This window comes from Coffea arabica, chromosome 9c (assembly GCF_036785885.1).
Source record: "Coffea arabica cultivar ET-39 chromosome 9c, Coffea Arabica ET-39 HiFi, whole genome shotgun sequence".
Classification (NCBI taxonomy): domain Eukaryota; kingdom Viridiplantae; phylum Streptophyta; class Magnoliopsida; order Gentianales; family Rubiaceae; genus Coffea; species Coffea arabica.
Genome location: NC_092326.1, coordinates 6,469,966 through 6,614,144, shown reverse-complemented (window position 1 = coordinate 6,614,144; position 144,179 = coordinate 6,469,966). Strand labels below are relative to the sequence as shown.

At 35.3% G+C, this 144,179-nt stretch overlaps 3 protein-coding genes and 2 long non-coding RNA genes across 8 annotated transcripts; 3 read left to right on the top strand and 2 right to left on the bottom strand.

The window, feature by feature from the left end:
* Positions 1 to 38,298: 38,298 nt before the first annotated feature.
* On the bottom strand, positions 38,299 to 44,386 carry LOC140014451 (uncharacterized). The gene is made up of 2 exons (XR_011821214.1): positions 40,875 to 44,386; positions 38,299 to 38,538 (listed from the first exon to the last, which is right to left on the bottom strand). It is a non-coding gene; the product is annotated as an uncharacterized lncRNA (long non-coding RNA).
* A 7,356-nt stretch (positions 44,387 to 51,742) lies between these two features.
* LOC113708933 (tobamovirus multiplication protein 1) lies at positions 51,743 to 77,982 on the top strand. Of its 2 annotated transcripts, XM_027231663.2 has the most exons (13): positions 51,744 to 52,333; positions 56,309 to 56,359; positions 59,147 to 59,180; positions 60,180 to 60,266; positions 60,360 to 60,411; positions 66,926 to 67,097; positions 67,228 to 67,323; positions 68,188 to 68,248; positions 69,285 to 69,349; positions 69,652 to 69,726; positions 69,819 to 69,894; positions 71,935 to 72,098; positions 77,657 to 77,982. In XM_027231663.2, the coding sequence occupies exons 1-13, from the start codon at positions 52,229 to 52,231 to the stop codon at positions 77,678 to 77,680; spliced, it is 1,062 nt and encodes a 353-aa protein (XP_027087464.1). In that variant the 5' UTR covers positions 51,744 to 52,228; the 3' UTR covers positions 77,681 to 77,982. The 2 variants fall into 2 exon arrangements, with proteins under 2 accessions (XP_071921083.1, XP_027087464.1); XM_072064982.1 differs by lacking the exon at positions 67,228 to 67,323 and having other exon boundaries at positions 51,743 to 52,333.
* A 2,849-nt stretch (positions 77,983 to 80,831) lies between these two features.
* On the top strand, positions 80,832 to 86,409 carry LOC113708035 (mitochondrial ATP-independent inner membrane protease subunit 1a). Of its 2 annotated transcripts, none has more exons than XM_027230479.2 (5): positions 80,832 to 81,092; positions 81,207 to 81,407; positions 81,878 to 81,988; positions 83,777 to 83,838; positions 86,006 to 86,409. In XM_027230479.2, the coding sequence occupies exons 1-5, from the start codon at positions 80,967 to 80,969 to the stop codon at positions 86,025 to 86,027; spliced, it is 522 nt and encodes a 173-aa protein (XP_027086280.1). In that variant the 5' UTR covers positions 80,832 to 80,966; the 3' UTR covers positions 86,028 to 86,409. The 2 variants fall into 2 exon arrangements, with proteins under 2 accessions (XP_027086280.1, XP_027086279.1); XM_027230478.2 differs by having other exon boundaries at positions 86,003 to 86,409.
* Positions 86,410 to 113,804: 27,395 nt separating this feature from the next.
* Positions 113,805 to 114,387, bottom strand: LOC113709134 (uncharacterized). Of its 2 annotated transcripts, none has more exons than XR_011821182.1 (3): positions 114,244 to 114,387; positions 114,076 to 114,171; positions 113,805 to 113,923 (listed from the first exon to the last, which is right to left on the bottom strand). It is a non-coding gene; the product is annotated as an uncharacterized lncRNA (long non-coding RNA). The 2 variants fall into 2 exon arrangements; XR_003452564.2 differs by having other exon boundaries at positions 114,076 to 114,136; positions 114,244 to 114,382.
* A 23,357-nt stretch (positions 114,388 to 137,744) lies between these two features.
* LOC113708381 (uncharacterized) lies at positions 137,745 to 139,061 on the top strand. The gene has a single exon (XM_027230843.2). It carries the CDS (start codon positions 137,745 to 137,747, stop codon positions 139,059 to 139,061), a length of 1,317 nt encoding a protein of 438 aa, XP_027086644.1.
* The last annotated feature ends 5,118 nt before the right edge of the window (positions 139,062 to 144,179 follow it).

Below are 144,179 nucleotides of genomic sequence, written 5' to 3'. Positions count from 1 at the left end.
TGGTTTTCTTTTGTTATGGTTCTCGCCCTAGCTTTTGGCAAGGGTCGGATGTATGATGACTCGAGAACTTTTGTACCTTTGATTTTGTAATTCCTTTGAGATAGGAATGTATATAAGTTCCGCTTTAAGTTTTGGATTCGTGTACTATGTATTTCTGTGGTTGAATTCTAGTTTTGATTGAGGATTGTAATGAATTGGATCCTGGTTTGCTTCTTGAGGGTTTATTTCTGATTTGTTTGAGTGAACGACTGAGTCCCGGCGAGAGTTGGGCAGGTGGTCCGCCGAACCCTTTGGTTCGCCTTAGGGGGAGGTGGGACTGTCACAAGTAAAAACAACAAAAAAAAGACTCTTAGGATTGTGGAATTCCTAACCACTCTTGCAAGTGAAATTACCATTTAACTGAGTGGTATTACCTTGGCTAAGTAATGACATATGTCCCTAATATTCATGATATCTACTTTCAGAAGTGTACCAACTATATGTATAACTATTTCATACCTACTTCCATGGTTATGAAACTAGGTATAAGCTCATTACATTCCATGAAATAACATGGTTCAAATCCATAAAGGTGTACCTCTATTTTAGTGAATGTTCTACTTAAGTTTAGCACCTCTTTGAACTAATATTGAATCCCATCTTTCATTGAAAGTTCAATACTTTAGATAATCACAACAAATGGTCGATTAATCATGATTGTAATAATAAAAGTGCTAAATAACTTGCTCAGAATATAGCATCAAATAATCAAGAAAATCTCACAAACAAAACACAAAGTTTATCCATATCTCAGGAATAACAACTACCAAACATAAACGAAATGTAAGCAAATACCATACTTGTATTACAACTAAACATTGAAATCAAATACAAGAAATAAATAGTTAAGAGCCTTGTCACTTGAGCCTGCAATCTCTCTATCTTCAATTCTCAATCTTTATCCATGTTGAGAAACATACTAGATTGGATAAAACCTAATTAATCCTACACTAACCTAAAAAAAGCTAGGAAGTTCTAGTTGAAATTCTACATTTTTATTGGTTGTTTCTACCCTCTAAAGTTACAACAAAATGTGGTCTTTTATAGAATGGCTAAAATGTGTGAGAAAAATGGAGAAAACCCCTAGTTGCCACTTAACCAACATAGGGATCTGCGGGTCAATCCGCGGACAAATTGTGTTGGTATGCCTCGCAGATGCTCTTTGCTCTATCGTTCAAGTTGCCCTCTAAAATAGGATCGTGACCCCAATATGTGAGCACTCTATTTGGATCCACATGCAAATCCTTTTGTTCTACTTATGCATAACAAGTAACCAGTTCAACCAACCAATTTTGGCTCAACCCTAAACTAGGGCCGGTTTCACTCCACATGGATTCGCAAATAGATCTCTTTTTGCCTGAAGCGGATCCACTTAGCAGATCCTTATCAATTGACTTAGGCTTGGTTTTTTCCCCATCTTTCCTCACGTGCATTTCATTTCTTCATTTGTATACTTCATGTTCATTTGGAAACCACTTCAAATCAATAAAAACCCTACAAATATCTTCTCAATTCTTTCCAATTGATGAATGAATTATAAAACCTACAAAAACATGAAATTTTAACTACTTAACACCATAGAAATCCAATTTTTCTCAATTTAGCCGCATAATGAAAAATTCAACTTAAGCCCTAGTTATTTGATTCAAATTTCTTGAATGCACAATAAAATAAGCATAACTAACTATATAAAAACACCCAAAAAAAGTACTTATCAGGATCTCCATAATAGGGCCCTTCAAGGCTAACAAAGACAAAGCTACAGCTTCAACATTAGGCAAAATAACATCCAAAAATGATAAAGCTGGTACCAAACCTTGACTTAATGCCCGAACAAAAGATTTGAAATTAGCAAACAATAAAATTGAAGGAACAAAAGAACTGGAGCCAAGAATCAAAGGTATCGTAGCCAAAGGGATCGACGTGACCTCGTCAATAGCAACATCAATCACATGCCCACTAGTAGCCACCACCATTGTAGAATCATTTATCAAAGAAGGAATAACTAATGCAACACCCTCATGTTGCATTGCGTTACCACTATCTACATAACCCGAACAACCAAAGAGCAAACAAGAAACTTCACTTGAGTTTTTGGCCTACACTCCAAATGCAATTGCAATGACGGCTGCCCATCCTTCACCACCACATCAGATTTCTTAACCCTCATGTTGGGATTTCTAATACGGAAACCCTCCTCAACATGTCCTTGATGAAAATAATGGGTATAGTACCTTGACAAATTCTCAGACATCAAGGTTTGCCAAAAGCAATCATTTCTCCAATTCCAATCCAAATTCGTTTAGCCAACTCCTTTAACAAATCTATTTCAACATATACTCTTGCCACACTAGGACATGGCAAATATGTGAAAGTAGAATTTAAAGACAACCTCAGTAAGAAGCAATTTAAAATAGGCACCTCTTGTCGAACATATAAAATGAAAGCTTAGACAAGGAAAATCAAACTAGGACAAGAGATGACTCTTAATCAACATGGAATGACAAAAACTATTTGAAAATCCATTGGATAGCCAATGCTTGCCAAATATTTCTAACCCAAATTCTAAAAAAATCTGCTTGATTACATAACCATATAAGCACATGCCATGAATCAAGAATCTCAAAGAAAATAAATCCTTTAAATTCAATGACCCAAAACACTTTCACAAATCTTCCATGAAAGTTTGACTCCTTGAAAATTTCCTAACCAATACCTACTGAAAAGGAGTAACAATATGGTTCAAATCTGAGAAAGTGAACATAATTGCCAGTTCTCCCTTATATGTAGAATATGAAACAAGAATAGTGGATGAATCTGGGAAAAAAGTGGAAAAAATATTAGCAAAAGATTTCTTTAGAAAGGATACAGGATCCGAAGGTTTAACTGAATCAGCAACAACAACTGCAAATGATTTTTGAGGAATAACCTCCTCAACAGGTGAATTATTAGTAGTCTTGGTTATCTAAAAACTCTAATGAAAACCAAATGAAAGAAGAGAGAAAGGAAGCATTTTTGAAAGAAAGGAGAGACGAGAACAAAATAAAAGAAGAACAGCAAGAAGTTTAATATCAATTTATATTATATGAGATTTTAGAGAAAATCTAGAGAGAGAAAGGAAGAGTAATTTGGTCAACTCAAGGGAGCTCAAGTTAGTTCTCTCTCCACTTTCTATGGCCAAAACTTATGTCCTCAAGAATTAGGATTTTTCTTTATCTATTCTTCCTTCAACTTATAAGTTATGTCTTGATAGTAAACTAGCACTTTTCTAAATTTAGTAATTTCTTCCTAAGATATTCAAACTAAGAAATTTCATATAGATTACTATTAAAGGAAACAAAAATTTTAAATTTCACCGTGCTTACTTGTACAATTTCTAAAATTTGGATATGCTAAATTCTTATAGAGTCCAATTTGATTCCATCCATGATAGTTTCAAATCAAACTTAGAATCCAAAAACAAAATGGAATTAGAGAGGGAAACAACTTTCTTTAAGAAAATCTATTTTCTTGTGGAAATAAAACCAATTTACTTTCTTATTTCAAGTTCATGCTGCATCAAAATTCTCGAAACATTTTTCTCATCACAAGCAAATTTGAATACCACCTGATAAAGGAAAATCAAAGCCAAGTCATCGAAGAAAACTAATAAAATATACACTGTATTACATTCAACAAAATCATATGTTACATGAAATTTCTCTAGATTTCTAATAAGCGCTTTTCTATTAAATATCCTCAATTTTTTGTTATCATCTTATGACAATATATTAAAGATACTTTGTAGGAAAAATCTCACAAAAATCATAACCAAAAAATTCTAAAAAGAAGGAGAAAATAGCGATGTGAAGAATTCTTCATCATGCAATTTTTGCACTTCATTTTGCAATGTTTTTTCTTCAATATATTCTTCAATACTTTTGGTCATCTTATAGCCTTATTGACAAGTGCTTATTTTACATAAATTTGTGAGGTTATTTATGCTTGTTTGGGTGTGTTTTTATTTAAATTTAAATCAACTAACTAGGGTTTCAGTTGAATTTTGCATTTTGTGGCTTAAGTGAGAAAAATCGCATTTTTATGGAGTTAAGCTATCAACACTTCATGTTTTTGTAGGTTTTGATGACTCATTCATCAATTGAAATAAAGTGAGAAGATACTTGGAAATTTCTTGATGATCTGAAATAATTTCAAGTAAACATTAAGTGCAAAATATTTAAAGTGTGAAATGCAAGCAAGTGGCAATCAAGTAAAGATTGGCAGTTTTGACACCTCCTAGTATTTCAACTATAACATGAGTTACATATAATTCTTGAATCATTTTATAGCTAAGATTTAGGGCTATATTTCATATGAGACATCTAAATCCAATTCTCACATATAGAGGGTCAAAAGTTTGAAATATAGTCAAGAACTTCGGTTGCCAAGGTCTTGAAATAGCTGCTAACTAGCTGGGGATATTTTGGTAATTTCTCAATACATAGTGGTCCGGATGACATGATTCTTGATTTATTCGAAGCTAACTTAATAAGTTACAATTTTGTGTTTTGTACAAGTGCCATTTTTGGCTTCCATCATCAATAAAATTGTAGTACAAATTGATGTAAAAATAGAGCAAAATTGAGGAATTATCAAAAAAAAATGTGAATCTATAGGGGAGGAGGAAATATGGGGGTAATACATGACCCTAATTGCATATCAACCCTGTGTATTCTTCAGTTGTGCAAGTTGAACAGCCACTTACTTTGTTTTCAAATAGCTTTACAACTCATTTTCCAACATGGATTTTAGCTACCCTCTATACAAGAAATTTTGGAGTTTAGAAGAAGTAACTTTGTTTCTTTGTCATGAAGCAATTAGCTGGGGTTTCTCTCCTATAAGTACATGTTATTAGGGAGAGAAAAAAGAAGAATTGAAGAGGTTAGAAAGACTACTACAAATGTAGATTTTCAACCAAATCTTCCTAGTTCCTTAGGTTAGTGTAGGATAGTTAGTTTTATTTCAATCTTGTGATTGACTAGACTTGGATGAAGATTGGAGATTGAAAATGGAGAATTGGAGACTCAAGTGACATGTGTTTCTACTTTCCTAGTAGTTTATTTCTTATATTGGATTCCATATTTATTAATAATACAAGTTTGGATTTTGTTTTCTCTTTCATTATGTTTTGCTAGACTGTCAACCTAGGGTGACTACTAACCTCTATGATTGTTATATGATATTTTCATGGTTATTTGAGTTATTTCTCGAGTAAGTTATTTAAGTATCGGAGTGTGACAAGTGCATATTTTATGTGATTCTGTGCAGTTATTTATGCTTTTTCTGGTGTGTTTTTATTCAAGTTTGAATCAATAACTAGGATTTTAGTTGAATTTTACATTTTGTGGTTTGAGAAAAATCACATTTCTATGAAGCTAAGCTATCAAAACTTCATATTTTTGTAAGTTTTCATGACTCAATCGTCAATTAAAGTAAAGTGGGATTTGAAATTATTTGAAGCAAATACGAAGTGCAAAAAACTTAAAGTATGAAATGCAAGCAAGTGGCAATCAAGTAAAGATTGGCAGCTCTAACACCATATAGTATTTTGACTAACATGAGTTACGAGTATTGGATTGAAATGATTCTTGGACCATTTTACATCTAAGATCCACGACTACATTTCTATGAGACATCAAAATCCAATTTGCACAATTAGAGGGTCGACATTTGAAATTCTGTCCAAACTTTCTACTGCCAAGACCTAAAACTAATTGCTGATCATTTGGGGATATTTGGGTCGTTTCTTAGCCTATAGAGCTCCGAATAATGTGATTCTTGATACATTAGAAAGATAACTCAATAAACTACAAATATTATGTTTTATGCAGAGCTATTTTGGCTTCCATCATTGAGAGATTTCTAGTCCTTATTGATGCAAAAATAAATCAAAACTGAGGAATCGTCATAAAATTGCAACCCTACAGGGGAGGAGGAAACGCACTGTAGTACGAGAACCTACCCTGTGTATTGCCAATTGCTTAGTTTTCACAAAGCTTTACAACTCATTTTCAAGTAGAAGATTTTGGTTGTGCTTTACACAAGAAATGTTGGAGTCTTGAAGAAGCAACTTTGTTTCTTTTGTCATGAAGCAATTAACTAGGATTTCTCTCGTATAAATACATGGCAATAGGAGAACCAAGAAAGCTAGAAACACTACTACAAATAGAGATTTTCAACTAAATGTTCTTAGTTCCTTAGGTTGGTGTAAGATAATTAGATTTATTTCAATTTTGTGTTTAGCTAGACTTGGATGTAGATTGGAGATTGAAGATGTTGAGTTAGACACTCAAGTGACATGGGTTTCTTCTTTCCTAGAACTTTGTTTCTTGTATTGGATTCCATGTTTAGTAATAATATAAGTTTGGATTGTATTTTCTCTTTCTTTATGTTTTGGTAGATTATCAACCTAGGGTGTGAACTAACCTCAATGATTGTTATGTGATATTTTCATGGTTATTTGAATTGTATCTTGAATAAGTTATTTAACATTTTTGCTTCTACAATCATGATTACTGGAGCATTAATTATGATTATCCAAAGATGTTGTATCACCAATGAAAGTTGTGATCTAACACTAGTTCATGGAATTATCAAACCTAGGGAGCTAACTCACTAACGTAGGGTTGTGGCTTTGTAGTTTTGGTGGTTTGGTTCATGTAAATTCCTATGGATTATGCTGTATAATTTTATAAAATTTAATGAATCATAACTATTTTTATCATCACATTAGAAGCTGTGGAATAGTTATAGGTATGGTTGGCATACCTATGAAGAAAATATCACATACAATTGGAAATTACATCATAACTAGACAAGGTATACAACTTATTTAACTGATAATTTCACTTGTAAAAGTAGATTAGAATTCCATAACCTTAGGCATATCTTATTGTCATTTTTATTATTTTTGTTGCATGCTTATAGTGTATATTTATTTATTTTATTTGTGATAGTTTATATAATGGAGGAGTTCAAAAACGCCATAATTGACAATCTTCCCTATGGAATTGATACCTAATATCGCTTATACTCAATAAACGATATGTATACTTGTAGAAAATGGGGTATTTATGTTTTTAAAATTTCGATTGAAGGAAAAACCTCACCACTTATATTGAAGACATATTGAAAGGAAAACTATAAAAAAATGTAGCTAAAAAATATAGAAAAATCAGGAAAAATACTCCAACTTTTCAAGGATTGTCATTCAATTTTTTTCTTGTTTCATCAAGGTGTGAACGAATAGATTATTATGATCTAAGCATAATTTTTTGGCCATGGAAAGATTGTTTTGGGAGTGAAAAATGATATTACAAGTATTTGTGACGACCCCACCTCCCCCTAGGGTGTATCCCAGGGTCTAGCGGACCACCTGCCCAGTTCTCGCCAAGACTCACTCACTCAGTTCAAATAAAATAGGGTACAACCTCAAGAATAAAGGAAATAACAGTTACTAAGTTTGGAAAGTACAAATACGTTCATTTCTGTCTCAAACATCCATACAACCCCTAATACGTCAAAAGATTGGAGTTCTCAATACAAATACATTCAACCCTCATCGAGCGATTAGTGCGAGCACAATTACAAAATTTATAAAACGGAAGACTACGCTAGCTTGTACCAATCTCACGCCTCGCTCGTACCCCCTGTAAGGAAAACAAATGGCGTGAAATGAGTTAAAAACCCAGTGAGGTTCCAAATAGTATGTTGACTATTATTGAAAAGTTCGCGTATCAAAGTAGCAAAGTAATGAGCGTAACAAATCCATAAAAGTGAGTAATAACACTTCAAGTAGCAAATCTCAAAATGAGCGAGTGTAAAATTCTTTTCTAAAAGAAACAATAACACTACAAATAACAATCAAGGTATAAGGATACAGATGGCTCTCAGGAGCTAATTTCCCGTTGCTTCACCAGAGTTTGATCAAGTATTAGTTGACACTCCGTCAACTTTAAGTAAAGTAACCAATCCAATAGTGTTTCGCTTAACACCAATCCATCCACCATTCATTCCCCTTACCAAGCCCGAACACCAACTGAACACTGGTGGTAATACTCGAGCATATTGATTAGTCGAGGAGGTATCACTCCACTTGACAGCACTAGATACCCATGGTTCGTTATCTAATCGACCAAACTCTTGCCGGCTCGACACGGTTAACTAGCCAGTGGGGTTTGGGTTCCCAAGTAGTCACTATAGTCGATGACCAATCGACTTAGTCAAGAGAAAAGTACGGAGATAGGAATGAGAGGTACCTCCCACTCGTATCGAGTGTGGTACATATTGCCGCTCAATATTTACAAATCAAGCACAAGTACAAATACAAATACAGGTCAACGCAAATCAAGTCACTTGTACAAGCATAAATGAGATATCAAGTGATTAGTTGAGTTAGGTCAAGTGCGATAAAATACACACTTGCCCGACCAAACCAAGCAAATATTATCCAATCACATTGGTAAAGAATTTAATCAAGTATCAAATTCAATCATGTATTTGGAAGCGTTCACCAAAGATTTAGTGCTTGTCAAAATCACGTTCAGGTGTAACTCCTTCGTTGGAGTCCAAATCTGCGATAAAACATCGTTTAAGATTTTGAAATTAACTAAGGTTCGAAACTTAAGCGTTTCGTTTAACGAAAATCAAGTAACTGAAACTCATTTAGGTAATATTCATATTACGTGTCACACCCTAGAAAACTCATGCTCGCTCTTTTAGTTTTGGTAAGGAAGCGATCAAAACTTTGGAATTCTCATTTGAGTCAAAAAGACGAAGAAAATGTATTTCTATTGGTCGCTACTTTCATGTTTCCAAGGGTACGAGTTTCGGCCAAATTCCAGCTTATATACCTCTACAAAAGAAGACTCAAATACCCTAGACAATTCGAGTTCAATTTGACCTCAAATCTTCGCTCAATTCGCGAGTACACACGCCTAACCCTCGAGTAAAAATTTGGGCGGCATACCCTTTGTATTTAGCTATTTTCCAGCCATTTATGGCTTCATTATTTTCCCTCAATTTAGCCCAAAGTCACACATAAGCAATGTTATCACAACAGCCCTACAACTAGGCTTAATGTCATTCAATTACCACACAAATCTAATAATGCAACTGGAAACCAAATTTTTAGGACCAAAGCTACATAGCAAGTTTGACATCTCTTGGCGTTTCGGTCACAACTGAATCTAAGTTTATCGGATTGGTGTACAATTTATACTATTTCGAAGCTAAGACGAAGGGTTACAACTTTCATGAAGACAAGTCAACCCAGTTCATAGTTGATCCAGGTCAAATTTGCAGATTACAGAATTAGAATTTCATTGTCAGTCTGGTTGTCAGCACTAGATTTAAATGGCAATAACTTAAATTATAAAATTCCGATTAAGGCGTTATCAGATGCGTTGGAAATCTGAAACATAGGGTTAGAATTTTTAAGTTTTGGCCAAAGGCTGATTTGATATGAATCAAAGTGAAAAATGAAGCCCAAAATGTGAAATCTCAAAACTGTCCACGAAATATGGCACTTGGCAGTCAAGGTATTTTTGTCATTTCACATGATACGGTGCTCCAATTGAGTTGAAATTTTGCAAGCAGCTATTAACACCATTTCCTACAACTTTTGTGTTTTGATCTAAGCCTGATTCGGCCTCTAACATGGACAAATTAAACAAGTCAAAAGCAGGGCAGTTTCATCACTAACACAAGATTACATATAAGTTCATCAACCAAAACCCTAATCCAAAACCTTCATGCTGGCCAAATGTTATATGCTACAAAACTAACAAGGTTTAACCATGAATTTACTTCCATAAACTAAGCATAAGCATTACTACACATGAACACCAAGAACAACCATCCATTCCACAACCAAAGCTGAAACTTACACCATAAAACTGAAATTTACTATAACCACTACTAAAATCATGAAATCTACCTAAACAAGCCATAACTTTTACTTGTAAATCAATAAGTAGCACAACCATGAACTAACACCAACCTTACCTAGAATTGGAGAAGCACAACAACCCCTAGGAAGCTTGAACCACCAAAACTCTCCACTCCAAGATAGCAATCCACCTTCCTAAGCAACTTCTATGGATTATTTGGTGAATCTATTAGTTAGTTTGCAAGATTGAGCAAGAAATCAAGAACCCAAAGTTGAAGTTTTTCTCTTGCTCTCTCCATGAAGCTCACGGCCTCCCTCTCTCTGTTTCCTCTTAATTTGGCTTTGTTTGTTTTCCTTTCATTTACTAATAACTTAGATATTCAAGCTAAAGTCAAAGATACTTTTTCTCCACCAATCAAAATTGAGCTTAGGAAAATCCTAGAAGCTCTAAGGTTCCTAGCATCTTACTTTGCTAATCCTCGCACTATGGCTCCAATAACTTTTAATCTTTGCAATTAACTCCATAGTTCACCAACTAGTTGTCAGAAATTATCGCACGTACCACACTAGTGGGTCCCACGTCCAATATACACTACTAATGTCACATGAACTAACTTATAGCGGAAAAATGCCTTGGAACTTAATTCCCTTATAAAATAGCTCAAAAATTAATATAATAGAGAAAAGTATAGAAAATGTATGCACGGAATGAAAATAAGGGCTAGAAAATAAGAAAAATGTCGGGTTCTCACTGTTTTTCCTTAACTCGCACGTACTAGGGTTTTTCACTTATAATTCACTAATTTATTGTTATTACTTTTAATCACACACTTTTTCTTATCTAAAACTCACTCTTAACCACCAAATTTAGTACACACTCCGTATCGAATAATCATACTGCCGAAAGTCGTAAAAATCCTAGTTTACCCTAACGATGAAAGTAAAGGAAAAACCCTTGGTTCTATGATTAATTATAACTATTGAGGGAGTGAATGAGTAGTAAGGTTATTATAAAGGAATAAGTTCCAAATAAAAGGAAATTTTTAAGAAAATATGAGCAAATTTTTCAGTCATCACAGTATCGACTATTTATCCTAAAAAAATTCTCAATCAATTTTGTTCATGCTAAAAACTAAAATTAAGTTTCACAAATAAAATATAATATGATTTTTTCATTATTTATAATAGTTAAATAAATCACAAGTATTAGGCAAAATTAGCTCTTATATAAATCAAATATGCACATGTAGCAAAAAATTGAAAAGTTTAATTCCTATAAAGAATATGCTTTAATTAGGTTTCGGAATTGAGAAGATTATCTCTAAAACTTGATGAAAATCTTCTCAAAATTGTAGCAAGGTCTGAGAAATCCTCCTCCTCTTGAAGCATCTAGCCTTTTATGGTGATCCACAAACTCCTTTGCAAAAATCTCCAAGGTTGGAATTTACTCAAGTTTTCTAAGTACAAGCTCTTTCCAAGGAACAAAACCTCCCTAGTTGAGAGGGTAGAAGAAGAAAGGGTAGAAGAAGAAACCCTAGAATAATTTGTTAGAGATATAGCTCAAGAGGGAAAGAAAGAGAGGATGTGAAGTCTTTCCTAAGATGGCCGAATCTTCTTGCTAATTTCTCTTAAGATTTTCTCAAAACTCTCAAACAACTAATTAGAGTTTATATCTTGCCGGTTAAATTAAAAGGGTACACAAGGACAATATGAAATTCCAATTCATATAAAATTCAATTAAGTGATTTTTTTAATAAATTAATTTTATATTTAGTTTCTCAAGTATAATTTATCTTATAAATTAAAACATAAATAATGAATACTTAACATTTAAGTCTTCACTTGATTTTCTTTCAATCTTTGCATAATATTCTTAATGTGTGTGATTCATTATGTTCTCAAATATATTTTCTATAAATATAACTCATAACTTTTTAAGAATAACAAGAGTTGGATAAATTAAACACTTTCAATTCATCATTGATTTAACTAATCAAGCAAATGTAGAGCAAGATTTGCATATATCAATGCATTGTGACCACCAAGGATGAGAAGAGTTAAGTAAATAACTTCACCTTCCCTTGTGATCCTTGTGTAACAAGTACTTCTCCACTTACTTATATCATATTAGTCTAAATATGAAGCTTGTACCAAGTCTAATTTGAGTAAAATAATTCCTTATTTTCAAAATACAACTTCCTTCAAGAGGAACTCAAAAATACTTTTTAAGACCTTTCTACTTAGTACTAAGATTCCTTGAGATATACTTAAACATATGTCCATTAAAGAGATAGCTTCCCGACTATAAGATGTGACTTATCCTTATAAATTACTCGTTAACTTTCCATCTTTATACAATATTTAATCTCTAATAATATGAGTTGCTCATTTACTATTAACTAAAAAGAGAGTATAAGTTTTGTAATCCACACTTAAGATATAATATTAATATCAAGTTTAAGGATCACTTACATTTCTAATACTTAAAGACAAATATATTAGTATTCACATACTCTTCCATATGGAATCACTATGTGAATCAATCTAGTAAACTTTGATCAACTACCAAATACCCATATACTAGTTTAGATGTTCCCTATATGCTAAAGTATTTGTATTAATAACATCATATCTTGTTTATACTATACCTAAAGATATTTAAAAACAAAAAGCCTAAGTGAGTTAAATGAATCTCATTATCATACTTCTTATGATTTCATAGACTTAAGTCTATTCTAAGAACTTTATCATTCTAATGTGAAATACATATGTAATGAAAATGATAAAGATGTCATTTATTATTACATAAATAGCAAAAGTATATATAAAATGATAAAAGTCAATTGATTTTTAGAACATACGTACTAACAGGTGTTGAGTAGAGCTCTTTGGACCTAGGTAGTAATGGAGGAGAAGAGAGTTCTAATATGAGTATGGCGGTGATATATGATGTGAATCTAATGATTAGATTTGCCAAGCCTATTTCTTTTCTTGGTATTGAAGAAAAAACAATTAATGGGGATGAGATGTGATTACATAAATGGTGGGAAAAATGAATTAAAGGTAGGCATAGTTGTCCCTAGATTGGTCAACATATAAAATTTGAACACAAGGCAATATAACACCTTATAGTTTTGATAAAACTAATTTGTGTAGGTCCACACGAATAGTACCCTGGTATTACAATTTTTATTACAATATTTCACAAGTAATTTGGATGAATTATATGTTCAAAACGTATTAGTCAATTCAAGAATGGCTGCTGTACCTTTCTTCCTGAGAAAAATAGGACTATGTGCCTCCTTTTTTTTTCCTTTTTCTTTCTTTCTTTCTTTTTTTGTTGTCTATTATCGTTCAACAGGACTAACAGGTCTATTGTCTATTAGTGAGTCCCTAACCTGGTGCACAAAAGAGCTCTAAAAGGCTCTCCATAGTACCAAAATGTATATTTTAATTTATTTTTCTATTTAGTACCAAAATGTATATTTTTGTTGAATTTGATGAATACATCAGGGTGAATGAGTTTTTGGGCCAAGTTAAATAGATTATAAGCCTTTACAACTATGAAAGACCCAAATCCTCTGACACTGTGAGACCCCCGAAATTTTACTTGTCTTTATAACTCTTATTTGAATTTACTTGACTTAAATTTTTGGTTATTTTAATGGTTGAATTTGAGCCAAGGGACTGAATTTTGTTAAGAAATGTTTCATAATCTCAAGTTGTTAGAAAATCTAGAAATTTTCATAGGAGGCTTTGCGCAGTTTTGGGAAATTGTCTATAACTTCGTATAGGAAAGTTGGAATTGCGTTTCATTTATCGTGTTTGAAACTAGACTCATAGAGCTTCCTACGGTATAAAATTTAGAGTTTGATTCAATTTCTATAAATACCAGAAAATTGGCAAAGTTGACTGAAAATTCTGCCCTGCACAAGTAAAAATAGGAATGTTGTAGTAACATATAACTCAATTTGGACCAACTTATGAACTAAATCTCTTTGAGGCGTCTTCTAAAGATTATTAGTATTTGAAGTCTAGTTTTTAACAGGCCAATTTGTATGAATTTTTTTATATTTATAACTCAAGTTAGGAGTTTTCTAAAGGAATGGTGCATGCTAGGGTTTTTTTTGGTGCATTTTGATAATGTAATCACTTGATAAGGTGTGTGTACTAAATTTGGTAGATAAGAGCGGATATTAAGTAAGAGAAAGGGTATGATTAGAAGTGCTAATAATGAGTTAGTGAAATATAAGTTAAAACAAAAGTGCAAAGAAGTTAAGGAAAATAGGCTTGAACCGACGTGCTCCATTTGTTACTGGTTGAGTACACCGCTTGACCAATACTTTCTTGCCTTAATCTTCTTGTTTTTATTTCAACTAATCCTCACTAAATTCCTTCTTAATCCAGCTGAAATATTTGACTAAGAAAAGGTGAGAAAAGAAAAAAAAAAAAAGAAGGAAAACTGGGTTGCCAAGTGTTGGCAATCCAAGATAGCTTTGACCAAATAAGTTTTCTTTCTTCTTATATTTCTTCTTGGCCTATTTTTCTTCATTTCTTGCTTGGTTTGGCCAAACCATTGGAGAGGGAAAAGAGAGGAGAAAACTTCCATTCCTACCTCGATTCTTACCTTGTTTGAGTGAAGATCAACAAGAACAACAAAACTAAACCGAATAAAGTGGCAATAAGGTAGCAAGGAAGCTTGTGGTGGAGTTTCTTTGGAGAGGAAAGGCTTGGTTTTCCATTTTCTCTTGAAGGATTGAAGGTAATAAGCTGAAAAATTATCTTTCTCTTTCTTATCTTGCAATTTATTGGAAAGATGACTTGAAATTGGAAGTTTTATGGAAGATAACCTAGATTTGTAAAGATTGGTGAAATTTCTAACTTAGGGTTTCATTTTCCAGCCTTGATTTGTGGTTTTCAGCTATGATATGATGGTATTTAGCTTTGTTATAGACTTGTGTGAAGATTTATAGTTTTATTGTGACTTTTTAGCTTTCAACTAGGAATTTCCAGCTTTAGTTCCACAATTTCAACTTTAACAGAGAAATTTTCAGCTTTGATATTGTGATGATATATGCTAGAAATGAGCTACAATTAGATGGTTTTATGGCCTAGATTAAGAGCTGTTTTATCTTGTTACTTGTGTGTTGATTTGGGGCTGATTTGAGAAGAAAATAAAGCCTTGAAATGGCTGGAAAATTAAAAAAAATACAAAGGAAATGCTGTCCGTTTTATTTCATGAAGTTCAAGCAAGTGAAATTGGAACTTGAGTGATGATTCTTGGTTGAATTGAATCTAGATTGTTTAGGATATTTGAGTTCCCCTTAGTAGGGATGTATAAGCTGAAATTTTTGCCAAAACTTATATATTTTATAAAGAGAAAGTAGCAACCGCTTTAAACAAGATTTTCTCGTTTCTTATACCAAATTGCGAACTTAAAAGTTTTAAACACTTCTTTATCGAAATTAAAAGAGCGAGCATGAATTTTCTAGGGTTTGATAAGTAAAATGAGTACTACTTAAATGATTTCTATTTACTTGGTTTTCTTTAAGCGAAACTTTTATATTTTGAAACTCTAATTAATTTCAAGTTGCTATGCGATATTTTATCGCAGATTTTGACTCTAACCAGGGAGTTGAACCTGAACTTGGTTTTGGAAAGCAGTAAATCATTGGTGAATGTTCCAACTGCATGTTCCTTGCTCATTGTTGTTAGAAATTTACTAAACACTTGATTTGACATTTCATAGGCAAGTATGTACTTTATCGCACTTGACCTAACTCAACTAAACACTTGATATTTCATTCATGCATGTACAAGTAACTTGATTTGCATGTGACCGGTATATTGACTTGAAATACTTGAAATGCTTGAAAATGTGACATGCTAGGCATTATTTGTGACTTGGTCAGGATTAGGCAAATGTGCCTTATTCGTACTCATTCTCCCCTTCTTGAATGATCTTGTACTTGCTTGAACTTGATTGACCTGTACTTGTATTTGTACTTGTGCTTGATTTGTAAATGTTGACTGGCAACATGTACCACACTCAATCCGAGTGAGAGGTACCTCTTATTCCGTCTCCGTACTTTTATCTTGATTAAGTTGATTGGAGATGTTATCTCATCGACTATACTGACTGCTTGGGAAACCAAACTCCATTAGCTAGTTAATTGAGTCGAGCTGATAAAGGCCTGGTCGATTAGATAACGAACCATGGGTCTCTTGTTCTGTCGAGTAGAGTGTTATATTCTCGATTAATTGGTATGCTTGAGTATTACCACCAGTATTTATCTTGGAGTTCGGGCCCGGTAGGGGGTTTGAATGGTAGACGGAGATTGGAGTTAAGTTGTGCTCTACTGGACTTGTTATAATTCCATGGTTGATGGAGTGTCAACAGATTTTGAACAAGTGGCCACGGAACTTGCTTCCGAGAGCAGACTATATCCTTTTACCCGGAAATGTTGGATATATAATAATTTGCTATTTGAAATGTTATTGCTCATTTTTATGAGCTCTTATGCTCACTACTTTGATATTTCAAGTTTTATACAATGGTCAACTCGCTACTTGGGTTTGCATAATATTTTGGAATCTCATTGAGCTTTGACTCATCTTATTAGTTTTGTTTTCCTTATAGGTGATACGAACATAGGCGTAAGGCTAGTACAGGCTGGTGTCATCTAATTTTGACTTTTGTGATTGTACTTGCGCTAGTGCTCGATTAGGGTTGAAAGTTATCTAGAACTTGAATCTTTCGTTATATTGGGATGTGTATGAATGTTTTAGATAGAACTGGGTATAAATGTACATCCTAAGTTTGGGAACTGCTGTTTCATTTATTTTTGAAGTTGTAACATGTTTTATTGAAGTGAGTGAGTAAGTCCTGGTGAGAGTTGGGCAGGCGGTCCGCTAAACTCTGGAGTACGCTCTAGAGGGAAGTGGGATCGTCACAGACACCACTTTTTAGACCATTTCAATCTCTTATAGTTAGAAAATAAAGTGATTCCAAATTTCTTATACACACTCAAACAAAAAGCCCGTAACTTATTTATCCATTGGACTCAAACAGAAGGACATTAGTATCCAAGTAATTTATCTGGGTCTCATCTCATTTCGTCCTTCTTTTACAAAATTTCTCATGAATGATGAATATGGATTTCTGTTTCATTTAGTGCTTTGACTTATAAAAATATAAACTACATGTTTCCATTCTGGTAGCAGTAAAAATATCCTTCTTACATTTAAACCCCACTTTCGCCGATCCCAATCAAAAAAGATAAAAACAAAGATAAAAAAATGGCCTAATAATGTATAATCTTCTAAGAAAATTGACAATGATCTCTACATTTATAATATAAAATTGGTATTTCTTTTTCTGTCAATGAATTCATACAATTAATTGACTATATACAAAAGCTAGACTAGACCCTAGAAAGATGAAAGGTGATCATTTTTACAAGATAGAAGGAAAAATTGCCATATTGGTCCCTTATCTTAGCCATTTTATTCCTTATATGTCACTAAGACTATTTTAGTCCCTTATCTTTAAAAAAGGAAGAAAGAAAGAGAAAAGCTAATCTAGGACCACTAATGGAAAATAGAAAGTTTCTAATAAAATTAGTCAAATGCAATGTATGTGCACTGTTAAAAAGACCATTTTGGTCCATTATCTTCAAAGTTGTATCCAATTTTGTCCTTTTTACAATTCAGACGCTCATTTTAACAACATAAAGTCAATATATGACTTATGATGGAAAGTTAAGGAACCCTAATGGAGCCAATTTTGTGCACTATAGATCAATCTCTAAAATTAAAAAAAAAAGAGCAAAATAAAAAAAAAGCTCTTTTACATACCACTAGGTATGCGATGACATGTAAGGGATTAATTTGAATATGACTCAAATGATAATGGAGCAAAATGATCATTTCTAATGGTCATTAGAAATTTTTTATTTTTTGTTAGAGGGTCTGATTGGCTTTTATAGTAAAGATAAGGAACTAGAATAGTCATAGTGATAGATAAAGGACTAAATTGTCCAAAACTCTAAAGATTAGGGACCAAAATTGTGAGATTTTAAAAACAATAAATTCTTTTCTCATTTTATGTGCGTTAAATAATATTTTGACTTACTCTAGTTTAAATTCTTTAATTTCTAAGATATTTTTATGGTTGAGTTAAATTTTAATTGTTTGTTTTTATATTGTGGTGCGTGTTTCGTTATAGCACATTTTGGTGGTGTGACTCACTAGTAAGTGTGTATTAAATTTAGTGGACATGAACGGATGTTATATACCAAGGAATATATGCCTAAAATTGTTAAGAGTGAGTTAGAGGAACACCACATAGATGAGTGATTAGAAACTAAGAAGAAAGATCAAGAGATAAGCATTAGTCAAAGTAGTGCCACGTGTCACGTTTTCATTAGTCTTGGAGCACTTAAGTCTTCATCTTTATCACTTATTTGGAGCAAAATAACCCTTCATTCTTTCTCAAGGTGGCCGAACCTCAAGAGGAGCAAGACCAAGAGAGAAAACTCCATTTTTCCTTTGATTTCCTTCACCAAATCTCTCAAGATTTCTTCCAATTACCAAAATCTACCCCAATTAACTTCGCATCTAAGGTGATAGCAAGCTAAGGGTGGAGTGTTTTGAGAAGAAAAGGGTTTGCTTTGCTTGTTTTCAAGGTGTTGGAAGGTATAATTATTAGAAGCTCCTTTTGTTCTTTAAATGTTGTTGGATAACTTGATTTTGATTGATTTTATGGAGATTCTTGCGATTTTAGGGTTAGGGATGATAGATTTCAGTTTTATTGATATTTTCCAGATTTTATATAAGTTATTTCATCTTTGATTGGCCATTTATATGATTAGTAGAAGCTAGTTTAGTGTTAAGGTGGAATTTCTACCTTTTAATGGCAAGTAGTAATGGTTATATGCAAATTTTAGCTTAAGAAGTGAGATTTCAGCCTTTGTTAAGTTTGTAACTTTGATATAGGTTGTCCAATCATATTGAAAGGTGGTTCAGCTTTGATATGTATGTTTACAACTTCAATAAGTGAATTTCTTACTTGAATTTCAGTTCTGCCCTGTTTCTGGAATCAACTTGGGCTGTAAATTTCTTCATGTTTTAGACTGAATCAACTTTTCAACAAAACATGAAAATTATGGGGATTTGAGTTAACTTTCTACCTGCAAAATTTTAAATCAATTGGATCATTTTTGCTTATGATTTGGCCAGAGCACTCCTGACTGCACAAAAACTCTAATTTTCCTGACCTGTTTTTCATGTGCTTCTGAACGCCCATTTCATGTGATTAAGAAGTGAGATTTCAGCCTTTGTTAAGTTTGTAACTTTGATATAGGTTGTCCAATCATATTAGAAAGGTGGTTGACTTTGATATGCATGTTTACAACTTCAATGTTTACAACTTCAATAACTGAATTTCTTACTTGAATTTCAGTTCTGCTCTGTTTTTTAAATCAATTGGGCTGCAAATTTCTCCATGTTTTAGACTGAATCAACTTTTTGACAAAACATGAAAGTTATAGGGATTTGAGTTAGCTTTCTACCTGAAAATTTTCAGATCAATTGGATCATTTTAGCTTATGATTTGGCTAGAGCACTCCTAATTGCACAAAAACTCTAATTTTCCTGACCTGTTTTTCATGTGCTTTTGACTGTCCATTTTTTACCCTGAAAATGAGAAAAATAGGTATTAATGTCTTCATAGAAAATGTAGGTCTATGTCTTAGCTATGAAACATCATAAAATTTACCTCAATCCGATAAGTTTAGCTTCAGTTGTGATCAAAATACCAAAGGATGGCAAAGCTGCCATCTTCATTGTTTCTCGTTGCCTTTCTCTTGTTTTCCGTTACCTTGGTCCAACTTAACGTGTAATTCTCAAGTGTTCTAAACCTGATTTCTAACATTCTAAACAAGTATTTAAAACATGATTTTTAGTTGCACTTATTGGCTTTGAACTTAACCGTTTTGATCATTTTCTTTTACAAATTATACGTGCACCTTGCCTATATGACTTACTATACTTTTCAGGCCTTTTTCCTTTGATATAGAAATATAAGTATGCAGCTTGCACTCGTGTATGATTGGCTCTTTGTGGACAATATTTGACTGCAGATTTCGAGAGTGGCTAAGGTGCCGGCCCTGAACTGAATTTTGACTTGTTTAGGGTGAGTGTTTCTTGCATGTTTGTGTATTAAATGACTGTGTACTTGTTGTGAATATTTGATTGAGTGCTAAATGCCTTCCAATGACTGTTAAATGGATTTTCAATCGTTGAATATGTACTTTATCGCACTTGACATAAGTAAAAGTAAATTTTCAAATGATTAACTGATTGAGCATTACTTGTGCATGAATGTAAGCTATGTGGGCTGTATGGTACCGCATTGGCTGAATTGGGCCATTGCCCTTTGTTGCCAGTCGACTCAAGCCAGAAATGGACTCGGTCAGGCAACTGGTGACCCTAGGATAATGTTTGGTATACTCGAGTATGATTACAAAATATGGTGGAGAACTGGCCAGTGAATTGGCTAGTGACGGGAAATGAATTGAAATGTTGAAGTTATAAGGGAAGAAATAAATGATTGAACGAAGGAGAATGACTGGCTGAATGAATGAATGATTGAACGAAGGGTTCTACGTGAGCATGTATCCTTTTAATGAGTGTGTTCTCATTGTTTGTATGTTGTGAATGTTTTCTCGATTGATTGTTATTAAATGAATAATGTCCTTGTTTCAATTGCTTGGTTATGTGTATGGGAACCTCACTGAGCTTTAGCTCATTCCTTAGATTTTGTTTTCCTTATAGGGTTCTTGAGCAAGGATGGGTGATTAGAGGAAGACTAAACTTTTGACTAGAACTTTTGTTGTGTAATAGTGATAGTATTAGTAGTTCGTTAGATCCTGAATTTTTTGTACTTAACCTTGAGAATTGTATATCTATGTTAATGTTTGTATATATGTTAAGTTTGATTGGCACATCTTTACTTGCTCTTAAGAGTTGATTGAGTAAGTTAGTGAGTCCTGGCAAGAGTTGGGCAGGCAGTCTGCCAATCCCTTGGGTACGCCCTGGAGGGAGGTGGGGTCATAAAAAAAATGGCCATTTTCCTCGAGAAACTTGATGAAATTTTGTTGTAAGCTAAAAAGGACCATAGATTAGTTGAGACTATCTTAGAACCTGTGCAAATTAGATGCATTTATCCTAGATTGGCCAAATTTTACTTGAATATATAAAATTTAAGGAAAGTTGAATATGGCACAAACTTAATAATATTTTTTTACTTTTTGTTTGTGTGTTGCAAGGGGAAAGGAAAGGGAAAGTAAGGGCAACTATAGGTATGCTCCTATCATATGTGGATTTAAAAAGATTGAGATAAAAATATGTGTGCATAACTGATGTCCCCTCCTTGAGAGTCTTGCTTATATGAACAACCACTATTGCTCTTATTGAGTCATCTTGTGAGAGCCCTCACTTAAAAATATAAACTCTCCTAAGTTACTTGCCTTGCTCTAAGATTTAATCAATTATAACATTTCCCTGCATTGCATTTCATTGCCTTTTTACAAGAATTATAACATTTCCTTGATTTGGTATTATTTTATTTCACTATATACTATGACCAAATATCTTTTTTATTGTGGTTGGAACTTTATGTGATAGTTAGGGGTGTTATTTTAGACATTGAAAACATTTGGAGGGCAGAAACCTTATTTGGCAAAGTTTAGAGGGAGAATGGCCAAGATTGAGACAAGTGGCAAAACCCTAACCATTCAACTTTTTTTGACCAAAGAAGTTAGAAGAATTTAAACCAAATTTGGCTCCATTTTCTCCTTAGGATGGCCGGCCCTCTTAGCTTCCAAGAGAAGAGAAGAAAACTCCATTTTCATGCTTTTTAAACCCTAGCTTAATCTTGAGCAAAAAACAAAAGTGAAGGACTTGAGTTAGTTGAGTCAACAACCTTCAACTCTAGTGTATGATTCAAGCTTGGAGCTTTGGTTTTGGTGGTTTTTTTTTGGTGATTCAAGCTTCACATAAGAGAGGTATATGACCCTTAAATCCTAGCTTTTTTGTATTATATCAAGTGTTTGAAGTTTTGATGGCAAACTAGGAGTTGTATAGATGTTATTTGTGGTTAAATTTCTTGAACTAAACAAGTGGTAGTAGGGTTGGTTGGTTAGCATGCCATGTGTTTGATTAATTGTTTAAGTTTTGTTTATGGTTTTCTTGATGTATTAACATGTTTTGAATCCTTGTAAAATTAAGAATAACTCTTGGAATGTTGTTTGAGTTAGCTATAAGGAAAGGATGGAAGTTGGAGTTGCATATGAACTAGTGGACTGTTTTGTTTTCTCTTGGCTGACCTGATTTGGAGTGGAGGTTTCTCCTTGATTTTTGTGGTTCATTGCACCTTAATTAAGCCTAAGAAACTTGGCTAAACATTGGTTTAAGCTTTGCTGTGAGTTGAAATGGAAATGAAGCAAGTAAAGTGGTTGTTTTTGGACAAGTAGTGGACTGTTTTGATTCTTTTTGTTGGCTAGACAGATTTGGTTCTTTTAATCATTTTGTGTGTTGCATTTTAAGCTTCAATGGTGCTAGATAACTTGATCCCCTACATATGAACTCTAGGAGATTGAATTGGATGAATTTGAGACAAAACAAGTGAAGTTGGCAATAAGAAATAGAGTGACTTTGTTAGGGTTCTAAGCTGATCAGAACTGAAAAATCAACCGACTTCCCTGAATAATTGGTATTGATAGGAGAAGAACTGTAAAAGAACCCGAAAAATTAAGTTGTATTTTATTTATTTTTTTGAATGCATTTTCTTTACTTTAAATTATTGCCTTAATTTTCTCAATATTTTTATAAGTGAATAAAGCTTTTAAATCATTTTCTTGATATAAGTTCGTACATGTTAAGTTTGAAGTGCATTATGGACATGAGACCTGCTAGTACGGTAAGTGCGATAACATTTTGATGACTAGGTAAAGTTTTGCATAAACGGATATTATTTTACAAGGTGTTAAAGGATAATTAGAGGTTGACAAGACAATTTAGTGATTGGAAAACAACAAGATGAGGATTAATATTGGCTAAACATTTGTCACCAAACTCTTGGATCTTTGACCTTGACCAAAGACTTTCTTACCTCTTGAATGAAAACAAATTTTGACCAAAACCTCTTCCATTTTCTTCCCTCTATGGCCGAACCTCCTTGAGAGAAAAAAGAGAAAGAAAGCTTCCACTTCAACCTCCATTCCTTGCTTGACTCTTGAGATTTCACCGTAATCTTGCAAATCACTTCACAGAAGTTGGCACTTAGGGAGGATTAAGGGCTTTGGTGGAAAGATTTTGGAGCAGGAAGCACTTGGTTGCCATATCTTTATAGGGTTTCAAGGTAACTACATTAAGAAACTATCTTCTCTCTTATCACTTGCACATGAGTAGATTTAAAGCTTGATTTTGGTAGTTTACTTGGAAAATTTCATGGTTTAAGTTGTGGTTGGTGTTTGAGCTATACATGTTCTATATTTGGATGGTTTTGTGGCCTTAAATAAGTGTATAGATGGCCTATGACTTGTGGCTGTGATTGAGGTTAAATTGAGATGAAATTTGGTGTTGAATTTGGATGGAAAAGTAAAGAAAACAAAGGGAAGTGCTGCTGAAAATTTTCCGCAAGAACTCTTGGGCAGTCTTAGAAAATCTACTATATCTTGGTGTAGAAAAATCAGAATTGAGTTTCGTTTGTTGTGTTTGAAATTAGATTCATAGTACTATCAACCGTGCTAATTTCATAATTTTTCTCAATTCCTATAAATATCTATGATTTTTCAAAATTGACTAAATTTGCATACCTGTTCTGTCTTTTGACTGGATGAAGCAGCAACTTTAGGTTGAAATTTGACTAACTTGTGGTCTGAATTGTACAAAGGTTCTTCTAAAGATTATTAGTATTTGAAATTTAGTTTTAACAGGCCAAGTTATATGAATTTTTTATAATTATAACTCAAGTTACGAGTTTTCTAAAGGAATGGTGCATACTAGGGTTTTTGGTGTATTTTTTACGTATTTTGATAGTATGATTATTTGGTGAGGTGTGTGTACTAAATTTGGTGGTTAAGAGTGAGTTTTAAATAAGAGGAAGTGTGTGATTAGAAGTGCTATTAATAAGTTAGTGAATTATAAGTTAAAACACAAGTACGCGAGAGTTAAGGCAAATCGACTTGAACCAACGTGCACCGTTTGCTACCGGTTGAGTATACCACTAGACCGGTACTTTCTTACCCTAATCCTTTTGTTTCTATTTCACCTAATCTTCCCTAAATTACCCCTTAATCCAACCATTTTTGTTGACTAAGGAAAAGGAAAGAAAAGAAAAAAAAAAGAGAAGACTTGGCCTTGCCAAGTGTCAAAAATCCAAGGGTTGTTTGACTAAAACACCTTTCTTTCTCCTTATCTTTCCCTTGGACCAAATTTGCTTTATTTCCTGCTCATGGTGGCTTAAAATTTTGAGAGAAAAACAAGAGAGAAAACCTTCAACTCCAACCATGAATCTTGCCTTGTTTGAGTTGAAACCACAAAACTAAACCGATTAAACTAGCACCAAAGAGCTAAGGAAGCTTGTTGTGGAGTTGTTTGGAGAGAAATAGCTTGGTTCTTCACTTTCTTCAAGTGTTTTGGAAGGTATAAGTCTAAAACTTTCTTTTTCTTTCCTGTTTTAGCAAAATATGGGATAGATGCCTTGAATATTGAATTATGTTGGATGATACTCTAGTTTTGATGAAAATTAGCGAATTTCAGCCAGGGTTTGTAATTTTTCAGTTTTGATTTATGATGTTTATCTCTAATATGTTGGTATTGAGCTTGGAAATGAAATTTATGAGATGATTAGTGGCTTGATTGTGATATTTAGCCTTAAAATATGAAATTTCAGCTTTGTCAAGCGATTTTCACCTTTGATTCCAGCTTTGATGAGTAGTTTTAGGGTTGATATGCAAAATTCCAGCATTTGGAGGTGAATGTCCGTTCTACCTTGTTTTTTAAATCAACTTGGGCTATGAATTTCTCCATGTTTTAGACTGAATCACCTTCTGGACAAAACATAAAAGTTATAGCGATTTGAGTTAACTTTCTACCTACAAAATTTCAGATCAATTGGATCATTTTAGCTTATGATTTGCCTAGAGAACTCTTGACTACGCAAAATTCTAATTTTCCTGATCTATTTTTCATGTGCTTCTGACCGTCAATTTTTTACCCTGAAAATGCGAGAACTGGGCATCGATGTCTTCATAGGAAATGTAGGTCTATGTCTTAGTTTCGAAACTCCATAAAATTTACCTCAATCCGATATACCTAACTACAGTATGACCAAAACACTGAAAGATGACAAATCTGCCACTTATAATTTCTTCTCTAAACTGGTTTTCAGCTTTGATATCCATGGTGATAAGTTATTATTTGGTATGTTTGGTTGGTATTGAGGCCTTGATTAGATATATGTTGTTGGTTATCACTTGTGATTGGATTGGAGGTTTGTTGGCTTGTGAATCCAAGTTGTACTTGGATAAGAAAATGGATAAATACGAAGGGCATGTTGCCCAAATTTTCACTCGAGAGTTAGGCATATGTACTCGCGACTTGAGCGAAGATTTGAGGTCGAATTGAACTTGGATCGTCTATGGTATTCGAGTTTTCTTTAGTAGAGGTATATAAGGTGAAATTCTGCCGGAACTCGTGACCTTGAAAAAGTGAAAGTAGTGACCCTTGAAAATACGATTTTCTCGATCTTTTATACCAAGTGCAACTTCAAAAGTATAAACCACTTTTTTATCGAAACCAAATGAGCCAGCATGAATTTTCTAGAGTTTGACAAGTAACTTGAATACTATTTAAACGAGTTTCATTTACTTGATTTTCTTGAAACGAAACTTCTATGTTTCAAACCGTAGTTGATTTTAGACTCTTGTATAATATTTTACCGCAGATTTGGACTCCATCCAAGGAGTTGACCTGAGCGTGACCTTAAAAAGCACTAGATTTTTTGTGAGTGCTTTCAAGTGCATGATTGTACTTGATACTTGCTTTTACATGTTTTACCAATATGCTTGGACAATATTTGACTTATTTGGACGGACAAGGGTGTATTTTATTGCACTTGTCCGAAACGTGACTTGTTACTATGCTTTGATTTGTTTTATAATTAATGTGATTTGTACCAATTAGGTCTTGAAAAGACATTTCATCCCTCTTGATACGCTCCAGTTTTAGTTTTGCATCCATATAGGAAACATCCAAGTGTGATAAGCTAAGAGTTAGATTAGGAAAATTTTTAATAAAATTTCGCAACTAACCTTGGCTAAGTTGAAATGATACCTTAGGTTTTAACCTATCAAACCTTTGCTTTCCCTGTCTTCAACCTTGACTTCTGAACTCATCTTTGCTCATTTTCAAAGACCTGAAGTCGTCTAAAAGTGTTTTATTTATTTTTTTCATTTAAAATATATTTTGGGTGACTTAATACACCTAAATTCGATACTAAGTGGTGACTCTCTCTTTCTAAAATGCTTTTTAAACTATTTTTTTGGTCCAAACCGTTGCATATTCTAAGTCCCATTTAGGCCATTTTTCACTTATTTTTTAAATGAAAAACATCATTTTTTGTAAAAATCTTTTTTATCGGAAAAAATAGGGCGCGACACTTTTATTTGGTAAAAAGCCTATTATTGATTATTTTAAAGTATTTGATTGTAAATGTTTTATTTTGAATATTAAAGAACATATTTTTATCGGGAAAAATTGATAAGAAATAGATGAAGGCATATTTTTGGATTATGCTAATGATAAAAGCACATATAGAATTTATAATAGGAGAACACTTATCATTGAAGAGGCTATACATGTTACATTTGGTGAATTTAGTAGTATTGTAGTACAAGAATCTTGTGAAAATGATGATTTAGATGTACAACAAGAATCTAAGAAATTAATCATTTAAGATAAGGAACAAACATCAAAGAAAAACAATTCTTCAAGAAGTCATGAATAAGAGAAGGATAATGAAACACCAAAAGATCTCTCAGAAGTATGGAAATTTGTTCAAAGTCATCCAAAGAAACTTATTAGATGTGTTTCTTTAGAAAGGGTAAAAACTCGCTCCTCAAATAGATGCTTAATTGATAATTTTGCTTTACTTTCTCAATTTGAGTCTAAAAATATTGATAAAGTTTTGAAAGATGATGATTGGATTGTAATTATGCAAGAAGAATTGAATTAATTTGTTAGCAGTAAAGTATGAATTTTAGTTGACAAACGTTGTTAATGGTATGGCTCTTGACAAACGTAGTTAACAATTATTATCCTAGACAATTAATGGTATTTTCCCACATTTCGCCTTATTCCATATGGAGTTCAAAGTACCATGGATATTTTGCTGGAGTTTCAAAATTCATCAAGATCTAGAAAAACCACTTCTAATGTCACTAGTCAGAGAATTCAAGATTAAATGGTGGACAGGATTCAATCAAGAATATGGAGACCAAGCAAATGTGATAAGATTCCTAACAACTGGGGACAAGCTTAAATGGACAAAACAGCCAACTACTACTCCAACAACTATGTCACCTACTCCAACAAACATGCCACCAACTCCAACCACTATTCTACCCACTCCAACCACTCCAAAAAGAAGAGATAAAGAAAAAGTTACCAGTATAGCATCCGAGGCAACTACAAACGACTTTTTGATGAAAAAGATGATGCAAAATCCCGAGATGCTCAGAGAATATTTAGATTATTTACAAAAGCAAGATAAGGATGAAGAAACCGACAAAATTGAAGAGTCAGCAGGATCATCCGAATCCAATTTTGATCCGTTTGGTGGACCATGCGGACAAGACCCAAACGACTTTTGAAAAAGATATCAATCACTTACTCAAATATGTCGGCCACATTGCAAAGAAAGCAAATAAAATTCAAATGCAGATGAAATGGACAAATGAGACTAGTCTATAAATAGATTCAATCTCTGATAGCAAAGGCATCGGTGAATTAGTAGAACAAAAACTTTGTTCTATAGAAAATTCCTTAGCAAAATCCCAAACTTCCCCTACCTACTCTTGTACTCAAGCTTCTTGTAAACTTTTCAAAATATCAATAAAGAAGTATCAAGGATTCAGCAATTCTACAAACTTCCGTTGCGAAATATCTCTCTAATTACCAGTAAGTCCAATTTTACATTAAGTCTTTATGAATTATTCAATAAATTCAGTAGCTTGGGTAGAAGTGGTATCAGAGCCACTGATAGAATTATTTCATAGACATGCATATTTAAGATTTTGAACTACTATTACTTTGTTTGAATTACTTTTCTATTTTTGATTTGGCTAATTCATGCATTTATGTTTACATATTTTATTAAACTTTTACTAAAATCGTTGGTAAGACCTGATGCCTTGTAAGATCGTTGGTAAGTCCAAGATAGGATGTTCCAGGCATAGTGCTCGGTTGTTCCAGGTTAGGTAAAAATTTAATTAAATATAAAACATGGCTGCATTTCTTTGACAATTAAAAATAGGATCTAATTCAAAACAAGCTAATATAGTACAAAGTCATGAATATCATATGCCTATAAATAATTCAGATTGGACTATTCCAGAAGAAAAAATAGAACATATTTATAGAATAGGCCCTTTAGATTTTAAAACAGCCTTATCAGTTAAAACTCATGAAGAAACAATATCTATTCAAGAAGAATATCAATCTATCCCATTATTAAATCATAGTACAATTCAAAGATATTTAAGTAAAGGATATCGATATATTCATATAGATTTAATACAAATTGCTGTAAAACCTTTATTCCATTTAGGAGTAGATGCTCCAATATATTTAGCATTAAGAGATACTAGACTCAAACGATATAAAACCTCTTTACTTTCTATGATTCAAACAAATGTTTGTAATGGACCCATATATTTTAACTGTGCTCCAAATTTTTCAATAGATTTTACAGACCCACATATTCTAAATTCTGTTATATTAGACATTCATCTACAAGGAAATGAATTTGAAAAACATACAAAAAATTTTGCAATAATATATAGAATATATTATAGACCTTTATCCTCACATCTAAATCCAAAATTTATAATGACTCCAACTCTTAAAGAAGAAACAACTTTATTACAAGTTGATGCTGATAGACCTACCACATATATTCCAAAAAGATTAAAATGGAATGAAATAACTATACCTAGTGAATTTGAAATAAAAAATTCACAAGTAGCAAGAAATATAGAACAAACTACAACAGAGGATATTATAGAAAAACCTGATGGAAATACTTTAATAAGATTTGCTTCATTAAGAGAGATCAAGTTACTCATGGTTACCAACCAGACATTCTAATTATGAATCGACTGAAATAAATTTTCCTGTAGAAAATACTTCAACTTTTAAATATAAAACTCCAGTTCTAGAAGTAATAAACAAAGTCTGGTGGAATGGTATCAATAAATTGAATCAATAAATTGTTGTTCCAGATGCATCAGAATTAGGATATGGGGGGATATTAAAACAAAAATTAGAAGGGTCAAAAGAAGAGTTAGTTAGATTTCATTCAGGAACATGGTCAGATCCTCAAAAGAATTATTCAACAATTAAAAAAGAAATTTTATCAATAGTCTTATGCATATCAAAATTTCAGGATGATTTATATAATAAGAAATTTTTAATTAAAATAGATTCCAAATATTACAAGACTTTCCAGCTTTGACTTATAGTCAAGCTACTCGTACTCCAACTTTCCCTCCAATAAGACTCCTTCAACAGACCCATATATTTTAACTGTGCTCCAAATTTTTCAATAGATCTTACAGACCCACATATTCTAAATTCTGTTATATTAGACATTCATCTACAAGGAAATGAATTTGAAAAACATACAAAAAATTTTGCAATAATATATAGAATATATTATAGACCTTTATCCTCACATCTAAATCCAAAATTTATAATGACTCCAACTCTTAAAGAAGAAACAACTTTATTACAAGTTGATGCTGATAGACCTACCACATATATTCCAAAAAGATTAAAATGGAATGAAATAACTATATCTAGTGAATTTGAAATAAAAAATCCACAAGTAGCAAAAAATATAGAACAAACTACAGCAGAGGATATTATAGAAAAACCTGATGGAAATACATGCCACTAACTCCAACCACTATTCTACCCACTCCAACCACTTCAAAAAGAAGAGATAAAGAAAAAGTTACCAGTATAGCATCCGAGACAACTACAAATGACTTTTTGATGAAAAAGATGATGCAAAATCCCGAGATACTCAGAGAATATTTAGATTATTTACAAAAGTAAGATAAGGATAAAGAAACCGACAACATTGAAGAGTCAGCAGGATCATCCGAATCCAATTTTGATCCGTTTGGTGGACCATGCGGACAAGACCCAAACGACTTTTGAAAAAGATATCAACCACTTACTCAAATATGTCGGCCACATTGCAAAGAAAGCAAATAAAATTCAAATGCAGATGAAATGCACAAATGAGACGAGTCTATAAATAGATTCAATCTCTGATAGCAAAGGCATCGGTGAATTAGCAGAACAAAAACTTTGTTCTATAGAAAATTCCTTAGCAAAATCCCAAACTTCCCCTACCTACTCTTGTACTCAAGCTTCTTGTAAACTTTTCAAAATATCAATAAAGAAGTATCAAGGATTCAGCCATTTTACAAACTTCCGTTGCGAAATATCTCTCTAATTACCAGTAAGTCCAATTTTACATTAAGTCTTTATGAATTATTCAATAAATTCAGTAGCCTGGGTAGAAGTGGTATCAGACTTTGTTTATTAAATTGAATCACATTGCAATGGTATCAATAAATTATTAAAAATACAGACAATTTATTAAATAAAAATAGGATGTTCCAGGCATAGTGCTCGGTTGTTCCAGGTTAGGTAAAATTTTAATTAAATATAAAACATGGCTACATTTCTTAGACAATTAAAAATAGAAAAGTAATTCAAACAAAGTAATAGTAGTTCAAAATCTTAAATATGCATGTCTATGAAATAATTCTATCAGTGGCTCTGATACCACTTCTACCCAGGCTACTGAATTTATTGAATAATTCATAAAGACTTAATGTAAAATTGGACTTACTGGTAATTAGAGAGATATTTCGCAACGGAAGTTTGTAGAATTCCTGAATCCTTGATACTTCTTTATTGATATTTTGAAAAGTTTACAAGAAACTTGAGTACAAGAGTAGGTAGGGGAAGTTTGGGATTTTGCTAAGGAATTTTCTATAGAACAAAGTTTTTGTTCTGCTAATTCACCGATCCATGTCATTGTAAAAATTCTCTAGTAAGAAAATCTGGTAAAGAATTATTTTCTCCTTTAATAAATTCGATTTCAAAGTCAAAAACAGATAAAATAGCTTGCCATCTTGCAAATATTTATTTTGAAACTATATTTTGAACATCCTTTTTTAAAATCTCTTTAGCAGATTTACAATCTATTCTAATTAAAAATTTCTTATTATATAAATCATCCTGAAATTTTGATATGCATAAGACTATTGATAAAATTTCTTTTTTAATTGTTGAATAATTCTTTTGAGGATCTGACCATGTTCCTGAATGAAATCTAACTAACTCTTCTTTTGACTCTTCTAATTTTTGTTTTAATATCCCCCCATATCCTAATTCTGATGCATCTGTTTCAACTATCATGAATGCTTTAGGATGTGGTAAACATAAACATGGTAATGATTTGATTTTTTCTTTTAAATATTTAATTTTTTTGAGTATGTTCCTCTGTCCATGATTTTGGATTTTTCTTTAATCTGTTAAATAATATTGAGCATTCTTGTCTTAATTTAGGAAAGAAATCTGCTATATAATTTAAACATCCTAAAAATCTTTGTAATTGATTTTTATCTTTTATTTCATTTGGAAATTTACTAGTAAATTCTAAAGCTCTATTAATTGGTTTTATTGTTCCTTGGTTTATGTCATGTCCTAAAAATCTTATTTTTGTTTGGAATAATTTCATTTTTGGAGCAGAAACCACTAATCCATTTTTCTTAAATATTTTTAAAAATATATTCAAATGTTTAAAATGTTGTTCTAGTGATTCAGAAAATATTAACACATCATCTATATAAACTATGCTAATGAACTATAAGGATTGAAAATATCATTCATTATATTTTGAAATTCTGATGGTGCATTTTTTTAATCCAAATGGCATTACATTCCATTCATACAATATCTAAATAATCTTGGATATTAAAAATTTGCTGAATAAATTCTGTTGTATCAATAAATTAGCAATAATTTATTACTCTAAATTTCTAGATCTTGATGAATTTTGAAACTCCAGCAAAATATCCATGATACTTTGAACTCCATATGGAATAATATTGGCCTTGTATATTCTGAATTCTAAATTTTTAAAAGGGGAATCTATCAACAGAATTTATTGAATCAATAACTGTGCTGATAGTCAGACAATTTATTTAAATTAATGTATTGCTGAATAAATTTGTCTGTGATATTTTATTTAATAAATTGTCTGTATTGTTTATTTTTTGACTATTAATATTTTGAACTAAATCTTGTTCTTTTTCTCTGGTTACGCTTCTTGGTTGAAAATGAGGTGCTGAAATATCATTTGGGAACTTTAATTCTGGTTTCTTTAATGTATCTATTTTTGTATTTAATACTTCCATATGTTGAGATATTGTATGTAGAATTTGATTTGTATAATTATTCTGTTGATAGATTTTTTTAATATCTTCCAAATTTACTGAATTATTTGTACTTGATTCAGCTTCTCTTCCCCTTTTAAAAGGTGAGACTATTATTTCTCCTTGTCCTATATTTAATTTTACTTCTTGTAATGGAGGATGTATGGATGTTATTATTTGTTCATCTTTTAGTTTCCATTTTCTATATAAATTAGTTTGAACATTTATTTGAGGTGTATTATCTATATCATTTATTCCTAATTTTGACATATAATATGTTAACCATGTAAAGAAAGGAAAATCAAAATTTTGTTTATCTAATTCATTTTTTCATTCTATAATTAGTTTTTTTCTTATATTCAGATTCTAATTGGAAGAACCAAATTCTTTTTTCAGTATTTTCTTTATCTTCAAAATCTTCTTGAAAATATTTATGATTTATTTTATAAGGTTTATTTATAACATTTATTTCTCCTTTCATTTGTGAATGTGTTGGAGAATATTCTGATTGATTTTGATTTATTACTTCTGGAACTGGAGTTTTATATTTAAAAGTTGAAGTATTTTCTACAGGAAAATTTATTTCAGTCGATTCATAATTAGAATGTCTGGCTGGTAACCATGAGTAACTTGAATTAGGTATCTCTCTTAATGAAGCAAATCTTATTAAAGTATTTCCATCAGGTTTTTCTATAATATCCTCTGCTGTAGTTTGTTCTATATTTCTTGCTACTTGTGAATTTTTTATTTCAAATTTACTAGGTATAGTTATTTCATTCCATTTTAATCTTTTTGGAATATATGTGGTAGGTCTATCAGCATCAACTTGTAATAAAGCTGTTTCTTCTTTAAGAGTTGGAGTCATTATAAATTTTGGATTTAGATGTGAGGATAAAGGTCTATAATATATTTTATATATTATTGCAAAATTCTTTGTATGTTTTTCAAATTCATTTCCTTGTAGATGAATGTCTAATATAACAGAATTTAGAATATGTAGGTCTGTAAGATCTATTGAAAAATTTGGAGCACAGTTAAAATATATGGGTCCATTACAAACATTTGTTTGAATCATAGAAAGTAAAAAGGTTTTATATCGTTTGAGTCTAGTATCTCTTAATGCTAAATATATTGGAGCATCTACTCCTAAATGGAATAAAGGTTTTACAGCAATTTGTATTAAACCTATATAAATATATCGATATCATTTACTTAAATATCTTTGAATTGTACTATGATTTAATAATGGGATAGATTGATATTCTTCTTGAATAGATATTGTTTCTTCATGAGTTTAAACTGATAAGGATGTTTTAAAATCTAAAGGGCCTATTCTATAAATATGTTCTATTTTTTCTTCTGGAATAGTCCAATCTGAATTATTTATAGGCATATGATATTCATGACTTTGTAATATATTAGCTTGTTTTGAATTAGATCCTATTTTTAATTGTCTAAGAAATGCAGCCATGTTTTATATTTAATTAAATTTTTACCTAACCTAGAACAACCGAGCACTATGCCTGGAACATCTTATCTTGGACTTACCAACGGTCTTACAAGGCATCAGGTCTTACCAACGATTTTAGTAAAAGTTTAATAAAATATGTAAACATAAATGCATGAATTAGCCAAATCAAAAATAGAAAAGTAATTCAAACAAAGTAATAGTAGTTCAAAATCTTAAATATGCATGTCTATGAAATAATTCTATCAGTGGCTCTGATACCACTTCTACCCAAGCTACTGAATTTATTGAATAATTCATAAAGACTTAATGTAAAATTGGACTTACTGGTAATTAGAGAGATATTTCGCAACGGAAGTTTGTAGAATTGCTGAATCCTTGATACTTCTTTATTGATATTTTGAAAAATTTACAAGAAACTTGAGTACAAGAGTAGGTAGGGGAAGTTTGGGATTTTGCTAAGGAATTTTCTATAGAACAAAGTTTTTGTTCTGCTAATTCACCGATGCCTTTGCTATCAGAGATTGAATCTATTTATAGACTCGTCTCATTTGTGCATTTCATCTGCATTTGAATTTTATTTGCTTTCTTTGCAATGTAGCCGACATCTTTGAGTAAGTGGTTGATATCATTTTCAAAAGTCATTTGGGTCTTGTCCGCATGGTCCACCAAACGGATCAAAATTGGATTCGGATGATCCTGCTGACTCTTCAATTTTGTCGGTTTCTTCATCCTTATCTTACTTTTGTAAATAATCTAAATATTCTCTGAGTATCTCGGGATTTTGCATCATCTTTTTCATCAAAAAGTCGTTTGTAGTTGCCTCGGATGCTATACTGGTAACTTTTTCTTTATCTCTTCTTTTTGGAGTGGTTGGAGTGGGTAGAATAGTGGTTGGAGTTGGTGGCATGTTTGTTGGAGTAGGTGACATAGTTATTGAAGTAGTAGTTGGCTGTTTTGTCCATTTAAGCTTGTCCCCAGTTGTTAGGAATCTTATCACATTTGCTTGGTCTCCATATTCTTGATTGAATCATGTCCACCATTTAATCTTGAATTCTCTGACTAGTGACATTGGAAGTGATTTTTCTAGATCTTGATGAATTTTAAAATTCCAGCAAAATATTCATGGTACTTTGAACAAGAAGATTTTGAAGATAAAGAAAATACTGAAAAAAGAATTTGGTTCTTCCAATTAGAATCTGAATATAAGAAAAAATTAATTATAGAATGGAAAAATGAATTAGATAAACAAAAATTTGATTTCCTTTCTTTACATGGTTAACATATTATATGTCAAAATTAGGAATAAATGATATATATAATACATCTCAAATAAATGTTCAAACTAATTTATATAAAAAATGAAAACTAAAAGATGAACAAATAATAACATCCATACATCCTCCATTACAAGAAGTAAAATTAAATATAAGACAAGGAGAAATAATAGCCTCACCTTTTAAAAGGGGAAGAGAAGCTGAATCAAGTACAAATAATTCAGTAAATTTAGAAAATATTAAAAAAATCTATCAACAGAATAATTATACAAATCAAATTCTACATACAATATCTCAACATATGGAAGTATTAAATACAAAAATAGATACATTAAAGAAACCAGAATTAAAGTTCCCAAATAATATTTCAACACCTCATTTTCAACCAAGAAACCTAACCAGAGAAAAAGAACAAGATTTAGTTCAAAATATTAATAGTCATAAAATAAACAATACAGACAATTTATTAAATAAAATATCACAGGCATTACAAAATTTAATTATAGAGGTAAAACCTCCAACACCTAGAATAAATACTTTAGATCAAATTATAGAAGAAAATTCAACTGAAGAATTAGAAAATTCATCCGAAGAATCAATAACTTCAGATCTAGAAGAAAATGTAGTGTTACCTATAGAAAACCAATTTGAAGAAAAAGATGATCAAATAAATAGAATAAGAAGAAAAAGAATTTATAACAATTATAACAAAGATTGGAAAATGGTAAGTTCAAAAAATTATTATCCAAGACCCAGCCCTCCGGATATTCAATATGAAGAAAGATCTAAATTTCGTACAACAAAATATGATGGAGATTCAATATATGAATGGAATATAGATGGCAAAGCTGAATATGAAGTATTAAATAATTTACAAGAAATGGGAATGACTAGACTAGCTTATAAAATTAAAAATATTCAAGAAAGAAATATTGCAACATTATTAGTTTCAGGATTTACCGGACAATTAAAAAATTGGTGGGACAATACTTTAATATTACAAGATAAACTATCAATACTAGAACATACCCAAGAAATTGAAGATGATCAAAGAAATATTCAAATACAATCAGATGCTGCAGAATTTCTAATAGTAACAATAGTAATGTATTTCATAGGAAATCCAAAAGAAAAATTAAATTCTAATAAAACATTTTTAACAAATTTAAGATGTCCAACCTTATCAGACTTTAGATGGTATAAAGATATGTTTTTAACCAATGTATTAAGAAGACCAGATTGTAATGCTTCATTTTGGAAAGAAAGATTCATAACTGGATTACCAAGTTTATTTTCACAAAGAATAATGGATAATTTGCAAAAGGAAATGGGAACAGAGGTAATTTCATTTGAAAATATAACTTTTGGACAATTATTTGCATTTGTGAAAAAAGAAGGATTAATGTTATGTTCAGAATTAAGATTGCAAATAAAATATGGTTCTAAAACAAAAGAAGTAGGATCATTTTGTAATGCATTTGGAATTAAAAGAATTAAATCACCATCAGCATACAAAAAGAAAGTTAAAAAATATAATAAGAAAATAAAATATAAAAAACCTAAAGAAGAAAAACCTGAAAGAAAGAAAAAATTTATTAAAAGAAAAATTGTTTGTTATAAATGTGGGAAAATAGGACATAAAGCAAATAAATGTAAGTTAAAAGAAAAAATTACAGAAATCTGTGCAAATGAAGAAGAAATTAAAAATAAATTAATAAATTTATTAATAAATGAAAAAATCAAAGTTCAGAAGATGATTACTATGATGATATATCTAGTTCAGAAAGTGAAGAAAATTTTAATTCTTCTAGTACTTCAAAATATATAAATGTTATAACTAAGAAAAAAGATAAAGAATTCTTATTAGACATAATAGAAAAAATCGAAGATCCAGCAGCTAAGAAAGAATATTTAGAAAGATTAAAAAGTTTAATCATTCAAGAGGATAAAATGCCAAAAATAATAGAACCTTTTAGTATTTCGAAATTAATAGATAAATACCCAAATATAAATATAATGAAAAAAGAAACTACCAAAGATCTTCAAACAGAAATTAATAATCTTAAAATACAAGTAAAACAATTACAACAAGAAATTATAGAACTAAAACAAAAGATTTAGAAATAGAAGCAAAACTAACATTAATAGAAAATCAGCCTTCAACGTCTAATTCTAAAACAGAAGAAATAAATATATCCGAAAGACCAACAGATGAAATTCAATATTTAAATACTATAGAAAAAATGACATTTCAAAAATGGTATGCTTTAGTAACAATCACAGTAGAAGATTTCAAAGAAACATATGTAGCTTTAATAGATAGTGGATCTGATACAAGTTGTATTAAAGAAGGAATAATTCCTACTAAATATTGTGCAAAAACAAAAGAAACATTAATGACAGCAAATAGAGAAAATTTACAAGTAAAATATAAATTTACGAAAGGATCAATATGTAACAACGAATATTGTATTAGGCATAATTTTATAGTTGTAAAAAATATAAATTATGATGTAATATTAGGAACACCCTTTTTAATTCAAATATACCCATTTTTTGTAAGCCATGAAGAAATTTCAATAAATATAATGGAAAAAACGGTTATCTTTAGATTTCTAACCCCAGTAAAACAAAGAGAATTACAAATATTACAAACCTCTTCTATTTACAAAACAATAAATAGTATTACTAAAATACGACAACAAATAAATTATATTAAAGAAGAAAAATCTTATCTAAAAATAGAAGAACAATTAAAAGATGATAAAATACAAAAAAGAATTTCGGAAATAGAAGAATTATTACGAAAAGAAATATGTGCTGATATTCCTAATGCTTTTTGGGACAGAAAACAACATATGGTAGAATTACCTTATGAAGCAGGATTTAATGAGAAAAATATTCCAACTAAAGCTAGACCAATACAAATGAATTTTGAATTATTAGAATTTTGTAAAAAAGAAATACAAGCATTAATAGACAAAAAATTAATCACCCCTTCAAAGTCTCCTTGAAGTTGTGCTGCATTTTATGTCATGAATCAAGCAGAAAAAGAAAGAGGAGTTCCAAGATTAGTAATAAATTGTAAACCATTAAATAAAGTATTACAATGGATCAGGTATCCAATTCCTAATAAAAAAGATTTGCTCAATAGATTATTTAAAGCAAAGATATTTTCAAAATTTGATTTAAAATCAGGATACTGGCAAATATTAATAACACCAAAAGATAGATATAAAACAACATTTACCACACCCTTTGGTCATTATGAATGGAATGTAATGCCATTTGGATTAAAAAAATGCACCATCAGAATTTCAAAATATAATGAATGATATTTTCAATCCTTATAGTTCATTTAGTATAGTTTATATAGATGATGTGTTAATATTTTCTGAATCACTAGAACAACATTTTAAACATTTGAATATATTTTTAAAAATAGTTAAGAAAAATGGATTAGTGGTTTCTGCTCCAAAAATGAAATTATTCCAAACAAAAATAAGATTTTTAGGACATGACATAAACCAAGGAACAATAAAACCAATTAATAGAGCTTTAGAATTTACTAGTAAATTTCCAAATGAAATAAAAGATAAAAATCAATTACAAAGATTTTTAGGATGTTTAAATTATATAGCAGATTTCTTTCCTAAATTAAGACAAGAATGCTCAATATTATTTAACAGATTAAAGAAAAATCCAAAACCATGGACAGAGGAACATACTCAAAAAATTAAATATTTAAAAGAAAAAATCAAATCATTACCATGTTTATGTTTACCACATCCTAAAGTATTCATGATAGTTGAAACAGATGCATCAGAATTAGGATATGGGGGGATATTAAAACAAAAATTAGAAGAGTCAAAAGAAGAGTTAGTTAGATTTCATTCAGGAACATGGTCAGATCCTCAAAAGAATTATTCAACAATTAAAAAAGAAATTTTATCAATAGTCTTATGCATATCAAAATTTCAGGATGATTTATATAATAAGAAATTTTTAATTAGAATAGATTGTAAATCTGCTAAAGAGATTTTAAAAAAGGATGTTCAAAATATAGTTTCAAAACAAATATTTGCAAGATGGCAAGCTATTTTATCTGTTTTTGATTTTGAAATCGAATTTATTAAAGGAGAAAATAATTCTTTACCAGATTTTCTTACTAGAGAATTTTTACAAGAACATGGATCGTGAATTGATGGCCCAAAGACATGATCGAGAATACACAAATTATCTTAGAAACCAAAGAGATTCTCCTAAACTCCAAAATAAAGAAGCAGTCCTTCAATCCAGAGGATATCAATACTTTGTTCAAACTAGAAATGGGAGACAAAGTATTCCAACTTATCAAATTCCCAAATATGATACTGTATATATTCAGAAGAGCAATTATGCGACCCTTACTCCAAAAGAGAGAGCTTTTCTCATCCAAAGAGAGATTCAGAGAAACACTATTAGAATTCAAGTTCTGCGAAGAACAGAGAGAAGTGGTATCAGAGCCACTGATAGAATTATTTCATAGACATGCATATTTAAGATTTTGAACTACTATTACTTTGTTTGAATTACTTTTCTATTTTTGATTTGGCTAATTCATGCATTTATGTTTACATATTTAATTAAACTTTTACTAAAATCGTTGGTAAGACCTGATACCTTGTAAGACCGTTGGTAAGTCCAAGATAGGATGTTCCAGGCATAGTGCTCGGTTGTTCCAGGTTAGGTAAAAATTTAATTAAATATAAAACATGGCTGCATTTCTTAGACAATTAAAAATATGATCTAATTCAAAATAAGCTAATATAGTACAAAGTCATGAATATCATATGCCTATAAATAATTCAGATTGGACTATTCCAGAAGAAAAAATAGAACATATTTATAGAATAGGCCCTTTAGATTTTAAAACAGCCTTATCAGTTAAAACTCATGAAGAAACAATATCTATTCAAGAAGAATATCAATCTATCCCATTATTAAATCATAGTACAATTCAAAGATATTTAAGTAAAGGATATCGATATATTCATATAGGTTTAATACAAATTGCTGTAAAACCTTTATTCCATTTAGGAGTAGATGCTCCAATATATTTAACATTAAGAGATACTAGACTCAAACGATATAAAACCTCTTTACTTTCTATGATTCAAACAAATGTTTGTAATGGACCCATATATTTTAACTGTGCTCCAAATTTTTCAAAATATCAATAAAGAAGTATCAAGGATTCAGCAATTCTACAAACTTCCGTTGCGAAATATCTCTCTAATTACCAGTAAGTCCAATTTTACATTAAGTCTTTATGAATTATTCAATAAATTCAGTAGCCTGGGTAGAAGTGGACTTACTGGTAATTAGAGAGATATTTCGCAACGGAAGTTTGTAGAATTGCTGAATCCTTGATACTTCTTTATTGATATTTTGAAAAATTTACAAGAAGCTTGAGTACAAGAGTAGGTAGGGGAAGTTTGGGATTTTGCTAAGGAATTTTCTATAGAACAAAGTTTTTGTTCTGCTAATTCACCGATGCCTTTGCTATCAGAGATTGAATCTATTTATAGACTCGTCTCATTTGTGCATTTCATCTGCATTTAATTAGTGCTAAGGTATTTAGGAACAAATTAAATGATAAGGATGAAGTAGTTAGAAATAAAGGTAGATTGTGACGGTCCCACCTCCTTCTAGGACGAACCCTAAAAATTAGCAGATCGCCTGCCTGACTCTCGACAGATCTCTTTTAATTTACATTAATTTCAGAGATAACATTTTTATATACTAAAACCATACATTCAATTCGTTATGGCATCACGTTTAGTACAACAGTTTCCAACCATAATATGATACAAAGGAAGTTATAAACACAATATTTACACCACAAAAGTTCTTCACACTAACTCCCTAAGATAACTCGCTCGTTCCCCGACCACCAATTCTTTTAAGGAAAACAAACTAAATGGTTGAACTAAAACTCAGTGAGGTTCAAAAGTATACAATCATAAACATTACAAAACACTTCTTGCGTGTATAACCAACTAGTAGAGCAATTCATTAGAGTAAACACTAATTTTTTTTTTCGGAAACGATAAATGATTTTATAGCATAAGATAATCTTTACAAAATCAAGCAAAGGCTCGAGAGACTGAGTACATTCAGTGCACAGTGGCACTAAGGAATCCAAAATTCCTCATCTTGAATGATATTCAACGCATAAGCGCTAATCCTATTACTCAAATGATTATCATCTCTAGTAACTAAACAAAAAGGGCACATTCGAAACAAGGCCTTCAAACTAAGAATATCCTCTAGCAGCGTTGTGACACGCATATCCTGTGTGTCACACTCATTTAAAAGGATACAACTTCTTCTCACTCCATCATTCTTTCCCCTTATAACCTCCAAAACAATAAACAATCTCCGACATTCAATAAGCAATAAACAATCCCCACTCTTCACGGTAATACTCTAGTATACCATTCAATTGCACAAGGTAGCCAACCTAATCGACCAAGTCCTTTACTGGCTCGGCTAGAGTAGCTTGCCAAGGCTTAGGGCCCAATTCGACCGATGAAACAAGGTTCACGCAGTCTACAATCGTTCATGCACAGTCAAATAACATTCATTTCAATTCAAAAGGCAGTTGCAGTGAAGTACACACCAACCTTTGCATTCACCTCGAATAATCAAGCACATTCAACAAATAACAAGTACAAGTAACTTAAGAACACTCACCCAATTCCAAATAAATCACTCTTGAGCCTCGGGTTAGCTTCCTGGCTTACAGCTACCCCCTTGAGACAATTTATAACTCTAAAGTGAATATACAATTTGTAGATGATCACTTATCATTTGTTGTCTTATGATTCAAACTATTAAAGTCGAGTTTTGGCTTTAAAATACAAGATATAACATATCCAACACCCATCTTACATTTTATCTCGAAACATAACAACTTTATCATTTTAACCAAAGAAATATACATATTTTCCGAGTTTATAGTCTTGTAAGATGTTTAGACTAGGATTAAACCATTTTCTATTCAATATTCTAAGATTAAGGCATATGGACATTCCATTTGTTTCCTTTTTAAACTAACCAAACTCTCAGCTGTTTGTAAATTAAATTTTATTCCACTATACCAGCCCCTCAAATTCTAAAGTCTTTAAAATGCTCATGAAAACAAGATTAAGTGGTTAGAAGCCATTTCATGTATATAGCTATAACAAGTTATCTTAGAGTTTCCAAAAACATCATAGAAGGCTTAACTAGCTACCATTTCGGCCATCAAACCAAAATTCCAGCAATATACTTCAGATTTTCAACAAAACTTCATTCCTTTATTTGCTTACAGCTTTGAATACTTTAATGCACTTTCAGTCCAGTATAAACCAAGACAAATAACATCTTGTTACAGCAATTTATTCAATCAAATGTTATTCACAGAATCAGCCATCATTATTTGTAGTAGTCATTAGCTCCTTCCAACAATAACAGCTTAATTCACAGCTTTTCTCCCTATTTGCTTTAATTTAACTCTACTCATGGGGCCAAACATAATTATTAAACCACAGAGCAGCCTTAGCTATTATCTCTGAAGGCTTACAAAGTTGGAAATTGGAAGAAATGCTGTTCAAAAGTTGATTTCCTCCCTCTCAGCATCATAGCAGATTGCATCAGCTTTCTTTTGCCAAACTCAGCTAGAATTTTCCAAAGTTTTACTAATTTCAAAGGCACCTATCTGTTAAGTCAAGGGATTAACATATATTCCATGTGTTTATTAGTAAAAGTTTCCAGAATCAACAACAACAAGTTACACATCTGGTTTTCATTCCCTCGACACATTATGTTCCAGCAAGTAGACAGTTGCTGAGCAATTTTCTCTTTAACAATCTAAAATTCCGCATGTATGTTAGAGTTAATATGTTAGGAGGTGTTTGAATTATAAGATAAGATTCTGCAACTAGGTTTCCATAGAGAAAACTGGAATATTTCCATCTTTCTCCTTCGGCCGGTTTAGCAGAATCCTCCAACTGTTTCTTGCAAAAACTCACCCTCAAGTTATCAACTCTGTTTTAAATCCTCAGATAGCACCAGAGTGTGAACATATAACTTGAATTCTTAAATGAAAATGGTTCCATATTCTCAAATGGTAAGCTACACATCCAATTCTTTCTCTCGGATGGTGCTGACAGAACTTCATCAGGTTTCATTCACAGTTCCAGCTCAAAGTTCTAATTTTTCATTCTACGGCTAACCCCTTATAAACCGAAGATAAATCTGTTACATGCACTTCCTAACATTATTAACCCAAGAAATGTTAATAACAGTTGCAAATTCCAGCTTTAAGCTCAGCTTCTGCAATTTCTTTTTCTTCCCTGCAGTTTCACAACTGCTGCACGAAATTTTCTTCAGCCGGAAGCTCAATTCCTAGCTAAGTTCAACATATAGCTGGTGTTTAACCAATTATACCAAATAAACAGTGAGTTGTTATAGTGTTTTACCTCTTCCTCCTAAGGTTCGACGTTGCAGGCTGCTCAAGTTTCTGTTTCAGTTCCTCAAGTCCTAACACCAGCTTCTCCTACTTTCCTTGCGGTAATCTTTCTTGTCTTTGGTTAGTTGGTGATGAAGCTAACCAAGCTTTCTCTCCCACCCTCTCAGTTTTTTCTCTTAGTGTTGGGTTGGAAAGAAAAGGAATTGAAGCTTTGTTTCTCCTCTCGGCCACCGTCCAAATCTTTTAGCAGATGATTTCTCCTTGTTTTCTCTCGGTCACCGCTTAGACTTGGCAGATTTTGGCAGCGCATTTCTCTTTGGTTTTCTCTTAGTCACCGCCCAAATGTTTTGGCAATTGATTTGCCCAAGTCCCTCTCAGTTGTCCAGAAGCTTATCCCCCTTTTTGGGTTGCATGGTTATTTGTTTAGTCTTTAAGGTTAAATTGGTCTTTTAGCTTTAACATATTTGCTTACTAAGGGCTGTAGTTTTATTATTTCATGCATTGACTCCTAGCTTTATTTGTTCTAATTTGTATATCCCTATAAGAAAATTTTTTTTACACCATTCTAGGATATTTCTAAATTCTCAATTTTATAAAATTTAATTAGATATTTAATTTAACCAATTATTTGTTATATATAATATTTCTAATAACAAAGTAAATATAATAAAATAAATGCAAAGCATACACAAAATTTTCTTGAGTTCTCATGTAGATTGATAGTAAAAGCATATGCATAAGAAGAAGAAATAAACTATGATGAAACCTTTGCTCCGGTAGCTGGATTAAAGTCAATTAAAATATTTATTGCTTATGCTTGTTTCAAGAATTTCAAGTTATTTCAAATGAATCTTAAAAATGCCTTTCTAAATAATTTTATAGATCTAGAGGTGTATGTTGAATAACTTTAAGGCTTTGAGCATAAAAATTTTTTAAATTACATTTTTAAACTTTCAAAAGCTTTATACAGTTTAAACAAGCTCCTAGAGTCTGATATGAAAGATTGAGTGATTTCTTGATTCAAAATATTTCACAAAAGGAGTTATTGATAGTTCTCATTTTACAAAATCTTGTAGCGATAATCTTTTAGTTGTACAAATATATATTTATGATATTATATTTGGTGCTATTAATAAAAGTTTATGCAAGAATTTTTCTAATGGTATGCAAAGAGAGTTTGAAATGAGCATGGTGAACAAGATGAACTTCTTCCTTAGGCTCCAAATTCACCAAACAAAAGAAGGAACATCCATCAACCAAACAAAGTACATCAAGGAGTTGCTCAAGCGATTTAGAATGAAAAATTCGAAGCAAGTAGCACGCTAATTTTTACATCAACCAAACTTGACAAGGATAAGGAAGGTATAAAAGTAGATAAAATAAATTATCTAGATATGATTGATAGTTAACTTTATTTAATAGCAAATGGACTGGATATTATGTTTGTCATTTTCTTATGTGCTAGATTGAATTTTGTCCTAGAAAATCTCACTTGATAGTGTTTAAGCGAATTTTTAGCCACCTTAAAGGAACCTTAAAATATGGATTATGTTATCTTAGATCCCACAATTTTGACTTAGTAGGACATTCGGAATCCGATTTTATCGAATATAGAGTAGTAAAAAAGGTACTCGTAGTATGTATTGTTTTCTTGGTAATTGCCTAAATCCATGATTTAGTAAGAAGCAAGGTTCTATATCTTTGTCTACAGTGGAAACTGAGTACGTTATTGCTGGTGTTTATTGTACTCAATTACTTTGGATGAAACATGCTTTACTTAATTTTGATTTGTTATTTAGTTATATGTTTATTAAATGTGATGGTACTAATGCCATAAATCTTTCAAAAAATTCTATTCATTATTCTAGAACCAAACACATTGATATCTAGCATTACTCATTAGAGAATTGGTTCAAAAAGGTGAAATTTGTCTAAATTTTATTTCTTCCAATGATTGATTTGATCGATATTTTCACTATACCTCTTCCGAAAGAAAGATTTAAGTTTTAAAAAAATAAATTGGAGGATAGAAAATGATGACATTCTTTAAATGAGTTTGGCTAGGCCAATGTTGTTAAAGTTGATGACATTCTTTATATTGATCTCGTGAAGCAATTTTATGCCAATTTGAAGATAGAAAATGATCAAGTCTTTCCCATTGTTAACAATGTTCACATTACATTCAACTCCACTTGGCCTAATACATTTTTTGGCATATCAAGTAAGGGAAATACCTTTTGCGAACCTAAAACTTCCTCTTCCATTATTGATGAAGATGATTTGAAGATGTCCTTTTTTAGGAATCCTACCAAAAATGGCTTGAGATTCTTTAAAATGAATCACTTCACTCCTAGTCGTAGAGTCCTTTATCATATCATGTGTAATGTTCTTGCTCACATTAGTGGTCATAAGACGGATGTCACTCACATTGGGCTCCATCTCTTCTACGGACTTTTATGCAATATTTTGATCAATTTTGGAGCATTCATGATTCAATATATGTTATCGTGCAAGGAGGATTCAATCAAAAGACTAGCCTATGGTAGAATCTTGACTAGGATATTTGAGAGCTTGGGGCCTTTTTTGATGGTTGCAAGTTTAAATCCCACAGTTCTCCCGATTTCTTCCAACCTAACTTCATTATAATGATATGCAACTCAAGAACCTCATTTACATCCCGGATCTAGTGCTAGCATTTTGTCCAAGAACCCACTTCCCAAGCCAGACCTAGTACTAGCATTCATCTTCGAGAGTCTTTCATGTATGTTCCTCAAAATTCTTGGGAGAGTCACCTTCTTGGAGTTCTTCAAGGGTTACCCAACAAAATTGATTCAGTCTCATTGAAGTTTGACAGCATGTCCTCCGATTTCACTCAAGACTCGACAACCTTCAACAAAGGCAACAAAGGCTTGAATATTCACATGAGTTTGTCATGACTGATGAACAATTGGATAGCTTTGAAAGCTACTATCAAATGTGACTTAAAGAGGATAAGTGGCACTTTAAATCTAGACATGACTAGTTTCTAGTAATTTTCTTTTCCTTGTAAACTTGGATTCTAGTTCTTCCCAACTAGGATGTTTTTGCAACTTCTTTGCTTGACCAAATCTATGTACTTAATTTGTTTATAGTCCTCGTTGGATTTATGGATGCTTGTTATTTTGAATTGTTATTGTCTAATGGATTCTCGGTTGTCTATTATTGCTTAATGGAGTCCTTGCCGGAATATTGACATGATGAATTCTTGGTTGTTGTTTGCCCTTGTCGAACAATTGGGTTGATTGATTGCTTCTTGGGATAAATGCAAAATATTAGGGGGGGATATGTCAAAATTTTTCTAATTTCCTTCACTTAGCCTAATTTCACTTGTTTTTTTTAATGCTTTCTCTTAGGGGAATCCTAGTTTTGATGATACCAAAAGTGGAAGAAATAATGATATCGAAAGAATGATGTTTTATGTTTTGTATTTTTGTAGTCATGCTAAAATACTTGTTTTATATTTTTGTATTCATGTGCTAAAATACTTCCTGTTAATATTTACTCAAGCACACATTAATGGGGAGTTAAATAAAATCTATTTATCTGATAGCTCCTCTTCATCATCATTGGTTTGTCATCATAAAAAAGGGAGAGACTGAAGACCTTATGATCCTAAATCATTCAGTTTTAATGATTAACAAACAAATGATGAACTGCACTAATGGTTGGCTTGAGTGTTTTTAACAGAACTCATGTCAAACATACAAAAGGATGGAAGATGTATTCTACGAAAAGTGACCGGTGCACAAGAACGTTGAAAATATGAAGAAGTCGCAACGCATGTAGGTGTCTGCATAATTAGGAGTGCCACCTTAAAAGGCAATCCATGATTGTACGGACAAGGGTGCGGATGCCATCCAGATGCAGTGCAGATGCCATGCAAACATCTGCATCATAAATTTACTAAGTAATGGACAGCTTTTCCTAACACATTTTTTTACCATTGGAGAGATTTTTGGGTCAGATTTTCAACATCTATAAACACTTTAAAGTCTAAATCATTCAAGAACTTTTGCCTATATTGAAAACAAGCTTTCTAAATGATTTTGTGTGAGAATACGCTCCCCTTGCATGCTTGTAATAGTTATGAGGTTGAAAAGCAAGAGTGTTCTTTATTGTAATTGTGAACAATTCAATTGTAGTTTTAAAAGGTTAGCTTGAGTTGTAAAACCTTTTGACTCAAGAAGAGAGTGACTAGTGTGAGTACATAGTGAGTGTTTTTTTCGTACAAGTTGGTACTACTTCACCAATATTTGAAGTACTTTGTGGATGAACTCCAAACTTGGTGAAGTTTGGGAGTGGATGTAGGTATCAAAGAGGATATCGAACCACTATAAATCAGTTTGAACTTCTTTTTTACTTTATTGCTTTCTTTTGTTTGCTCGATTGTGTGATTTAATTATTTCATCTTTATTGCTTTCTATTTGCTTAAATATGTCATCACTTGGGTTAATTTGGCTATTGAAAAATAGAGTGAAAGTTTGCCACTATTTGTTTTGATTTTTATCAACATAATTTACTCCCTTTTCTTAGGTTGGTTTGGACCTTACAGTATTTAATGTTCATTAACAAGAACACGCTCATAATAAATTTTTTTTATTACTTTAATCTAATATTCGTTCTTCCTTTCTTTTTTTTTGTTTCTTTTTTCCTTTTCTATTTCTTTCATTTCTATTTTTTTACCAAAACTCCCACATATCTGCATCCATTATGTTAAATAATTGATTTTAGTTGATTTTTTAATCTCAATTTTGCCTGACTTATCACTTAGTATTTTTGTCTCTGACTTGTGCAAAAAAACCTTGTAATTTTATAATATGACAATCCAACTTGCATTATAGCATAGTTATAAAATCCAGCCCGACCCAGTGGTCGAACCAATCAACTTGATGAACCAACCATAGGATCGGGATGGGTTGCTAATTAAACTAGTTATGCAACAGACCTGATGATTCAATAGATGAATCGGAAAGAACCTTCGGCTGAACCACCGACTTAAAATTTTTATTATTTTTGTAATTAAAAATATATTATTTTATTATATAATAAATATAGTGCAACTTGTGATTGAATCGGTGACATGGTGACTCGATCACCTCTCCAGTTGAGTTTCGGACGGGGTTTGATAACTATGCATTAAGGTTTATATGGTTAGCATCATAGATAAATTTGAGTATTTTACATTGAACAAGAAGCATAGTAGATTTTTGTGAGTGTTGGAGGCTTGGAGCTAGACAAGAGCATAGGTTGGAAATTCAAGACCTTTTCAGAATTGTCTAGTGTAGGAGACTAAACAAAGGTCTTGTAAAACCAGGCAGTTGGCAATCAAAGATTAGGAAGTGTGAAAGAAGGTGGTGAAAGAAGGTGATTTTCACACTATATACACAATTTCATTTTTTTTTCTAGTATAACCAAAAGAATTTTGAGCCAGTGTCAACCTCGTTGGGTCAATTTTGGAGTTTAAATAGAAAATGAGCAAGTTAGACATAACTTTGTGAGGAGCTTTCTACAATTATCATAAATTTCAAAGGTAGTTTGTGAAGTTTTCCTTAACACAAATTACACATTTCAAATTGTAAATGGCAAGTGGGAGAAGTGATGGGTCCAAATAGGATTGAAGAATAAGGTCCTGTACCCAAGCATTTTTTTTTTGGTAAGTGAAAGTTTTAAATTTAGGATCTCCTATTTATAATTCTCCCCCTATACCCAAGCAATCTCATATTAGTCATGAGACCAATATCGACTAGATCAAATATGGGTTAGTTCCATTTTGATATTGGCCACATACTTAACAAATTTCAAGTTACTTTTTTGTTTGTAAACCCCTTTTCTTGTAAATTGAAAATTCTCCAATTTTTCTTTTTCTTTTTTTTTTTGGCTTGGTTTTTATTTTACTTTTGTTTATTTTGTAAAAGCTCTATTTCTCTTTATTCATCATCCAACAAAATTTTCCTAAATTTTGTTCATTATTTTTCTCGTCTTGTTGAACACGTTACGCTGATACAAAAATTTTGATTTGAAAAGCTAATATAAGAAAAACCATGCCGAGGTAAAAAAAGGAGAAAAAAATTATAATCAACAAAAAATGTATGCAACTAGTCCGCTCTACTACTATAATTTTCCGTTCTTAGTCGAAATATTAGTTGGTAGTTAACATCGGGAGAGTAATGTATTCATTATTATTCACTGATTAGAAACTAAAAGTGAAGAAAAAAAAATGAAAACTATTGGCATCATTTTCATTTTTTGAGTATTGCACGTGCAAGTCCTTCTCAAGCCAACATGCTCCAAATTGCAAAGATTTTTAGCACCTTATCTTTTTTTCATTTCTTGCAGGGAATGATCAAAGCTAATTACAAATCTTTCCATAAAATGGATGATGACAGACCGCTTGGTCCCCCAAAAAAATTAAAAAGCAACTAAAAAAATGAAAATCTTCTTAATCATTATTATGGATCCCAACAGGATCCAAAGTAATGCCCAAATATTTTTTGTTAAATATTTTTGAAATTAATATTATTTGAGACCAAATTCAACCCTTAAACTCATCCTGCGCAAAGTCACTTTTAGTATAAATCGCCTATTGAAATATGGGATTCAAACACAATCAAATTAGTTAAGGTCTAGTCTTGTTGCCGGTAATGTAAAATTTTCCACATGAATTGCCATCTTTCAATTCAGTGACTCGTTGAAATGACTTTCCCTCCTGTGTGCAGCTGCGTTACTACAAGTCGCTGATGTGACCACGCTCATGTCTTATTACTAGTTTTAAATAGACTTTGATACTTTTGAGTCGATCCACTAATGTCAAAGAAGTACAAGTGGGAACAAAAAATTGATACTTAGCCAATCCAGCCTTTTGGGTCTACTTAAATGCAGTGGAAAAATTCTTGTACTTCACCTTAGCTCTAGCATACCTTCTTAAAACAATTAAGGTGAGATCAATCCGAGTTTGGCTCGAGGAGTGTCCGTAGAGTCCGACTCTTACTCGGGGATGAATGTTTGGATCAGAATTTTTTAAGGTGTCACATGCAGGAGTTGAACTTGCGACCTGCCGTTGGTATTACCAACTTGCTTATCACTTGCTCTAAGTTCATGGTTAATTAGTACTACTTTTTACTTTCTCAATTCATCTAATTTAGAAACAAAAGATAGACAACTTCATTTCCTACATCTTGATTGGGCATATGATGGCATTCTTATACTCGTTTGCAGATTAAAAAAAAATCTTTATATTAAAATCTAAGATACCAAGATTTGAATTTTTTTTCCAAATATTATTCTACTATTATCATAAACACAACTTGTCAACTATTTTTATATAATTCTAACTATTTTTTATCTCATACATATTACGTGATAAAAAGTGCTATAATATTATGTTAAATAATTTTTACAAATAATTTCCTTTTTTATCATAAATAATTTCCTATTCAAGCATACACAATGATTCATAATGTATGCAAATCTGATTTTGTCCTTTTGCGTATAAAGTGCGATGTGCTTCATTTTGGTCATTGCAAAAAAAAAAGAAAGAAAGAAAGAAAAACCCTATTGGCTAAAAGCCTTGTACCTTGTTCTTGTCCAGTGGTACAAAGGGCCAGAGAAACGGACATAGACAAAATCATCAGTCAATGCAAAGAAAACGGGAAATTTAATACTATAAAATGTCTCTAAACCAAGGCTTGAAAGCCACCCGCGTGTCAAAGTCTGAGACGAAATCCGATTGTTTTTCTTTTACTTTCCGAAAAGAGCCAAACTCCAGACAGACACTCGTATATGTCAAATAATTCTCTGTTTTATGAAGAGGAAAAACGAGTGAAAAAGGAGAGAGAGTGATATACTCTCTTGCAGATCTGCTGCAAATTGAAATTCAAAGATACCATCAGCTAAAGAAGATACCCTTTCCTTGATTCCATTCCATGCCATACCATTCCATACCCCACCCAACTTAGTTCTTAACGATATTGTATACTTATTATCAGTCTAAATTTGCCTTATTACGAAGTTTGCAAGAGCCCCTTTTACCATTTTTTGGTAGTATTAGTATTTATACTGTCAGATAGCATATATACCATATAGGTCTGCAATAGACAGAAGAAATAGAAGGGTTCAGTGCATGAGAGAGAGAGATAGTGATTGGTATAGGGATTGATAGGATAGAGAGAGGGGAAAATGTTTGAATTTGTAGTGGGAAGTTGCTATCCAGATGCTTTGGTCGGAGTTTATGTGGGATTGCTTTCTGTTGATGGACTTCTTGCTGTAATTGCATTTACTCAGGTGAGGTTTCACTTCTTTCTTATCCTTTTCTTTCTTTTAGACAACGTGTAAAAGAGAAAATGTACATTGGGGTATTGATGATTAGTAACTGGCTTTCGTTTCTGGGTTTTGTTTAAATGGTTGAATTGTCGACTCTGCTGTACTGAGGTTCTTGGAATGGTGGGGTTTTAGTTTTCTTGTGACTTAGTTGAAACTCGGATGATTGGTGATTTCTGCACTCTTTTGTATGATTGTGTTGGATAAGGTGGCAATGTGACTGTAATCTGATGTGAGTTTCACCTTGGATTAGAAATGTGCTTCAAGTTGAGGGATGGGAATGGAATTGCAGAGTCAGTTTATTTTGATATCAAATTGTCTTTCATTTGTATTAATGCAGCTCCTGAGGAAGTGTCAAGGATCTGAAATGTGTTAATGTATATGCCTAATGGGATTTTGTTCCTTCATTTCTCCGTTCCTTCAATTCCTATGTTTTCTTTTTTGTTCTTGTATGATCCTGATGATGTACAATTTGTTATTAGTGACTCTGTTTAAAACTTAAGCTAGGAGACGGAGGAGAAGCCTTAGATCACTAGCTTCATTTTTCCATTAATGCAACTAATAGTCAGAGATGCTATGATTGGGTGTTGATGCAATTGATATCTGAAGACACTAAGTCCTTGCATTATCATTTTCTAGTTCATGCTTTACCTAAAAGCATCTTTTGATAGCTGGCAATTTACATTGATAATTGGGGTAATAGCTGGATTTGTCAGCTAATATACGCTGAGGTATAGAAGCTGCACAACACACGTTTTACGGGCCATTTTTCATGTAACAGCAGTTTAAGCATTGAAATTGTCGTGCCCACATGTGATTGGTGCAGTGTCTGTTGTGTGCTTGCAAGAGTGTCATTGCCAGTAGGATTGCCATGTCTGTGTTTCAGTTTAAGTCATTATTTGGTTCAAGATAGGTTTTACTATCAAAAGCCTAAGCCATTACTGCTGTAATACACTGAGAAGACAGTGAAGATGTTAAGAAAACTGTGGAATGATTGGAATTTCAGGATGAAAGTTTGTTTTGATATCAAGTTGTTTCTGATTTCCATTGATCCAGCTTTTGAGGAACTGTCAGGAGTCAGAACATTTGTGTTTATGCCACTAAAAGGAAATTTTTTTGGCTTCATTTCTGCATTCCTGGAATTTCTTTTTCTTCTTTTCTATTCCCTTATGATCCTAATAATATATATTTGTTGTTGGTGGTAATGTGTTGAGCACTTAGAAGACTGCAGAGAAGCCTTACATCAATAGCTTCACTTTTAGGTTAGTGCAATTATTAGCCTGAGAAACTATTATTGTGTCTTGATGCCGTTAATATCTTGGGATTTGAAGTTGCTTGAACTATTTTTCCTCTAGTTCATGCTTTACCCAAATGCAAGTTCTCATAGGTGGCAATTCACATTGATAATCGGGCGAAGTGCTGGATTTGTCGGCTAGTATGCATACAGGTATAGAAGCTGATGCACAAGACACGTTTCATGGCCCACACTTGTCATGTCATAGTAGTTCAAGCACTGATATTATTGGGCCCAGTACATGTGGTTGTTGCGGAGTCTGTCATTTGTACACATGGGTGTCATTGTCAGTAGGATTGCCATGTATTGGCTTCAGTTTAAGTCATCATTACTACTGTCATGCATTGAGAACACGGAGAAATTGATGTTAGGAGAACTGTGGAGCGATTGGAATTTCACAGTGAGTTTATTTTGACGTCAATTTGTTTCTGATTCCATTGGTGTTAGCTCCCAAGGAACTGTCAGGAATCTGAATAGTACCACTAATGGGATTGTTTTTCCTTCGTTTCCACATTCCTGGAGTTTTTTTTTTCTCTTCCTTTTATATTCCCTTGTAATCCTAATAATATACATTTGTTGCTGGTGGACTGCCTTAGATCAATAGCTTCATTTTTACATTAATGCAATTATTAGCCTGAGCTACTCTTATTTTGTCTTCATGCCATTAATATCTTGGGATATTGAAGTTTCTTGAACCATTTTTCTCTAGTTCATGCTTTACCTATAAGCAACTTCTCCTAGCTGGCAATTTACATTGATAATTGGGGTAAGTGCTGGCTTTGCCGGCCAGTGTGTATACAGGTAGAGAAGCTGATGCACAAGACACATTTCATGGCCCACCTACTTGTGTCATGGTAGTTTAAGCACTGATTATTATGCCCAATACATGTGGTTGGCGTAGTGTCTGTCTTGTACTCATGAGTGTCATTTCTAGTAGGATTGTTATTTGTGGACTTCAGTTTAAGTCATGTTGCTGTTAAAGATGGGTATCACGGTCAGAACCTTAAGCCATTACTATTCTCATGCACAGAGATACAGGGAAATTGACATCAATAAAACCTTGAAAACTCTGAAACATATGATGTCAAAAGAAAGTTCTGCTTTATAACTGCTATTTAGTTCATTTTACCGTAATACAACAACGTTGTTTATTATTCAATTCTACTCTAGGAAAAGTTACGGAGCATTAACATTTTTCTACATTAGCTATTTGTTTAGACACATTTTCAATTGCCTTGGGAGTGCGGCCAACTGCTATCTTGTTGGATGAAACATTTGTTAATAGTGTTTGTTGTGCAACTCATCTTGATGCTATGTTTGCACTATTATTTCTGATACTAGTCCTTTTTATGAAGCAAATACCTATAGGTTTTTTGATCCCTCTTTACCTTTTGAATCATCATTTAACCACATTCAAAGTGAATATCCATGCATTTTGATTAAGTTTCAATGTTAAAGGGCCAGCTGTACAGTTAGGAGCTTGTAGGCAATTCTTCCTCTGCCCACTCTTTTGGAGCAACCTCACCTTTTAGAACCAAAAAGTAAAATATTATAAACTAAAAAAATTTCCTTTAACTTGCCTTCCTGATTTAGGGATCATTTTAAAATCTTAATCATCTTGAGAAAATGCAGTGCAGAAGAACTTACTATAATGTTTTGGGAATTTAAAAGTCAAGTAATTAGGGGGTTACATGCCAGAATACGAGATATAGAAGGAATGGACCATGATGTCTACTATTATACAAGGCTCTGATATTTATATGGTCATTTGACCAATGATCAGTCCAAGGTAATCATTTCCATTTCCCAAGATACAATAACTGTGCTTCTAGAATGTTTTGGGAATTTAAAGGTCAAATCATAATGGAATTGCATGCCAGAATGTGAGTTATAGAATGAAATGGACTATGATGTCTACTGTTATAGAAGGCTCTGACATTTATATGGTCATTTGACCAATGATCAGACAGTGGGAATCAATTTCCATTTCCCAAGATATGATAGCTATATTTTACTTTTACACGGAAAAAATCCTAGCAAGCTTCCAAAATGTTCATTTAAATGCTATTAACTCTATATACTAGTTGTGTGACATGGAAGCAGCTGGATTGCTCAATTCCAATAATGTAGGGTTATCCTATTGTAGAGCAGTATGAAGTACTACAAAGGTGTAAATGGCCCTTTGCCTTTTTCACATTAAGAGGAAAGAGTCAGGGCTCTACTAGCTTGTCACCAAAAAGTATAGCATCTCAAATACTCCAAATTTTGTAAAACATAATTCCTTGTAACTAGAAGGAGAACAACCAACACCCAATGCACACTTGCTTCTGGACAGTGAAGAAGCATTAAGGGATAACTTCCTCTGTATAGCACCAATTAGGACCAAGCAGGACAAGTATTTCCTTGTCAAAGATTATGAATGGTAAGAATGCTCTCTAGAGATGCTATAAGCTGAAGGAGCTTCCTCCATGTTTAGTAGTTTTATGCCTATTTTTATTGATATACTTAGTGGGTCTAGATGCAAATGAACATGATTTAAACTAGAATTATTTATTGGTTTAGTTCCTTGTTATAACTATCAACTAATATGCTTAGTCATGCCTCTGTTGTTTCCTTCATTTTTGTTTTCCCTTTTTGTGTATCAGTTATTGAGGATTCATTCAAGAAATTCGAGAATCGGCTGGACTCGTCAGAAAGTAAGCAATCAACAGTTACTTTTATACCTTCATCTACCTCTGTTTAGTGGTATCTTAACTGGATCTGGAGTATCATATCATCAGTCTTGTTCAGATTATTAGAAGTTGAAGTAACAGGCCTGATGACTCGTTGACATTTAATCAAATAATTAATTTTCCTGTCGAAGTGAAATGTTATGTTTATTTTAGGGAAAATTGCACCAATAGCCCCACATATGACTGATGTGAAATTTTAGTCCCTCAGAATCAAAATGATCAATTTTAGTTCGTAACAATTGAAAAACAATCACTTTTGGTCCCTCGTCACCTTTCTGGCGAAATTTTATCGGAATGTGTCACGGACCCATCACGTGATTAATTTTTTAAGGGCTAATTTGGCAACTCATTTAATATTGAACTAATTTTTCATTTAATCTACCATTTTTTCAAATTATTCTCCACCTAAAACCTAATTTCACAAATCTAAATCCACATCACTTATTTACCTATTCTACCATCATCTTCTCATATCACTCCCACTTCCACCATCACCACCACTGCCATTTGACCTCTTTCTCACTTCTCAGCCTCCACCTCCTCCCTTTTCCCTCTTTTCTCCTCTTCTTCCCCCAATTTTATGGGTCTTGTAAATAAGTATATTTCTTTCTCCCTCTATTTTTAAAAAATCATGGAAATGTGTTCTGTAAAATATCAAGATTTGTTGTAACTAAATAACGAAGCTCAATAGGGCTCGATGTAAATATGGGCAGCAGAGGCGAGGCGGTGTCACATCTAGTAGTCCAACTTCTCTCCTTCTTGCTAGGGACCTGGAAAAGCCAAGGTGAAGGTGGTTTCCCTACCATCACCCGTTTTCAATAAAACTTTGAAGAAATGATTTTTTCTCACCACCAGAGCAAATCCAGATGGCTTATTCTCAAAGGACTTGAAAATTAAAAGATTTCGAAGAGCCTTAGCAAACCCATGGTAGCATATGTGGTTGATATAGCAACGGAAGTTACTAGTTTACAATCACATCCGAAGCCCCACTCAAGAAGCTCTAACGTAATCATCTCCAAATTATTGAACCTAATGGCTATGCATTACTTGTTAAAAAAAAAGATTTTTTTTCACTTTGTTGATTCTTGAGGTTTACATGGCTGATTTGAGTTATTGATGCTGTGTATTTCATCTGGGTCATTTTGCAAAAAAAATTCAATGAGTTTTTGCATTGTTTTGACAAAAGAAATGAAAAGAAATCACAACTATTTTTGGCCATTTTGACCACTTTTTGTACAATTTTTGCAAAAAATAATGTTGGAATCGGAATTTATGCAAAAAACCAAGTGGGGAGTAAAAATTTGAGACAAATTGTGAACAGAAGATGGTGGTCTGCGGTGGTGCCGCTGCTGAAATGCACTATGGCAGCTCATGTGAGCGTTGTAAGAAAATGGAAGGAAGAAGATGATAGAAAAAGGAAAAAGAAAGAAAGAATAGAGAAAATGGAGTTTTATCAAAACTACGTCATTTTAACTAGTTTGGCATTTGGTGAATAATGGAGAGAAATGGTGGATTAGGAAAGAAATGGGCAATATTAATTGAGTGGTCAAATTTGTCCTTAAAAAACTAATCACGTGACTGGCTCGTGATATATTCTGACAAAAATTTGGCCGGAAAGGTAACAAGGGACCAAAAGTGATCATTTTTTAATTGTTAGAAACTAAAATCGATCATTTTGATTCTGAGGGACCAAAATTTCACATCAGTCATATGTGAGGGACCATTGGTCTTGTTAACCCTTTATTTTACCAACTTCCAATATTTGGCCATGGACCTAAAATTTTGGTATTAATTGGCATATTTCAAGGAGCAACTCAAGGTGATATGTTATGAGCATTTCTTCATCTGAAATGTATCACTGGTTGACTACCATCATTAGTGCTTAATGTTAAGAACTATATACAGAATGCATCTTGGTATTTCCTTAACCATCTGAGATGATCGATATCCAAAATTTTTGCAACTTAAAATTTTGTGATACTTGCCAAACTAAAAGATAACTGTTATAAGTTTCATGGCATCAAAAGATGGGTTTCATTGACTATTTTCCATAGTTGTTATGGTTGCCTTTTGTATTATGGGGTTTTATTAATAAAGCTTCTTCGGTAAAGTGCATCAAAAGTTTCCACAAAGACGCATTTATAGATTTGACTCATTTGTTCGACACGGTTAAAGTACCATTTACAAGTTAGAGAATCTTCTTAAAGAAAGAATGCAAGTAAATTGCTAAATTGAAAGTGAAGCCTTTTTTTTTTTTTTGCAAAATTGTTATATTTTCAGAATAAAAAATTAAAAAATTAAGAAACAAATAAATTGATCCTAAACAGAGTCTGCTTATAATATCATTTATGTCAGGGGTTAATATGCATTTGTTGTACTGCATCTTGTAATAGTTGACCTGTTAGAGGAGTGTGATTTTTTAGTAAAAGAATCTTTTACATTTTCCTTCTGTGTGGTTTAATTCTTCTTGAATAGGCCCAAAATGTGCATACTTTTATAATGGTTGTTGGTACACGTTGACTTCAAAGACCATTGCTTGCTGCTGTGGTGTTATAGTGAATTACTAAATTTAAAAACTTAAGCATCATAAAGAGACCATGCCTTCAATGAACTTATTAAGTCCCAGTTGTGCACTTGTGTATTCGTTGTGGACGATGGACTTATGTGGTTCTACCTATTGTTTCTTTGCTTGTATTGCTTTCTCCTTGAATATTTAGGCCATGTCTAAAGAAAGTCAATGTTCAATTGCAGGTTTTTCATCTAATGATTGGGTCCTCTAATGCAGGTAAGGAGCAATGGTTCTATTTAGATGCCTTTGGTTTACAGCGTAGTATGTTCTTCTTTTTCATTTTTTTTTGAATATTGACTTATTGCATTTTTTGACAAAAGTCGTAACTGATTTACATTCTCGTATTGTAAATGTGTTCACTTGTTTAATACCAATTTGCTTGTGTGTCCTTGTTGCTACTTTCAGGTGTTGGTAATCTTTGAACACAAATATAAATTGCACTTAACTAATTTTGTATGCCACTTGTTATAAGAATTGCCAAAATATAGTCTATATCCAGCAATTTTTTTTCAGGATACAAGATTTTACTCTTCTTATTTGAGAGCCTGGGAATAAGTCAGAAAACATGTACAAGCTGTTGGCTTTATGTATTTTCCCTGAATTAAGAAATAATTGGAAAATAATCTTGGCATTTGTGCTTGACAGTATTAATGGTTCCACTTTATTAAAAGTGGTTTACAGTATGAAGTTAAAAGATACTGATAACACCGACCACAACTCTAACAACTAGTCAAAATATTTTAGAGCATTTGCTCTGTAGCTTTTGCTTTTACTCTTCAATGTACAAAGAACTGATGTAATGGGCATGTACTTTTAGTTTTTTCATTGTGAGGTTTCAGAAGTTGACGTGTTCCACAAAATCATCCTGAGGATAGTGGAAGCAGAGAAAAATGAGGGAAAGTCATTGGTGAGGGATAGTAATTATATTGCAAGGGTTCTAGTGGTGAGAGTTTAGAATCAAGTACAACAGAAAGTTGGAGAAAATTTTTGCATAGTTTATAGCTTTAGATATTTAACTAGATTGGTTGATCCATTTAGATTGTAGAATCTATTAGTATAAGGCCTTTTTTTTAAAAAAAAACTTTTGTCATATTGATGATTCTACCAAAAACAGGTTCATATAAATCTTGATATGATCTTTCTTTGCATATAATATAGTGGTTTCAATGGGTATCTTCTTTTTGAGGCTAATGTGACCTTGTTACCGACTGGCAGGTTGTTTTGTTTACATTGTATTGACTCTTGTTGCTGCTTGCAAGGATTGGGCTTGCTGGTCAGATTCATGTGGTTTCATCACTATGGGTAGGTGAATTGCCTCTTTTCTTTACCTGTACTTTATGAGGTGCTCAAGATAAGATCATAGCAGCCAGCTAAACTACAAATTCTCATCTGCAGCTTGCCCTCAAATTATATTTTTGGCTGCATTTCTTCTGCTTCTTTCATTCTGGTAAGTTTCTCTTTACTTACAGGATTTTGAAGAAGTTTTCTTGTGAAGCTATCTTTAATATGTACTTCAAATTGGCAGTTCTAGCTTCCTCATACTATGAAGTTCACCTGTAGATTTTGTGAAATAAAGATAAAAATCCACCCTTAGCAGTTAGGCTTTATCATTCATCACATAGAAATTAGAAGAACTCATGATTTCTTTAGTATGTGTTCTGATCACTCAATAATTTGGGGATAAGTGTTTTCCACTCTGACTTTTGATCTGCGTGACTATCGCTTTGTTGGTTTATGATACTTTTCTTGCATCATTATTTCACTTTGAAGGATCTGCAGTCTGGAATTGTCGTCATAGACTTTCTTATTCCCAATATTTGGATATTACAATCTATTTTGAACCTGACATGATTATCTTAAGTGTTTAGTATGCCGACGAGAGAGATGCTACATAGATATGGTGCAAGTGTCAGCTGGAAGTATGTATGTGGGGTGTGATCAAATTGTTCAAGCTTTCATTTGTAGTTGAGAGGATATTAATCAGGTAGAAGCGTCCATTTGAGACATGTAAAAGAAAACGACTAGCCTGGTAAGTTAGAATTAAGAAGAACAATAGTAATTGTTGGAAAAGAATCAAAGAGATTTTATTAATTCTGTATCTTCCTACAATTCATTCTAATCTATATATACAATTTTCTGGTACACTAAACAAGGAAAGTCTACATCTAATTCCCTTAATTTTGGAGACAGCTTATTCACCCTGATTTCCTCCACTAATTTACCTAAAATATCTCCTAAGATTACTCATTCAAGATTCCTACATTCACCCTGATTTCCTCCACTAATTTATTTCCTAAGATTACTCATTCACAATTCCTACACTCCCCCTCAAGCTGGTGAATACAGATCTTCCATTCCCAGCTTGACAACACTCTCATGAAACATGTTGCTACACAGTCCCTTTGTCATCACATCTGCAAGTTGAAGTCCTGTCGGAACATACGGAGTACAAATTAGTCCACTTTCTAGCTTCTCTTTAATAAAGTGCCTGTCTATCTCTATGTGCTTCGTCCGATCATGTTGCACTGGGTTGTGAGCTATACTTATAGCAGATTTGTTATCACAGTATAGCTTCATCGGTTTGCTCCATTGAATCCTCAAGTCTTCTAGGTTAATTTTAACCCACAATAATTCACATACCCCTGCTGCCATAGCCCTGAACTCGGCTTCAGCGTTTGACCTTGCTACCACACTTTGTTTCTTGCTTCTCCAGGATATTAAGTTTCCTCCAAGAAATGTACAATATCCCGAAGTTGATCGTCTGTCGACTGGAGACCCTGCAAAGTCTGCATCTGTGTAAACTGCCAGATCAATTTCAGGACCTTTTTTGAATAAAATTCCCTTCCCTGGATGTGCCTTTAAGTAATGAAGCACTCGATAAACTGCTCTAGGATCATGCATAAACTGACTAATAGCACTAACTGAGTAAGCTATATCTGGCCTAGTATGTGCGAGATAAATGAGTTTCCCAACAAGTCTTTGGTACATCTCTCTTTTCCACTGCTGTATCTCCATGAGCCTCACTTAATTTGTGATTCTGCTCAATGGGAGTTCCAACTGGCTTGCTCGCTGTCATGCCTGTTTCCTTGAGCAGATCCATAACATACTTCTGTTGAGAAATAAAAATTCCCTGCCTTGATCGAGCCACTTCAATTCCCAGAAAATACTTCAATTTTCCTAAATCCTTTATTTCAAATTCCTTGCTAGGCACCACTTCAAAGTTTTCTTCTCTACTTCATCGTTTCCTGTCACTATAATATCATCTACGTATACAATCAAAACAGTAACTCCCCCGAAGGCTGAATGCTTGATGAACAGGGTATGATCTCCTTGACTTTGCTTGTAACCATTAGCTATCATTACCTTGGCAAATCGTCCAAACCAAGCACGTAGGGATTGTTTCAGCCCATATAATGCCTTTTTTAACTGACAAACCTTGTTCTTGTCAACCCCACTGAATCCCGGTGGAATGCTCATGTAAATCTCCTCTTCTAACTCTCCATGAAGAAAAGCATTCTTCACATCGTACTGCTGTAATTCCCAATCAAAATTAACAGCCAAGGATAGCAGAATTCTTACTGTATTCATCTTTGCTACCGGAGCAAACATTTCCCGATAATCTACTCCATATGTCTGTGTGTATCCTTTCGCGACTAACCTTGCCTTGTAGCGCTCTAGGGACCCATCTGCTTTAAACTTTACTGCATACACCCACTTACAGCCCACTACTTTCTTGTTCTTTGGTAAATCAACTAATTCCCAAGTCCCATTCTTCTCTAATGCATCCATTTCTACTTCCATAGCAATTCTCCATTCTTTCTTTGATAATGCTTCAGACAATGAGCTAGGAATAGAGACTGTGTTTAAGGTGGAAAGAAAGCTTTGATGGCTTGGGGAAAACTTCTCAAAAGACACAAAGTGAGACAATGGGTATAGTGGTCTTTTGGTGCATTCTCGGGGTTTTTTCCTTACAGCAATAGGTAGATGTAGGTCCTGGTCAGGGCTAAGAGGCTCAGGACAAGGTGATTTAGAGCTGGAAGAATGGTCGGTCGGTGGTGTAAAATTCAGATTTGATTCACTCATTGTTACCTCATTCCCGGAGCTTGGTTTAGAGGATTGTTCTTGCCTTGTAACCACGATGGGATCTCCTTTCCTTGCATACACTTAGTCAAACCGGAACCAGTCATAGATTTTACGATCTTCCTTTTTTTCTTCTACCACATCAGATTGAAGAATTGACTCTTGGAATTCAGATTTGGATGACTCAGATGTGGACAACTCTAAAGAGGGAAATTTTAACGCCTTATCTTCAAGTGTATCTAACTCCCCCTGAAGATAAGGAGTGATAAAATAGGGCTTTTTTTCAACAAATGTAACATCTGCCGAGACATAGAGTTTTCTAGTGGGTGGATGATAACATTTGTAACCCTTTTGAGTAGATGAGTACCCCACGAAAACACACTTAAGAGCACGATGATCTAACTTCCCACGATTATGACTATGGACATGAACAAAGGAAGTACATCCAAAAACTCGAGGAGTGAGATTAAAGGAAGATCGAATATCGGGGTAGAATTTGGATAGATTCTCTAGTGGACTTTGAAACCCCATGACCCTGGAAGGAATTCTATTTATGACATAAGTTGATGTGAGTACAGCTTCTCCCCAATATGCTTTTGGCACACTTTGTTCAAATAGTAAGGCTCTAGTGCACTCAAGAAGATGTCGGTTTTTCCGTTCTGCCACTCCATTTTGTTGTGGAGTGGTAATACAGAATGATTCATGTATGATTCCTTCTTTTTGGAAAAACGGACTCAAGGTTTGATTGAAATAATCACGAGCATTATCTGAACGAAAGTGTTTTATCTTGATGCCAAATTGATTTTGAATCATTGCATGAAAAACAGGGAAAATATGACTCAAATCAGACTTATTTTTGAGTAAATAGATCCAAGAGACTCTTGTGCAGTCATCGATAAATGTGACAAACCACTTAGACCCTGAGATGTTTGGAATAGTTGATGGCCCCCAAATATCACTATGGATTAAAAAGAAAGGAGAAGATCATCGTTTATTACTGATAGGAAATGGTACACGAGTGTGTTTGGCATACTCACAAATATCACAATGAAAAGACTGAACATCAAATCCCTTGAACAAGGAGGGAAACATTATTTTTAGTGCAGGAAAAGTCACATGACCTAGACGTCTATGATGTAACCAGATGACATCCTTATTGGAGGATGAAGACAATGTGGACAGGGCAGATTTACTAAATTCTGGTTGACTTGATGTATCCAAGTAATAGAGTCCATCATGCTCCTTAGCTAGTCCAATCCTTTTCCCCGAGCCCCGGTCCTGGAAGTCACAACAGGATTCATCAAATATAACAGAGCCAGCTAGATCTTTGGCAAGTTTTTTTACAGAAACCAAATTTGTAGATAATTGAGGAACATGAAGAACATTTTTAAGAATCAAATTTGGAGTAACTTGGACATCTCCGATACCTGCCACAGTGGTTGTAGTACCATCTGCAACAACAATCTTTCTATTGCTAGGACAGGGGTTATAGGTTTTGAATTTATTTGAAATATGAGTCATATGGTCCGTAGCACCAGAGTCAAGAATCCAGACATTCCTAAGCTCATTGCCTAAAACACTAAACGCAAAAGAGACTAGAGCCTTACCTGAAAGTGTCAATGAACACATACCCGGATTCCTTAATTGAGAGTTGTTAGTTGCTGGTTTGTCAACTGTCTCTAACATACTTTTAAGCTTCTCAATTTCCTCCATACTAAACCCTCCAAGCACTTGAGTTGGATCTTGAACCGACATATGAGCCTGCCTTTGCTGGCCACCTTTCTGTCTCCATTCACGAGTGGGTGGTTTCCCAGGTAGTTTCCAGCATTGATCTATGGTGTGTCGTGGTTTCTTGCAGTATGTGCACCACAACTCCTCGCGATTCTTCTGGCCACTTGTTTGATTGGTCTTGTCCGCAGCAACCTTGTTCAATACCAACCGCTGAGGTTTGGAACTTAAAGGGCTGAATTTTCTATTGAAGGTAGCTCTAACATAATACCCCTGCGACTTTTTTCTCGACGTACCTGGGATATTGCTTCTGTTAAAGAGGGAAATTCTGGCCTGCCCAGAATTTGAATTCGTACAAGATCGAATTCAGAGTTTAGGCCAGCCAAAAAATCATAAACTCGATCTCTTTCTATGAACTTCTTGATAAACACTGCACATTTGCTACAGTTCAAATCAAGTGTCCTGTAATAATCCAGTTCCTGCCACTGGTTTTGCAGAAAATTGGCATATTCCGTCACTGTTTTTGTCCCTTGTTTTGCTCCAGTTGTCTTGGTCTTGATGTCATAGATAAGAGCTGCATCATTAACCTTGGAATATGTCTGATGAAGGGCATGCCAAATTGCCTTTGCTGTAGGAAGAAACATACATGTATCGCTGATTTCAGGAATCATGGAATTCCATAACCAAGACATGATCATTGAATCCTCTTGTTCCCATGCTTCAAATCCCGCCGTTTCACTATCCGGTGCTATTTGCAATAGATGACTCAACTTTCCTTTTCCTTTCAGGAATGTTCGAACTAATTGAGACCACTTCAAATAATTTTTTCCATTCAGTCTATATGCTGCCTGGATGTTTTGAAGCTCTGTTGTGTTCCGTGCACTTTGTTCTTCTTCCACAGTTGAAGACAATTGCCGCGTTGAGGATGTAGCATCCGCCATGATTGAATAAAAAAAAAATGTATAGTAAAAGGAACAGCAATGGAGGCTGGAGAGAATAAGAAAGGAACCAGCAATTAAGGCTGGAATTGACAAGAAGCAAAGGTGGTATTTTTCCCAGAACCCTAGACAGGCTCTGATACCATGTTGGAAAAGAATCAAAGAGATTTTATTAATTCTGTATCTTCCTACAATTCATTCTAATCTATATATACAATTTTCTGGTACTCTAAACAAGGAAAGTCTACATCTAATTCCCTTAATTTTGGAGACAGCTTATTCACCCTGATTTCCTCCACTAATTTACCTAAAATATCTCCTAAGATTACTCATTCAAGATTCCTACATTCACCCTGATTTCCTCCACTAATTTATCTCCTAAGATTACTCATTCACAATTCCTACAATAATGCCGATGTTACAATCAGGTCAAGTGGTGTTATTTGCATATAGTTTGTATTGAAATGCTTCTGTGGTACAAGTTGTGAACATAGGTTTATTTTCTCCTAATTGTGAACTGGAAATATTCTAAAGATCTCATGTATTATTTAGGGCTGCAAGTTAATCAAGGTGGCTCCATCAGAGCTCCAATCAAGCTCAGGTTTTTTGCGAGCCAGCTTGGTTTTACTGTGCTTGAGCTCAAGCTCAAGCCTACTTAGCGAGTTGTCAAGTCAAGCTAGTATAGATATACTCAGTTTGTGGGCTTGTCAGGGTGTCTTGATTCTATATATGTTAACAAATTATTATTAGTAGTGAAATTACTTGTACATCTCCAATAATTTTATTATTTATTAAAGTGTCTTGTTTATCCATTTTAAAAAAATATTACAATTGTTTTTCTTGTTTGAGCATAATTAGGCTCAAACTCTTCTCAATTAGGCTCAAACTGGAGTTTGAGCTTGAGCTTGAGTTTTACATTGGGATCTAGATAAGTACAAGTTCGAGTTTGAGCCTAGTCAAATTGGTTCAAGCTTGGCCTGATTAGGCCAAATCTTGACTCAATTCGGCTTGTTTGCAGCCCTAGTACTATTATTGATCTTGTTAATGATAAGTTGAATTACCATACTCCGTTCATTCAGCCTGCAATCATATCTCAATCTTAAATATATAGCAAAAACTTTATTACCTTTACAACTGGAAATTGGTCAGCATTCTGCTTTGATTTCATATTCTTTCTACAATAGTTATGTGTTTCTTATTCGGATGATTTGCCAGGGTTGACCTATGCCACCAGTCTAATGACGAGGATGACGAAGATGATGGATACAATCCACGGGAAGCTCTGTTGGAAAAGATGAATAAAGAAAATGCAGCTGTTCATAGTGGGAGAAAATGTTGCTCTTTTCGAGCAGTTCATGTTGGTAGCCACCAAAAAATTGTGATTCTGGTACATTGAGGAAAAATATTCTTCTATGCATGTATTATCTATTTCCTATCATTTATCTCGTGCATTATAATTAACGCATCTTGTTTCTGTGTATTTATGCTGTTGATTCATTTGAAACACTGTTCCTCAGGTCATTGTGCTAATTTTTGCACTAATGGCTGTATCTGCTGTCCTAATATGGATTGGGAAGGGCAAAAATTCTTTAAATTCATCCGTGGTTGCTCGGGTATGGATGTGCATATGCCTTTTTCTTTACTTTTATTCTTGTTATTGGTGATTGCTTGATTTGACTGGGAACTCTAGATCTAATGATCATATGTCTGACCATGTCACCGAATCATGAAGGTGAAAGAATATCTGTTATTCTTTGTGAATCTTGGTTACATTCCAATGGTGCAGTGGAGGTTCTAGGAAATAATGCATTGCAAAGTATCCTTATATCACTACACTGCTATAAGATCATATTTTATACTCTATATTACCCTTCCAACTCCTCCCGACTCACCCCCCAAAAACTAATGGAGACAATAACAAAGCAGAATATTGTTCACCTGATGGAGGTCAAATGAATCATATGTACACCAGCCTACATTTTAGGGAGAAGTAATTTGATAGTCAGGTTACATTTTCTGTAGTTATATGTTGTTTGCAGTGTGCAATACATTTTTGCAGAGCTCCTTCTTTCAACTGTATTTCTTAGTGTTGTATCAACTTCCTCCTCCTTTCTATCTTTGGTGCCTTTTCATGCTGCTCATGTATGTTGATTTTTTGAAAAAGTACAACTCTTGAATATTCTAATGCAATTTTTATGTGCCATAATAATCTGTCAACAAAATACTAGTCTGAGAAGGTTTGCACAGGAAGTGTTTGACTGTTGAAATGAAACACTTGTTGAAAAATGGATGTAGGGTTGTAATAGCTTAGGAGTATTCCATAGGCTGGGTAAATATCATGACTGTGCCTGTCTGTAATTGTTGAGTAATTTTACAGGTGTGCTTGTGTGCAAAGCGCTTGTATATACATATCTCTCTCTCTCTCTCTCTCTCTCTCTAATTCCTGAGTCATGATGGTGATATTAGTTGTAATGCAGGTCTATGTAGATCTTTTCGCTGTTGCAGTTTTTTCCCTTGGAGGAGCATTGGCATGTTATGGTTGGTTGTCATTATTTAGACTAACTCTGTCTTATTTAGTCATTTCACAATATCTGAGTTGGTTTGATTGGTTTCCATTACATTTTGCTAGTGGCATGCAATGTGCTTGATTGTCAGGCATTAGAGATTTGTCATTTCATCTATATGATTATTGTCAACGACCCAATTGTCCCTCTAACAATGATTTTAAATATGGATTAGAGTAAACTAAGATAATTCAGTGATTGTATCTCTAATAGTTTTATGTCAGGTTACACAATAAGCAGCTAATGGTCTTTTGTTTCTTACATTTATTTATCTATCTATTTGTGTTTCATAAATAGTGACTGAATTACTTTATTTTTTTAGGTAGTTTACTTGAACATAAATGAGAAACTAATTACCCTGACAATTTCAAATGCAAGTGAAATTGTAAATTTCTGATACTGAAGATGGTTGGGATGTAATCTCATGTTGGCTTTTAACTCACTTCCAAGTATTTCCTCAGCCTTCATTTGGGTTGATGTCTTTTCGAGTATGCACTTGGTTTCTATGTTCTTGTAGGCTTCCTCTATACCTGCATGCGTCAGTCTTAGATACTTGTGAGTCCGTGTGAAGAAAATTGAGCTATAGTGTACATCTGTAAACTAGATATTGCAGTTTGAGAAAGGGGGAGCTCCTTCATTCTAACATCTAGTAGCTTGTGTCTATGGCTCGATCGGACTTGTTTATTTTGTTTATATAACAATAGCTAAAATTATACCTCCGGAATAGGAAATTATCATGAGTATACTCTTTTAACTCATTGTATTATAGGCTTAAAGAATCAGAGAACGGGATAGACATAAAATGATACTTATTGGCTCCATAGTTGAAAAGCTTTGTGAGAGCCTAGAGAATATTTTATGCTGAACCATCTGAATTTCTGTTCCACTGCCTTGGGCTAAAATAGTTATGAAATGGCACATTTATTATAATAATCACATATGCAAAGAAACGTGCTTATGGCTGTGCAAGTATTATCTAAAAATTTTGACCAAATAAATTTCCTACTCAGGCCTTGTATTGTTCCTGAAAATGAGCAAAGTTAGATCTGAAAGAGTCGCTTCAGAGAAATGGAAGGTATTTGCTTCATCATCCTACAGTGCAAACTGTGTTCATAAATTAGCTGATAACCTTGCTTTTTTTCTCATACTTTAGATGATGTCTTCTTGACCTACTATGTAATACTTGCTGTTTGGACTTGGGAGCAAAATGAACTGTCTTTTAATTCTTTCACTAGTCTATAAGCCATTAGGGCCATAAATGATGAATTGTTTTCTTTACATGTATACTTCTACTGATCTCAGAGATTTTTTTTTTCCTTTTGTTAATCTTTGACTTTTTTATTTTAACCGTCTTAAGTAATATTCTGCTGGGTGCAGGTTGCTGGACTGGCTATTGTCTCTGTTGTATGCTTTACTTCATACGCTCTCGTTGCACTATTTACAAATATACCTGTAGGTTCTATACTGGTTTCTTGAATGATTTCTTTGGTTTCTGTTTTGATTTATTGATGTATCTCTAAGCATCAACATTGCCATTATTGCAGCTTCTTTACAACTGGAATCAAGAGACAATTAGGGGCATTTATACCTCTGTTCTTCTGGTTTTCTATTACTTTTTAGGTACTTGTAGCTTCTTTAAACTATGCTTTTATATTTTGTTTTTCCTTATTGAAAAAAGTACAGTAATTCTTTTACCTCATTTATAAGCACTTCTCAATAAATTATTTTAGGGATTAAAATTCTGATTCAAAATAGCCCGTGAAAAAACACACTAGTATTCATATATCGACTAACAGGTGCCCAAGAATACACATACACACACACACATTGACTAACAAATATTGGTCTTTACTGTAGACATATCCCTTTAGCAGAATTACTTTCCAGTTTCCCCATGCTCTGAAGCCCTTAAAGTGCACTTGATGTCATCTAAACTAGTTAATTAGGAATAGATTCTTATGATGAATATAGATAGTCTGCATGCATGCGTTGTCATAGACATATGAGCTTTCCACACCTTAAAATATTTAACTCCTGTGTATACTGTAAATTTTCAATATTTGGTTCTAAAATATTTCATTGCTTGAAATATCAACTTGGAAAAACTACTTCCTATTTTCTGTTAGAAGTGAAGTAGCCAAATAGAATTGGCTGAATTTTGGTGAGGAGCTCCAATGCATGATTCTGTTGGAAGAACTTGGATGCCTCTTTATGTATTTCACCTCCTCGACTTAGCTGCACTAGGCCCTGGCTTTCCAATTCAGCATGATAGTACAACATCTGATTATTAATGTGCTTGGACAAAGCTGCGCTAGAATCTAAACTTACTCTGTGCTCATAGTTTGGTAACACTTGACTTTTACATTAGGCTGGGATGTGAATTTGGACTAGGTTGACTTCAATTAGTACTGATATTACCTTGTGCAGTAATCTTCTCGAACTTCTGTTGTGTTTGTTGGTTAGAGAGATAAACTACGGTGGTTGTGGGTGTGGAGCACACCAATGAATTATTTTATACGCTTCAGTTAGCAGATTATGCAATTTCTCACAAGAAGTGCAAAGAGTGATAGAACTAAGTTAGGATAAGTGGGAACTCAGCAGCTTCAAAAACTAACTGATCAATGAAGTTTTGGTGGTGAATGTTGGAGAAAGACTAGTTGAATCTTTCAACTATGGGCAGTTTCCTAGTGAGTTTCATAAACCTATTGCTCGTTGACTGAGCACAACTGGCAATTTTAGTTTGTTTATCTGCAGAAATTAAGTCAGGGTTTTTACAAATTTTCGAGTCAACAAATCTGAATGTTTGACTAATGGGCAGTTTACAGAAATATCTTACAAACACAAAATTTCTTTCTTATTTGTCTGATATCCTGATTTTTGTATTATCTGAAGAGTCAAGTTTCAGAAAATAATATAGGGATTCATTGATGGGAAACCGCACATATGAAAAACGAAGTTGGTGAGCTGAATTTGACATGATAACATGCAATCTAGGGCTACATTTCTAATGTGTGCCAGTGGTATCTGATGTGTATGTTTTAAATTTTATATGGTGATTCCATCAAGATAATGCAGGTTGCTTGTTGGTATCTTTCCTCATAACTCCAAGAGTTTATTCCCATTTGTTGTATTAGCTGTTATTTTGGTTAGTTAATGCACTCAAAATTCTGGGGAAGCATTCATTTTTAATAAGATATTAACTGAACACCCTGATTAAAGAGTTTTTGCACGTTAGTATGCAGAGTCTGCTCCTAAGTTCATGTTTAAGGCTATGAGTTTCAGTCTAATCTCTTGTTGCACACAAACTCCAATACATATATGTTGTCAAATTATCGACACATGGTACCTTTAGTTGATTTGGAAGGGAAAATTTTTTTTTTGAGATGACCCTTTAAGAGCATAGCTTTTCAGCTAGAGTTTCTTCTTATTACCTTATCTGGAAGAACTGCTCTTAGTTTAACGAGATGAATGAGTAGTAGTCGTCCTCCAGTTGATGATATATCTTCTTGGAAAAAAGTGAGTCGGTTGCAAATCTATTGCTGATGCCTAGCCCTAGTGAAGGAATGACAGTAATTTGTTGCATTAAGTGTGCAACTTTTTTCCCACTTATTTTTCCCGAACAAATGACTGGAGTCCAAATTGATATGTTAGTGACTGCAGGTTCATCTATACCGTCTGCATTTTTATTGTGGATGATGAGAGAGTTACCAGCTCCGCTTGTAATTAATAGAGAGCAAGAATCAAGAACAATTGCTTTCATTAGTGATAGCTCAGTAACAGTGCATCCCCAGCGCTGGACGACGACAGCCAGTTTGCAGAATCAGGTTAGCACCTCTTTTATTTCATTTGCAAATTTTTGTGATGCTATTGATGTTCTTGACGAGTAGCATTTGCATGGGGAGTATCTATCTGTCTCTATATTTGATCTTTGATCCTATATGATTCAAGTTTCAATTTGCCATTTCCCTCCATTCAGTCAACAAACATGACACAGAGTATCTACTGAATGTATCATGTTTCAAAGACTCTGTTCTTCCAGATTAAGAAAAGAAAAAGTATACATGGATAGAGAATGAGAAGATTCAGGAATTGAGGGCAAACTATCCTATCAGCCAAGTAAAGATCACAAACTAGTCCTTTCCTGTTTCTTGGAGTATTTGTCTACCTAATACCAAAGATACTGCAGATGGAAAAGATGATAGCTCTACTTTATCCAAGTAGCACAACCACTAACTAAATGATCCTTATACATGTATTAAGTAAGTCCATCATGAACTGTGCACATTGGTTAAGAGCTTGCAATGCTTGCTCCTACCAGAGTCATGGAACTTCTTCAGGATAAACCCATGGTACATCTGCCAAGCTATAATTGAATGCGAATAATAAATCCTATCTGTCCTACCTTCAAAAGATTCACATTAAGAAATAATCAGTTGCCTTCTTTTGACTCCCTGCATGAAAAGATTAGATGCATTAAATTTGAAGCGGACACCTAAGTGACTGATTCCTGTGACAATTGTTAATCATGAGCAGCTAAAAGAAACTTGCACCAGACAGCAACCTAGCGAACAAGGTTGCTAACTTTCTTCCAGCAGTATGGATCTACTTAACTGATCCTGGATGACTTGCCTTTTGTCACATTGGTCAAACTGTATGCACAGGCAATTGTTGATTGAAACTCTGATGGATGGAGTCTAAACTAATGGCAGTCTAAACTAATGGCAGTTTACCACTGACTCTCAACAGGTTCAGTACAATTGTTTGGGAGGGAGAAGTTTGTCTTTTCTTGGTTTCTGTCCATTCTGCTAGTGGTTTTGAGGAGTCCTTTGTTCTTAGTTTGACACATTAGTAAATAGTTATCTAGTGATAAGATATAGTTATATTTTGGGTGTGGATTTGACAAGATGCAATTTTTTCTTAAATTAGCTAACATCAAGTCAAGAGAGTATCCTGCTCTGTGAACATCTTTTCTCCTTGTTTATTTCTCTGTTCATCAGCCTATGATTCTTATCTATTAGTTGCTTTTTGTATATCTTAGAAAGCAAGTTTGGCTAGAGACTGGATTTCATATTTGTTACTTCAGATTCCTAAGGCCAAGGAATCTGTCATACTATTCAGCCTTTTCAGATCTGTTTGTTAGTAATCTCTCTCTCTTTCTTCCTTAGCTCTGAGGCAGCCCTTTTATGATTTGACGAATATTTTGATGCTGCAAGATCTCCGATTGTTCTTAGTTTTGGGTTAACACCTTTTTAAAAAAAAATATATATATTGGGCTTCTTCTAAAACCTACTTTTCCAAAATTGATTATTCAGATGTGATTGCTAAGAATCTGATAAATAATAATATTTAAAGTATGTTCTTGTTCAAATGTTCTTGTTTTGCATATTTTGAAAAGCTAAAAGCTACTTTCAAAAGAACCTCTGGTGCTGCATCTCAAATCAGCTTTTTCAAACATAAAATAAGCTAAAAAGCTTAAAAGGCACCAGATCAAAACTGCTTGTGGCTTTAAAATGAATTTTAAAAAAATTGAGAAGAAAAAATTCTCAGCTGATTTTAAGTTGTTTATAACCAGGCCATTGCATCATGAAAAAGTTTCATTAATTGATACTTACAAATCCCTTTTCTAAACAAACCGTGGATGAATAATTGGCTGCCTTGCATGGGAAATAGTTTCAGATAAAGCAAAGGCAATATATATATATATATATAGTATATCTCTACCAATAAGGTTGTGGTGCTACCTAGCACACAAAAAGACTATGCTTGGCCACCATAGGAACATGTGTCAGCTTGTCTTCCTTTTATTTATGTCTGGACAATATAAATGAGTGCCAAAGATCCTGGTGGATAACTTGCAAATGCTGCTAAGGGGATGGTTGCAAGGAAGATGGTTTCAAAGCAAACCCCTTCATGAGGAACACCAAGATTTCATGATCTGTGATGAAACTTGTTAGAGCTAGAATTGATTCAGTACATGAATAAAGTTTAAACCTGTTCTTTCTCATTAGATGCTATGGGCTTGGTTTGGAGACCAATAGCTTTGAACAGTGGCAGAGCTGGGATTTGCCATCAGTGGGACACAGCTAGACAAAGGAACTGAAATTGCACAGCATGCATGTATAGATGACACTTTTCTAAATTATGTAATAAACAAGAATTCTGCTATTCTAATCTCTATTATAACCATTCTATGTTCTCTCAACTTGTTAAGATAAAATGGTGTAATTGTGTTTTCACATTGTCGAAAAAGGGAGTCCAGCGTTAGCTTTCCACAGCCAATAGGATGATATGAGTTGGAAAAAAAATGTTCATATAGCAAGTAACAATCATACATGCATTTACATTAGCATAATATAAAGTGACATGATAAATTTTCATTTATGAATTTTTTTTTCAAAATTTAATGACTAATAAAGTAAAAGTAGTGAAATTTTGAGAATTTTTTTTGTAGAATCCCATGAATGGAGTACAATTCTTTGAGCTAATATACTTGTAAAATAAAGTCTAATCACCTTTTTTTGTTTGTTTTATCAACAATTGCTGTCATATTACTATAATATCACTTGTACATATAATTCTTTTTTCAGTTAAATCAGTGGGGTCACAAACAAAACATTTTCAAGAATCCATGTCTAAAATGGACATTTTTTTAATTGGCCACTGGGGGCACGTTCTCCCAACGGGTGTAATATGCATCTGCCCCTGGCAGTGTAAGAGGTCGTGGCTCTCCATTCACTGCCAATGTCGAGGAATTCTTTTTCCTTCCTTGAACATAATGCAGGGCTGCTGCGGAGATGAATTCAAAAAACTGTAACTTTTTGTTGGATGTCGATGAACTATTAATTACTATTCTCTAGATGACAATTTGACATAAGAAATTTTTTTATTTTCCCCATTAGCTGTAGACATTTTACTGTAAAAATTTCATGCATCATTCCTTTTTTGAGTCTATTTTGTCCCCTTGATTTTTAGTCTCAATTATATGCCTTGTCAGCAAATATGGATTCCAGAAGGCAATTTCTTGGATGTTCTACTGAACCAATCAGGAAGTTTATCGAAGGAAACCTTAGGGCATATTGACACCCATGATGTAAGGAATATTAGATTTAGATTTGGTTTGTTTTCCTTATTGTGGCTATGGTTTTCATATCGTGGATCTTCCTGGGTTCTCTTCTGCTTTTCTATTCATGAAAAAGAGATGATGAAGCCCGCAAAGGATTGGATGACCTGATTCATTTAGGACCCAACAGGTGCTCCATGTTCTTATACTTACTGTGATCTCTCTGGGCTTCACTTGCTTATGCTTGAATTCCTGCTTGATGCATAGCTTGACCAGAGTTCTCAAGGCCCGCATTTGTGAGAGGAAACTTCAAGCTGGAGAAGAAATCCAACCTAAGAAGTTTACATGGTCATTGCATCTGAAAGTGTCTCTTCACCCAAAAGATAATATAGGTCTTTTTCTGCTGCAATAAAAGTTTGAAAGGATAATATGGGTCTTATTGATCATTTGGCTGATTTGTTCTGCTTCATTATAACCTAAAGTAAAATATGATGTAAACACCTCAGGACTTTGTTTAAAATAGTTAATTTTACTCTTCTAGGAAATTTAACGTTAGGCTAGAAGAACTGAAAGTGCATTTAGTAAATGGATATAGGGGCTGAAACTATGACCTGTTCATTTTTACTGCTAGCTCGGTAAATGTGTGGAAAGTAGGGTGGCCCCATTTGGTTTATGATAGTACAAGATCCGCACTTATGTGTTACACTTGTCCAGCCATGCAAGCGGACAGAATATAATAGCATGGGTATCAATCCTGCCAGAAAATGGCCTCCCACAGGAGCTGGTTGGAGGCATTTACAAGGATTCATGAGTATGAGATTATGCATGCCAATCTTTTGGTGAATTGATTAACACCCTTTGTGCACCCCCTAAAGTGTTTTCTGCCACCGATTGCACAAATTCTTCTGAGCAAATTTTAGAAGCATCTTTCATGCATATCGATTGGGAGAGTTCCTGGTAATAGACATCATTACTGAAACATAACTTATTGATCAAGAACTGCTAGTATAGCTCTACCAGACTTAATAGCGATGGTATTCCTCCTTGTAAAATGTGATACCCATGGTTGAGCTTGTTGTACCTTGGATTGGTATCTTGTAGGAAACAAAGATCTTGTCTAAGATATTATACAGCCTTTTTGATCTGTAACAAGCATTTACCACTTGGTGGCACCAAGAATCAAATTTAATATAATTGAGAGATTGTTAGCAACTTTTTTCCCCCATATCCTGGAATTTAGTTAATGTTGCTTTCTTCTAAGTAAAGCGTTTGATAGTTCTAGGCAAGTGTTTCTTCCCGTGCAAATTGTTAATAATACTTTCAAGAATGTTTTTCAACTGATCTAATTAATGTTTATCTTTTATTCTTAACCAAATACAGGGGCTGTTGATTATTGAGTACATAAAACCATAGTTGTTGGACTAGCTTTCTTGAGCTTGAGGCTTATGCTTCATTTGATTTGGAAGTTGTTCAGATTTGTGAAACTTTAAGCTTGATGTACTGAGTTCTTAAATTACCTGAATTCCTGGCCAGGGGAGGGCCTTCAAGGTCCTCCCTATCCGCTAGGTCAGGGGTTCAAGCCCCTGGCCTAGCAGATTGGGGTCTGGTAGGGGATTTGGGCGAGGGGAAGATTAAAAGTTTGTATCAGATTTGGGTGATTAGTCTATCTATACTTTCAGTTGCATGTAACCTCTTTCAAATGGTAGGATTGTTCTGATTCGTCTTGTAGTTCCTAAAGTATACGTCACTGTTATCTTGTCCCTTGTTCTCCTTTTCTTCCTTTTAGTAAAGGCCATAAATGGCATTTATGAAGAGGAACCATAAGTACATCTAAGGATTCTGATGAACATTTTGTCTTTTTAATTTTCTTGAGTTCACATGTTGATGGCTTGGAAAATATCAATATTGTTAAGTAATAGGTGTTGAAAATTGACTAGATTAAATGGGTTGGCCTGTTGGGTTTTCATGAATACAGTGCAATTTCCATTACAAATTTTTTATGGAAATTAGTCTCTAGAGTGTTGAAAACAATATGTACATTGTCAATTGCAAACACATTGCGGGGGACAATTAGATGGGGGAAGGGTAGGCGAAGAAAGTGGGGGAAATTAAAGCAAATTCATTTCATTATAGTGCACACTGTAGAGTTTGTCATATGAAGTGATTGTTGTCATTTCTCTTAATGCCTGCCCCAAGGTAAAATAAGGAAAAGACAATGCATTGAAAAGTCAGTACATCTGGCTAACCACAGTCTTTTTGTTGACAATTTTTATAAATTTATTAACCACATAGAGCTTACTGAATCAATTTTTGCAATTGCAGGTATCAAGAGCAAGCCCTATATGATTGCAATTACATCTAGAAAAGAAGGCGCCATCCAAGGAGTTCTACTTGCCGAGAGGAGCGGCTTATCATGCTAGTATTGGATGAATAGGTGGCCTTAGTGACATCCCATCCTAGGCACTCGGAGTGCAGCCGTAAGACTGCCGATGCCATAGCTTTGACAACTTTAGGCTTCTGTAAATAGCAACAGAACATAGAGGGCCATTATAGAGATAGGTTTATTGTGAATATGCAAAGGAATTGTCTTCCTGTGTAAATGCGATTTTAATTTTCTTATCAATGACCATTAAAAGTTTACGTTTAAACGTGTTTCGAGCAAATGTTATGCTGGTGTTGGGTGCATACTTTAGTTTGATTGATTGGTCGCTTTCTAGGTACCATGTTCCAGTTTTTCTAGAGATGAGAATGTCTAAATGGCTCACTCCGGCAAAGTCAAGATATTCTTTTGAGACAGGCAAATGTTTAACAGGTGATTTGTTACTACAGCTGATCGTGTTGTGGCTGGACAGGCTAACCCCTCGCTCAAGGCTCATCATGAAAGTAATTCATGGCTTGGGAATCCGCACTTTTACTTCTGAGTATTTCGCTGCAAATTCCCCCTCATAGTTTCGCTTTATGAAAGCAGTTAGAATGTGAAAGTAGTGAGTTCATTGTTTTGTGACTAAAGCTGCATACAACCTTTATGCTGTAACGTTTGGTCGTGACTGCAGGATCGGTTAAATCTGGCTTTTTCATGGCTTCATGCACCAGTTTTGTTTGTAATGTTTGTGAATTCCGTCTTTTTCATGGCTTCATGAAGCTGTGTTGGTCATTTGAATCATTTGAAGCTCAGACACCCTTTGCCCTATACGATTTTATTTCCGATACTATTCTTTTTCGTTCATTCTGGAATGGAAATTATACGACTGAATCTAGGCAGCAACTCAAGTGGCATTTCGAGTCTGGATCCTCCACAATGCAAATAGCTTCATCTATACGGTTACCAACTAACCCATTGGTTATTGTCATTTTACCGCTTAATGTTTAGTGTTACTATTAATTTTTCACTTAATTTTATTTTTTAGTCATTCTACTCCCAAGACTAACGGTCAAACTTTTATTAATTTAAGTGATAAGACATGTTTAACCTTTAGAATTATTATCACTTTACCTCCATAAATTATAATCTTATTATTAATTTATCCTCTAGAGTTATTTTTTAGGCAATTTATCCCATCATTAAATCAAATTAGCAAGTTAAAAAATTTTAGAAGATAGTATCCTTTTTTTGTATGATAAAAATAATAAAAGATTTAGAGTGGTTCTTCTTTTTTTTAGTATCAAGAAAAAAAAAGTCAAAACATTAATTTCTTTCTTCTTGGCAATCTTATTAATATTGAAAAAAAAAAAGAAAAATAGGAGAGGGAGAGAGAAAGAGCTCAATTCTTTTTTTTTAAAATATAAATAAGAAAGAATTCAATATTTTTATTATTTTAAAATTATTTAACTTTTCTGTTTACTACCCAATTTCAATCCTAAGCGCGAGGACATTAAAGTAATATGGTAATATTAGCTTTTTTTTCCATATTTTCTTTTTTTTTTTGCAAAATCTAATTTTCTGTCTCTTTCTGTCCTATCTCCTTTTCTTTTCCTAGTATTAATAAGTGTGAAAAAATTTGAGAAAATTCTTTTATTTTTATCTTTTTGGAATCTTAGAGTGGAAAAAGGATAATTATTTCAACTTTTTTATTTTTAATTATATATAGAAAAAGGTAAATACATTAAAAAAAAATTTAACATTCTTTTTATATTAACGATAGGGTAAAATATCTAGAAAATATGTTAGAGAGTAAAATGATTATATCACTATAATTTAAAGAGATAAAGTGATAATAATAATGTAGTAATGCTATAAATAAAAGAGTATTTTTGTCAAAATTCATTAATGTGTTGACTGTTGAGTTAAATTATCTATGGGGTGAAGTGATTAGAAAATAACATTAGAGGGTAAATTAATAGTAGTAATATAATTTAAAGGGGTAATGTGACCCTCAAAATGAGTGCTCTCACTATAAAGAGTTAAAAATATGACTATATGTGGGGGTAAAGGCCATAATGATTATGGCACTTGCTGAGAAATTTGGGCACTACGCGTTCTACCATTTCTGAATTTTACGAAAATACTCGAGTTAGAATCTCCAACAATTTCAATGTTATAGCAACAATCCATGTTCATAATAAAAAAAATTTTCAACTAGATTATGCTGCAACAAAGTATCTAATATCAGTGCCGATTCTCTAGCAACTTGCAAGCTCAATTACTGCAAATAGCTTATTAGCCTAATAAAACCTTCAATCTAGCTTTTTCCTCTAATGAATTATTTGTTAATTGGCTACATACACAAGTATGCCTTTCCCCAGTTGAAAATAATATTAAGAGAAGGCTCTTTTTTCTAACACATGTGTTTTATTCCAAATCATTACCGAACAGAAAGAACAAGTATTTTCTCCATAACATGTAAAAGATTCTTGGCAAAGAAATTTGGAGAGAGAAAAGGAAATCTAGAAGTTATTTAACCAAGTACGTTATTTTAAAAATTAAGATACAAATAAGATTAAAAGGGCATTATTGGTATATTAACTTTAGTATTTGGGGTTTTTTTTTTTTGTTAGCTTTGTTGAGCTGGTCATTGACAAAAGAATAGGTGTGGAACAACTATAACATTCATTGAAAAAGATTTTGTATTTACTCCACTAACTCAAGCTGATCAAAGGAAAATGTTGAAACTTACTAAGTTTCAGCTAAATCTTATATATAGTAGCCACTAATTTGTAGAAAATCAAAATATGTACATATGGCCTTAATTAATTTGATAATAATTTCTGTTTAGAAAAAACAGTAATCAAATTGTACAGAAGCTTGAGTGATTATCTCAAGGAAAATGGTATCTTTCTTCTCAATGCTAGTAGTAATTTTGCATTTGCAGTTGCCTCAGAATAATTTGAAAAGTTCCAACCCTTCCTTGCAATATATTTCCCTAGGCTTCTTCAAGAAAATCACAGCAGAATCTAAGGTTAAAAGATGAATTAAACTGCTCAACACTCAATCGACTTCGTTCATTTGCTAACTAATCAAATTAAATTTGAACAAAATTTTATGTTCCATAAAGCTCGATAAAAAGCTCATTCTTTACGCCCCTAACTGAGCTCAGAAAAATGCAAACCAACGCAGGTCTCATGCTTCTGACTATATGAGCATTCAAATTTTGGAGAATCAGAGCAAGCCTTTTCAATCTCGAAGTATAGAGAAATGAGTCTTCAAGTTTTCAGGCATTGGATCCCAACTGTCAAAGATGCATTTGATCGAACACTAATGGTGGCCAAATTCTTCTGCAGCCTTCATGTCACCAATACTTTCCTCTGTACCTGTGCTCTGGTTATTTTATTACTACAAAACCAGACTTTCTTTGATCTTTTCAAATGCAGAAAAATCAAGTTAAAATCTTTTGAAGAAAAGTTCAGTTAATTGGTATTTTCTCCTTCGTTGTAGGCTATGGGACCTAGCATGCTACCCACATTGAACCTGACAGGAAGTTTAGTCCTGGTAGAGAGACTATCAATCCGATTTGGGAAAATGGCTTCGGGTGACGTGGTCCTGATTCGGAGCCCTGAAGAACCCCGAAAGGTTGTGATCAAGAGAATAGTTGGTGTTGAAGGTGATGCTGTTGGTAACGAAGAGGCAACTGCTGTTGTAAATATCATTGCGTTAATTTGTTTTTATTGCTTATATGGATTTTTTTTTTCCTGGTTTTTATGGATCTGTATTGGACGTTTGGTGATTTTTTTTTTTTTTGTTTTCCTTTGAGGATAAAGGCTTTGGAGTACTGGATCTTCGATTTAAAATGAGACTCGTATTCTGTTTTCTTTGTGATTAGCATCATTTTTTTGTTTTTATTGACGTCATTGATACTACTTTGACTGAGCAGTGGTTTAACAGTTTCTAATGCTATATGTGCTCGAATGCATATACACATCAACCGTACAATTGAATTCAGGCCGTGTCTCTGTAATATGTTAATGTGTGTTCTCCTATTTTGTTATTCATGTAATGGCTCTAAAGCTTTCGCAGAAAGTAGTTGTGTTACGTCATCAATGTAAAGAGTGGATTTTTATGAGTAATTTTGTCATGAAACAAAGTGCACTGTCTCTCTGTAACTGTAGGTGCCGAAGGGACATATCTGGATAGAGGGAGATAACAAACATAATTCTAGAGATTCAAGGCAATTTGGACCTGTTCCTTATGGGCTCTTAGAGGGCAGAGTTTTCTGGGTGGTACGTGAATTCAACTTAAATAGACTATTTAATGGTATTGTTTCAATTTGTTTTTTTGGTATTTTGAAGGAATGTATTATTGATTGGAGCTACTTGTAGTCATTAAGGCTTTATGCTCAGATTTCAAATATTTTCAATCCCAAAGCTGTTGTGAGAATACTTAACTAGTAAGAAGCCATTTTCTGAATCATTGAGGTTTATCAAGGAATGCTCTATCTTATATCAAAGAGGCGTTGTTCATCAATTTTAGCTCTCCAACTGTTAATTCAAGTTTCTTTGATGGTTGCACCAGTACTTGTGAGGAGATTAGAGCATGGTAAATATTGTTAAAAGTGGATAGGTTGGTGGTGAAAGTTAGAGGAGAAAAATGAGCAGTAAGATGGTGGATGCTGTCAAAATAGATTTTGAATGGTCAGATGCTTACCAGAAATGGTTTGTTAATTGAAGGGAAAAATTGAGTTATGCTTCAATGTTCAGGGAAAGAAGACGAAAAAGTTAGACCCTAAATAAAGATGAAAAAGGATTACCCTGAAAAAGGTATATTGTGTTTTAATTAAAAAAAGAAGTAACAACCGCAACGTTTTGCTGGAAAATATCTTACACCCAACCGAACAGATTCTACATGATGATGGTGTAGCTCAACTCTGCTCAGTGTAAGTTAGGACATCTGCCATGCAGCTTGATGCACAAGGATACTCAAAAACGTAATGCGTGACTCACATGTCACATTGAGACTTCTTCCATGTGGACTTTGATATCAAGGATTTCCTTGTATTCGTAGTAGCTAATTGTTTGCTTTCTAGGGTAGTGATTGCAAATTACAAGTGCTTCAATCTCCATCATCATTAAGCAACAAAAAAGAGAAAAGAAAAAAAAAAGTAGTTTCAGTTGATCTTGTTTTCTTCCATAAACTCTTAATTCTTTCCATTCACCACACCAGGCATAAATCTTCCCTAGTTGCTAAAAGATCCAAGCTCAACTTTTGATTCTTCCCCCACAGCAGGCACTGTTTATAATCTCCACTGTTAGACTTCTACACAGTCCCAAAGATTTCATTTAAGTGGCTAAAGAAATTTTTATATTTGTGAAATCGAAGAATAATGTAATTGAATTTTCAAGTAGAATTTGAGCTTTGATGCATACGTTGTTAAAAGTTACCTTCTGGGCAAATCTGAATTATTTGAGTCTAGTATATTAAGCATCGGCTTAGCTATGTGGTAATTGCAGCCCTATTGTCAAAGTCATTGAGTTATTTGGATAATAGGGAGCAGCCTAGGGAGAGGGTACGTGGAAGGGGAAATTGGTTTTGCTGTACGTGGAAGGGAGGAGTTATAGATCTTTTGCATAGGAAAATTTGATTGTGGAGATCAAAGTTCTCAACTTTTTAATTTTTTTTGAACTTTAGTTTGGAGTAGAAAATTTGAATTTCCTGTTGTGGAGAGATGGTAGTTGGACGGATTTTGTGAGCGATCTATAAGTCAGTGAGGTTTTTACTTTTAGGTCAGTTTCAATATTGAAGGTTGGGCTCCCACTTTCAGCTTTCTACTGAAGCATCCAATATGGATTTATCATATATCAATGAGAGTGAATCATGTAAAGGACACCTATAAATAATAACCAGATGAGCAGTGGCTTGTGCACAAGATGCTTTACTTTGTACGTGATTGAGAAGTCTGTGACCAACCTATTTCATTTTGTTTGAATCATGTAAACACTTGACAATTTTCTGCAGAACATTTCTTCATCCTGCATTTTGAAAAGGAAAATAACTTTTGGTGCTTTATGTAGATGTGGCCTCCTGAAGATTTTGGATCAGTGGGTAGAAAAGTGGAAAACATCAGCCTAGAAAGGTGTGAGTGTATTTTTGCTTTATTTTCCTTACCTCTTTTCTGGGTAATCAGTTATGGCTTTTCTAGGAAATCAGTTATGGATTTCGGGGCTTGGGGAAAAATCTGACCTTTTTCCCCCTACTGTCAGACATGTAGTGAAACCATTATTATGTTGGCTATGATGCTTGTCAAATAAATGGTGAAGTTGGTCTTGTTTTGTATCATACCTGAAACTGATCTCCCTTATTTTTGGTCCTTGCATGTTGTATGTTGATTTTGTTCTTTGCTGCTTTCTTGTGAATTACTCTGGCCATTGCTGTTAACTTGTGTCTTTTTAATACTACAAGATCAAACTGAAGCTGATCAAATATTTGTGGTTTTGGTAAAAATGAGCAATTCAGAATGCATTCTCTCTTTTTAATAGGATTTGCTGCTTGGTCAATCAAGAATCTCTCCGTAATTTATTTACTGAGCACCCATCTCAGATGACATGATGACATAATTCTGCTAAAAATATCTTGACCTATCTAAAAGGTTTGGGGAAGCTACAGTCTTGTGTTACTCTCAAGCTAGACTGACATTTTATTATCGAGGGAAGAAAAGAAAATAAAAAAAAAGGAATAGCAAAACAAACTTCCTTTCTATGTATTGGGATGCCATAACTGTAGAAAGTCTGGCTAAGCTACATTTTTTTTTGGTAACTATCAAGCAATTCTATTGAATTGGTTTAAATCTAAACTTCATTCTATAATTGAGGGAAGAAAATAAAGGTAAAAGAGGGGTCATCAAAAGCTCTTTTTTTTTTTTTTTTTTCCCTATTTGTGTGCTAATTGTGGATGGGAGTTATAATAAAGGTACAAGAATATATACATATGCTTGCTGAGAACTTGCATTCTCTAGGTAGACTTTTGCAATTAGTCCATGTATCCTTATGAAATGGTGAGAGTTCTGTTTTCCGTGAAAACATGCAAAACCTAAAGATGTTTGATTTCCCAATAAAAACAAATTGGTATTACCTTTCATTGCTCTTAGGCCTCTTTGTGCTGCTCTATGACTTCAGACTGTTTCAACAGACAATCAAGATTAGAGGCTTGTTGGATAACTGACGCCTGTAATAAAGTTATATATTACATAATCAAATGGTTTTGGCTGTTTTGTGGCTCACACCTTTTCTATTTCTAAATTTTGATTTGTTACCTTGAGTTATACTGGATAATTTGAGAAGAAATCTAAGTAAGGTTTGGAATCTGGCTGTTCTTTAAACTGGTAGTGTGTTGAACTTGGCAATATAGACTTAAGCATTACACTTTGAAGAGTTAATGAATTGAGTTACATGATTATTTAGCATTTTCAATGAAGAACAGATATTGAATGATGGTACTAAAAGTCTGCTAGTAATTGAGATGTTAACTGGAATGGGGCACTTGAGCACTAGGAAACTTTACAATTATTATATATGATATTTTTTATTTGAGGGTTGTAACCGTGGTTAAAGTGTTGCCTGTTTTCTTTAAGTTCCAAATTAAGCTTTGACTGGTTCTAATGTGCAAGTGAATATTGCATTTCTTTGATCCATAATCTGCTATTGTAGGATACTAGCCTATGTGTGTTTAACGGGCTTTGCATATGGCTCGAAAATGATTTGTCTATGTGCTTATTTCTGCATGAAAGACGAGTAATGTATCACACAGTTAAGCATTAGAGAGCAAATAGAATTGCCTTGTTAGTCAGTAGTTGGAACTGGACTGTTGTTTTGTCAATCCAAGAATTGTTGAAAGCATCTCATTTTGTTAAAATGGCCCCTGTTTGCCCAGATCCAAAGAAGGGTTTTCTGTCCATGCACCTCTGAAAAACCAATGGTTTATTTTCACTCAGATACAAATGCAGCTCTTCCTCTGTGCTTGGGATCAGATGTTGCCTTAAACCACAGTGCATTAAACCAGATCTATTTGAAACATACGGTGTTTATGCCATCACTGTACAAATATCTTTGTGCTTATAAACTTGGGATCCATTAACTAGCTATGTACAAAGTTTTCTGTTTTGTTTCTATAGAGATAAATTATGTGGTGGCTCATTCATTAATGCAAACTTTAAAAGGGCATGGGTTACACGAAATGGAGGGGTTTGAATGTCTGTTTTATGTTTGATTGCACGCCAGATTGCTAAGTGGGTCCATTTTTAGCAGCGCTGGTTGTCAAAAAACATAAGCGTCAAAAGTTCCAAGGTTGATGATGGAGTGGGCTAGAATCGTCCATGAGTTATGGACAGAATAGTAGATGGAGAATATTGCAGATATCAGTAATCAAATTGGGCAGATGAGACCAGAGAGATCGAATTTCTGAATTCTTTTATGCTACCTTTGCATGGCAAAACTGCCAAAACATATTTGATTTCTTGATGAATATGTAGAGGTTTCATTGTTTTTTCTTTTTTCTTTTTTTTTTTCGTTCGTTTCTTTCTGTGATCTTAAGTTTTCAAAACCTGTTCTGTTAGTTTTATATTTATTATTATTTCTGTTATCGAACAATTATTTTGGGGGTACTTAAGGAACGCCTTAAATGTGACCTACATTTATCCTGGATGCTATTTTCCTGCCTTCCTTTCCCTCGCTTCCTCAAGGTGTTGTGTTTTGGCAACTACTTGGGACAATGAAATCAACTGTTTGAATCTACTAACCGTATAATAAATTGAAGCAATTCAGCTCATGCAAACCATCCAAGGATTTAGCTGTCAGCAAGTTGTAAAAGAAAGACGCTGCTTTCCATACCATTTGTCTCCTCATCTGTCTAGACATCTTCAAACATTCGCTTTATTACTTTTCTCGTCCCAATGAAAGTGTCGAACTTTTCTTTTTAGTTTATCTCAAAATTATTCTTATTTACCAAAATTGGAAACTAATTTTTACTCCACTTCTCATTTTCACCCTTATATCTGGAGGTACAAGAGACTTGTGTGTAATTATTGTAGGCCCCGTCTATTAGTAGTCATCAATAGTTTTCCAAGTTCAAAATAGATGCATGAGTTTCAAAATAAGAAATAGTCCTTACGCATGTACATCACAACATGCACACTTAATAATTCATGGAAGCACAGTGGGCCCATCTTTTTTTCTCCTTCCGAAGACTCAAAACATTTTCAATTGTGACCACTAATTGAAGATAGTGCATTTAGAAGATTGAGCGAATACCTCTCTTCAATGATTGTTGTTGATAAAAAGCTCTGTTCCTAAAGTGCAACAAAAATTTTGATATGGGAGGAGTAATAATTTAAGATTGGACAAAAAACTTTGATGGTTTTCAAATTTTATAATTCGTGCACTTTTAGTAGTCCAACTAGTAAGTGTGTATGTTCAGTCCTCCAAGTAACAAATATATATACTTATATACTCATTTCGTCCAATTCTAGTGTTAAGTTCAATGGAAAACACTTCACCCACTATGCATGGGACAAATTGAAGGGGCACTTTTGTCAACACAGCACAAGGGATGAGAAAAACTCTTTTCGAACTGCAATTATTCCTGATTTCTCCTTTTCCACACATTTCCAATTATTCCTCCATGTTATATGGCCATTTTCCATATTCTTGGACGGGAAATAGAAGTACATGCCAAAAGTGCTTTGTGATGGCCTCAAACTCCCTTGAAGCTGAATCTTCCCAAACAAAACTACTTCTTTCCTTGGCTTTGTTTCAATTGTTGCTTAAGCTACCTGCTTCTTTGAACTCCTTTGAAGCTTAAGCTTCTCAATTGTTAACTAAACCAATCTAGTAGTACTTCGCTTAACTCCAATCCGTCCACCATTCAACCCTCTTACCGGCTCCGAACACCAACTAAATACTGATGGTAATACTCGAGTATACCGATTAGTCGAGAAAATAACACTCCACTTGACAACACTAGATACCCATGATTCGCTATCTAATCGACCAAGTCCTTGTCGGCTCGACTCGATTAACTAACCAATAGGGATTGGGTCCCCAAGAAGTCGATGAGATAACATCTCCAATCGACTGAATCAAAATAAAAGTACGGAGATGGGAATGAGAGGTACCTCCCACTCACATTGAGTGTGATACATGCTGCCGCTTAGCACTTACAAGTTAAGTACAAGTATATCAAGTCAATTGCAACAATAAACAAGTATATATCATATTAGGACAAGTGCGATAAAGTACACTCTTGCCCGATCCAACAAATTACATATCATTAAATCACATGGGTCAAGTATTAAAAACAAGTGTCCAGTTCAACCAGATATGTGGAAGCACTCACCAAAGATGTAGTGCCTTTACGGATCACGTTCAGGTATTACTCCTTGTTTGGAGTCCAAGTCTGCGATAAAACATTGTTTAAGAGTTTTGAAATTGAACTAAGGTTCGAAACTTAAACGTTTCATTTAACAAAAATCAAATAATTACAACTCATTTGGAGAATATTCGTAAAACTTATGCTCGCTCTCAAAACTTTGAAATCCCCATTTGAGTCGAAGAAATGGAGAAAACATATTTCTATTAGTCGTAAATTTCATTTTTTTCAAGGGTACAAGTTTTCGCCGAATGCTAACTTATAGACCTCTATGAAACAAGACTCAAATACTCTAGACAATTCAAGTCATGAGTATATCTACCTAACTTTCGAGTGAAAATTTGAGCAACACGCCCTTTATTTTTACCTATTTTCCAGCCATTTATGGCTTCATTGTTTTTCATAATTCAGCCCCAAAACACATACAAATAATCTCATCACAATAGCCGTTCAATAGGCTCAAAATCATCGAAGTACAACATAAGTATAATAATCCAATCGGAAATCGAGTTTTGAAGGCAAAAATCTAAATGGCAGATTCGACATCTTATAACATTTTGGTCACAACTAGAGTTACGTTTATTGGATTGGTGTGAACTTTATACTGTTTTGAAGCTAAGACAAAGGGTTACAACTTTCATGAAAACAACTCAATCCAGTTCACAATTGATCTAGGTCGAAATTACAGATTACAGAACCAGAATGTCCTTGTCAGTATGGTTGTCAGTACTGAATTCAAATGACAATAACTCAGGCTACACAATTCCGTTTGAGGTGTTTTCAGATGCATTGGAAAGCTGAAACATAGGGTTAAAAGTTTCATGTTTTTGGCCAAAGGCTGATTTGATACGGATCAAGGTGAAAAACGAAGCCAGAATGATGAAATGTCAAAACTGTCCGCAAAACTATACCTATGGTAGTCAAGGGTATTTTTGTCATTTCACATGCTACAGTGCTCAGATTGAGGTGAAATTTTACAGGCAGCTATAAAAAAATCATTTTTTACAACTTTCATGTTTTAATCTAAGCCCAATTCGGCCTCCATCATACACGAATACAATTGGTCAAAACAGAGCATTTGAAATCCTTAAATCTGGAATTTAATGCATTCAAGGTATAAACTCCACATTTCTAGCTTGAACCACTACTTCAACTTCCTATACAAGATTATAGACATCATATGCTCTCTAAACAACAAGGAATACAACTGAACCATCCAAACCCTAACTCAAAATCCACCAAAAATCATCAAAACTATTTAGATAACTAGCATTAGCCAAGAATTTAAATTGTTATACAAACTTAAACAAGCTTAAGGGATAGAAATAGGATGGACAGCCATAATACCTCTCTAAGATGCTTACAAGAGAAATCCTTCACCTTTCCATTCAAAAACTTTAGCACACCAAGCTTCCTAAGCTCCCAATTTAGAGGTTAATCGGTTTAGATTTTCGGTTTTCACTCACCTAAGCTAGAAATCAAGATGGAATGAAATCGTTTTCACTCTTTTCTTTTTCCTCTCATAAGTCATGACCAAGATGAAGGAAAATGAAGAAAAATTAGCCAAGAAGAAAGATAAGAAGAAAGGAAAATGTCTTGGTCAAAGGTCTTGGTCAAGACCTTAGTTGGATTTTTGACAAATTGCTTAATCACAAATTTTTCCACCACTAGGAGGCATAAACGTGCTTTGCGAGCTGGAAATGCAAATTGCCCTGCCCAATTTTGGAACAATAAAAAATAATAATTTATTCAGAAAAAGTACACTTTTAGCATAGGAATTTCACGAGTTTGGATAGTGTATCAGTGCTTTAAATGTATAAATGTCAAGAGGAGTCTAATTCATATATAATCATAATTCAAAATGGCTTAAAAAGTTATCATCAGCCATGTGCTTTTTGCAACTGAATAGCAAAGTGGGTATGCGGTAGACCATAGTGAAAAGACAAACATAGATGTAAAAAAATTTAACAAAGAAAATAAAACTCGGAAATGGGTAACAAAATGTCAGATTCATGCCCCGTGTCTATCTTCATAGAAGCCAACGTCCAAATTAAAGCTCTCGAATTATGCTAGGATCATTCTACACTTGGGGTAACCCATAGATCCAGCATACTACAACAACACGTCAATCCTTCCTCAGTTCCATATATTCACGTCGAGTTCCCTCAGCATTCAAGACGAAAATTTCTAGCTTGTCACCCTACAAGCACCATAAATATGGTAAAACAAAATAATAGGCAAGACTATACAACATGAAAGGGAAGAAACAAGTTAACCATAGTCCACACAAATGCCTCGATCAAGTGGTTTGACAATTTATAAGGAACTCTACACCACCATTCAAAAACAACTTTCAAGTAAACCAGGCCATCTAAGAGTTGATGTTGCAACAGAAAATTTCAACACAATGTCACTTACAACTAAGACATCAAACACCACTACATAGCCTAAGTGAAGTCTGCAAATGCACCTTAAGACCAAAAATTTTTTATCTGGCTACCAACCCAACTAACACCCCAGTTCACGACCTAACAAACAAGGAAAAGAAAAAGGGAGCAAGCAGGGAATAGGCTTTGTTCAGTGCATACATAGTTCTAGATGACAAAACATGAGCTTTTTAGGCATATCCAATAGATATGGTTTACTTACAAAATTCATTAAGTAAACACCAATAAGCAGATCCCACCACAAGGTATCATTTATCCTGTTAAAGAACCATCTTACAGAGTTTGCAATTAACTTCATTAGGCTAAATTAAATTAGAAGTTTCACACTTTTTTTGCCCTACGGACATATGGGATTTACGCTGGAAACTTATAGAAATTGTTTTGAGGTTTCTTGAACGTTTTCAATTAAGAATAACATGGGAAAGGGAATAGGTAGAATCAACTTACGGTGTAGATATCTCTTTCTGTTGCAGAAGTAAAACACGTCTCTGCCAGGTCGTAACAGCATACTGACAACTCATGATTTGTAACTTTGTCGGAATAAACAAAATAATTACCAAACTATACTGTTAAAATTTAGAGAGAAGCTGGACCTTTGCAAGTAATAAGCGAGGGCTAGGAGACTTTAGCTTGTTGTCCAAGAAAGGCATGATCAAGGTAGAACCAAAATCTTGTCAACTATATCCAACCCTTCCATAGGATCCAACGGCGTCACATGTGAAGACACACCCCCTCCCTAGTGTTGTTTAACAATGCAAAAAGGGCTAGATGAAAATTGGAGATGATTAAAGTGAATAAAATATACATCTATAAATGAAAGCATACCCTGACCATCAAGCTCCCCCAGAACATAAAAGCATAGTTGTGACAGCCCCACTTTCCCCTAGGGCGAACCAAAGGGGTTAGCGGACTGCCTGCCCAGCTCTCGCCAGGACTAACGATACAGACTAGAACTATCTATAGCGATCCGGAACTTACAAACGAGCGTAAACAGGTCAAAATGGTAAAATAACCCAAAATAAAAAAAATGAAATCCGGAGTCGGCCATGAATAGTAACCGACCCGTCAGAACCCAACCGAAATAGCTAACAACCATTCACATCTGAACTTTAGCGTTTACAAATCAAAATGACATACAAAAGTTTTCAAAAGTTAATATATACACATGGTTTGCCAAATCAAAAGAGAAAACGCCCCCAAAAGTACACTTAGGGTTTTAAAACAGTGAGCTATACAAAAGATATGTCCAACTAGCTCAGTTCGGCAACCGATTATCAAATCCAGACCAAAAGTGTTTATTTTCCTGTAAGGAAAACAAAAGGAACAGAAAGGGGTGAGCTTGCGCTCAATGAGGTACCAAACAGATAGCATTAAAATCATGGCATTTCACGTTTAGCAAATCAAGTACACCTGCCAGATATAAAGCAAAGGAACCAATGATTCAAATCAGAAGGATACGGGTGGCTCTCAGGAGCCAAGTTTCCAGCGCAGTACTTGATCTAAACCGGTTGACTCTCCGTCAACGTATAAAGAACCAACGCGTCCGTAGATCCCCCTTTACACCGAATTCCGTCCACCAAACACCCCTTTACCGGGCCCGCTCACCGTAACCGAACAGAAATGGTAATACTCGAGTATACCTGGAATCAAGGGTCTCAATACCCAAAATCCCCGAACAGACTACCGTGGTTCGTTATCTAATCGTCCAGGCCCTTGCCGGCCCGACTCGAATAACTTAGCCACAGGATTGAGCTCATAGGTCATAGAAATCCGAACAGATGCAGACATAGATAACAGATTCAAATTTTGCATAGTAAATTGGCATATGATCAGACTAGAGAACGAGTGTGATAAAGTACACCCTCGTCTCGAACAAATAAACAGATTGCAGAGCAAAATCAAGTTAAACAACAATGAAGGGGAGTGGTACACTCACCGATTCAACTTCAAAAAGTTTCACTTCAGATTGGCCTTAATCGCCAAGAAACCCTAAAATAATCAAAATAAACCAATTGAAGGTTTTACTTCCAAAATCGAGTAAACAGAATGCACATGTGAGGCTCGACTACACGTCGTACGCCTTGCCAAATAAATACTAATGCAAGGGTGCAAAACATGATTTTCTTGGAAACGAAAAGGTAGCATGAAGACCTAGGCGCAAACAACCCAAAAGCCTTTCATTCTACCAAAAGGCAAACCTAACTTAAAGGAACCAAACGGCCTAGAAAATCGGGCAGCACTTCCCCTAAATCTCTTACTTTTCCAGCCATTAAGGCTACATTCTATCCTCAAATCAGTCCCAACATCTCACACAAAATTCATCTCATTTCCCAAAAGTCGTTCACTAGGCTCAAAGTGGTACAAGTACAAAAATTAACTAGGAAACAACCGAAATGAAAGCAAGCCCTAAAAGAGACTCGATAACGAGTCATAAACCATTGCCAACCACAACCCCAATAAGGTTTCATATGCATATATAAGCATCATAGGTAACCAGAAATTAAGAAATGGCTTTAACTTAGGCCTTAACAAAAAAACGTATTTGACCTCATAATGCGGTAATGACACCACTTTCACTACGGTTATCAGATGGGGGTGGAAGACCCACCGTTTCGAAGCTATGAAACAGGGCTACAACAATGTAGAAGGTCACTCAGTCCAGTTCCTAGCTTAACTAGGTCAAAAATGCCAAACACTAAACCAGAATCACCAAAACAGGTTTGCAAAACACAGAAAACTGTAATCAGTATATCTCAGTCCATACCAGTCCAAATGCCAAAATTCCAAAGGCATAAGTTAGCTAAGACATCCATCTACATTTCATCAGAAGACACCAACTCCAAAATCCAAACCAATTCCAGTCAAAACAGACAATTACTATCGCAGTTCGCACATTCTGTTCACCCAGAACAGCAACAGTAAAAACGTCATAACTCACTCTACACTACTCCAAATGCCCTGAAATTTTGTAGGCACTTCAAAATCATCAATACCTACAACTTTCATGTTTTGAGCAAAGTCCAATTCGGCCTCTATCTATGACCTAAAATTTCGGACAGAATGTTCAACCAAGAACCCTAATTTTCCAGAAATTCTTCCAAATCCAAAATTGATTGCAATTTTCTATCATATGCACCTACTAGAGCCAAAGCCCCTTATTACCAACCATCAAAAACAACCACACCATCAAGATCATATGAAACCAGAAAATCATCAATAAAATGGAAAACTTCACCAAATCACTTCAAACCAAGATAAAAACCAGAAATTTCAACACTTTAATCACTAATAAGCATAACTTAGGCTTCATAAGGTGTAAGAGGGTGTTCAAGCTTCACTTACCAAGAAACAAGAGAGAGGAGGATGTTGGACACCTTAAACCTTCAAACAAGCTTCACTACAACACTCACTAACATCAACTAAAGAGATTTTATGGAGTAGAAATAGATGGAAGCAAGTATTTTGGGTGATTTGAGCTAGTTGGGACTTGAAAATTGAAGAGGTTTTCTTCCTTTCTTAGCACAAGAGGGCCGGCCATCCAAGAGTGAAAAATGGTGATTTTTGGGCAATTTTTGGATATTTAATCCTTTGGTCAAAAAGTCAAAATTGTGAATAGTAAATCTTAAAATTCACCCAATGAGAAAGTGACACTTGTCACTCTCATTAATGCATTCCTATCCTTCTTTTCTCTCTCACATCAATCATTTCACACACTCTACTTATCTCTTAGCACCCGATAAATTTTACACAGTATCCGAAACTTAACCGTATTGGCAGAATTTTTCCGAACTTTTCGCACTAGTGGGTCCCACGTCCAATATATATTCTTAATTTTCTAAAAACTCACCAATGCTAGAAAAATCATCTAAAAATTATAATTGCTCATAAAATCCACCCAGATAATATTTCCAAGCCAGAAATGCAAAAATTATGCAATTAAGGGAACTAAAACCCTAGGAAAATAATTAGGGTTTTTACGGGTTCTCACAATAGTAAGCAAAGAAGCGCTTGTAGTAAAGGGTGTTCAACAGCAACTGAGCCATGGCGGGAGTGCTCATTTGTTTATTGTGTTGTTGCTGATATATCTACATTTGAGGAAGAAAGCATTAAAACATTAGTTATAGCACGATAGTTCACTCTCACTTGCAGAAGGAAAATTTTGGTTATAATGAGTCATTGAAGCACAGTATATTATGATCATATATACAGATTTTCTAATGATTTAAACAGAACCCTCTTTTCAAAAAAATTTTTTAATCCTAGGAAAACCAAAAATCTGACCTCTAAATACATCTTGAAAGACCCAAAATATTTACCTTCCATGTTGGAGCAAGATCCAAGAGTTCTTTTATTGAAAATATCATCCCATGGAAACTAAGTTATGGAATTGCCAACCCAAAATCAAGACAGACCTGTAATTGCAGATTCCCTTCCATAAAAGGACTCACAAAGCAAAGAAACAAGTCAGAACAGGTCTTACCTGAGGACACACAGAGCTAGAGCTAGATATGATGCTTCCTTTGTAAAATGATAAGATGCATGTAAAAGCATGAGCCGAGACTTGCTGAATCATTTGTCTTCAAGAATGTTGTGGAGATGTAGGGGATTAGATAGTCTGAAATCAAGTCTGGAAACTAAGTTATGGAATTGCCAACCCAAAATCAAGACAGACCTGTAATTGCAGATTCCCTTCCATAAAAGGACTCACAAAGCAAAGAAACAAGTCAGAACAGGTCTTACCTGAGGATACACAGAGCTAGAGCTAGATATGATGCTTCCTTTGTAAAACGATAAGATGCATGTAAAAGCATGAGCCGAGACTTGCTGAATCATTTGTCTTCAAGAATGTTGTGGAGATGTAGGGGATTAGATAGTCTGAAATCAAGATCGTTATCCCCAAAACTAATATCAATAATAATGTAAAATTAGAGTTTCAAAAATAAATGGTTCAAATAAATAGAGAAACCAGATTGCATCCCAGTCTGTCTTAGAAATTCTATTGTGATACTCAATCATTCTGCTCAAAATCAACCCATAACATAAATCAAGTATGGGTAAAATGGCAGACTTCACCATAGCCATGAGAAAAGAATCTAGTCATAGGCCAGAAGTCATGGAGGCAAGAAAAATAACATAAATCAACCCAGAAAAATCCCAATCGGAATTTAGACTTCACCAATTAGCTAAAGAAATTAAATGACACATTTTGGATCAACACATAAAAGATACTTCAGAAGTCTTTCCCTCAAAAAAAAAAAAAAAACTAAAAGAACAACCGTAATTATATTTCTTACTAAATTGCTGGAAGATTCTACAAAAAGAAAAGCTTAATCAAATAAGGAAATGCCAAATATATCATGATAAGCCATGCATTATGGTAAACTCTTTCCCATTCACATTCAGTAGAAAAAATGCATGCAAAAGTCAATAGAGGGGCACAAAGATTAAACTGGTAAAACTCACCATGGTCAATATCAACTCCAAGGATACTGCAGCAAGAAAACTTCTTTGCTGCCAATATGGATAAACAAACACATTGGAGCCACCAGTATTACACCATCCCAATACTCTAGCTTCTTCGTGTGCAAGAGGAGAACCACTGCTCCTCCTATTGATTCTCCTAGTAATATGCTCATCTTCTTCCTATTTTCTTTCCTGCAAATCAAAGCACCAAGAAACTCAACCAACCACTCAGTTTAAGTCCTTTATAGTCTTTAAAAATAAAAACAAGAAAAGTAGGAAATTCAACTATAGAATCCTTCTCTGATAAAGAGGAAATAGCGGATTTATTTCAATGTTTACAGTAGATATTGGTGAATGATCAAAGCAGTCATTAACAAAACCAATGACCTTCCATTGCAAAACGATTCCAGGATCTGTTATAGCCATGAGAAAATCATAACGTTAACATTTCTATTCTACTAAGACGCGTACAGAACAAAAGGCTACTGGAAAAACGAAATAAAAACCCAAGGGAAAACAACAACGAAATCCACAGAAAAAAAGATCATATCAAGGGAAAATAAGTTCAGAGCTACAACTCTGCAGAAATCTTTATAATTAACGGCAGGATTACTCCCTTACAACTTATTTTCAAAAAAAAAAAAAGAAATTGCTGACATATATATGCAAAGAACACTAAGTAGCAAGAATAAGGGCGAGATACAGCATTGAAATTGCATCAAAAGCCGGACAAGGATTAAAGCAAACACCATGGCCAACAACAAATTGCAGTGTAAAATGGGGAAAAAAAATCATACGAAGCAAATATGCAGAGGAACCACGATTACGATTAAAACGCACCAGTAAAAGAACCCCGCAATCAAGCTGGCCAAAGAAGGTGGCGAGAGGAAGGAGCTCAAAAAGGGGAACGAGTTCAAGGGCACAATGAATCTAAGCAAATGGAAATGAGAAACCAGATGAGAAAACCCTAGGAAAAAGGGGCACAACCAACCCGTGTTGGAATTCGGATGACATCGGAAGACACAACCATGATGAAGCATGCCAATTGCCTTTCTTGAGAAAGCTCGCCTGTTAGCTCCGAACAATGCAGCTGTGAGAGCCGGAAATGGAAAGGAACTGGCAGGGCAATTAATTCCAAAGCAGAAAACCCATGGGCGACCCAATTACCCGATCCATTCGAACGGAGCAGCTGGGGAAGCGGAACATTACACAGCTCACGTGCGCGGCACATGACGATGACGAAACCCTTTGGTGCGTTGTATGTTATGTTGAAAATATCTCTCTTTTCCTTAGTCAATAATGGTGGCTGACTTAAGGGTTAATTAAGAGCTAAACTAAAACAAGGAGATTAAAGTAATAAAATGGTGGTCAAGTGGTGTGTTCAATCGGTAGTGAACGGTACACGTCGGCTCAAACTGATTTTCCTTAAATCGGGTGTATTAGGGTTTTATCTTATGATTCACTAACTTATTATTTTCACTTCTAATCACACACTTAATATCATCCAAAACTCACTCTTAATTACCAAATTTAGTACACACTCTGTACCGAATAATCACACTTCTAAAAGACGTAAAAACCTAGTTTACCTTAACGATGGAAGTAAAGGAAAAACTCTTGATTCTGTGATTGGTTGTAACTATTGAGGAAGTGAATAAGTAGTAAAGCTATTGTAAGGTAATAAATTCCAAATAAAAGGAAATTTTTAAGAAAATATGAGGAATTTTACAAGTCCTCATAATCATGCTACCAAAATGCACACAAAAACACACACCAAAACCCTAGTATGCACAAAAATCCTAACTTATGCCCTTCCTTTAGAAAAATCAAAACTTGAGTTATAAATATCAAAAATTTATACAACTTGGCTTGTTAAAAACTAGAGTTCAAATACTAAGAATCTTTAGAAGACATCTCAAAGAGATTTAGTTCATAAGTTGGTCCAAATTGAGCCATAAGCTACTACAACTTTCCTATGTTTACTTGTACAGGACAGAATTTTCAGTCAACTTTGCCAATTTTCTAGAATTTATAGACATTGAATCAAACTTTGAATTTTACACCGTAGGAAGCTCTTTGAGTCTAGTTTCAAACGTAATAAATGGAACTCAATTCTGACTTTCCTATACAAAGTTACAGCCAATTTCCCAAAGCTACGCAGAGCCTCCTGCGAAAATTTCTAAATTTTCTAACAACTTGAGATTATGAAACTTTTCTTAACAAAATTCACTCCCTCGACTCAACTTCAACCATTAAAACAACCAAGAATTAAAAGTAAGTGAGTTCATATAAGGGTTATAAAGAAAAGTAAAATTTTGGGGTCTCACATTGTTATTCTTGATTTTGATGATCACAAAGCACTTTGAAATGTTTATCTAATTCTCTTCAAATATAAGTGTTTTGCTTTTAAGAGAATCAGGTACAAAGGTGTCAAGGAAAGAAAATCAACCAAAAGAAGAAGCAAAAACAGGGCACTCATGTCGGACGTCCTAAAGGAAGTTGTCGAACGTCCGAAAGAATGAAGAACATCAAGAAAGAAACTCTGTCGGACGCTCGTAAGGAAGCATTGGACGTCCTGGAGGATCGGACGCACGCTTCGGACGCACATCGATCGCATCGGACGTCCGAGAAATTTCGCAAAGTTTTGATGACTCTCTGACGACGTTCGGACGCAGATGCTGTCGGACGATAATATCCCATCGGACGTCCGAACGACAACTTGACTGATTTTCGGACGATGGGATCGGACGGTGATTAATCTGTCGGACGTCCGACGGCCCCAACGGCTAGCTGACTTTTCATCTGCCTACTATCCGTTGGAAGCATTATTGAATCTCATTTTTAGTCCCCTTTAAATACAAAAGATTCTGAACCAGTGAGGGACTTTTGTACACTTTGTTTACAAGATCTCAAGAGATATTTTAGCTAGAAAATAGTCTCCTAAGCAAGATTTGTTCTCCAAGTGGTGTGAATTTCTTGTAAGCACTTCTCTTGTGTTTGAAATTTCAATAGTGTAGCTTTGTTGAGGGTTATCTGAGTGATAGTAAAACTTCCTAACTTGCCTAAGTGAGGCTTGGGGCAAGGAGGATGTGATCCCTCCATAGTACATTGAGTTGATTATTGTTCATCAAAGAGAAGGTGCTCATCTTTGTGATTGGTTTTCAAGTTTGAGAAAAGCTTGGTAGACAATCGGTTTGATACTCTATCTTATTTTTTTTATTTAATAAAATTCTCATTGCTTATATACACTCTCTTTTCTGATCAACATTGCTCTCTTATTTAAATTTACTTGGCTGGTCACTACTAGAAAAGAAGGTAAATTTTTATTAAAGAAAAAGTGCATAAACTAAATCAAGTAATTTTAATCAACCTAATTCACCCCCCTCTTAGGTTGTCTTTGGGCCTTACAATTGGTATCAGAGCTTGGTCTCCTTGAGATTAAGCTCAAGCGGCTTGGAGTAAAGATGACAGCCAATCATGCCATATTTGTTGAAGGGCAATCTGTCACTAGGCCTCCCATGTTTACTGGTTCCAATTATGTTAGTTGGGAAAGAAAGAATGATTATCTTTTCGCAATCCATTGATATTGAGATATGATTTATTGTGAATGAAGGACCGCATGATGCTAACATTCTTGATGCAGATACAGGTTTGTTTCGGCCAAAAATAAGAGTTGAGTTGAATGCTCAAGATAAAACCAATCTCACATTGAATGCCAAAGCCATGAATGTTCTTTATAGTGCCTTAGACTCAAATGAATCCATTAGAGTAAAAGGATGTAAATCTACCAAAGAAATGTGGGATAAACTAAGAGAAATTCATGAGGGTAATGACAACGTGAGAGAACAGAAAAAGTCTTTCTTGGTCACAAAGTAAGAATCATTTAAAATAGAACCCCTTGAGAATATTGACAAAATGTATTGCAAGTTCAATGACTTGATCAAAGATCTCGAGGTGTTGGGCAAAGAATACACCTTTGGAGAGAAAAATAGGAAAATTCTCAATGCATTGGGTAAAGAATGGAAAAGTAAAGTGACTGCAATAGAGGAGGCTAAGGATTTGAATTCTGTGCCTATTGAATCTCTCATTAACTCACTAACCTCCTATGAGTTGAAATTGAAAACTAAAGTGCAGGAGGAAGAGGACGCGAGAGCAAAGAGAAACATAACTCTAAAGGCAGCCCAAGGTGATGATGATCCAGCTCTGTTGGATGATGAAAACTCGGATGGTGATGAGAACGATCTTGCTCTCATCACAAAAAGTTTCAAAAGAATCTTGAATAAAAGGAAGTTTAGAAGGGGAGGACCTAGCAATCAATTCCAGAATCAGTCTTCAAACGCAAGGAACAAGGGAAAACAAGAATTCAACAAGAAACAATTGGACAAATGCTACGAGTGTGGATAGCCTGGACACTACGCAAACGAATGCTCTCTAAAGAAAAAGAAAGATGGAAAAGCTGATCGAAAGCCAAGGTTCAACAACTTCCAGATTACATGAAATGAATGCAACTCCGAAAGCGAAGTTGAAGAAGAAGAAGAATCAGCTCAAATGGCCTTCATGGTTATTGGAGATAATGAGGTAACTTCCATACACTCTCAATCTGATAGTGATGATGAAGATGATGATGATCTTGAATCCTTTGTTGAAAAATTGCATAATGTCTTGAAGGAATCTTGTGATAAAAACAAGCAGTTAAAACAGAAAATTATTTTTCTCATTCAAGAAAATGCAAGGCTTTTTCACCAAAATAAACAACTAAACACTGACAATGAGTGTCTTGTAAGAGCCGGATGTGATGTTCAAAATGAACTTGATAGAAAGACAAGTGTTTGTGAAAAGCTAAAAGAAAGACATGGTGATTTGAATAAAAGAATGGACAATTTGGATGAGATCTTAAAAGTTAGAAAACAAGATTATCTCAAAAAGAACATGTCAACCACCTCTCTTATTGATCATAAAAGAACATTAGCACACAACAAAAATGTACAAAGTTTCACAATATATAAAAGGAGTGGATTGAGATTTATCAAACCATTACATACTAAAGACTCTTTCATTGTGTGTAGTTTTTATTGTCAAAGAGGGCATTTGAAAGGAGATTGTTATGTGAAAAAATCTGAACAAAGGAGGGAAATGCATGTGGGTAGTTAGACACAATGCTAACTAATGAGGACCCAAAAGTTAAAGGGTACCAAACACTCTCTCTTTTCAGGGAAAAGGCTCAAACAAGTCAAAATGGTTCATTGACAGTGGCTGTTCAAGGCATATGACCGGTGATCCTTCGTTGTTCATAAAGCTAAAATCAAAATCAAGTGGAAAGGTGACATTTGGTGATGACGTGAAAGCTAAGACAATTGGAATAGGTGATATTGATAAGGATGGTGAAACTTTTGTTCATAATGTGCTCTTAGTTGATAACTTAGGTTATAACTTGTTTAGTGTTAGTCAATTATGTGATAAAGACTTGAATGTATTGTTAAAAAAACATGAATACATTGTACTTGACTCTAAATATAATGTTGTGTTCAAAGGTAAGAGATTTAACGATATTTATATTGTTGTTCTTGATAAAGTTGATTCATCTAGTTTCCAATGTCTTAAAGCTTCAAATGAAGATCCTTGGTTGTGGCATAGGAAACTTTGTCATTTTAACATGGATTTACTAAAGGAAATTTCGAAAAAGGAGTTGGTTAGAGGCTTGCCAAAAATCAGTTTTGAAAAGGACAAAATTTGTGATGCATGTCAATTTGGGAAGCAAACAAAAATTTCCTTTAAACCAAAGAAGTGTGTATCAACTTCTAAACCTTTGGAACTCTTGCATCTTGATTTATTTGGTCCTACTCAAATTACTAGTTTGGGAGGTAAGAGATATTGTTTTGTAATTGTTGATGATTATTCTAGATATACTTGGGTGATATTTCTTGCTCATAAAGATGATGCCTTCAAGAAATTTACTTCACTGTTTGCTAAAGTGTAAAATCTACTTGGTTTAAAAATTGTTAAGATTAGAAGTGATAATGGGACGGAATTCAAATTTTATGATTTTCCAGAATTTTGTGATCATAATGGCATAACACATGAGTTTTCTATTGCAAGGACTCCACAGCAAAACGGTGTTGTAGAAAGGAAAAATAGGACACTCTAAGAGGCTGCTAGAACTATGTTGAATGAATGTAGTTTGCCAAAATATCTTTGGGTTGAAGCGGTAAACACCGCATGTTATGTGATGAATAGAATCCTCTTGAGACCTATTTTGAATAAAATATCTTATGAACTGATTATTGATAAGAAACCTACGGTTGGATATTTCAAAATTTTTGGTTGCAAATGTTTTATTTTGAATTTAAAGGAACATCTTGGTAAGTTTGATGAAGGAATATTTTTGGAATATTGTGATAACAAAAGAGAATATAGAATCTTTAATAGAAGAACTCTTGTGATAGAAGAAGCTATACACATAACATTTGATGAAACTAATGATGATAATTCCAAAAGTTCGTGTGAGGATGATGATGTAGGTGTTCGTGAAGGAATGGAAAAGCTAACAATTGGAGATGAAGGAAACTCTAAACCAGCAGCAAAGGAAATGGAGGATGAAACTCATGATGATCAAGAAAAGGAAGATGAAGACAAGAATGATGATTCATTCAAAGACCTTCCCAATGCTTGGAAATTTAGCCAAAATCATCCAAGAAAGCTTATAATTGGTGATCCATCCGAGAAGGTAAAGACTCGTTCCTCATCTAAGAAATTGATAGACAATTTTGCTGTAGTCTCTCTTTTTGAACCCAAAAATATCAATGATACTTTAAAGGATGAAAACTGAATTTTGGCAATGCAAGAGGAACTTAATCAATTTGAGAAAAATAAGGTTTGGACACTTGTTGATAGACCTCAAAATCAACCTATCATTAGCACGAAGTGGATATTTAGAAATAAGTTGAATGATAAAGGTGTAGTTGTAAGAAATAAAGTCAGATTAGTTGCTAAAGGATATGCACAAGTAGAAGGAATTGATTTTGATGAAACATTTGCTCCCGTAGCTAGATTAGAATCGATTAGAATGCTTCTTGTTTTTGCTTGCTTCAAAGGTTTCAAATTGTTTCAAATGGATGTTAAAAGTGCATTCTTAAATGGTTTTATTGATCAAGAAGTATATGTGGATCAACCCTCCGATTTTGAAAATACAAAATTTCCAAGTCATGTGTTTAAACTCTCAAAAGCATTATATGGACTAAAACAAGCTCCAAGAGCTTGGTATGAAAGATTGAGTTGTTTCTTGATTGAAAATGGTTTCAAAAGAGGTATTGTGGACACCACACTTTTTACTAAGCAAGTGTTAAATGATTTTCTTATTGTGCAAATATATGTAGATGATATTATTTTTGGTGCTACTAATGAGTATCTATGCAAGGATTTTTCCACCATTATGCAAAGTGAATTTGAAATGAGTATGATGGGAGAATTAAATTTCTTCCTTGGACTTCAAATACATCAAGCCCTAGAGGAAATTTTTATAAATCAAGCAAAATACACCAAGGAATTGCTAAAAAGATTTGGCATGGAGGACTCAAAGCAAGTTGAAACTCCAATGTGCACTTCTACAAAACTTGACAAAGATGAAGAAGGTAATCATGTGGATGAAAAACACTATAGAGGTATGATTGGAAACCTACTCTATTTAACCGCAAGTAGACCTGATATTATGTTTGTTGTTTGCTTGTGTGCTAGATTTCAATCTTGTCCAAAAGAATCACATTTGAACGCTGTTAAAAGGATTTTTAGGTATTTGAAAGGTACATTAGACTATGGTCTTTGGTATGCTAGATCTTGTGAATTTGCTCTATATGGATATTCGGATGCAGATTTTGGTAGTTGTCGTGTGGACAGAAAAAGTACTAGTGGAACTTATCACTTTCTTGGTAATTGCTTAGTTTCTTGGTTTAGCAAAAAATAAAATGCAATCTCTTTGTCTACAATCGAAGCGGAATATATTGCCACTAGTGCATGTTGTGCTCAACTTTTATGGATGAAGCATACCTTGAATGATTTTGGATTGTTATATGACTGCATGCCTATATTCTGTGATAATACTAGTGCTATCAATTTGACCAAAAATCCAATTCAGCATTCTAGGACAAAATATATAGATATAAAGCACCACTTTATTCGCGATCTTGTTCAAAAAGGTGAAGTTTGTGTGAATTATGTTTGTTCTAAAGATCAAATTATTGATATTTTTACAAAAGCTTTGCCATTGGATCAATTCATTCATCTAAGATCAAAATTAGGGATAATCGAAAAATTATCTTAAAAATTTTTCAAAGCCTTCGGATGTCCGAAAGCAGATGAGCGGATGTCTGATAATATTCTTCAGCTATTTTCCCTGAAATCACCTGTTCGGACGAAGTCGTGCGTCCGACAGTGCAACGGTACACTTTTTAAAGTAACTTCCCTCCTTATTTGCTTCAGACCATTCTTCTTCTCTTCTCTTTCGGACGAAAACTGTCTCACCTTTCACTATCAATTCATGCTTTTCTGAAGCACCTAGTCCAAAATTGACTCAACAAAAAATTTTTCCTGATCATTGCGAGTTCATCTTCCTGATTTTTTCACCAAATATCATCACATTTCGACAGTTCCCAAATTTCCCTCAAAATCCTATTTTCCCATAACCACTCTGATCAATCATCTTAAAGGCTCGTTTACTCCAAAATTCTTGTGAGATTCGCTCCCATACTACTGTGTGCATCATTAGCATCATACATCTCACGCATTTCACACAATGGTGAATCTAAGAGGAGGAAAAGTGCCTGCCGGACGCAAACACACACCCAGGGATGAGGATGCTGATTCTCCTAGGGCCAAAAGATCCTCCAAAAGTTTCAAAAAGGAAGCAGTAAAGGCTCAAACTTCTGAACCTTCTGTTCAGCCTGAATCCGGACAAGGGACTACATCTCAACCGCCCTCCTAATGAACCACTGTCTCCCCATTCTTTTATGATGCTGCCAAAGAAAAACACTCCTGGATAATCCAAAAAGGTTTCATTCCTCAACGCACTATAAATCCCTCTAAATTTCGTAAGATAGGTTTAGAGTCCATTCTGCGTCTCTTTGAATTCCAGAAATGGTCACATATCATTTCCATGCCTAACGTTTATTACCCTGAAATGCTATATCAATTTTTTGCCAATCTTAGGAAAGGCACTGACCACACTGAAATTATGTCCAGGATAAATGGGGTAGATTTAGTGTTTGATCTTGAGATTGTGAATGCTGTTTTAAATACTGTTATTGAACCAGGATGCAAAAGTAAAATTGCCAATTTCTTTTCTTATAAAGAGCATCCCACTGCTGATAATCACTTTGACAGTGCTAAGATGTTTTCCTATTTTCAAAAGAAGTTTTCTGTCCCTGCTGATGCAAAACTAAATGACCTTACTCCTGTGAATCTCATTGCTTTCTCAATCATTTCAAATTTGCTTATGCCTACCGATGGTCATAGGACAGATGCCAATAAAATGGAGCTGTATCTTTTTTATTGTTTTCGAGAAAAAATTCGCATTGACTTTGGCTTTGTCATGTGCAAGTTTGTACTTCGCTTTACCACTGATTCTCGTAGAAAATTATCTTATGAAAAATTTCTTCAGAAGATTTTTGAGTTTTTCAAAGTACCCATCCTTGGTGTTTGTCCCAAAGAAACGTTTTCTTCTGCCTTTACTAAGGCTTATTTTGAGCGTAAGAATCTTGTCTTTAGGGATAATTTGTGGGCTTATAAAGGGGCCACGTCTAATGAACCGAGATCTAAGGCTGCACATGATCCCCTTCACACTCTATCACTGACTTCTATTCATCCTAGGAAGACTGCCACTAAGGCATCTTCTTCTTCAAATTCTGAAGTAGTTGAGCTCTTTCGAGATCTTAAACAACATGTTCTACTTCTTGAACATGGTCTCATGCTCACCATGTCATCCGAGCAACAAGCAGACTTCCTGGATAAAAAGAATCTTCTCTTTCCCCCACCTGTGGTTGAGGAAGTTCCTCATGGCAAAAAGCCGCGCTCTACTGATCCCAGTTCATCAGCTCCTATTCGCTCTATGAGTCCTGCTCCCATTGACCTCACCTCTACTCCCGTGGCACTTCATGATCCTTCCACATCTGACAAAGGCAAGAAACCAGTTGGTGAAAATGTTGAAGATGATGAAGACACTGAGGAGGAGGATCTCTCTCAGTATCTGCTCACTCGAAGGACCCCTGGGTCCACTTAGTTTACCATTTAGGATCACTAGTCCTATTAGGATCATTTGCATTCTGTTTGACTATTTTCTATTTGCTAGATATTAGATGGTTGCCTCGAATTTTTTTTTGTTGTTTCTTTAATTCTGGTGCTTGTAATGTTCAAAACTGGATATGTGGATGTAATGTTATGAATGTTACGAATGTTTAGTTCTTGTTATGAATGTTTAGTTCAAAATTTTATTATGAACGATCAGTTTTTGTTCATATTACTGCCTTTTGACTTTTGTGATGACAAAAAGGGGGAGAATGGATATGGCTGGAAAGTTGGTAAAATGTCTGGACAGTTGGTAAATCTGTGGAGTAGCCAAGTGAGGGGGAGTTTTTCAGTTTTTGTTCTACAATTGACTAAGTAAGGGGGAGATTTTGTCAAATGAGAAAGGGGGAGTCTATTTGTAATCATCAAATTTCATTTCAAACCATTGTTTTGTCATCATCAAAAAGGGGAGAATGTTATTTTTGATTTTGATGATCACAAAGCACTTTGAAATGTTTATCTAATTCTCTTCAAATATAAGTGTTTTGCTTTTAAGAGAATCAGGTACAAAGGTGTCAAGGAAAGAAAATCAACCAAAAGAAGAAGCAAAAACAGGGCACTCATGTCGGACGTCCTAAAGGAAGCTATCAGACGTCCGAAAGAATGAAGAACATCAAGAAGGAAACTCTACTTGACGCTCGTAAGGAAGCATCGGACGTCCGGGAGGATCGGACGCACGCTTCGGACGCACATCGATCGCATCGGACGTCCGAGAAATTTTGTAAAGTTTTGATGACTCTCTGACGACGTTCGGACGCAAATACTGTCGGACGATAATATCCCATCGGACGTCCAAACAACAACTTGGCTAATTTTCGGACGATGGGATCGGACGGTGATTAATCTGTCGGACGTCCGACGGCCCCAACGGCTAGCTGACTCTTCATCTGCCTACTATCTGTTGGAAGCATTATTGAAACCCATTTTTTGTCCCCTTTAAATACAAACGATTCTGAACCAGTGAGGGACTTTTGCACACTTTGTTTACAAGATCTCAAGAGATATTTTAGCTAGAAAATAGTCTCCTAAGCAAGATTTGTTCTCCCAAGTGGTGTGAATTTCTTGTAAGCACTTCTCTTGTGTTTGAAATTTCAATAGTATAGCTTTGTTGAGGGTTATCTGAGTGATAGTAAAATTTCCTAACTTGACTAAGTGAGGCTTGGGGCAAGGAGGAAGTGATCTCTCCATAGTACATTGAGTTGATTATTGTTCATCAAAGAGAAGGTGCTCATCTTTGTGATTGGTCTTCAAGTTTGAGGAAAGTTTGGTAGACAATCGGTTTGATACTCTATCTTATTCTTTTTATTTAATAAAATTCTCGTTGCTTATATACATTCTCTTTTCTGATCGACATTGCTCTCTTATTTAAATTTACTTGGCTAGTCACTACTAGAAAAGAAGGTAAATTTTTATTAAAGAAAAAGTGCATAAACTAAATCAAGTAATTTTAATCAACCTAATTCACCATCCCTCTTAGGTTGTCTTTGGGCCTTACACACACTTTCTCCCCCTTAAAAGAATTTCGTCCTCGAAATTCTATCCTTTGCACGCACAAAACTTGATGCTACAGGATTTTTCTCTAATTTTCAAGTGGCTTTTTCTCACTTATAGTGCTACCACAAACTTACCTCAATTGCAATCAAGATACAGATCCTTTTTCTAGTGCTATCCACTATTTAGAACTCAAGTACAAGAATCCAAAAGAAGATAATTCACAACTCGAGCTGGCCAGTCCCCAAGAGTAAATCATCTCCTTTTGAGATTCCTATCCAACATATATATCAAATATCTCAAACAATGGACATTCGTTCCACACTTAACAAGTCAATCTCCACAATCCGAGAACTTTCTTCCTGCACGAGTTCGATAAGAGCTCTGATACAATCTGTGACGACTCCACTTCCCCTAGGGCGTACTCCAGGGTTTAGCGGACTGCCTGCCCAACTCTCACCAGGACTCATTCACGCGTAACTCGAGAAAGATGCCACGTCCATAGAGAAGAAATGAAACAACAATCTCAAACTTAACAAATACATTGATGTCCAAATCTAGTTGCAAGGTTTATACATGCCCAAAACGTTAAAGTGTTTTCAACCCAAGTAAAATCAATCCTAGTCGAGTGTTAGCGTGAGTACAATTGCAAAATCCAAAAACTAGACTACGCTAGTCTGTACAAGTCTCATGCCTCGCTCGTACCCCTTGTAAGGAAAACAAATGGCGTGGAATGAGCTAAAAATCCAGTGAGGTTCCAAATAGCAAGTTGACCATTATTTAAAAGTACAAGTATCAACACAGAAAAATAACGAGCATAACAAGTTCATAAAAGTGAACAATAACACTTCAAGTAGCAAATCTCAAAATGAACGAGTGTAAAGTGTTTTGTTTTTCAAAAGAAACAATAATCCAATAAGCAATAATCATTTCAAAATATAAGGATATGGATGGCTCTCAAAAGCCAAGTTTCTCTTGCTTCATCAGAGCTTGATCAAGGATTAGTTGACACTCCGTCAACTTTCAAGTAAAGTAACCAATCCAATAGTACTTCGCTTAACTCCAATCCGTCCACCATTCAACCCCCTTACTGGGCCCGAACACCAACTAAACACTGATGGCAATACTCGAGTATACCGATTAGTTGAGCACATAACACTTTACTCGATAACACTAGATACCCATGGTTCGTTATCTAATCGACCTAATCCTTGCCGGTTCAACTCGATTAACTAGCTAGTGAGGTTTGGGTACCCAAGAAGTCGATGAGATAACATCTCCAATCGACTGAATCAAAATAAAAGTACGGAGATAGGAATGAGAGGCACCTCCCACTCACATTGAGTGTGGTACATGCTGTCGCTCAGCACTTACAAGTTAAGTACAAGTATATCAAGTCAATTGCAACAATAAACAAGGGCGACAAAGTACACTCTTGCCCAATCCAACAAATTACATATCATTAAATCACATGGGTCAAGTATTAAAAACAAGTGTCCAGTTCAACAAGGTATGTGGAAGCACTCACCAAAGATGTAGTGCCTTTACGGATCATGTTCAGGTATTACTCCTTGTTTGGAGTCCAAGTCTGTGATAAAACATTGTTTAAGAGTTTTGAAATTCAACTAAGGTTCGAAACTTAAACGTTTCATTTAACAAAAATCAAATAATTACAACTCATTTGGAGAATATTTGTAAAACTTATACTCGCTCTTAAAACTTTGAAATCCCCATTTGAGTCGAAGAAATGGAGAAAATGTATTTCTATTAGTCGTAAATGTCATTTTTCAAGGGTACAAGTTTCGGCCGAATGCTAACTTATAGACCGCTATGACACAAGACTCGAATACTCTAGACGATTTAAGTCATGAGTATATCTACCTAACTTTCGAGGGAAAATTTCGATAGCACGCTATTTGTTTTTACCTATTTCCAGCCATTTATAACTTCATTGTTTTCCATAATTCAGACCCAAAACACATACAAATAATCTCATCACAATAGCCATTCAATAGGCTCAAAATCATCCAAGTACAACACAAGTATAATAATCCAATCGGAAATCAAATTTTGAAGGCAAAAGACTAAATGGCAGATTCAACATCTTATAACATTTTGAACGTAGCTAGAGTTACGTTTATCGAATTGGTGTGAACTTTATACCGTTTTGAAACTAAAACAAAGGGTTACAACTTTTTTGAAGGCAACTCAACCTAGTTCATAATTGATCGAGGTCAAAATTACCGATTACAGAACCAGAATGTCCTTGTCAATATAGTTGTCAGTACTGAATTCAAATGACAATAACTCAAGCTACACAATTCCATTTGAGGTGTTTTCAGATGCGTTGGAAAGATGAAACATAGGGCTAAAAGTTTCATGTTTTGGCCAATAGCTGATTTGATACGGATCAAGGTGAAAAACGAAGCTAGAGTGATGAAATGTCAAAACTGTCTGCTAAACTATACCTATGACAGTCAAGGGTATTTTTATCATTTTACATGCTATAGTGCTCAGATTGAGCTGAAATTTTACAAGCAACTATAAAAAAAATCATTTTCTACAACTTTCATGTTTTAACCTAAGTCCAATTCGTCCTCCATCATACACGAATAGAACTGGTCAGAACAGAGCATTTGGAAATCCTTAAATCTGGAATTTAATTTATTCAAGGTAATAAACTTCACATTTCTAGCTTGAAACACTACTTCAACTTCCTATACAAGATTATAAACATCATATGCTCTCTAAACAACAAGGAATACAATTGAACCATCCAAACTCTAACTTAAAATCCATAAAAAAATCATCAAAACTACTTAGATAACTAGCATTAGCCAAGAATTTAAGTTGTTATACAAACTTAAACAAGTTTAAGGGATCGAAATAGGATGGACAGCCATAATACCTCTCTAAGATGCTTGCAAGAGAAATCCTTCACCTTTTCTTTCAAAAACTTTAGCACACCAAGCTTCCTAAACTCCCAATTTAGAGGTTAATCGGTTTAGATTTTCTATTTTCACTCACCTAAGCTAGAAATCAAGATGGAATGAAACGGTTTTCACTCTTTTCTTTTTCCTCTCATAAGTCACGACCAAGATGAAGGAAAATGAAGAAAAATTAGCCAGGAAGAAAGATAAGAAGAAAGGAAAATGTCTTTGTCAAGACCTTGGTTGGATTTTTGATAAATGGCTTAATCACAAATTTTTCCACCAAAATATCTCTCTTTTCCTTAGTCAATAATGGTGGCTGATTTAAGGGTTAATTAAGAGCTAATTAGCTCAACTAAAACAAGGGGATTAAGGTAATAAAGTGGTGTGTTCAATCGGTAGTGAACGATACACGTCGGTTCAAACCGATTTTCCTTAAATCACGTGTACTAGGGTTTTATCTTATAATTCGCTAACTTATTATTCTCACTTCTAATCACACACTTAATGTCATCTACAATTCACTCTTAATTACCAAATTTAGTACACACTCCGTTCTGAGTAATCACATTTCCAAAAGACGTAAAAATCCTAGTTTACCTTAACGATGGAAGTAAAGGAAAAACCCTTGATTCTATGATTAATTGTAACTATTGAGGAAGTGAATAAGTAGTAAAGCTATTGTAAGGTAATAAATTCCAATAAAAGGGATTTTTAAGAAAATATGAGGGATTTTACAAGTCCTCACAATCACGCTACCAAAATGCACACAAAAACACACACCAAAACCCTAGTATGCACAAAAATCCTAACTTATGCCCTTCCTTTAGAAAAATCATAACTTGAGTTATAAATATCAAAAATTTATACAACTTGGCTTGTTAAAAACTAGACTTCAAATACTAAGTATCTTTAGAGGATACCTCAAAGAGATTTTGGTCATAAGTTGGTCTAAATTGAGCCATAAGCTACTACAACATTCCTATGTTTACTTGTGCAGGGCAAAATTTTCAATCAACTTTGCCAATGTCCTAGAATTTATAGACATTGAATCAAACTCTGAATTTTATACCGTACAAAGCCCTCTAAGTCTAATTTCAAACGCAATAAACGGAACTCAATTCTGACTTTTCTATACAAAGTTATAGCCAATTTCCCAAAACTGCGCAGAGCCTCCTGCAAAAATGTCTAAATTTTCTAACAACTTGAAATTATGAAACTTTTCTTAACAAAAATCACTTCCTTGACTCAAATTCAACCATTAAAGCAACCAAGAATCAAAGATAAGTGAGTTCACATAATGGTTATAAAGAAAAGTAAAATTTCGATGTCTCACATTCTGCAATCACGTTGATCCTCAAGGAGTCTAACAAGAGCACTAATTTCACTCCACAGATGCTGAAATAGAGAATTCGAGATTTGGGGTTTTGTAAAATTGCAGATTTTGAGATGTTTTTGCTAAACTAAATCAACCAAATGATGTTTAAAGAAGTGGGAAAGAGGATTTTGATGTCAATTTTTATGAAAATTAATTCAAAAAGTCAATTGAGATGGAGGGTTTTGTGAAACTATAAGAGAGGAAAGAAGAAAGTTTGAAAAAAAAATTTCTGAAACTTTTCAGCATAAGTAGATAACGTGCGAAGAGCTGTGGTGACCTGGAGGTTTTCGCCGTCCTCTCACGTGCCGCGCATGTGGGTTAGCAGCATTGTGTTGTTCGCGCATGGCGCGGCGGGTTCAGCTCTGTTGTCCTCTTCTCTTTTCTGTCAGCAACCCATGTGTCTCCTGCTGCGTTCTCTGCCGCAATGATGGACTTGTTTCTCAATCTGGCAGAATCCAATGCCTCTGCTTTCGCCTAACTTCTCTCTCTCTCTTCTTCTTAACGATATTGCTCTGTTTCTCTTCTTACTACGCAAAGAGCATTGATCCTCGGTCTCTCGCGATCTCCGGGTTGCAGTGGTTCCGTTGTAATCTTTTTATCTCTTCTTCTTTTTATACTTCCGGTGAAGTGCATGATTCACTGTGAGGTTCTTCTGTGAGTTGGAACCCGAAACTGATATTTTTGTTTTTTGTTCTTTGATTCCCGTTTCGAGCTGTGTAGCGGCCATGCATCCTCTGTCTCTCGCTTTCTTTGTGTTGCGGTAGTACAGACAAGCTGCCGCCCGTTCGCGGCGCCTCCTCTTCCTTCCGGTGAGTTGTGCTCCTTTCTGGTGAGGTACGCTCCTCCTCCGCCATTGTACCTTTTCTATTTCTTGTTCTTTGATTCCCATTTCGAACTGCGTAGCGGCTATGCATCCTCTGTCTCTCGCTTTCTTTGTGTTGTAGTAGTCCAGATCAGCTGCCGTCTGTTCGCGGTGCCTCCTCCTTCTCCATTGTACCTTTTCTACCTCTTCCTTTCCGGTGGGGTGCTCCTTTCTGGTGAGGCACGCTCCTCCTCTGCCGTTGTACCTTTTCTTTCCGGTGAGTTTTCTACTTCTTCATTGCCAGGAGTTCGGGAGTTCGGACTAAGGGTTAACTCCGACATTTCTTCTATTCTCTCCTTTCCTTTCTTTATTTCATTCTTTTTGTCTCTCTTTCTTGAACAGAAGACGGTTTTCTTCTCCTCGGCCGTTACTCCTCAGATCCCTCAAACCCAGGACTACCAGCAATAGCCACCGTCGCCACTTCGCCTTCTACATCGATATGTTTTCTTCAATGTGATTTTTCTCTGTACGTTTTTAGCCTAGGGTTGATATTTCTTCCTTTGGTGTTTTTCCTCCCCGGTGAGCCCCGATCTTGCCTTTTTGTTGCGGTGTAGTTGTTACCTGTTGTTGATGCGATGGGGAGAAGGAAGAGGAGGAAGAGAAGCATTATGCAGAGGTTGTGCTTCTTTGTTGTTGTTGTTACAGCTATCAGCAAAGCGAGATGTGATTTTCTTCTTGACCACAACAGCACCATCTGATTTTCCATTGATGGAAGTTTACGCTGCTGATGATGAGTTGTTCTTGTCTTTGACCTTCACACATCTCAGTCTCTTCCTATTTCCCCACTGTAATCTATCCATCTCTCTCTCTGTATTCGTGGTATTTTATTTTCTTCTCAGCAGCAATCCCTTTTGCCCCTTTCTAATAATGGATAGATGTATCTGCACTAGCAGCACCTGCAAGAAACAGAACCCACCACCAATCTACCATGAGAAGTTTAAAAGCCAATATTGGCATATATTTGCATAGAGAGAGGAGGACCCTTGAAAATACAGGACCAAAACCGAGAGCATAAAGATGTAAGGTAGAATTAAAATACAGCACCCACCTCAGGATCTGTAAATACACTTGCAAACGATGTCCCGAACAGCCAAAATGAAGGCCCCCTCCTGCATTGGAGTCTTCCATTAGAGATACAATCAAACTGCAAAAAATACAATCTCAGAGTACAAAAAGTAAAGAAAAAATAAAATTGAGGAAGGAGGAGGATACTTACATACAAGGAAGAGAAACTGAGAAAGATGGGATTTTGGTCGTGGAAAGTTGCAATAAATTGCATATAGATACCAGGTGGTGGTGGCTGTGGTGTTTTTAAGTGTTGTTTTTGTGGAATAGCTAAGAGAGAAACAAAAGATGTGTTTTGAGGTTTCTTGGCTTGTTTTTGTCTTCTAAGACTTTTTAAGTTTTAACTGCTAGCTTTGTTTGAAACTTGGAAGTTACTCTCACCAGCCACCACTCTCACTCTGCCTTTTTTTTCTCCTCTTTTCTTTCTTTTTACTACTAATTCTCTACCCTACTGACTACTACTACATCAATGAATTATACACAAAGCAGAACTCCAAAGCTATTCCTTTTAGTCTTTTAGGCCCAATCAATCTTCTCTGCCTCTTTTCTCCTCTTTTTTTTTTTGTTTTGTTGGTTGTGGGTGTTATCCTCAGAGACAGAGTGGTGGAGTTATGATTTGTGTCAAATTGGGGTGCGGTATTTTTCTTCCTTTGACATGTGCTCCATATTCATATTGGTGGTCTGCCTGATGAGAAGAGAAGAGAAAGTAGTGGCACTAGCAACTAGCAAATAGTAGTAATAACTTCTACTAAGTCACACTCTCCATCAATTGTCTAGCGCTCTCATAAGGAACAAAAAATCATTCTTTCCCCGAGAAAACAAACTCTTTGTTTTTCCAAGCACTTGCCGATCTATTCCAAGAATTTTCTTTTCCATATGCTTTCGGCCTCGCTGGACTATGACTGTCAAGAAATATCCATATGCTTGTTGTCAAAAAAAATTGCTTGCCTTTAAATATTCCACAACAAGAAAGTGCTTGTTTTTAAAGACATCCATATGCTTGTTGTCAAAAAAATTGCTTGTTTTTATCCCTTTCTTTTTTTTAGACCTCATATAACTAAAATCATTTATTTCTGCTTTATCTGTGCTATTCTCCATACTGTTGCTAATTTTTTCAGTGAGCATTTTTTGCAATTTTTGAATGGCATGTTTTTTCTCTTCTTGTGGAATATTTAGATTGTTTTTGTGCTTATTGTTGAATTTGCTTGTTTTTTTTTTTGGGAACTTTTTGGTGCTTTTGTTGTGCTACGTCCTCCTTCACTGTGTAATTGTTCAGTTGGAATTGTTCAGTTCATTTTTTCCCCTGCTTTCTATTATATGCTCCATTCTTTTCTCGTTCAGATTTATCCCTCTGTACTACGGCTACTTCAGTTGTTTTGGTTTCTCCGAGAGTTCTGGAAGCCACGCATCTTGAACAATGGTTGTGTATTCCTCCTTTCTGCAATTCTGAAGGAGATTTGTTCTCTCTTTCTCTACCCATGCCAGGCTTGGCTTATCATTACTATCTTCTATCTGTCCCCATGTAGGTACCGTACCAATCGCTCTGAGCTAATGGCTTCTGTTTTGGAGAAGAGATACTGCAACCCCCTTCCACTTCTTCCTCCTGTTAACGACGCCATGTTGTCTACTGCTTCCAGTGTTCTCGCAACAACTCAATTTGTTAGGCGCCTTCTCTGTTATTTGTTTTTTTTTTCAGATTTTCCCCCCCTTCGTTTTCTAGGTTAGCCTCTTTGCTATTCTTGTGAAAACGCTTGTTTTCTCCTAATAGCCTATGGGTGCTTCATGGATTAAGGGCCGCGTTACTGTAGATCGATTGCATCGGCTCTGGCATTTGGCCTGCCCGGACTGCTTTGCACCTAACAACTTTATTGAGACTCTAGGGATTTCTTGTGTTACCTGTCTTAAGGACCTTTATACCTTTCCTAGGTGCAGTTATGCCACTTATTGGCTACGTTTTGCTTATGTTTACTCTTTTCCTGCGGTTTGCTTTGACTTGCTGAATATGTTTCCCCCCTGGTTGCTCTTTGAATCCTAATTGACTTATCTTCTACTTCCAGAGCACGTATTAAGTTGACTGTTACTGATGGTACTGCTTCCATCAATGTCATTGCCTTGGGCTGTGAAGCTGAGAAACTAATAGGCTTTACTGCATACCAGCTTAGTCAAGCTGAACATGAGGTTTTCTTCATTTTACTTGTTTATGAATGCTTGTTCCTTACATATCCTATGCAATGCATTTGTTTTACTAGCATCCGTTGTTCTTTGTAGGGCGTTACCCTAAACCTCCGGGTTGCTGATGCTCTCGATAGAAGAGTCTTGTGCTGCTATGTTAGCCGTTCTCCTGAATCCATTCGGTTGACTGGAGTCAACTTTACTATTGTTACATCTTACTTGGTTTAGAAACTCGGCCTGTAACTAATTAGCATTTACCTTTCCTAATCATAGTTTTATACTTAATAGGCTACTTTGTCCAGTTATCAGTGGTTGATGGCTTCTGTAATGTGATGCTTTATATCTTTCATAAACACCCGCTGTTCAGGCACCTCCCTCCTCCCCCCTTCTTTTTTATTTCTCCCTCGAAATGTAACTTTCTCTGGTTGCACGAAATACAAAAAAAACTCTTTCAAATCAGTCTCCCTTAATGGACACCTCTATGATCCCTAACCAAGTTGCCCCTGTACCTCTGCCACATACCATACCTCTAAATTCATCAACTCGCTGCTCGGGAGGAGGGGGAGGGAAGAGAGACATACGTCTTGCCTCCGCCAAAATTAAATCCATCTACCCAACTGGAGGAGTGGGTCCTGTTGACCTTTTTCCTCTGCCACAAATCGGATCCTATATTTGTTTGGGCTGCGCTGACTTTTTCTTTTTCAACTTCCTACGTGCTCAGCGCGTCTTTGCTTTGTTCAAAAGCATGCATATGTTTTTTTTTTGTTCCTTGTTAAGTGCATTTCAAAAAACTTTCTGTTTTTATGTATCTGCACGGTTGCCAACTTGCTGGGACAAAAAAGAAACCTCTGCGCTTTGGAACTCTTCTACCAATAGGTTCTATATTCGTGCTTTACTGGCTTGTCTGCTTCAAGTTCTATAAGCCTGTCCGTTGGCCAACCCTGGTAAGTTGTTTTTTGCATCTTCTACGTTACCTTTTTCCTTCTTTTTTACCTCTCATTAGCAACATCGAACTCACTGTCTTTGTTTTATCCTTTGCATTTGTTCTCTCTAGCGAGAAACTCTTCCATGCCTGCTTGAGCTGCGCCTCCCTGTGGTAACTACTCTCTTCCATTTTTTTCATGCCTGCAGTCCATCCTATTTTTGCGTTTTTTCCTTCTTGCCTTCTTGTTTGCAACAAGGTTTGACTTTTTGTTCCATTTTGTTTCTCCTCTTTTATTCCTTCTCAGTTGCCCCTTGCAAGGTCTCAAGCTTGGTTCCTCCACATTCTACTCTTTCTCTGGCTCCTGCTCTACGTAGAGGTACTTTCTTATTAGTTCTTTCTCCTGTTTCATTCTTGCCATGCAGAACCCTTTGTTTCGTTTCTTCTTTTGCATTTACTCTTTTTTTTTTGGGCCCGCTGCTTCTTTTCTCTTCTTTTTTCCCCCCACACTACTAAATCTCATTTCCGCTTCCATCAATGCTAGGAATCTGCGGGCCTTTTACTGATTTTATTCATTACTTTTTTTATGACTTGTTTGCTTGCCTTGTATGGCTCTTGCTTGATTTCTGGCACATAGTTATTTGTTGCTAAAGCTACTTAGTTGTTTTCCATGCCGTTAGTATTTTAAGTGCATTGAGTTCATATACATTCTTTGTTATTTACTCGTTATTTCTAGATCTCTCACTCAGTTTTGTTTTCTTTGCTATTTTCCCTTTTTCCATATGGTTGCCTTCTTTTCATTTTCCTTTGTCCTGGTTGACTGATAGCCTGTTACCTTTTTTTTCTCTCCTTTACGTTTAATATACCTGTGTTTTATCCTCTTTGCTAATATTGTATCAAGCATGCAATTTAATGTATATATATATTTTTTTCTGTTGCTTCTTTTCCGTCTTTCTTTTTTTCCACCCTGTCGATAGCCTTTTAGGGACCAAAACGACCTTTTTATGCTCCTCCTTCCTTTATGGATCGTAATGCGGTTCGGCGCAAGCGTTATGCTGATATGCCACAACATTTAAAAGATGCAATGTTGCGGCGAAGGAGAGAAAAATATGCTGAACAGAAAACGCAAACCTCTACTGTTCACTCTCCTAACTTGACTGTGCATCAGCATAAGCGTTCCAAACAGGACGGTGAGAGGTCTACTTCTAGGTCTGGTCTCGATTCTAGAGGTTCTGCGTTGTCAAGTTCGAACAACTAGCCATTTCAGCCTACTGATATTCAGCCATCTATTGCTATCTCTGTCTCCTCTCAGCAGCACCTCCTCCTGTTCCTTCACCTCAGCCCTCGATTCTACCTCATAGAGGTATAGTCTTTTCCCAGGCAACTGTCCACTTATACAATGCAGCCACAATACAACGCTTTTTTTTTTACTATCTCTGCCATTGATTCTCCTGCTACTCAATCCCGTTTTTTCCGCCATTTTCATAATTTTTTTGCTTGTCCATGATTTTTATCTTTTTCCTTCCGCTCTTGTCAGCTCGTGCTGCTACGAACACTGAAGAAGTCTCTCCCTTCCTATCACTTATCCCCCCTGTCTCTTCATTATACAAGCCTGCTAAACATAACTTGGTTAGTACGCAACTAGCAGATGAAGGTCAATCTGCCAAGAGGTTGAAGCCTAGCGCCACGCGCCTGTCCCGTTTAGACAAGATTCCATCTAAACCCTTTACCCTTCCTGATATACCTTGTTGTAGTCATTGTGGTGCAAAGAGGTTCTACCTTGAACCTCCAGGCTTTTGTTGTTCAAACGGAGGCATTTCGATTGTGCATCATGCAATGCCTTATGATCTCATTCGTTTTTTCACTGGAACGGATGAGGAAAGTATAGAATTTCGAAGGAATATTCGCACATTTAATAACAATCTTGCTTTCACTACATTTGCTGCAAGATATGATAGAAATCTCACCAAAAATAGCAAGGGGGTTTACACCTTTCGTATACAAGGTCAAGTCTATCACTTCCTAAATAGCCTCGTTCCTTCAGCCTCCTCTCCTACTGGTATTCAGCTGCTGTTCTATGACTACGATGATAAAGTGTCAAGGAGACTTCAAGACTCGCCCCGTTTGCGAGTGGACACTCTTAAGTTTCTAATGCATATACTTCAGAGAAATCCTTATACCAAGTTCTTTAAGAGTCTTCGTGAAATTCATCACCTTGAGCGGCATCGGATCATACTCAATTCTGATCCAGGATTGGATCAGCGAGTATACAATCTTCCAGCTACTTCTCAAGTAGCTGCAATCTAGACCGAGAACGATGATGGTGACCTCGACAAAAATGTTAACATTCAGGTGTACAGCCATTCGAGTTCCAGTCATAGGATAAAACATTATTTTGCTTGTTACGACCCCTTGCAGTATCCGCTCTTGTTCCCTCGTGGGGAATCTGGCTGGCATCATTGTAACATCCCGAATATTAGGAGGTTGTTTGTGAAGAAAATATTAAAGTGTATTTCTTTGGGGTTTGATTTAAAACCTTATTTTGTTTTAAAAGACTAGAAACCCTAATATTTTAGTCAAAACCCTAGTTTACTTGTGACTAACCGATTTTCCTAAATCTCTCCTATTTTAATTGAAACCCTAATTTTAATTATTGGAATTGGAAAATTCCTCACGTTTTCTTAAAAATTTCCTTTTATTTAAAAATTATCATTTATTAAAGCCCTACTATCCAATTATTCCAAAATAAGTGCAAATGAATCTAGAAAGTAGGGTTTTATTCTTCGTTTTCAAGATTTGAGCAAATTAGGGTTTTCGCGATTTTTTTTGCCGGATGAATTTTCGGTACTGACCAAGGATCAATTTGGTGATTAAAAGTGACTTTTAAGTGAGAAATAATATGTGAATAGGAGCAATGATATAAGGTTAGTGAATAGGAAGAAAAAAACCCTAGTACGTGTGTTTTTAAGAAAAACGGCGCGAATCGACGGGTCCCGCGCACTACCAGTTGAACGCACCACTTGACCACCACTTTCTCACCATACAAGTTTATTGATATTTGAGCAAAATATCTCCTAATTTACAGCTAAGCTTGACCGAAATTTGTGGCTCAAATGCAAGGAAGGAAAGAGAAAATTTTTGCGGTTGAGGTTAAGCCAAGTGTTGGCCAAACTTGTGGTTAGAATTAATTCTTATCTTTCTACTATCTTATAAGACAAACTGAGCTTAATCTCCTTCATTATTTCTGCACCTGGCCGAGTAAGGAGAGAGAGAAAAGAAGAGCAAGAGCAACAAATTTCCTTCTTGATTTGCTTCAACCCAAGTAACAAATCCAATTCTAAACCGATTAAAGTGCTAAGTGTGAGTTGGGAAGCTTGAGGAACTAAGAAATTTCAAAGGGGGTGGAGGATCACTCTTGCAAGCCTTCTTTTTGAGGTATAAAATCTGATCTATGGCTTTGATCCTTTTATTCTTGTTTAAGATGTTAAATAGTCCATGTTTTGGGTTTGATTACAAGTGATGCAAGTTGTTGTGGTGATTTTTGGATGAAATATGTAAGTTAGAGTTTGATTAATTTCTGCCTAAACTTGTTGTATAGTTAGTATATGTTGTATATAAGGTTATATAGGGGGTTTTGGTAGCAAGTGTAGCAAGAAATTAAGAAAACTATCATTGAAACCAAAAGATTTCAGATTTCTGGAAATTTTCATCCAATTCTGCCCGTTTTTGTTGCACCATGTTAGAGGCCGAATTGGGCTTGGCATAAAACATAAAAGTTGTAGAGAATGGTATTTATAGGTGCCTACAAAATTTCAGCTCAATCGGAGGAACGTAGCTCATGAAAAGATGAAAATACCCTTGCTGATTTAGGTCACTTTCCAGAGTTCCGTGTGGACAGTTTAGTCCTTTTGGTTAAGTTTATTGCCTGTAATCCGTTTGGATTTAGTCATTTATTAAAACAGGAAAGTTTTAGTGCCCTGTCTTAGCTTTGTAACGCCACCAAGAACGCCTTAAACGGACCTTGGTAGACTGAGATATGGTCACTTGAATGCAGTGCAGTTGATTAGCCGAATAGTTGAAACCAGGTTATGTGGGTTGGGAATTTGATCAGGTTACATTGGAAATTTGACTATGTGATCTTCATGAAAGTTGTAGATCTTCATCTTAGCTTCGAATTGGTGTAAGTTACGCCTCAATCCGATAAGTGTAGCTTCATATTTGGCCGTTCCGTAAAACCCGTCAAATCAATTTTTTTTTTTGCTAGGTTACGTTTCCGCACTTGTTATCACTTTGATTTTTGTTCTTGTGTTGCTGTGAGCCTATGGAATGGGTAATGGACTGAAATTATGTTATGGATGATGTTGGGTTGGTTTGAGTAAGGATTGAAGCCTAAATGGCTGGAAAATGAGGTAAACACAAAGGGCGTGCTGCCCAAATTTACGCTCGAAGACTAGAGAACTATATTTGCAACTTGAGTAAGGGTTAAGAGTGATTACTACTTGAGCCATCTAGGGTACTTGAGTCTTCTTGTTCCGAGGTATATAAGTAAGGACTTGGCCGAACTTGTACCCTTGAGAAATGAAATAATGATTGCTCGGAGTATGTTTTCCTTGTACTTTCGACTCACATGGCATTTTCAAGTATAAATGTTACAAAGTTTTATCGTTTAAAAAGCGAGCAAGTGTTTCACGACTACTCCCCAAGTGAATTCCAATTTCTTGATTTTTATTGAACGAAACGTCTAAGTTTTGAATCTTAGTCATGTTTCAAACTTCTCAAATTGAGTTTTATCGCAGATTTGGACTTCGAACCCGGAGCATAACCTGAAAGTGACCAATAAAGGCACTATATCTTTTGGTGAGTGCTTTCAAATACCGAATTGAACTTGATACGTGACCAATATGATTACATGTTATATACATGAATTGTTAGGGCAAGAGTGTACTTTATCGCACTTGCCCTTATGTGATATATACCTGTTTATTGTTGCAATTGACTTGATATACTTGTTTATGATGCGCGTACTTCCTGGAATTCCAGAAACCCTGTGGCGAGTTACTCAAGTCGAGTCGGCAAGGGCTTGGTCGATTGGGTAACAAACTCTGGGTCTCTTGTTTTGTCGAGTGGAGTGATATCTCCTCGACTAATCGGTATACTCGAGTATTACCACCCGTGTTTCTTGAGGATTTTGGGCCCAGCTGGGGGTTTGAACGGTGGACGGAGAGTCGTTTAAGTGGTGTTCTACTGGATTGGTTACTTACTTGAAAGTTGACGGAGTGTCAACTACTACGTGATCAAGCTTCTGGTAATGCAATGGGAGTTTGGCTCCTGAGAGCGATCCGTATCCTTATACTTTGGAGTGATTATTGTTTATTGGATTATTGTTTCTTTTGAAAACGTCTACACTCGCTCATTTTAAGATTGCTACTTGACGTGTTATTGCTCACATTTATGAACTCTTCATGCTCGTTACTTTGCTATATCGAAAACTTGTACTTATAAATAATGGTCAATTTGCTATTTGGAACCTCACTGGGCTTTTAGCTCATTCCACTCCATTTGTTTTCCTTTCAGGGGTACGAGCGAGGTGTGAGATATGTAAAGTCTAGCATAGACTAGTTGTTTGATTTTTGACTTGTACTCGCGCTGTTATTCGAATAGAATGTTTTGTATTTGGATTGTATATACTTTGAACCAGTTTGGGTATATTGAGGTTTTGTATCTTGATTTTGCATCAATGTAAATTATAAGCTTGAATTGCGACGTTATTAATGGTCTATGGATGTCTGCATGTGATACGAATGAGTGAGTTCTGGCGAGAGTTGGGTAGGCGGTCCGCCGAACCCTCTAGTACGCCTTAGGGGGAGGTGGGGTCGTCACAGATGGTATCAGAGCTCCTATCGAGCTCGTGCCGGGAGAAGGTTCTTGGACTGTGGGGATTGACTTGTTAAGTGCGGAACAATTGTCTATTGTTGGGGACCTTAGATATGTATGATGGGTAGGAATCTCTAATATGGGTGATTTACTCTTGGGACCGGCCAGCTCGAGTTGTGAATTACCTTATTGTGGATTCTTGTACCTGAACACCCAGGAGTGTTTTCATGGACGAATCGAGTAATAGTTTGGCTAGGGTTCCCATAGAGGATGATTAGGTTGTAGTATATGTCGAGAAAGTCTCGCCGAAGACCGATTTCTTTCTTCTTCCCTTGGTTATGCTCCCTTGATGTCATTTTAAGATATTGCCCTGATTATGTTCTACCCTCCTGTCCGTTTCATTCGATTTTTCAACCAACCGGTATATGGTTAGATTATTACTTGTGCTTAGTTACTTGCCCTGATCTGTTGATCTGCCTGACAGGCTATCACTTGAGTCCCAGTGAATCTGTGAGATGGCACAATTGGATGATATATATAAGGAAATCGAGGTTCTTCGAAATGAAATAGAGGTCCAAAAGAGACTAGCCGAGCATTGGAAAGGGCAATGGAAACACGAATATTCGGAGAAAATTGAGCTATTGCACGAGAACATAGAACTAAAAAAGCAATACGAAGGGATTCCTGAAGAGGTTTTAGCAATGGCACAAGGTAAAACTTTTACGAAGAACCCAGAAAAAGCCCAAAGGATAGCAATTTCAAGGGCACAAGTGAAGGGCTTCCATTCAAGAAAAAGGGATGTACCTAGTGAAAATCAAAGTCAAGAACAAGGCGAACAAGATAGGCCGCCCTTTAAAGTAGGTCAAGGAGCTAGTGGTGTGAAAATTTTGGAGACATCAAAAGAAGGTACTCCGAGAGGAGCCTCAGCTGGAGGAGGGCAACTAAAAGCTGTCTCACAAGGAGATCAAACTTCAATCCTCCACTTATCTTGTGGCTATTGTGGAAAAACCAATCATACTAAGGAGAATTGTTGGAAAAGAGGGGGAGAATGCCTGCGATGTGGGAGCACCAAACATTGGATTGCTGATTGTCCAGTTCTATTACGAGAAAAGAAAAGGGCCCATAACTCGACCAAGACCAACCCTGGACCGTTGAAGGGGGAAGGGAACTTAGAAGGTACGATTCGTGATTCCTACTGTTTAACTAAGTTTTGGCTATAGTGAGACCTGAGAGCTAGAAACGGATATATAAGGAAATACCCTACGTTACTCGAAGTGCATGTATGAATTTCGAGAATGAAATTCTTTAAGGAGGGGAGATTGTAACATCCCGAATATTAGGAGGTTGTTTGTGAAGAAAATATTAAAGTGTATTTCTTTGGGGTTTGATTTAAAACCTTATTTTGTTTTAAAAGACTAGAAACCCTAATATTTTAGTCAAAACCCTAGTTTACTTGTGACTAACCGGTTTTCCTAAATCTCTCCTATTTTAATTGAAACCCTAATTTTAATTACTGGAATTGGAAAATTCCTCACGTTTTCTTAAAAATTTCCTTTTATTTGAAAATTATCATTTATTAAAGCCCTACTATCAAATTATTCCAAAATAAGTGCAAATGAATCTAGAAAGTAGGGTTTTATTCTTCGTTTTCAAGATTTGAGCAAATTAGGGTTTTCGCGATTTTTTTTGCCGGATGAATTTTCGGTACTGACCAAGGATCAATTTGGTGATTAAAAGTGACTTTTAAGTGAGAAATAATATGTGAATAGGAGCAATGATATAAGGTTAGTGAATAGGAAGAAAAAAACCCTAGTACGTGTGTTTTTAAGAAAAACGGCGCGAACCGACGGGTCCCGCGCACTACCGGTTGAACGCACCACTTGACCACCACTTTCTCACCATACAAGTTTATTGATATTTGAGCAAAATATCTCCTAATTTACAGCTAAGCTTGACAGAAATTTGTGGCTCAAATGCAAGGAAGGAAAGAGAAAATTTTTGCGGTTGAGGTTAAGCCAAGTGTTGGCCAAACTTGTGGTTAGAATTAATTCTTATCTTTCTACCTTCTTATAAGACAAACTGAGCTTAATCTCCTTCATTATTTCTGCACCTTGGCCGAGTAAGGAGAGAGAGAAAAGAAGAGCAAGAGCAACAAATTTCCTTCTTGATTTGCTTCAACCCAAGTAACAAATCCAATTCTAAACCGATTAAAGTGCTAAGTGTGAGTTGGGAAGCTTGAGGAACTAAGAAATTTCAAAGGGGGTGGAGGATCACTCTTGCAAGCCTTCTTTTTGAGGTATAAAATCTGATCTATGGCTTTGATCCTTTTATTCTTGTTTAAGATGTTAAATAGTCCATGTTTTGGGTTTGATTACAAGTGATGCAAGTTGTTGTGGTGATTTTTGGATGAAATATGTAAGTTAGAGTTTGATTAATTTCTGCCTAAACTTGTTGTATAGTTAGTATATGTTGTATATAAGGTTATATAGGGGGTTTTGGTAGCAAGTGTAGCAAGAAATTAAGAAAACTATCATTGAAACCAAAAGATTTCAGATTTCTGGAAATTTTCATCCAATTCTGCCCGTTTTTGTTGCACCATGTTAGAGGCCGAATTGGGCTTGGCATAAAACATAAAAGTTGTAGAGAATGGTATTTATAGGTGCCTACAAAATTTCAGCTCAATCGGAGGAACGTAGCTCATGAAAAGATGAAAATACCCTTGCTGATTTAGGTCACTTTCCAGAGTTCCGTGTGGACAGTTTAGTCCTTTTGGTTAAGTTTATTGCCTGTAATCCGTTTGGATTTAGTCATTTATTAAAACAGGAAAGTTTTAGTGCCCTGTCTTAGCTTTGTAACGCCACCAAGAACGCCTTAAACGGACCTTGGTAGACTGAGATATGGTCACTTGAATGCAGTGCAGTTGATTAGCCGAATAGTTGAAACCAGGTTATGTGGGTTGGGAATTTGATCAGGTTACATTGGAAATTTGACTATGTGATCTTCATGAAAGTTGTAGATCTTCATCTTAGCTTCGAATTGGTGTAAGTTACGCCTCAATCCGATAAGTGTAGCTTCATATTTGGCCGTTCCGTAAAACCCGTCAAATCAATTTTTTTTTTTGCTAGGTTACGTTTCCGCACTTGTTATCACTTTGATTTTTGTTCTTGTGTTGCTGTGAGCCTATGGAATGGGTAATGGACTGAAATTATGTTATGGATGATGTTGGGTTGGTTTGAGTAAGGATTGAAGCCTAAATGGCTGGAAAATGAGGTAAACACAAAGGGCGTGCTGCCCAAATTTACGCTCGAAGACTAGAGAACTATATTTGCAACTTGAGTAAGGGTTAAGAGTGATTACTACTTGAGCCATCTAGGGTACTTGAGTCTTCTTGTTCCGAGGTATATAAGTAAGGACTTGGCCGAACTTGTACCCTTGAGAAATGAAATAATGATTGCTCGGAGTATGTTTTCCTTGTACTTTCGACTCACATGGCATTTTCAAGTATAAATGTTACAAAGTTTTATCGTTTAAAAAGCGAGCAAGTGTTTCACGACTACTCCCCAAGTGAATTCCAATTTCTTGATTTTTATTGAACGAAACGTCTAAGTTTTGAATCTTAGTCATGTTTCAAACTTCTCAAATTGAGTTTTATCGCAGATTTGGACTTCGAACCCGGAGCATAACCTGAAAGTGACCAATAAAGGCACTATATCTTTTGGTGAGTGCTTTCAAATACCGAATTGAACTTGATACGTGACCAATATGATTACATGTTATATACATGAATTGTTAGGGCAAGAGTGTACTTTATCGCACTTGCCCTTATGTGATATATACCTGTTTATTGTTGCAATTGACTTGATATACTTGTTTATGATGCGCGTACTTCCTGGAATTCCAGAAACCCTGTGGCGAGTTACTCAAGTCGAGTCGGCAAGGGCTTGGTCGATTGGGTAACAAACTCTGGGTCTCTTGTTTTGTCGAGTGGAGTGATATCTCCTCGACTAATCGGTATACTCGAGTATTACCACCCGTGTTTCTTGAGGATTTTGGGCCCAGCTGGGGGTTTGAACGGTGGACGGAGAGTCGTTTAAGTGGTGTTCTACTGGATTGGTTACTTACTTGAAAGTTGACGGAGTGTCAACTACTACGTGATCAAGCTTCTGGTAATGCAATGGGAGTTTGGCTCCTGAGAGCGATCCGTATCCTTATACTTTGGAGTGATTATTGTTTATTGGATTATTGTTTCTTTTGAAAACGTCTACACTCGCTCATTTTAAGATTGCTACTTGACGTGTTATTGCTCACATTTATGAACTCTTCATGCTCGTTACTTTGCTATATCGAAAACTTGTACTTATAAATAATGGTCAATTTGCTATTTGGAACCTCACTGGGCTTTTAGCTCATTCCACTCCATTTGTTTTCCTTTCAGGGGTACGAGCGAGGTGTGAGATATGTAAAGTCTAGCATAGACTAGTTGTTTGATTTTTGACTTGTACTCGCGCTGTTATTCGAATAGAATGTTTTGTATTTGGATTGTATATACTTTGAACCAGTTTGGGTATATTGAGGTTTTGTATCTTGATTTTGCATCAATGTAAATTATAAGCTTGAATTGCGACGTTATTAATGGTCTATGGATGTCTGCATGTGATACGAATGAGTGAGTTCTGGCGAGAGTTGGGTAGGCGGTCCGCCGAACCCTCTAGTACGCCTTAGGGGGAGGTGGGGTCGTCACAGATGGTATCAGAGCTCCTATCGAGCTCGTGCCGGGAGAAGGTTCTTGGACTGTGGGGATTGACTTGTTAAGTGCGGAACAATTGTCTATTGTTGGGGACCTTAGATATGTATGATGGGTAGGAATCTCTAATATGGGTGATTTACTCTTGGGACCGGCCAGCTCGAGTTGTGAATTACCTTATTGTGGATTCTTGTACCTGAACACCCAGGAGTGTTTTCATGGACGAATCGAGTAATAGTTTGGCTAGGGTTCCCATAGAGGATGATTAGGTTGTAGTATATGTCGAGAAAGTCTCGCCGAAGACCGATTTCTTTCTTCTTCCCTTGGTTATGCTCCCTTGATGTCATTTTAAGATATTGCCCTGATTATGTTCTACCCTCCTGTCCGTTTCATTCGATTTTTCAACCAACCGGTATATGGTTAGATTATTACTTGTGCTTAGTTACTTGCCCTGATCTGTTGATCTGCCTGACAGGCTATCACTTGAGTCCCAGTGAATCTGTGAGATGGCACAATTGGATGATATATATAAGGAAATCGAGGTTCTTCGAAATGAAATAGAGGTCCAAAAGAGACTAGCCGAGCATTGGAAAGGGCAATGGAAACACGAATATTCGGAGAAAATTGAGCTATTGCACGAGAACATAGAACTAAAAAAGCAATACGAAGGGATTCCTGAAGAGGTTTTAGCAATGGCACAAGGTAAAACTTTTACGAAGAACCCAGAAAAAGCCCAAAGGATAGCAATTTCAAGGGCACAAGTGAAGGGCTTCCATTCAAGAAAAAGGGATGTACCTAGTGAAAATCAAAGTCAAGAACAAGGCGAACAAGATAGGCCGCCCTTTAAAGTAGGTCAAGGAGCTAGTGGTGTGAAAATTTTGGAGACATCAAAAGAAGGTACTCCGAGAGGAGCCTCAGCTGGAGGAGGGCAACTAAAAGCTGTCTCACAAGGAGATCAAACTTCAATCCTCCACTTATCTTGTGGCTATTGTGGAAAAACCAATCATACTAAGGAGAATTGTTGGAAAAGAGGGGGAGAATGCCTGCGATGTGGGAGCACCAAACATTGGATTGCTGATTGTCCAGTTCTATTACGAGAAAAGAAAAGGGCCCATAACTCGACCAAGACCAACCCTGGACCGTTGAAGGGGGAAGGGAACTTAGAAGGTACGATTCGTGATTCCTACTGTTTAACTAAGTTTTGGCTATAGTGAGACCTGAGAGCTAGAAACGGATATATAAGGAAATACCCTACGTTACTCGAAGTGCATGTATGAATTTCGAGAATGAAATTCTTTAAGGAGGGGAGATTGTAACATCCCGAATATTAGGAGGTTGTTTGTGAAGAAAATATTAAAGTGTATTTCTTTGGGGTTTGATTTAAAACCTTATTTTGTTTTAAAAGACTAGAAACCCTAATATTTTAGTCAAAACCCTAGTTTACTTGTGACTAACCGGTTTTCCTAAATCTCTCCTATTTTAATTGAAACCCTAATTTTAATTACTGGAATTGGAAAATTCCTCACGTTTTCTTAAAAATTTCCTTTTATTTGAAAATTATCATTTATTAAAGCCCTACTATCAAATTATTCCAAAATAAGTGCAAATGAATCTAGAAAGTAGGGTTTTATTCTTCGTTTTCAAGATTTGAGCAAATTAGGGTTTTCGCGATTTTTTTTGCCGGATGAATTTTCGGTACTGACCAAGGATCAATTTGGTGATTAAAAGTGACTTTTAAGTGAGAAATAATATGTGAATAGGAGCAATGATATAAGGTTAGTGAATAGGAAGAAAAAAACCCTAGTACGTGTGTTTTTAAGAAAAACGGCGCGAACCGACGGGTCCCGCGCACTACCGGTTGAACGCACCACTTGACCACCACTTTCTCACCATACAAGTTTATTGATATTTGAGCAAAATATCTCCTAATTTACAGCTAAGCTTGACAGAAATTTGTGGCTCAAATGCAAGGAAGGAAAGAGAAAATTTTTGCGGTTGAGGTTAAGCCAAGTGTTGGCCAAACTTGTGGTTAGAATTAATTCTTATCTTTCTACCTTCTTATAAGACAAACTGAGCTTAATCTCCTTCATTATTTCTGCACCTTGGCCGAGTAAGGAGAGAGAGAAAAGAAGAGCAAGAGCAACAAATTTCCTTCTTGATTTGCTTCAACCCAAGTAACAAATCCAATTCTAAACCGATTAAAGTGCTAAGTGTGAGTTGGGAAGCTTGAGGAACTAAGAAATTTCAAAGGGGGTGGAGGATCACTCTTGCAAGCCTTCTTTTTGAGGTATAAAATCTGATCTATGGCTTTGATCCTTTTATTCTTGTTTAAGATGTTAAATAGTCCATGTTTTGGGTTTGATTACAAGTGATGCAAGTTGTTGTGGTGATTTTTGGATGAAATATGTAAGTTAGAGTTTGATTAATTTCTGCCTAAACTTGTTGTATAGTTAGTATATGTTGTATATAAGGTTATATAGGGGGTTTTGGTAGCAAGTGTAGCAAGAAATTAAGAAAACTATCATTGAAACCAAAAGATTTCAGATTTCTGGAAATTTTCATCCAATTCTGCCCGTTTTTGTTGCACCATGTTAGAGGCCGAATTGGGCTTGGCATAAAACATAAAAGTTGTAGAGAATGGTATTTATAGGTGCCTACAAAATTTCAGCTCAATCGGAGGAACGTAGCTCATGAAAAGATGAAAATACCCTTGCTGATTTAGGTCACTTTCCAGAGTTCCGTGTGGACAGTTTAGTCCTTTTGGTTAAGTTTATTGCCTGTAATCCGTTTGGATTTAGTCATTTATTAAAACAGGAAAGTTTTAGTGCCCTGTCTTAGCTTTGTAACGCCACCAAGAACGCCTTAAACGGACCTTGGTAGACTGAGATATGGTCACTTGAATGCAGTGCAGTTGATTAGCCGAATAGTTGAAACCAGGTTATGTGGGTTGGGAATTTGATCAGGTTACATTGGAAATTTGACTATGTGATCTTCATGAAAGTTGTAGATCTTCATCTTAGCTTCGAATTGGTATAAGTTATGCCTCAATCCGATAAGTGTAGCTTCGGATATGGCCGTTCCGTAAAACCCGTCAAATCTATTTTTTTTTTTGCTAGGTTACGTTTCCGCATTTGTTATCACTTTGATTTTTGTTCTTGTGTTGCTGTGAGCCTATGGAATGGGTAATGGACTGAAATTATGTTATGGATGATGTTGGGTTGGTTTGAGTAAGGATTGAAGCCTAAATGGCTGGAAAATTAGGTAAACACAAAGGGCGTGCTACCCAAATTTACGCTCGAAGACTAGAGAACTATATTTGCAACTTGAGTAAGGGTTAAGAGTGATTACTACTTGAGCCATCTAGAGTACTTGAGTCTTCTTGTTCCGAGGTATATAAGTAAGGACTTGGCCGAACTTGTACCCTTGAGAAATGAAATAATGATTGCTCGGATTATGTTTTCCTTGTACTTTCGACTCGCATGGCATTTTCAAGTATAAATGTTACAAAGTTTTATCGTTTAAAAAGCGAGCAAGTGTTTCACGACTACTCTCCAAGTGAATTCCAATTTCTTGATTTTTATTCAACGAAACGTCTAAGTTTCGAATCTTAGTCATGTTTCAAAGTTCTCAAACTGAGTTTTATCGCAGATTTGGACTCCGAACCGGGAGCATAACCTGAAAGTGACCAATAAAGGCACTATATCTTTTGGTGAGTGCTTTCAAATACCGAATTGAACTTGATACGTGACAAATATGATTACATGTTATATACATGAATTGTTAGGGCAAGAGTGTACTTTATCGCACTTGCCCTTATGTGATATATACCTGTTTATTGTTGCAATTGACTTGATATACTTGTTTATGATGCGCGTACTCCCTGGAATTCCAGAAACCCTGTGGCGAGTTACTCAAGTCGAGTCGGCAAGGGCTTGGTCGATTGGGTAACAAACTCTGGGTCTCTTGTTTTGTCGAGTGGAGTGATATCTCCTCGACTAATCGGTATACTCGAGTATTACCACCCGTGTTTCTTGAGGATTTTGGGCCCAGCTGGGGGTTTGAACGGTGGACGGAGAGTCGTTTAAGTGGTGTTCTACTGGATTGGTTACTTACTTGAAAGTTGACGGAGTGTCAACTACTACGTGATCAAGCTTCTGGTAATGCAATGGGAGTTTGGCTCCTGAGAGCGATCCGTATCCTTATACTTTGGAGTGATTATTGTTTATTGGATTATTGTTTCTTTTGAAAACGTCTACACTCGCTCATTTTAAGATTGCTACTTGACGTGTTATTGCTCACATTTATGAACTCTTCATGCTCGTTACTTTGCTATATCGAAAACTTGTACTTATAAATAATGGTCAATTTGCTATTTGGAACCTCACTGGGCTTTTAGCTCATTCCACTCCATTTGTTTTCCTTTCAGGGGTACGAGCGAGGTGTGAGATATGTAAAGTCTAGCATAGACTAGTTGTTTGATTTTTGACTTGTACTCGCGCTGTTACTCGAATAGAATGTTTTGTATTTGGATTGTATATACTTTGAACCAGTTTGGGTATATTGAGGTTTTGTATCTTGATTTTGCATCAATGTAAATTATAAGCTTGAATTGCGACGTTATTTATGGTCTATGGATGTCTGCATGTGATACGAATGAGTGAGTTCTGGCGAGAGCTGGGTAGGCGGTCCGCCGAACCTTCTAGTACGCCTTAGGGGGAGGTGGGGTCGTCACAGATGGTATCAGAGCTCCTATCGAGCTCGTGCCGGGAGAAGGTTCTTGGACTGTGGGGATTGACTTGTTAAGTGCGGAACAATTGTCTATTGTTGGGGACCTTAGATATGTATGATGGGTAGGAATCTCTAATATGGGTGATTTACTCTTGGGACCGGCCAGCTCGAGTTGTGAATTACCTTATTGTGGATTCTTGTACCTGAACACCCAGGAGTGTTTTCATGGACGAATCGAGTAATAGTTTGGCTAGGGTTCCCATAGAGGATGATTAGGTTGTAGTATATGTCGAGAAAGTCTCGCCGAAGACCGATTTCTTTCTTCTTCCCTTGGTTATGCTCCCTTGATGTCATTTTAAGATATTGCCCTGATTATGTTCTACCCTCCTGTCCGTTTCATTCGATTTTTCAACCAACCGGTATATGGTTAGATTATTACTTGTGCTTAGTTACTTGCCCTGATCTGTTGATCTGCCTGACAGGCTATCACTTGAGTCCCAGTGAATCTGTGAGATGGCACAATTGGATGATATATATAAGGAAATCGAGGTTCTTCGAAATGAAATAGAGGTCCAAAAGAGACTAGCCGAGCATTGGAAAGGGCAATGGAAACACGAATATTCGGAGAAAATTGAGCTATTGCACGAGAACATAGAACTAAAAAAGCAATACGAAGGGATTCCTGAAGAGGTTTTAGCAATGGCACAAGGTAAAACTTTTACGAAGAACCCAGAAAAAGCCCAAAGGATAGCAATTTCAAGGGCACAAGTGAAGGGCTTCCATTCAAGAAAAAGGGATGTACCTAGTGAAAATCAAAGTCAAGAACAAGGCGAACAAGATAGGCCGCCCTTTAAAGTAGGTCAAGGAGCTAGTGGTGTGAAAATTTTGGAGACATCAAAAGAAGGTACTCCGAGAGGAGCCTCAGCTGGAGGAGGGCAACTAAAAGCTGTCTCACAAGGAGATCAAACTTCAATCCTCCACTTATCTTGTGGCTATTGTGGAAAAACCAATCATACTAAGGAGAATTGTTGGAAAAGAGGGGGAGAATGCCTGCGATGTGGGAGCACCAAACATTGGATTGCTGATTGTCCAGTTCTATTACGAGAAAAGAAAAGGGCCCATAACTCGACCAAGACCAACCCTGGACCGTTGAAGGGGGAAGGGAACTTAGAAGGTACGATTCGTGATTCCTACTGTTTAACTAAGTTTTGGCTATAGTGAGACCTGAGAGCTAGAAACGGATATATAAGGAAATACCCTACGTTACTCGAAGTGCATGTATGAATTTCGAGAATGAAATTCTTTAAGGAGGGGAGATTGTAACATCCCGAATATTAGGAGGTTGTTTGTGAAGAAAATATTAAAGTGTATTTCTTTGGGGTTTGATTTAAAACCTTATTTTGTTTTAAAAGACTAGAAACCCTAATATTTTAGTCAAAACCCTAGTTTACTTGTGACTAACCGGTTTTCCTAAATCTCTCCTATTTTAATTGAAACCCTAATTTTAATTACTGGAATTGGAAAATTCCTCACGTTTTCTTAAAAATTTCCTTTTATTTGAAAATTATCATTTATTAAAGCCCTACTATCAAATTATTCCAAAATAAGTGCAAATGAATCTAGAAAGTAGGGTTTTATTCTTCGTTTTCAAGATTTGAGCAAATTAGGGTTTTCGCGATTTTTTTTGCCGGATGAATTTTCGGTACTGACCAAGGATCAATTTGGTGATTAAAAGTGACTTTTAAGTGAAAAATAATATGTGAATAGGAGCAATGATATAAGGTTAGTGAATAGGAAGAAAAAAACCCTAGTACGTGTGTTTTTAAGAAAAACGGCGCGAACCGACGGGTCTCGCGCACTACCGGTTGAACGAACCACTTGACCACCACTTTCTTACCATACAAGTTTATTGATATTTGAGCAAAATATCTCTTAATTTACAGCTAAGCTTGACCGAAATTTGTGGCTCAAATGCAAGGAAGGAAAGAGCAAATTTTTGTGGTTGAGGTTAAGCCAAGTGTTGGCCAAACTTGTGGTTAGAATTAATTCTTATCTTTCTACCTTCTTATAAGACAAACTGAGCTTAATCTCCTTCATTATTTCTGCACCTGGGCCGAGTAAGGAGAGAGAGAAAAGAAGAGCAAGAGCAACAAATTTCCTTCTTGATTTGCTTCAACCCAAGTAACAAATTCAATTCTAAACCGATTAAAGTGCTAAGTGTGAGTTGGAAAGCTTGAGGAACTAAGAAATTTCAAAGGGGGTGGAGGATCACTCTTGCAAGTCTTCTTTTTGAGGTATAAAATCTGATCTATGGCTTTGATCCTTTTATTCTTGTTTAAGATGTTAAATAGTCCATGTTTTGGGTTTGATTACAAGTGATGCAAGTTGTTGTGGTGATTTTTGGATGAAATATGTAAGTTAGAGTTTGATTAATTTCTGCCTAAACTTGTTGTATAGTTAGTATATATTGTATATAAGGTTATATAGGGGGTTTTGGTAGCAAGTGTAGCAAGAAATTAAGAAAACTATCATTGAAACCAAAAGATTTCAGATTTCTGGAAATTTTCATCCAATTCTGCCCGTTTTTGTTGCACCATGTTAGAGGCCGAATTGGGCTTGGCATAAAACATAAAAGTTGTAGAGAATGGTATTTATAGGTGCCTACAAAATTTCAGCTCAATCGGAGGAACGTAGCTCATGAAAAGATGAAAATACCCTTGCTGATTTAGGTCACTTTCCAGAGTTCCGTGTGGACAGTTTAGTCCTTTTGGTTAAGTTTATTGCCTGTAATCCGTTTGGATTTAGTCATTTATTAAAACAGGAAAGTTTTAGTGCCCTGTCTTAGCTTTGTAACGCCACCAAGAACGCCTTAAACGGACCTTGGTAGACTGAGATATGGTCACTTGAATGCAGTGCAGTTGATTAGCCGAATAGTTGAAACCAGGTTATGTGGGTTGGGAATTTGATCAGGTTACATTGGAAATTTGACTAAGTGATCTTCATGAAAGTTGTAGATCTTCATCTTAGCTTCGAATTGGTATAAGTTACGCCTCAATCTGATAAGTGTAGCTTCGGATATGGCCGTTCCGTAAAACCCGTCAAATCTGTTTTTTTTTTTTGCTAGGTTACGTTTCCGCACTTGTTATCACTTTGATTTTTGTTCTTGTGTTGCTGTGAGCCTATGGAATGGGTAATGGACTGAAATTATGTTATGGATGATGTTGGGTTGGTTTGAGTAAGGATTGAAGTCTAAATGGCTGGAAAATTAGGTAAACACAAAGGGCGTGCTGCCCAAATTTACGCTCGAAGACTAGAGAACTATATTTGCAACTTGAGTAAGGGTTAAGAGTGATTACTACTTGAGCCATCTAGGGTACTTGAGTCTTCTTGTTCCGAGGTATATAAGTAAGGATTTGGCCGAACTTGTACCCTTGAGAAATGAAATAATGATTGCTCGGAGTATGTTTTCCTTGTACTTTCGACTCGCATGGCATTTTCAAGTATAAATGTTACAAAGTTTTATCGTTTAAAAAGCGAGCAAGTGTTTTACGACTACTCTCCAAGTGAATTACAATTTCTTGATTTTTATTGAACGAAACGTCTAAGTTTCGAATCTTAGTCATGTTTCAAAGTTCTCAAACAGAGTTTTATCGCAGATTTGGACTCCGAACCCGGAGTATAACCTGAAAGTGACCAATAAAGGCACTATATCTTTTGGTGAGTGCTTTCAAATGCCGAATTGAACTTGATACTTGAACTTGATACTTGAACTTGATACGTGACCAATATGATTACATGTTATATACGTGAATTGTTAGGGCAAGAGTGTACTTTATCGCACTTGCCCTTATGTGATATATACCTGTTTATTGTTGCAATTGACTTGATATACTTGTTTATGATGCGTGCACTTCCTGGAATTCCAGAAACCCTGTGGCGAGTTACTCAAGTCGAGCCGGCAAGGGTTTGGTCGATTGGGTAACAAACTCTGGGTCTCTTGTTTTGTCGAGTGGAGTGATATCTTCTCGACTAATCGGTATACTCGAGTATTACCACCCGTGTTTCTTGAGGATTTTGGGCCCAGCTGGGGGTTTGAACGGTGGACGGAGAGTCGTTTAAGTGGTGTTCTACTGGATTGATTACTTACTTGAAAGTTGACGGAGTGTCAACTACTACGTGATCAAGCTTCTGGTAATGCAATGGGAGTTTGGCTCCTGAGAGCGATCCGTATCCTTATACTTTGGAGTGATTATTGTTTATTGGATTATTGTTTCTTTTGAAAACGTCTACACTCGCTCATTTTAAGATTGCTACTGGACGTGTTATTGCTCATATTTATGAACTCTTCATGCTCGTTACTTTGCTATATCGAAAACTTATACTTATTAATAATGGTCAATTTGCTATTTGGAACCTCACTGGGCTTTTAGCTCATTCCACTCTATTTGTTTTCCTTTCAGGGGTACGAACGAAGTGTGAGATATGTAAAGTCTAGCATAGACTAGTTGTTTGATTTTTGACTTGTACTCGCGCTGTTACTCGAATAGAATGTTTTGTATCTGGATTGTATATACTTTGAACCAGTTTGGTTATATTGAGGTTTTGTATCTTGATTTTGCATCAATGTAAATTATAAGCTTGAATTGCGACGTTATTTATGGTCTATGGATGTCTGCATGTGATACGAGTGAGTGAGTCCTGGCGAGAATTGGACAGGCGGTCCGCCGTACCCTCTGGTACGCCTTAGGGGGAGGTGAAGTCGTCACAATCACGGTATTCCAAAAAAGGCTGTTTCGCATCCAAAAAAAAGAAAACTTGATGAAGTTGATATGCTGAACGATGTTTCCCTGATAGAAGGACCTTCTGAATTGATTAATCTCGAGAAAACAGGTATTGTCATGCGCAGAAAATAATAAAAAAAGACTTTCTCCTGCCTAATCATTGGTCCGCCTATTAAAAACGCTTCCTGTACCTTTTATTCTTTTCCCAGGTGCCGAGAACGGGAGGACAAAACGAGACACTGTGTCCACTAGAAAGTATTACTGTTATAAATTTCAGATGGGGGATAATGATAGGTCGATGTTGTTACATGCAAGGCGTTTGTTACAGCATTTCGCAGTTGATGTTTATGTTAAGATCGAACGTCGAGGCTTAATTTTCATAGAAAAAAACAAAACGAAGGTCTGAGATCCTTAAGGGAGTCATTGACAGCATGTCTGTTGGCTGTACAACTGGGAACCAGGTTGGTCGTAGGATATACCTGCCAGCTTCTTTTATTGGTGGTCCAAGGGATATGAGACGTAGGTACCTAGATGCTATGTCTTTGGTACAGAGATATGGTAAGCCCGACCTGTTCTTGACTATGACCTGTAACACAATGTGGAAGGAGATACATGATAACTTGAAGTATGATGAGGAAGCTCAGGATAGACCAGATTTGGTTGCTAAAGTGTTTCGTGCAAAGTTTGAAGTGCTTAAAACAGAGATAGTTAAAAAGAAACTGTTTGGTGAAGTTGCAGCTTTTGTTTATGTAATTGAATACCGGAAAAGAGGCCTTCCTCATGCCCACATTTTGGTGATTTTGAAACCAGAAGCTAAACCACTGAATCGAGAGGCATACGATAGAATGGTTTCTGCTGAGCTGCCTGACCCAAATGAACAGAGTTACTTGTACTCCCTTGTTATAAAACACATGATGCACGGCCCTTGTGGATCGCTGAAAAAAGAAAATGTCTGTATGCGTAATGGAATGTGTAAAAATCGTTATCCAAAGGAGTATATTGAGCATACTACGCATTCTGAAGATGGTTACCCGCATTATAGGCGAAGGAATAATGGCAGGTCTGTTAGAGTAAGAAACCATTCTTTGGATAATAGGTGGGTTGTCCCCTATACTCCATACCTTCTTGCTCTTATAGATTGTCACTTAAATGTCGAGATCTGTTCCACTGTTAAACTTGTCAAGTACTTATACAAATATGTCTATAAGGGACACGATCGAGTAAGCTTTCACATATATTCTGAGAATGATCCAGAAGATATAGATGAGATCCATGAATTTCAGTCTGCTAGATGGGTATCAGCTGCTGAAGCAATGTGGCTCATTTATAGGTTCCCGTTGAATGAAATGACGCCTTCCGTTTACACACTTCAGTTGCATCTTCCAGGAGAACAAGTTGTTTCTTTCCACAAGAATACAAATCTGTCGAATCTGGTTGATAGTACGGATTTTACTAAGACGATGCTGACTAAATTTTTTGCCATGAATAGGCGCAGTAAACAGGCACGTAAACTGAAATGCCTGTATCGAGAGTTTCCAGAGTACTTTGTTTGGCATCCTGATAAGAAAAAATGGACTTGTAGAAAGCGTAGAAAGGTGATCGGCCGAGTGGTTACTGTCCGTCCCAACGAGGGCGAACGATACTTTCTAAGATTGCTTTTATCTCATGTTCGTGCGCCAAAATCATTCGACCATCTTCTCATTGTCGATGGACAGCTTGCATCTTCATATCGAGAAGCTGCCTTTTGAATGGGCCTGCTCCAGTCTGATACCTACATAGAAGACACTCTTGATGAGGCCACTGCCTTTCATATGCCTTGTTCACTTAGAGCCTTGTTTGCAATGTTACTTGTTTTTTGTGCTCTTTCCAATCCCATCAAATTATGGGAGAAATATGAAGCTGACTTATCCAATGATTTAGAAAGAACGAGCTCTATCACCGGTTGTGATTCTAATTATGTTAGGAGGTGTGTGCTACAGGACATAAATAGATCCTTGGAACAGATGGGTAAACACATACGTGATTACCATCTTATTCCTGACAGTTTTCTATTTACTGAGCATGAACGCTTGACCAAGGAAATCGAAAGTGAGCAAAGCCTGCGTTGTACAGAAGATGATTTGCTGACTGTTTCTCGGCTGAATACTAGTCAGCAAGCTGCATATAATGCCATTATGTCTGAGATATTTTTACCCGATGGCGAGAGTTTCTTTGTCGATGGTCCCGGAGGAACAGGTAAAACCTTTTTATATCGTGCTTTGCTTGCTACTCTGCGGACACATGGCCATATAGCGTTAGCGGTTGCATCGTCGGGTGTAGCAGCCTCTATTCTTCCTGGAGGAAGGACTACGCACTCGCGCTTTAAAATCCCTCTCGATGCATCAGCTGCTAAGGCCTGCCAGATTAGTAAACAAAGCTCGACTGCTAAACTGATTGTCATGGCTAAGTTAATCCTATGGGATGAAGCTTCGATGGCGAAGCGAGACGCCATTGAAGCATTCGATCTACGCCTTAGGGATATCATGGATAGTGATAAGCCGTTTGGCGGTAAGGTCGTGGTTTTTGGCGGTGACTTTCGTCAGACTCTCCCAGTTATTCAAAATGCAACAAGGGATATTCAAGTTCAGTCCAGTTTTGTTAACTCTGCTTTGTGGGGTAGTCTACAGAAAGTCTCTCTTAAAGAGAATATGCGAGCTCTTCTAGACAGCCCGTTCTTAGATTTCCTTCTTAGAGTAGGAGATGGAACTGAGCCAGAAGATACCGATGGAAAAATAACTCTGAGCAATGACATGTTGGTACCATACGATGAAAAGGAAAAATCTCTTGACAGGTTATGTTCTGATCTGCGCCTTCTATATATATATTATAGTGCGATGCTATTTTATAATAGTTACTTGAGCGTTAATACGCCGTATCATGGGTTATACTATATAAAATAATATGTTTTCTGCCTGAAAACTTGGTCACACAGGTTAGTAGACTCAGTGTTTTACGACTTGCGGATTTATTCTTTCAACCCCTATCTAATGATCAATAGGTGCATTCTCTCCGCAATGAATAGTGCAGTTGATGATATAAATCAGATGATAATTGATCACTTCCCGGGTCAGCCTTTTACGTATACAAGCACTGATAGAACACTTAATGAGGGAGATCAAGGAGATTACGAAGATTACGAAGATTTCCTTAATTCTTTGAATCCAAAAGGCCTCTCTCCTCATAAGTTAATCCTAAAGAAAAATTGTCCTGTCATTTTGATGCGTAATCTGAACCCGGTTGAAGGCCTCTGCAATGGAACTCGGCTTATTTGTAGAGAACTCAAACAAAATACAATTTGTACCGAAGTTGCTGTCGGACAGCATCGAGGGAAAAAAGTTTTGCTCCCAAGAATTCCGCTTCAGTCATCTGATAATGAAAAGAATGGAATCCCTTTTAAGAGGACTCAGTTTCCAATTAAACTCTGTTTTGCGATGACTATTAACAAGTCACAGGGTCAGGCATTGGATTACGTGGGAATTTATTTACGTGAGCCTGTGTTTTCCCATGGACAGCTATATGTTGCTCTTTCTCGTGCAAAAACTTCGGCAGCTGTCAAGGTTCTCATTGTGCCAGGAACTTATAGTGATTCTGTTACTTGTGCCAAAACAAGAAATATTGTTTATCGTGAAGTCTTGCAGTTAGCTAAACAGTGATTTTTTCCCTCTTGGTGAGCTTTTCTGACTTGGCTCCTTGGTGGCTTGGCCATTGTTTCTTTTAATCTCTTGTTGTTTAAACTTGCTAACAACTACTTGTGATGTATTTGGCACTTATAAGTGATTGGTGTGTTCATTGTAGGATGTCTGAGTTTCTAAAAATTGCTGATATCAAGCCAAAAATACAGAATTGGTCTGCCAAGGTTTTTGTCAAAGAAAAAATGCATCCTGGTTCTGGCAAGACCAGCCCAACGAGAAATCAGAAATTTGTCCTTTCTGATTCAGAGGTCTATTTAATTGATCGATGCATTAGCCAGGCATTTTTGTTCTTTCTCAATCCGCCTATGCCAAGGGGCCAACCTAACCTGATCTATTATTTTTTATTTCTGTCAGGGTTCTACAGTCCAAGGAATCCTTTTCAACAATGCTATTGAGAAGATGGGCCCAAAGTTACAGCTGTATAAAAGGTATCGCATCACCAATGCCGAGGTAAGGGAGATAGAGAAGAAATACCAGTTTGATGGAATAAGCATCTAGTGGGTTATCAGCACTCGTACTGTTGTTGAAGAGGATGACGATGAAGATGGCTCCGTCTTGCCCTTCCATTTTGATTACATCCCTTTTAGAGACTTCCCACTCTTTGTTGATTCGAAGAGCGAAACTGTTGGTAATCTAACATTAAGTTGCATGCCTGCTACATTTGCTAAAATCATCAAATTCTCCTTTCAAATAGTTAACACTTTTAAATACTTGATATTAGATGTCCTCGGAGTGGTCATCGATGTACAGTCTGCTGAGCCAATCAGAATCCAATCGCAGGATTCATATGTCCAGCGGTTTGTAATCGTTAACGAAGAGTAAGTTTCTAAAAAGCCTGTTTTCCTACGGATCGTTCCTTCTTTTCTAAGCGTCGCTTACAGGTTCAGGAAGATATGTTGTGATTTAATACACAACTGATCATATAATTTGGAAAGCAGAATGCAACCTTCTCCTCAAATTATCGCTTACGAATACAGGCTGGTGTCTTACGGTTTATTAGAAAGCTGATCATGTGATTTGAAAAACAGAATGCAGCCAGTTGTTCTCTCTCTCTGGAACAGATTTGTTGAAACTGAAGGCAAGGTTCTTATGCAGCTGCTTAAAAAGAGGCCAGTTCTTATTTGCAGCAGGATCAAAGTTGTCTCTTATAATGGTATCCTTACTTCATTTGCTTATCAATTTGTATACGTGCTAGCATATTTCATTATTTTTTTTTGTTTTTAAATACCATGCACTCCTCTTTCTGGCGGGAATTGCGCTCTCCACTAGAAACGATTCGGTGCTTCTCATTGATCCGCCTGTTAGAGATGCAAGCCATTTGAAAACTTGGTTAGTTTGAAGTGTTTCTTTTCACCTTCTGCTGATTTCAAGAATTGCAATTGTATATGTACCTACTAATTATGTATTTACTTTTATCTTCAATCAAAGGGCAATGAGAAATGAGAGCCAGTTTGCTACACTGGTCCAGGAAAAAACTTATAACATGCATAGTCCCAGGATGTTTCATCAGTCAAAGCACAAAATTTCTACTATACAGGCTGTTCTAGCAACTCAGAAGGTCATCACATTAAAATACCTGCGCTTTGTTATTAAACCAGAAAAAAATGCCGTGCATTTTAGTTTTTGTTTTCATGTACACAGATCGCCTGGGTTAAAGCTCGTTTCTCTTTCCAGAACATATTCCAAAAATATTGGTATATGTCTTGTGTTAAGTGTCATCGTCAGACATCGGCCAACTATGGCCACACTTTTACCTGCAATCACTGTAGCGAAAGGCAGCCTACGGCCCCGCGGTAAGCTACATATTCCTGTTTACTGAACATTGATTTGTACTGTTGAAGCATTTCCTATTTTTTTCATGTTATTAAACCTTCGAACCAGGTGCCGCTTTGATGTTGATCTAAGTGATGATACCGGTGTTATGACGGCTTCTGTATTTGGTGAATTAGCTGAGCAATGGCTTGGCATTTCTGCTGTTGCGGCAATGGATTTTTATAACAAGGTTTATATTACACTAATGAGCTGATGCTCTACTATGTAAAACAAAAATCTGTATTATGAAGCCCTTTGTTGCTATTTCTTACATAGCAATTCTCCTGAATTTATTCTCAGAATGAAGAACTCCCACTCGAACTAATTCACGACGCGTTGAAGTTCAAGACATTCATTGCTCAAGTTAAGCCTAGAAATACCAAAGATGATGGGACTTATCAGCGATATACAATTGTTTATTACTTTGAAGACAACAAAGACTGTGAACTCCTTGAGGAACAGCCCCTAAGTAGTTCTCATGTGGCCAGTCAGCTTTCTGTAGCTGATACTCCAGGTAGTTGCTACATGCTTAGCCATATACTTTTTAAAATTCCCATTCACAAATCTTGTTTTTTATTTCTTTTCGCTTGTCTTGTTGCACAGAGAGACCATGTTCTTTTTCTAAGAGCCAGCTCTGCTTTGATAAGAAGCAAAATGTTTCCGAAGCGGAAAGTCAGTCTTCTGCTATTAACATTTCAGGTATCTCCTATCCCTTCCATTAATCACTATTTTCCATCTTTGTTGGGTTTTATCTATAGATATGTTTGTTTCGTGTGCAGACAATCATTGTGGTTCCTCAAAGGCACGCGTTTGCCTTGCAAAAAGAATGGAACTCAGCGAGGAAGCCGAAGCTACTATGTCAGATCCTTGTGCCATCGCGAGCAGCAAAAAACCAAGGAATGCTTGATCTGCTTGTCCTCATCAGAACATCTTTTGTCGTTACTCTTGCTGCTATGTAGGCCTATTTAAGCATACGCTCTTATTAGATACTATATCAACATCATATACTTTTGCAGGTGGCGAAAAAACAAGTAATGCTTGGTCTATTTATCCTTATAAGAAGGTCTTCTGTCATCATACTTCCTGCTCTTGGCCAGCGGTCTTTTGTCATTGTATTGTCTGCTGTCTAAACTTGTCTCACTTGACTATGTTGGTGATGATCTGTCACTGAAGACATATTGATGACATTTAAACCCCTTTATGTATGGCCTGTTTCCAGCTCATCTATCTACTATATGTCATTTTGCTTATTTTCCTTATTTGATCCCTGCTCTAAAGGCACAACTTTCTGATAATCAATTGCATTGCATTTCATATATCTAA

What these genes read in the sequence shown, in the direction of transcription:
- LOC113708381 (XM_027230843.2), top strand. Translation starts at nt 137,745, where the DNA reads ATGTCTGTTGGCTGTACAACTGGGAACCAGGTTGGTCGTAGGATATAC.
- LOC113708035 (XM_027230478.2), top strand. Translation starts at nt 80,967, where the DNA reads ATGAGTCTTCAAGTTTTCAGGCATTGGATCCCAACTGTCAAAGATGCA. An exon ending in TCCTCTGTACCTGTGCTCTG is followed by an intron (nt 81,093 to 81,206) that starts GTTATTTTATTA and finishes CCTTCGTTGTAG; the next exon opens with GCTATGGGACCTAGCATGCT. An exon ending in GAAAACATCAGCCTAGAAAG is followed by an intron (nt 83,839 to 86,002) that starts GTGTGAGTGTAT and finishes GTCCATTTTTAG; the next exon opens with CAGCGCTGGTTGTCAAAAAA.
- LOC113708933 (XM_027231663.2), top strand. Translation starts at nt 52,229, where the DNA reads ATGTTTGAATTTGTAGTGGGAAGTTGCTATCCAGATGCTTTGGTCGGA. An exon ending in TCGGCTGGACTCGTCAGAAA is followed by an intron (nt 56,360 to 59,146) that starts GTAAGCAATCAA and finishes GTTCAATTGCAG; the next exon opens with GTTTTTCATCTAATGATTGG. An exon ending in CTTCTGCTTCTTTCATTCTG is followed by an intron (nt 60,412 to 66,925) that starts GTAAGTTTCTCT and finishes ATGATTTGCCAG; the next exon opens with GGTTGACCTATGCCACCAGT.